The following is a 144179-nucleotide window of genomic DNA, read 5'->3' as shown; positions in this document are numbered from 1 at the left end:
ATAGCGCTTCTCCATCTTTGGAGGCAAAGAATATAATCAATCTGATTTCGGTGTTGACTATCTAGTGATGTCCATGTGTAGAGTCTTCTCTTGTGTTGGAACAGGGTGTTTGCCATGACCAGTGCATTTTCTCAGCAAAATTCTATTAGTCTTTGCCCTGCTTCATTCTGCATTCCAAGGCCAAATTTGTCTGTTACTCCAGGGGTTTCTTGACTTCCTACTTTTGCATTCCAGTCCCCTATAATGAAAATGACATCTTTTTTGGGTGTTAGCTCTAAAAGGTCTTGTAGGTCTTCATAAAATCTAGATTGAGTTAGGTGTAAAGTAATCAAGGCCTGACATGCTGCGATTCATGAGGTTGCAAAGAGCTGGACACGACTGAGAGACTGAACTGAATTCAACTGAAAGTAATCAGGTGAAACATATCAGTTAGTGATGACCTGATCTGGGGTACAGCAGGGATTTATTTCTTTTCACTCCTACATAGTATTTCATTTCCAATGAGAACCCATCAGAATGTCCTTTACCACCTGTATTTCTACCAGTCTTCTGTTCATGACCACTTAATAAGCCTGAGGTTTTCTATGCACCTCTCTTCCTCTCCTTGTTAACTCTCATGTGATTCACTTTTTTCCCATTTATTTATGACACTGTAGGCTTTTCCTAGCAAAGATTTCGAAACTCTCTTATTCTCTGCCCATTACCAAGTTCCAAAGTTCCACATTTTTAGGTCTTTGTTACAACACCTTCACTTTTCAGTACCAATTTTCTATCAGTCTGTTTGGGCTGCCAAAACAAAATACTACAAGCAGATAAATTATAAACAGAAATTTATTTCTCACAATTCTGGAGGCTAAGAATTCCATATCAAGTCTCCAACTTGGTCACATTCTGGTGAAGGCACCCTTCCGTGTTCATAATTAGCACCTTCTTTCAGTGTCCTCACATGGTGAAAAGAGGTTAGCAAGCTATCTGAGCCACTCTTCTAAGGACACACATTCCATTCATGAGGGCTCTACCCTGATAACCTTAACATCGTCTAAATGCCTTACCTTGTAATATTATCACATTGGACATCAGGGTTTAAATGTATGAATTATTGTGACAAATACTCAGACCACAGCACATTGTGAATGTATGACAAATCATGTATATCTTGTTTTGGTGATGAGACAATGCTGTTTTCAAACTGGGACATTTGTTATAATCATTCCAGTTCCATTTTTTGTTTGTTTGTTTAAGAAATTGTTGGTTCCTCAAGTATGCATGCTAAGTCGCCTCACTGAGACCCCATGGACTGTAGCCCACCAGACTCCTCTGTTCATAGGATTCTCCAGGCAAGAATACTGGAGTGGATTGCCATGCCCTTCTCTAGGGGATATTCCTGACCCAGGGATCAAACTCTCAACTCTTGTGTCATCTGCATTGACAAATAGGTACTTTACTACTTGTGCCACCTGGCTTCTCTAAGTCACTTCAGTTGTGTCCAGCTCTGTGACCCCATGGACTGTAGCCCACGAGGCTCCTCTGTCCATGGGATTTTACAGGAAGGATGCTGGAGTGGGTTGCCATGCCCTTCTCCAGTCCTGAAGTATACATATGTAAAAATTAGTATAGTAGATAATACCAGAAAGTTCCACAAAATACTTATATCAATCTATACCCTTACTACCTTTATATGAAAGTTATATTTGCTGTTTACTTTTGGCATTTTCCAAGCTTTTTGCAGGGGATATTCTAGTGGACATGAAGTTGTATCTCATTGTAATTATTTTGCATTCCCCTGATGAACAATGAGGTTGAGCACTCTTATAATATCTTTAGTGACCATTTGTATATCCTCTTTTATAAACCATTTGCTCCCATCTTTTGTTCATTTTTTTCTGTTGAATTTTCTTTCACTGATTTATAGATATCTTCAGAGAGGCCAGGTTATATTTTATTCTTTTATAGTTATTTATATTTAAAATATCTTCTCCAAAATGTAGTTTGTATTTTTACACTCTAATGGTCTTTGAAAAGGAAAAGCAATAGCTTTACTAAGGTATAATTTATATAACATCCAGTTCACATATTTAAAGTGCACAATACAATCTTGTAGTATATTCACAGAGTCCTGAACCATTGTACCAATCTAATTTTTGAATACGTACATCTCAAGACAAAACACATTTTATCAAATAATAGACCTTCCTCATTACCCATTCCAGTAGCCCTAGGTAACACACATCTATTTTCTGACTCTACAGATTTGCCTTTTCTGGACATTTTATGTAAAATGAATAATAAAATATGTGATCTTCTTTGATTGGCTTCTTTTATTTAGCATAATATCTTCTCGGTTCATCCATATTGAAGAATATATCAGTATTTCATTCCTTTTTATTGCCAAATGATATTCATTGTATGGCTATGCCACAGTTTACCAGTTCATCAGTTGATGATAATTTGAGTAGTATATAACTTTTGGCTATTATTAATAATGCTATTATGAACATCTATGCACATATGTTTTAAGGGCATATAATTTCATTTTTCTTGGGCTAATCTTATGTTTTCAAAAGTAAGTGCATGATTTTGCATCCTCACTAATAATCCATAAGGTTCTAATCTACATATCCTTGTCAACACTGACATTTTAACTGCTGCTTTCCTGCTAGAGAGAAGTGATATTTCATTGTGATTTCAATTTGCATTGTCCTGATGACTAATGATGATGAGCAACTTTGTATGCTCATATTATACACCTCTTTATTGAAACATTTATTCATTCATTTTCCATACTTTATTAAGGAATTTATCTTTTTAATTATTGATTTGTAAGTGTTCTTTATAGATACCATAAAACAGTTTCTTAGCAGATAGTATGATTTGCAAATATTTTCTTCCATTCTGTGAGATGTCATTCACATTTTGATGGTACCATTGGCAGCATGAAAATGAAAGTACTGTTAATCACTCAGTCATGTCCACCTGTTTGTGACCACATGGACTGTAGTCCACCAGGCTCCTCTGTTCATAGAATTTCCATTTGCAACATTTGCTTTTACTTTTGATAAAGTTCACTGTATATATACATTTTAACTATAATTCTTTTGCTTCTAGTGTTTTTTTCAAGAAACCTTTGCCTAAGTCAAAAATGTTTACTCCTATGTTTTGTTCTAAGGCTTTTATAAACTTAGCCCTTTTAGACTGTGATCCATTGTAAGTTATTTTCTTTTTGTGTGTGTGTAGAGTATAAGCTAAAGGTGCAAATCTATTCTTTCACATGTAGATATCCAGTTGTATCAGGATCATTTGTGGAGAAAGGCTATTTCCCTCCTTTGAAGTTTTGACATCTTATCAGAAATCAATTGGCCATGAAAGTAAAGATTTATTTCTGAAATTTCTATTCTATTGCATTAATCTATAGGTCTGTTCTCAGGCCACACAACTTTAAATACTGCAGCTGTGTAGTAGCTTTGAATTCAGAAGTGTGAGGCCCTATTGTTTTTGTTTGTTTGTGTGTGTGTTTTTTTACTTTTTTAAGATTGTTTTTACTATTCTGGTTCCCTTGCATTTCCATATTAATTTTAGGACCAGTTAGATAATTTATGAAAAATTGACAGATTGAATCTGTAAGTAATTTGGGGTGTATTGCCATCACCAACATTGTCTTACGAACCATAAGCATAATAGAAGGTCTTTCTATTTATTTAGGTCTTCTTTAATTTCTTTCAATAATGGCTTCCAGTTTTCAGTGAAAATTTTAGAATTCTTTTGTTAAACATATTCCTAAATATTTTGTTTTGGTTGCTGTTAGAATTGTTTTCTTAATTTAGGTTTTTCATATATAAATTTTTTTTGTATAGTCACTGCTTACCCTACAAGATCTTTTTTAGCCTTGAAACATACAGTTCTACAAATCTGGACCTGGACATCACATCCAGAGCTTCTACCTAATTCATTGTATGTGTTATTAGTAGAAATTCTTTTTTTTTTTTTTTTTGAGTGTTTTCAATAAGTTAGCTCTTTTTGATTTATCTCATATCATGGGACAGATATATCTGCACATGAAAATTAATGTTGAAAATGGAAGTGTGAATGAAGATATAGAAGAAAGGAACCATGAATTAATTGACAACCTGAGAATAGGTCTTAAATATGTTAATCATACATACAACCTCCCCTCTTTCATTAGCATCAACTACTTAACTATTTTCTCTAATCAAAGGGTCCTATAAAGTAGATGACATAAAAATAGTAAATTCATTTTTAATTTATTACAGATAAATCGAGGATATTGACAATATACATAACCCATGTTTTAGTCAGTTCTCTCCCCTTCACAGGTCACACTTCACAGATTTGTTTTTTGAACAAACCAGGGTAAGTTGTTCTCCTGATTTTCCCAATGGAAATGGCTCCCCTTATCTCTGCCTGCTCTGCTCATTACATCGGTTGTGATACCATCTTGAGTTCTGGAACAAAATCTTCTGCATATAATGTCATAACTCCATTCACAGTAAAGGTGCAAATAACTGAATATGTGAGTGCCCTGAGTTGCTAGTTGCAGTATTGTTCAGACTCTTTGATGCACTGTACTTAGTCACTCAGTCCTGTCCCACTATTTGCAACCCCATGAAATGTAGTCAGCCAGGCTCCTCTGTTCATGGGGATTCTTCAAACAAGAATACTGGAGTGAGTTGCCATGCCCTCCTCCAGGGGATCTTCCCAACCCAGGGATTGAACCCAGGTCTCCTGAATTGCAGGCAAATTTGTCACCATCTGAGCCACCAGGGAAGCCAGTGAATACTGGAGTGGGTAGCCTATCCCTTCTCCTGAGTATCTTCCTGACCCAGGAAGTGAACCAGCATCTCTTATATTACAGGTAGCTTTTTACCAGCTGAGCTACAAGGGAAGCCCTCAGACTCTTTAGTCCCACAAAATTAGTGCACGATAATGTTTCAGTGTATAATGCTTTACTAAAGGATTAATCGATGATGCACATTATACTATATAGAAAAAAAATGGTAATGTATTTTTAACAAAATCTATGCCAAATTATCTACACAATCCAAGGACAAAGTACCTAAGAAGTTAAATCTTTTATAAGACTCAACATTTCATAATTTAGCTCTTTTAACCTGAGTTGTATACCCTCTCTGGGTGAATCTTGCTTTAAATTTCACTGCTATTAATCATGACATTTAACCCTTAGATAATAACTGAGCTCATCTCAGGATCATCCCCCTATCTTACAGTCTCCCAGGTGGCAGAGTGGTAAAGAATTTGCCTGCCAAAGCAACAGATGCAGGAGACATGGGTTCAGTCTCTGGGTGGGAAGATCTCCTGAGGAGGAAATGGCAACCCATTCCAGTATGCTTGCCTGGGAAATCCTATGCACAGAGGAACCTGGCAAGCTATAGTCCATGTGATCCCAAGAGTCAGACACGACTGAGCCTGCACACCAGAACTTTGAGTCTCAGTTGCTCAATACGTATAGCTTAGCATCTAAAGAAGTTCAAGTTAAACAATGCTTGATGTTTTTTGGTACTCAGATAATAATGGAGGGTCAACTTATTTTTGTTCCCTTCAATGTCTACTCTCTTGGGTACAGAGTAGAAAGGAAAAGTCCCAAGCACGTCTATATACATTCCTTCCATAGCCAGGAGTGTTTGGGAAATGAATGCCATCCATCCTTTAACACAGTAATGGTTGTTACAAAATAGATGGCCATGTGTATAAAATGTTTTTAACAGCTTATGCAAGTATCTATTTAGATCATTTACATAAAACAAACATGAAACTTATTTATGGAGTATGTAGAATGGGGGTTGTCACATAGGAATTAATGGAGATTAAAATGAGGATATTGCAAGGCCAAAGCATCTCCTTTCTGTTGCAGTGGATCTATGTACATAATTTTAAAGCTTCTTTGCTTTTTTCTCAAAGAAAAAATAATGTATATGATGACAGCTCTTTAAAGGAGCTTCAGCATACTCAGGATTTCTTCAGGAAAAACATGTCTGTTTGTTCCTAGTACCTGCCTGCAACTTTAGAATTAGTAGTAAAGCTTAATGTAGGTTAAGACCTATGACTTTCCTGAGTTAACTTTAAAATTAAATTCTGTTTATCAACACACAGAGATGCATAGTCCATTGTTTTTGTTTCTTTGAGTTAGTATTAAGTCAGATGTAAACTCATATATAGCCTCTCTTAGGATAAACAGAGTTTCAATGCTACTCTGAATTCAGTAAGGCTAAGATAAAGAACAGAGCCTTTGTTTAGAGATAAATGAGTCAATGCACGTGTACAATTATCTGCTTACCTAGGAAATCCTAGCACTCAATGACCATAGATAACAGCAGTAGTAGTGGTGGTAAAAACAGTAAGCACATATTTGCTATATTGATAAAGACAGACTCCAAATACCAAAAGTCAGCCTTAGACAGGCATGGGGATGATGATAGCCTCCTCAGATGATAGCTGCCAGGAAACCAAGTTAATATCTCTTCCTTTGTACTGACTTTATAACCATGGAGTGATTTTAGCATTGTAGGTAGTCTAGTTTAGTGACATTTCATTGGCATATGCCCTTGCATTGAATTAAACAGGAAAAGTCAATCTGAGCCGATACACTAATTAGTTTGCAATTTGATAGTTGAAAATAAAGATTTATTAGCCAGAGAAAAAGAGCATCACCTCCTAGATATACTCATGATAAGACAGGCAGTTCTTAAAATTAGGCAGTGTATAAGGCATTGCTTCACATGATAAATAACAGTTACCATCCATAAAATTCTGAACATGCTATCAAGCACAAATATCTTACCCACATATTTTGTCAATTTTAGTGCTTTTTTGTGCAACATAAAATCCTATAAATATTTCAATCGATTTGATGATATTTACAGGAGTAACAAAATTAATTCAAATAGCCTGAGAGTTTGGGGGAAATAAACCAACTATCCATTTGTGTTTAGGCTCCTGACAACTCCTTTTAATAAATAGCAATAGAATCTTTTAAAATTGATAATATGACAAGACAAACATCTTTCACACAAGCCACTCTTTTGTTAGGTATGTCATTATACCTACTCCATCTATAGTTTTAAAAGGTCCATTTGTAGAAGTAGATATATGTCTAAGACACTACAACAGATACTTAAAATTGTGTTGGTAGATATAAATGCCTAGGCCTAGTTGTGATGCATTATCATCAGATCCTTGTTAAAAATTTATACACCATCCAAGAGGTAGTTTAATAGAATTGCATATATTTATTCAACTGATTATCTTCTATGAACCTAGTTCATAGAAATTTCAGATCTTTTCCACCTAATGGAAAATCCAGATATTTACTCACTAAGAATTTCAGAAATTTTGTTCAGTTAGCGTTGCAATAATTTATATTTGTTGCTTTATTTCCCAGTGAGCCATCATTAATCCAGCAACTGATTTGCAGAATACTTCTAAAAAAGTGTTTATTGAAAATTAAGTTTCATCTAAGGCTTTAAACTATGAAAAAGAGCATAAGGTCTGTTTGTATATTTTCCTAGAAACTTTCATAGTGTTTTCCACATGTAGGATATCTAAAAATATTTATATAGAGAATGAATGGATTGAATGAATGAAAATATAAACCCAGGTTTATGCTCATTCTGATAATTACTGGAAGTAAAAATTGTATGTACATGAGATGAAATCAAACTGTTACACATGTAATGGGAGTGGATATTTTTCACTATTTTGATCAGTGAAACAATAAGGTGATACTGTTCATCCCCACTCCCTTATAAGATTACAGCTGGCAGCTTAACTTAATACCTCTGTCTCCAAAGTCTACATGCCATTATTCCCTTTTTCTTGGTGTTGTAAGTTAGCTTTCCAAGGAACAAAATTTGGGATTCTGAGATTTTTGTTCTGAAGGTTAGTTGGAATGTTCTCTAAGGAAAAATATCTGTGATGGTTGAAGAAAGAGGTGGAAGTTAAACTATAGTAGAGTTGCACCTAAAAGGAACATTTAAAAAAAAAAATGGTGAAGTAGAAGGGTGTACACTCATCTTCTCCTGTGAGAACATCAAGATTGCAACTAGCTGCTGAACAACCATTGACAGGAGAATGTTGGATCCCACCAAAAAGACATCCTAAGTCAAAGGGGAAGCCCCAGCAAGATCGTAGGAGGAGTGAAATCATGTTTAGAATCAAACCTCAGACCCACCAGAGATGCTCAGAGGGCACAAACAAAATTTGTGTGCACCAGGATCCAAGGAAAGGAACAGTGACCCCCACAAGAGACTGAGCCAGACGTGACTTTGAGTGTTTGGGTGTCTCCTGCAGAGACATGGGTCAGCAGTGACTTGCTGTGGGTACAGGGACTCTGGCTGCAGCAGACTTGGGAGGTGTGGTTTGTGGCATAAGTCCTTTTGGAGGAGGTTGTCATTAGTTCCATTGTAGAGCTGCCGATCAGATGATCCACAAACTGGAGAACAATTAAAACAAAGAAGTTCTTGCACGGTAGCAAAAGTCCACAACTGATTTCCCAAGCTGGATATCTTTCAAAAGGACTGAGAACCTCCAGGGAAACAGAATCTTGGAGGGCAGAATAAAATCTTGTGTGCCCAGAGCCCAGGATAAAGGAGCAGGGACCCCACAAGAGATTCAGCCAGATTAGCCTATGAGTGGGAGTCTCCAGCGGAGGTGTGGATTGACAGTGGCCTGCTATGGGGTCAGGGGCACTGACTACAACAGTCCTAGGAGCTACAGCATGCTGGCACATGTTCTTTTGAAGGAGGTTTCCATTACCACTATTACCCCAACCATAGTTTGGCCTTAGGCCAAACTACAGGGAGGAAACACAGCCCCACCCATCGGAAAACCTGTATTAAAGATTTACTGAGCCTGCCCAGTAATTGAGGAAATAGAATAAATAGAGGAGAGCAACTGAATGGGAAAAACTAGACAACTCTTCAAGAAAATTATAGATACCAAGGGAACATCTCATGCAAAGATGGCCACAGCAGAGAACAGAAACTGTATGGGCATAACAGATGTAGAAGATATTAAGAAGAGGTGGCAAGAATACACAGTAAAACTATACAAAAAAAATCTTAATGACCCAGATAGCCACGAAGTGTGATCACTTATCTACAGCCAGACATCCCAGAGTGCAAAGTCAAGTGGGCCTTAAGAAGCTTCACTACTAGAAAACTTCACTACTAGGAAGCTAGTGGAGGTGATGAAATTCCAGTTGAGCTAGTTCAAATCCTAAAATATGATGCTGTTAAAGTGTTGCACTCAATATGCCAGCCAATTTGGAAAATGCACCAGTGGCCAAAGCACAGAAAAAAGATCAGTTTCATTCCAGTCTCAAAGAAGGGCAATGCCAAAAGAATATTCAAAATACCACCCAATTGCACTCATCTCACACTGTCAAAGTAATGCTCAAAATTCTCCAAGCCAGGCATCAACAATAGATGAACCAAGAACTTTCAGATGTTCAAGCTGAATTTAGAAAAGGCAGAGGAACCAGAGAACAAATTGCCAACATCCACTGGATCATAAATAAAGCAAGAGAATTTCAGAAAAACATCTACTTCTGCTTCATTGACTACATTAAAGCCTTTAACTTTATGGTCACAACAAACTGGAAAATTCTTAAAGAGATGAAAATACCAGAACATCTGTCTCCTGTGAAATCTGTATGCCGATCAAGAAACAATAGTTAGAAACAAACATGGAAAAACAGACTGGTTCCAAATTGGGAAAGAAGAATATCAAGGCTATATATTGTCACTCTGCTTATTTAACTTATATGCAGAGTACATTATACAAAATATTGGGCTAGATGAAGCCCAAGCTGGAATGAAGATTGCCGGAAGAAATATCAATAACCTCAAATATGCAGATGACACCACCCATATGGCAGAAAGTGAAGAGGAACTAAACAGCTTCTTGAATAAGGTGAAAGAGAAAAGTGAAAAAACTGGCTTAAAACTCAGCATTAAAAAAATTAAGCCCATGGCATCCAGTTCCATCACTTCATGACAAATAGATCGGGAAATAATGGAAACAGTGACGGACTTTATTTTCTTGGGATCCAAAATCACTGCAGATGGTGACTACAGCCATGAAATTAAAGGACACTTCCTCCTTGGAATAAAAGTTATGACCAATCTAGACAGCATATTAAAAAACAGAGACATTATTTTGCCAACAAATTTATGTCTCGTCAAAGCTACTGGTTTATCCAGTAGTCATGTATGGATGTGAGAGTTGGACCATATAGAAGGCTGAAAGCTGAAGTATTTATGTTGTTGAGCTGTGGTTTTGGAGAAGACTTTTGAGAGTCCCTTGGACTGAAAAGAAATCAAACCAGTTGATCCTAAAGGAAATCAATCCTGAATAATCATTAGAAGGACTAATGCTGAAGTGGAAGCTCCAATAGTTTTGCCACCTGATGCGAAGAGCCAACTCATTAGAAAAGACCCTGATGCTGGGAAAGATTGAAGGCAAGAGGATAAAAGGAGGAAAAAAGATGAGATGGTTGGATTGCATCACTGACACAATGGATATGAGTTTGAGTAAGCTCTGGGAGATGGTGAAGGACAGGGAAGCCTGGGGTGCTACACTCCATGGTGTTGCAAAGAATTGGACACAACTAAGCTATTGAATGACAACAAGAAGGAGCTTTGGATCAGTTGGGAGAGTTCTACAGAGTGATCTCAATTGGGAAATGGATTCTATGGGATTTTGTCATCTACTATTCATTCTCTACGGTTGCCCTCAAAGAGGGGAACATGACCTTTGGAGAGAGAGCTGGCTCTCTTAAGCTGAAGACAACCCAAGAGAGTAACTTAGAAAATGAAGTCTATATGCATAACAAGACACATGGATTTTTTGTGACCTATTAAATGGCAAAAGCTTTTTTTTTTTATTTTTATCACATCTGCAAATCCAATGGAATTCATGTAATGTCTTAGGGCACAGAGAGATGTCACTATTTCTGAGCATTTCTGATAAAAATTGCTGGATGCTATCAAAGAAAAATGTTTCATCATCTCATTATGGGAAATAAAGTTTATGTTGTTCCCTGAGAGCAGGTTATGTAATGATCATCTTTCAAGATGCTGTTCAAAATTCTCCAGGAAACATTTCTCAATTTCTAGTTGATAAGGGAAACATCCTCACTGGAGTGAAAGCCAAGTGGTCTGTTGTTAATGACTCCGCACTTAGCTCCAGAACACTGCCACCTGTGTTTTGTCTTTGCTGCAGGTCCCTGATATCTATCTTTGGAAATAAAAATTCAAAATTTCTTGACCTGTTGTCTATTCCAATTAGAATCTCTCTGTACACCTTGGGGGAAATCTAAGTTACTCTAACAGAGACCTCAAATTATAGTTGTACAAATAAAATTATTATTTTTTTCTCTTCTATAACAGTCACAGTATGAGTGTTCCCCATCTCAGGAATATTTCTGACCTTCACAGTCTTTCAAAAATTCAGTGTCCTTCTAAGGCATTGCTCTGCCACATTTGAGAGAATTGCCATCTTCTGCTCAATTGATTCTTCATTGCCTCTGTCTCGTCAGAGCTGAAAGAAGTGTGGGTGGAGAATTTACTCCTGAGGTCTTCATTTCCAGATAAGAAATGGCAAATATCACTTCTGCACAAATTTTGTTGGTAGATAGCTAATTACTCAAATTAACTATTATACAAAGGAAGCTGATACAAACTGCCTGATTTGGCAGAACTGTGTCTGACCATAATGGTGATGAAAGAGAGAACTGATTTGGGTGGAAAGCTAGTAGCTCCACTGGCAAATTCACTAGTGTTTTTTTCTAATTCCATCATCATTCTTCCCTCTTTCTTCTCTTTTTCTAAGGCTCAAAATGAATGTTTCCTAGTCTCTGAGAAAACCACATTCTCTTCAGATGATAATTATCACAAATAGTTTTCTATGGAACCCATCCTTGGTATTTCCCATCATGAGGAGAGTATTGAAGACCCAAAATCAGACTCCTGTTTTATATACTTTATGTTCTTATGATGTCCCTATGACCTCTTTTAGTCTAAATCCATGACATAGCTTTTTGAATGAGAGGGATAGTAGTGAGAAGAAAAAGGCAGAAGAGACAAAGGACAAACAAGTTAGTATTATGAAATTATTGTCCTGCTATAGAATTCCATGAGTCCCAAGATTAGGGATGCCATCCAGTCAACCAGTGATTTTAATCAATAGTGTGGAAAGAGAAGAAAATGGGAGAAGAGAAGCTCTCACCAGTACTCATCAAACTACTCTGCCACCTAAGAAAATTGAGTGTATCACATTCTGACTCCTGCTTCTTTCCCTTTCATTATCTTTGGCTTGATTATGCTTAAATAGATGGAACCCTCTTGAATATAACTTCATAATTCATAAAAAGAATTAACTTTGCATAAGTCTGTGTCCTATGAATAGAAGAATATTCATCTAGACATTCTTATCACTCTATAGGAGCTGGTTCCAGTAATTGAAAGTAGTCAAGTGAACTTTAGATAATAGGAGAGATCTTGGAGATCTTTCAGCTAAGCTTCTTCATTGTAAATGTTGGACAAAGTTGTTAAATAATTTGCACAATATCACTTAGCTTATTTATTCCAGATGAGGATTGAAAGTTTGGTCTACTGCCTCATTCTCATACTGGTTCTCATTGCATTTCCATTCTCTTCCTCTCTTCTTTCTCAGCATAATTATCCTTGTCACCACTTTCTAACCATCTGACACTTTAATTAAATTTTCTAACATCAGAATCTAAAAGCTGTTGAGCATGCCATTTTTTTTTTTTAAAATTGTAAATCACACCGTTTTAAAGTGGCATTTCCCAAAATATGTTCAGCTCAACCTTAACCTTATGGAAATGTTCTATATAAAATATATTTCTGGGAAATTAGTTTGAGAAATGTTGTGCATTATGACTTCTCTGAGATGTATAATAGGCAATAGTGCAATAAATGCTATATGAAATAAATCTTTCAAATAGAAAATGCTTTAACTTTGCTTGAACAACTATTTTTCACATTTATATATACAATCTCTTTCCCCTGTCTGCCTCCACCACTCAACAGCTCTGTGTACTATTTGGGAGAGGTACCTTGGAGTCATATGCTATTAATCTTAGGAAGTTTCTCAGATTGAAAGAAGTATGAATTAGGAAATAATGTCTTATATTACTAAGACTTCCAGATAAAAGTCTGTTGTCAGAATTGAAGATGTCTGTTCATTGATTCAATAAAAATTGTTAGGTACTCTGATGACTACTAAATTATAATATATGAGTTTAAGCCCAGTAATATTTTTTTAGGCTCCACAGGTAATAGTGATTAAAATGTCCAAAGGAATGATATTTGGCAATAAATAATTTTCTCCATTTTAATTCAAAACACATTTTAACTGATAGTCCATATGCATGACTATTTATCTAATTCACAAAAATATTAATATGAATTATAGTGATTCTTTTCAACATAAAATTCTAAATGGATAATCTCATATTTACAAATCTGATACCTTTGTTAATCAATAAGTTCAGGTTAGTCACTCAGTCATGTCCAACTCTGCGACGCCATGGACTGAAGCATGCCAGGCCTCCCTGTCCATCACCAACTACTGGAGGGTACTCAAACTCATGTCTCTCACTATTTCAACTGCTTCCCCATCTATTTGCCATGAAGTGATGGAAACAGATGCCATGATCTTATTTTTCTGAATGTTGAGCTTTAAGCCAACTTTTTCACTCTCCTCTCTCACTTTCATCAAGAGGCTCTTTAGTTCTTCACTTTCTTCCATAAGGGTGTTGTCATCTGCCTATCTGAGGTTACTGATATTTCTCGCAACAATCTTGATTCCAGCTTGTGTTTCATCCAGCCCAGCATTTCTCATGATGTATTCTGCATATAAGTTAAATAAGCAGGGTGATAATATACAGCCTTGACTTACTCCTTTCGATATTTGGAACCAGTCTGTTTTTTTCAAGTCCAGTTCTCACTGTTGCTTTCTGACCTGCATACAGATTTCTCAAGAGGCAGGTCAGGTGGTTTGGTATCCCATCTCTTTAATAATTTTCCACAATTTGTTGGGATCCACGCAGTCAAATACTTTGGCATAGTCAATAAAGCAGAAGTAGATGTTTTTCTGGAACTCTTGTGCTTTTTCAATGATCCAACGGATGCTGGCAATTTGATCTCTAGTTCCTCTGCCTTTTCTAAATCCAGCTTGAACATATGGTAGTTCATGGTTCATGTACTGTTGAAGTCCAATGTGTCTCTTATATAGATAAAGGAATATTATATTTTTTCTTTATGCAATATTGAATTTTTTCTTTCATGCCACTTTAGCATATTATTTCTAAAATGCAAACATGATTCATATTTGCTGTGTTTGAGCACTAGACTGCTTAACATGGTTCTTCTACAGCCTGGTGAGTAAATCCCTCCCAAATTTCCTCCTTTGTTCCATCCCTCATCAATTTCAGGGCTTCAGTTAGGGAATTTCTTTTAGTTTTTCTACTGAAATGTTCTTTTTTTCATCTAATAGACAAGTTTTTACTCTTAACAAGTAATAATAATGAATTAAATCTATGTATTTTTATATGATACACCAAAAAATGTATATCAACTGTATATCAGCATATGGACTTTAGAGATAAATCAACAAAGCCAAAAATGGAATAATTTGTATGTAAAAACTTTAAAAATTTTGGCATATTTGAATGTGCATTGATTGATAACAATGTTGCAAACTCATGTGAATAATCAGGCTTTGGTGTTCAGTTTTTATGTCTTAAAACCGGGAATATTTTAAAGTGATTTTATATTTTCCTCCAGGCATCCTCTATTGGTTTATCTGCTCATGCTGAAAAGTGAATTTGAATAAGAAATGTTACCACAGTGTATACTCAAGATTTCAACCACATATATCTTTATTTTCCCCTAGAGCACCTATTATATAAATAATATCTGATATATAACCAGAAAAAAAGATTAAATGAAAGAATAAACTTTGAGGTTTTTTTGTTGTTGTTGTTTGCACTTGGAAATTTTATTTATATATACATCACATAAAATTAATATTTTTCAGCTTTCAAATCCAATTAAGGCTGAGAAGCCATGAAGCTAGTGATTACTTTCTTCTATGTGTTTCTAGATAAAAGTTGTTTTATAAAGCATATTTGCATATCTTTTAAGGAATATGTTAACATTAACTTATTCTAAAATTTGTGTAGTGTCTGATATATTAGATACTTTTTAAAGAACAATGCTGCTGCTGCTGCTGCTGCTAAGTCACTTCAGTCATGTCTGACTCTGTGCAACCACATAGACAGCAGCCCACCAGGCTCCTCCATCCCTGGGATTCTCCAGGCAAAAACATTGGAATGGGTTACCATTTCCTTCTCTAATGAATGAAAGTGAAAAGTGAAAGTGAAGTCGCTCAGTCGTGTCCGACTCTTAGCAACACATGGACTGCAGCCTACCAGTCTCCTCCATTCATGGGATTTTCCAGGCAAGAGTACTGGAGTGGTTGCCATTGCCTTCTCTGTTAAAGAGCAATGAGGCTAAGGGAAAAGATTTCATTCATTCAAATGTCTCTTCAGAGTCTACAAGATCAAAAATTATGAAAATGTTTTACTAAGAATCTGTAGCTAGAGATGCTTTAAAATTAAAGGAAAATCAGAGCAAGTCTTCAGGCACAGACATTAAATTATCTCCAAAGTTTTTATTCACCATTATTTTCAGTTCAAGCAAGAAAACCAGCCATCACTGACTCACAACCCTATCATCCAATCTTCTCTTCATTTATAATGGTTATTAAAATTTTTAATAATCTTAGTAGTGAAATAAAATGTCAGTTACAAAGTTAGGCAAAATTTGAAAGATATTTCTCATGCAAAGGATGTAGAAACTCTCACTAAGACTCTTTTTTAATGGTCTTATTACAGCTACTTATTTATGATTTAAATGTTTCTGTTACACTTCAATTTTAAGTTGAGTCTCAACTTCATTTCACATTTTTGATCAAAGTCATTTCTTCTCACCCCTCTATCAAAACCTTTTGGAGGCAGCTCATTTTTATCTCTTCAAGGTCTTGGTCTGTTTCAGCCCTGTTGGACTCACTGTTCTGTTAATTCCTATAACACTGTAGCTCATATTGCATGTGAAATACATTCAGCTTTTAAAACTCTCCTTTTCTTTCATGTTCTTATTCTGTCTCCAAATATTGAGGAGGCATTTTAATGACAGCAAATGTATCTCTGATCCTTCTCCCATCCTAAAGTTACCTAATATAACTAAATAAGTGACAGACACCTAGCATGATGATGGTTGGAAAAAATTTGAAAAACGTTTTTATGAGGAGCATCTGAAAAATAACTATTGGTTGCAATAAATCTACTGCCTTTTACATGCTCTAAAATTCTAAGTGATTTTTTTCATTCTTTCTCTACTTTTATAACTGTCAATTTTTCTGTTTATCTTGCCTATGACATTCCTAAAATTGATTTCTATCCATTTATTTGATGAACAGCATTCGAAAGCTAAACAGTTTGCTGAAATCTTGATTTATATATCTCAAATTAGATAAGATAGCAATAGAATATATTTACAATAAAGCCAATATAAGTAAGTGATACAAAGAATAGCCATTGGAATTAGTTCTTTTGAACTACTCCTTTTGCCTTTCGCTCTTTTTCTCCCAAATGACTTCATGTATTAAAATATGCCATTCAGGCTGGGTCTGTTAAGAAGTAAATTATTAACTTTCTTTGTTTTACTATTGCTGTCACTCTGAACCAATGTAAATTTAGACCAGCGCAAATGAAGTGGTTCTTGTTTCCCAAGAGGTTTATGAATAATAGTCTTAACCATACATAATGAACCAGATGCTTCTGAGAAGGAGTGTTATTTTTTGGAAATAAGTGCTTGGGGAGGCATCTCTGAGGTCACTAGAGTACTATTTAGTGCAGTATAATAATAACACTTAATGAGTGTACTCTCCTAAAGGCTAGATGTGCTTTCATAAGCATTTCACTTTCCATGGTATCTGTGATATATGTGAAGGCTGAATTGTTGTTTCCCACTGTGATTTGAAGGTCTTCAATAAAGTTATACCTTATATGTTTTATGTTGGTCATAGCCTATTAATATAATGTTATTGATTAAAGAGTGACTGGGCACTTAACAGGGCCCTTTAGTACTTGTCACAAGTTTCCAGTCTCCCACAGACATTTCCTTCCCTGGAGCTAGTGTTGTGGCTGGACCAGCCCTTGTGGCTCTTATTGTGACTATGAGATGCACCTTAGCAACAACCAATTATGCAACTTGGAAAAATAAGATTCATTTATAAGTCCTGGAGGGTACACAACACACCTGGGGCCACACAGGGAGAGAGAAAGAAAGTGCAGACTGGCCTTTTATGGGGTAGAGGGTGAGATGTCTAGGTTTTGAGGATTTATTATCTATTGGTGAATTAAAAATATGAGTAAGTATGAAAGCATGTGGAGAGAAATGAAGGGTCACTAGAGAGGCCACCTAGGGATTTCTATAAAAGGAACTTCATGAGTGGGGTGCCCAAGCTCTGTACCTATTAATAGTTGTGTAACTTGTAATGTGTTTATATAAGATGGATGACTTTGAAATGGATACCTTGGCAATCAAAAGCTTAATGTCAGGCACTTACACTACACCCTATCTGCTTTTGGGTGCCTAAAATTATTTTAGCAAAATAAAACTGCCTTAAATCTCTATAAAGATGTTTTCTAATCTAAATATCTTTGTAACAGATAATACATTGAAAACACATAACTAGGTATAAAAAATGTATCAAATGGGTGTAAGAACACATTTTCAGAGTAGATAGAGTGGAGAAGGGAGAGAAAGAAAGAATATGAGAGGCTGGGATGCCTGAAGGACAGAATAAAGGAGACCCATGAAAACAAGAGCACAATTTTAAAGGAGCTGAATTTATTAAGATACATCACACCAATTTTAAATGTTATCTTTGGTAGAAGAAATAATGTAATTAAGGTTTAGAGAAATAATAAAAATGATTTAAAATCTTTCAGTGAATTGATAAAGCTAATAATCATTCTTTATTACTATTGTTGTAGTTTTTAATGCTGACTACATGCCAGGATTATGCTTTGTGTTTTGAATAAATTATGTAATTAAATCTTTATGTCATTTCTAACAATAGGTCTTATTACTATTTTTACTATATAGGTAAACATACTGGCCCTTTAAGTCCTCAGAAAATGTATGTTAGATTATTATTTTAAATGGCATAGCAGCAATGCAAAATAGATATGGTTGATTTCAAACTTTATCGTCTTTACCATATAAATAGTACTTTTTAAGAGAAGTTTTTATATGGGACATTTACAAAGAAAATTTAGAAAACGTTATAAAGAGGGACAATATAAAATCTGTATATGGACTTTGTGCTGTTCTTGTTGCTCAATTGTGTTCAATTCTTTCTGACCCGACGGACTGTAGCCCACCAGGCTCCTTTGCCCATGGAATTTTCCAGGCAAGAATACTGGGGTGGGTAGGTAGCCATTTCCTACTCCAGGGGATCTTCCTGATCCAGGGATTGAACCCTGTCTCATGCATTTGCTGAATTAGGTGGGTTCCTACATAGGTAGGTTCTTCACCACTAGTGGTCACTTGGGAAGCCTACATGACCTTTATTGAGTAACAAAAGTGAAAAGATGAGGGTCACTAAATATTCTTCTCAGCAACACAAAGTATCATCAGTATACTGATCCTTTCAGTCGGTTCAGTCGCTTAGTCGTGTCTGACTCTGCAACCCCATGAATCACAGCACGCCAGGCCTCCCTGTCCATCACCATCTCCAGGAGTTCACTCAGACTCACGTCCATCGAGTCTGTGATGCTGTCCAGTCATCTCATCCTCGGTCGTCCCCTTCTCCTCCTGCCCCCAATCCCTCCCAGCATCAGAGTCTTTTCCAATGAGTCAACTCTTCGCATGAGGTGGCCAAAGTACTGGAGCTTCAGCTTTAGCATCATTCCTTCCAAAGAAATCCCAGGGTTGATCTCCTTCAGAATGCCCTGGTTGGATCTCCTTGCAGTCCAAGGGACTCTCAAGAGTCTTCTCCAACACCACAGTTCAAAAGCATCAATTCTTCGTCGCTCAGCCTTCTTCATAGTCCAACTCTCACATCCATACATGACCACAGGAAAAACCATAGCCTTGACTAGATGGACCTTAGTTGGCAAAGTAATGTCTCTGCTTTGAGTAAGTCTCATTTGGCTTCTAGAAGCCAAATGTGCACAACCCTGCACTGGACTACTGGGAATGAAGCTCTTAGATTCTGGTGTTTTACATATATATTTGAAGGGCTTCCCCTGTGGCTCAGTGGTAAAGAACCCGCTTGTAATGCAGAAGATGCAGGAGATGTGGGTTCAATACCTGGGTTGGGAATATCCCCTGGAGGAGGAAATAGCACCCACTTCAGTATTCCTACCTGGGAAACCCCATGGACAGAGGAGCCTGGTGGGCATAGTCCATGGGGTTGCAAAGAGTTAGACATGACTGATCACACACACACACACATGTATTTGAAGAGACAGGGACTGTTTCCTAGAGAGGAAATCCAAGTCATTACCAGAAGTAATGCTTTTCTATGACACATTCTGAAAAGTGTTAAATTTCTTAATAGAAAAAAAGATGCAACGCTAAAGTTCTGAAAAAAAAATCAAGTATGTTATTTATAGTTTTATTACTATGTTATTGTCAGGTAAAATCTGGAGTCCTGAAATTCTTTCCCAACTAAGATAAAATAGGAGCTAAAAAGCTGAAATCCATTCCAAGCTTTCTAAGACCAATCTTGAAGAAATTTTTTAAAATTTTCCTCTTCTAGGAAATGGAGCAGTGATTACATTGAAATGACTCAGCATCAATAAAACAAGCTTAGCAGAGGTGTAGAACTTGGATTTATCTTTTGCCCCTTATTGCATTTCATTGGACACAGACTAGTATTTGCACTAGGTATTTTTCTTGGAGAGGAATTTGGGAAAAAAAAAAAAAAAAAAAAACACTTGTGAGAGTACAAGGAAAGAAGGATTTACTGATGGAAAAGTTGAAAGTAAGCTTGGATGCCCCTTCAGAGATGTCTCAAACAGAAACTTGGCCCATGGGCCTTTGACTTGAAAGGATCAATCACTGGATGAAGGCCACAAAGGAGAGAAGAGGGAAAGGTCATCTTGAACAAGGCAGCTTCCTCTTATAGAGGATAGCCTTAGAGAAAGTCTTAGCTGTGAGCTACCAGTGGACAACACTCCAGCACCCAAGAAAATGATTTCTGAGAGGGATCTTCATGGCCCCCACCTAAATACTCACAACAATGAAGAACAAGCAGATGTGTGTGTGTGTGTGTGTGTGTGTGTGTGTGTGTGAGTGTATGTATATGTGTATGTGTGTTGTGTTTGGGAAGGAATTGTACAAATATTTCTAATAATAGCTATTGGAATCTGTTCGTTACACAAAAACATACTGTTTTTGTTGTTATTTGCAATTTGATTTAAGCCGAAGCGATGACAAACATAAAAATAATTTACAATGCGTGTGGGTACACAAGAACACCAAAGAATCAAACCTCTGAGTTTGTACTCAGTATTGCCAAATAATGCTGTTGTTGGATTATTCGTAATCAGAGGTCCCTTGACTGTATCTGCAGTTTTAATTTCCCTGAGGTGAATTTTTCCAAATCCTGCTAACATTCAGGTTGTGCAAAATGTGCCTGCTGCCCCAAGGCAAAGGTCGAAAGAGGTGAACTGAATATTAAAATGTCCACAGCAGTCAGTTTTGCTGCTTATCAGTCTCTCCTGGAAAAAAAAAAAAAAAAAAAAGGTGGAAAACAACAGTTGCTGAAGCTCAGCAGGTAAACTGTGGAATCAGTCATATTATGAAGTAAAATACATTCTGAGATTTCCATAGATAAACTAATTAATGACTGTCTTAATTAGGAAAGATATACAAGAAGTCTTTCCTGCCCCAGGGTTTTCATCTTCAACTTACATTCAAAATGAAAAATATTGCATATATTATTGACTCCAGACCAAAGGGACTTTTTCAATATCCTGTCCATGTTGTACATCTCTGTTTACAGAAGATAGACAAACTTACTTACACTGAAGAATTTTTTCAGGAATGACTAGGTTTATCTTCTTAAGTTACAATTATAGACCTCTCATAGTCTTTAAACATATCCATCAGTTCAGTTCAGTTCAGTTCATTTCAGTCGCTCAGTCGTGTCTGACTCTTTGCAACCCCATGAATCACAGCACGCCAGGCCTCCCTGTCCATTGCCATTTCCCGGAGTTCACTCAGACTCACATCCAAACATATCCATAGTATCAATGAAATCACAATGTCCAGTGTGGATAATTTACATGTCCAATTCTGCATGTTTGGATATTCCATCCATGACTGTATAGCAAATGTATGAACCACTCTTTGTTTAAAGATTTATTTATTTTTGGCTATACTGGGTCAAACCATACTTTCATAAAGTCACATACATTACTCTGTACTGAAGGATATCTGTAATATCTATGTCAGCAATGGGAAGCAGACTATCTTGCACAGAAGAGACATAATAATCATGGAAGCAATAACATGATTAAAAATTTCAAGAGAAAGTAGATGGATTATACAATAAGTTTTCTGTAAAACAATGCAAACTTTTCCTGTCCAGTAAATTAATAGAGAAACTTAGCTCTACCTATATGTTAATGGGGAATAACTTAATATATTATAATTATAAATGCCTTACATTTTTGGATAGACACATAACAAAAAGCATTTTGCACTCTGTGTATAATTTCCAACACTTTACAGCAATGTACAGATGTCTCATTGAATCTTACAACTAGGGATTTGTTAGATCCTACAACAGTACTCACTACCACCATTGTGCATTTAATTCTCTCAAAGGAAATATTTGTGACAGTCACGGGGCTTCTTAGTTGGTCAATCAGTTCCAAAAGGTTGCCATTGCAGTGACATGGAAACAATAACTTCAGAGAAACATGGTTGTAAACAATGTCATCCTGAAATTATTAACTATGAAATGGTTCAGCAGAAATCCTAGATACAGAGGGGACATCAAAAAAAAAAAAAAAAAAGAGAGAGAGATACTAAAAATAGACCTACTGTGGTCAATTGTAATGGCCAAGGAGAATTATGAGGTGCTGGTGGTTTAGTCACTAAATCCTGTCCAACTCTTGTGATCCCATGGATTGTGGATACTAAATCTGAAGTCAACATTGTTCACATATATATATGTTAATATATATGTGTGTGTATATTTTTTCAAAAATGTAATTAAAATAATATTTTAATATTTTTAAAATTATTGACAAATTATCTTAGAATAAGTATGAAAGTGAATTCCCCCAGTTGTGTCTGACTCTTTGCAACCCCCTGGACTGTAGCCTACCAGGCTCCTCCACCAATGAGATTTTCCATGCAAAAATAATGGAATGGGTTGCCATTTCCTTCTCCAGGAGATTTTCCTAATCCAGGGATTGAACCCTGGTCTCCTACATTATAGGCAGATACTTTACTGTCTGAGCCAACAGGGAAGTCCCAATTGAAAGTATAAGCATATTCAAACAAGAAATAAAAAATTGATAGTAAAATTGACCTTATATTTAGATAATATAATTGACCCTATATTTAGGTCAACTAAAATAATTTGACAACAAAATATGAAGCAATCTATAAAATTATAATCCCACAGTTAAATCCCCCATATAGTTGATTCAATATAGTAGTGGAATGATTTTTAGTAAAGAATGACTACTTTAATTAAAAAAAAAATCAGTTTCCCTCAAGATGGGTTAAAAACTACTTTGAAAGTTATCATTTTAGTTTCATAGACATGGATCCACTGGCATATTCTTTCCTTAAGGAAAAGCCTCAAATATTTGAGCATACCCCTATTTTTAGCTATTAGCTGCAATATCAACTTCATGTATTATATATTTAGATGAAAACAACTTTAGTTTCTTTATATGGTGCTGAAAGCCCCAAGAAAAATAAATTCTGTGTTCTATACATTTGTAAATGGCAACCCACTCCAGTGTTCTTGCCTAGAGAATCCCAGGGATGGGGGAGCCTGGTGGGCTGCTGTCTATGGGGTGGCACAGAGTCAGACATGACTAAAGTGACTTAGCAGCAGCATACATTTGTAAACATTTATTTATCTGATTCAAACCAATAATCGCCTAGATTTTTAAAATGTTATTATATATTCAATAGACACATTTGTTAATGTAGATGCTGTCTTAATATATTAATATTGCTTTAATACCTCAAGAGGACTTCCCAGGCGGCTCCGTGGTAAAGAATCTGCCTGCCAAGCAGGAGACACAGGTTCCATTCCTAGGTCCAGAAGATCCCCTGGAATAGGAAGTGGTGACCCACTCCAGTATTCTTGCCTGGGAAATCCCATGGACAGAGAGCCAGACCTGCTACAGTGCATAGGAGCCAAACAGTCAGACACAACTTAGCAAACAAAGAGCAGCAGTAAAATCTTGAAGTAAGACAGGCTAAAGGAAGAGAAATGTGCACATATATACTTCATACACTTGGCTTTCCAAGATATTATTTTTCACAGATTTTTATAATAGTTTAAGCTTTATTTAGAGGGCAAATACTACATACACAGAAAATTCTGAAAGAGCAATAGATGGTTTGGAAAAATATACATATATTCAACTAATTATGACATTTCAAAAGTTATCACACTGATCATCCTACTATCTTGCAGAGAAAAGTTATATTTCTTATATGTTGGGATGTGCTACAACAAAATCTTCAATCATGCAGAAAGCTGTTTTCAAATTTCCATTAAAAAAAAAAAGCAGGCACATTTACATGATAAATTACTGAGAGACAAGAATCTTAGCTGACTACCCAAGTGCTTGATTCTGTTATCACTGATTTGTCCTTCAGTCTATAACAGAATGAAAATGAAGGACTTATAACTAATTGTGCCAGGAAGCAGAGCTAATTTCCTTACACTGCAAAAAAAGAAAAAAAAAAACCAACATTGTAAGCTATTAAACTTGAGAGAGAATAATATCAGGAGTAATAGCAAAGCATTATTAATGCTTTTATTGTCCTACAAAGTGTCTTGATTGCTATTCTTAAGTAAATTTTCTTCTGAAAAGTTCTACAGATTTTCCTAAGAAAACAATGAAAAGCATAGGTTTCAGTTAATGAAGCTTTAAATTTCTAAATAAAATTTAAATTTTTTAAAAGTTTAATTTGGAATAAAAAACCTTTCTGTACAGGATAAATAGAATTTAATGTCTTAAATTTTAACCATTTATTTGAAGCTATATTTTAAAACTTTTAACTAAGAATCACTTTTTTCTATTTGCTTAACTTGATCAATTATCAGGGAAACACAAATTGAAATCACAGTATGAGTGCATTTTATATATAACAGACTGGAAAGTTTAAAAATTAAGTTAAAACAATGTATTGTGACTGATATGGAACACTGGAGTTTCTCAACCACTGTTACAGGGAGAAACCATTTTAAAATTCATTTTCAAATTGCAAAACCAAACCAAAATGGAGTCACTTAGGTCAGGGACAAAATGAAGCAGATTAAGGAGGTGCATAAAGGAAACAACATAACTTTACAGGAATTTATAACTCTTCTCAGAAATCAGAAGATACCAGCTACTCTCCAAAGTCCAAGGCTGCTCATGATGTCTCTGGACTTCCTTGTTCCACTGACTCAGCTACCCTTCCACTAGGCAACCAACCAGCTGAAAAAACCAAATGACTTGTGTGACTGCATAAAAATCCCTTACTCTGTGAGCACCTTGAAACTCACTGCTCTTTTAGCCTTGCGTTTCCTAGTGTGCTGATCAAAACCCTTGCCATAAACTTATCTTTCTGCTTTGTTTTATTCAGTGTGCAGAGTTTGGTTCTTAACAGTATTAACCAGTGCAGTTAAGTATGATCTAAAAAATATATTTGTTTATTTATAAATGGTATAATAGTTGTTCTTATCCCCTTAGGAAAAGAATCTAAAGAAATTCTTGAGTGTACACACAGGCACTTCTAAATATAAACTTTTCTTAATGTTTTAAATTGTGCTGTGGCAACAGTTTGCTTTTACTTTTTTCAATTGTTCTGTGGCTACAGTTTGATTTTCTTTTAAACTGGTCAGATAATTTTCACATACATAGTACATTTTTAATACATGTAACAACAGCAAACATTTTAATTTCCTTTCCTTTTCCCTTCCAGCTTTGTCTAAAAAGCAGGTTTACTGAATTTCCTCCAGTAAAAATAAAGGTAATTGGCCATCTATAATTCTAGCTGTAGCAATGTCCTTCATTCAGTTCAGTTCAGTTCAGTCGCTCAGTCATGTCCAACTCTTTGCGACCCCATGAATCGCAGCACACAAGGCCTCCCTGTCCATCACCAACTCCCGGAGTTCACTCAGACTCACGTCCATTGAGTCCGTGATGCCCTCCAGCCATCTCATCCTCTGTCGTCCCCTTCTCCTCCTGCCCCCAATCCCTCCCAGCATCAGAGTCTTTTCCAATGAGTCAGCTCTTCGCATGAGGTGGCTGAAGTACTGGAGCTTCAGCTTTAGCATCATTCCTTCCAAAGAACACCCAGGACTGATCTCCTTCAGAATGGACTGGTTGGATCTTCTTGCAGTCCCAGGGACTCTCAAGAGTCTTCTCCAACACCACAGTTCAAACGCATAAATTCTTCGGTGCTCAGCCTTCTTCACAGTCCAACTCTCACATCCATACATGACTACAGGAAAAACCATAGCCTTGACTAGATGGACCTTAGTAGGCAAAGTAATGTCTCCGCTTTTGAATATACTATGTAGGTTGGTCATAAATAAGACAATATAGGGGAACTTCTCTGATGGCTGCGGTAAACCTGCCCGTGGTGAAAAATCTGTCTGCCATTGCAGATTCAATCCCTGGGTGGGGAGGATCCCTGGAGAAGGAAATGGCAACTCACTCAAGTATTCTTGCCTGGGAAATCTCATGGACAGAGGATCCTAGAAGGCTACAGTACATTGAGTCCAAAGAGTCAGACATTACTGAGCAACTAAACCACAACAAAACAATAACTATGCACACTATATTTGAAAATTTTAAATGATAACAATTTTTATCTTTAAAAAACTATGTGCTTCCATGTTGAATATATTTGAGCTATTTATTACATATGTATTTACGATGGATTATATTGCAACATTAGGGTTATTTGAAATCTTATTAACTCACTAAAAGAAAAGTTTTCATAAAGAAGTTTGCCTTCTGGCCATTCCTATACCTTAATTTTAACCTTTTCTATTAGGCCCACCACAACCTTCTTCCATGACTGTCCAGAGGTTAAACTGAAATGACACAGCCTCTGAGTGCATACTGGTAAAAGCAATTTTTTTTTTTTCTAGACTCTTTCTAGCTGAGTTAATGTGTTTGAAGGGATCTCCTCTACAAGGAAACAGACTCAAAGATCTCTCACTGATTTATGTTTCTATCTCTAATCTTCCTTCAGACTTATCTATTGCAAATTAGATATATAACCTACTCAGTAAAGTCTATCACAAACATAAAAATAACTGAATGATATATTTCCTCTATAAAAGTAAGTAAATCCAACTTTGATTATATAATTTCCATTTATCATCTGTGCATTTTGTCCTCTGACACACAGAGTCACACTAAGGTGACAGTCCATGTTCTTAATCTTATTCCTGCAGGCCTTCTGTGGAGGGAGAGAAGATTCCCTGGAATACTACTCCTCTGTTTCTAATATATATTTTACACATGAGAGAAATCTTCCTCATATCTGCACTGGGTATTATGTTTCTGATAAACAGCAATACATTTCTCAGTATTTTTTCGATCACTGGTTATTTTTTTAATATTTATTAGCTTTGAGTGAATATGATTTCCACTGTCTATTCTTTCCCTATATTCTTTCCTTCCTTCCTTCTTTATTTCCTATGTGAAAGTGAAAGTGAAGTCGCTCTTCGTGTCCGATTCTTTGTGACTCCATGGACTGTAGCCACTAGGCTCCTCTATCCATGGGATTTTCCAGGCAAGAGTACTGGAGTGGGTTGCCATTGCCTTCTCCAGGAAATCTTCCTGACTCAAGGATCGAACCCAGGTCTCCTGCATTGTAGGCAGACTTTTTATTGTTTTACCGTTCACCTATAACTCTACCTGTTTTTCTATTGAATTAAATTTATTGTTTTCTTACATTTTGGGGGTCAGTTCTTTCATATGTTTGTTATTGTTTTGCTTTAGGTTCTCCAAAGAAATAGAAATATGTGTATATGTGTATACATAATTACTTGTAAACTAATATACATATATATATATATATATATATATATCAAAGTGAAAGTGGCTTAGTCTGTCTGACTCTTTGCGACCCCGTGAACTATATAGTCCATGGAATTCTTCAGGCCAGAATACTGGAGTGGGTAGCTGTTCCTTTCGCCAGGGAATCTTCCCAACCCAGGGATTGTACCCAGGTCTCCCACATTGCAGGCAGATTCTTTACCAGCTGAGCCAGCAGGGAAGCCATATGTGTATATATATGTATATATAATTACATATACATATGCATATATATATATATATATGTATGCTGCTGCTGCTGCTGCTAAGTTGCTTCAGTCATGTCCGACTCTGTGTGACCCCATAGATGGCAGCCCACCAGGCTCCCCTGTCCCTGGGATTCCCCAGGCAAGAACACTGGAATGGGTTGCCATTTCCTTCTCCAACACATGAAAGTGAAAAGTGAAAGTGAAGTCATTCAGTCGTGTCTGACTCTTATCGACCCCATGAACTGCAGCCTACCAGGCTCCTCCATCCATGGGATTTTCCAGGCAAGAGTACTGGAGATGGGTGCCATTGCCTTCTCTGATATATATGTATACATTTATATATAATTAGGGACTTCTCTGGTGGCTCAGCTGGCAAAGATTTTGCATATAGTTCAGGAGACCTGTGTCTGATTCCAGGGTCAGGAAGGTCCCCTGGAGAAAGGCATGACAACCCATTCCAGTATTCTTGCCTGGAAAATCTTGTGGACAGAGGAGCCTGGAGGGCTACAGTCCATGGGGTCGCAAAGAGTTGGGCACAACTGAGTGACTAACACACACACACACACACACACACACACACACATAACTACTATAAGGAATTGCCTCATGGGAGTATGAAGGCTAAGAAGTACAAGATATGCAGTTGGCAAGCTGGAGACCCAGGAAAGCCAATGGTATAGTTCAGTCAGAGTCTAAACCTGAAGGCAGAAGATGGATATTCCAGTTAGAAGACAATCAGGCAGAGAGGAATAATTGTTTCTTATACAAACTTTTATTCTTTTCAGGCCTTCAACAGATTGACTGAGGCTCACTTACACTGGGGAGAACAATTTGCTTTACATATTCAAGTTACTTATTTCAGTCCAGTTCAGTTCAGTCGTTCAGTCGTGCCTGACTCTTTGTGACCCCATGAACCACAGCATGCCAGGCCTCCCTGTCCATCACTAACTCCTGGAGTTTACCCAAACTGATGTCACCGAGTCTGTGATGCCATCCAGCCATCTCATCCTCTGTCATCCCCTTCTCCTCCTGCCCCCCAATCCCTCTCTGCATCAGGGTCTTTTCCAATGAGTCAAATTTTCACATGAGGTGGCCATAGTATTGGAGTTTCAGCCTCAGCATCAATCCTTCTAATGAACACCCAGGACTGATCTCCTTTAGGATGGACTGGCTGGATCTCCTTGCAGTCCAAGCAACTTTCAAGAATCTTCTCCAACACCACAATTCAAAAGCATCAATTCTTCAGCACTCAGCCTTCTTCACAGTCCAATTCTCATATACTTACATGACCACACTGAAACCATAATCACAGAAAACTAGCCAATCTGATCACATGGAACACAGCCTTGTTTAACTCAGTGAAACTAAGCCATGCCGTGTGGGGCAACCCAAGATGCATGGGTCATGGTGGAGAGGTCTGACAGAATGTGGTCCGCTGGAGAAGGGAATGGCAAACCGTGTCAGTATTCTTGCCTTGAGAACCCCATGAACAGTATGAAAAGGCAAAATGATAGGATACTGAAAGAGGAACTCCCCAGGTCAGTAGGTGCCCAATATGCTACTGGAGATCAGTGGAGAAATAACTCCAGAAAGAATGAAGGGATGGAGCCAAAGCAAAAACAATACGCAGCTGTGGATGTGACTGGTGATAGAAGCAAGGTCCGATGCTGTAAAGAGCAATATTGCATAGGAACCTGGAATGTCAGGTCCATGAATCAAGGCAAAATTGGAAGTGGTCAAATAGGAGGTGGCAAGAGTGAACGTCAACATTCTAGGAATCAGCGAACTAAAGTGGACTGAAATGGATGAATTTAACTCAGATGACCACTATATCTACTACTGTGGGCAGGAATCCCTCAGAAGACATGGAGTAGCCATCATGGTCAACAAAAGAGTCCAAAATGCAGTACTTGAATGCAATCTCAAAAACGACAGAATGATCTCTGTTCATTTCCAAGGCAAACCATTCAATATCACAGTAATCCAAGCCTATGCCCCAACTAGTACTGCTGAAGAAGCTGAAGCTGAACAGTTCTATGAAGACCTACAAGACCTTTTAGAAATTATTTATTTAGGTGGTAATTATTGATTAAAATAATAATTATATAAATGTTAATGCAAAAGGACTATTCAAATATTAATTTTTTCCAGAAACACTATGACAGACACACCCAGACATAAGTTTTAATCAAATATCGGGGCACTCAGTGACCCAGAGAATTTGACACATAAAATTACCATCAGAGCTATAACATCTGACTCATAACAGCTGAAGTGTTTTCCTTGCCTCTTTTTTTAGCTTTTAACTTTATGTTGCTTTTTGCCCAGCAATAATTTTTGAATCTAATGAAACATTGCAAGTATTATTTTATGACTTCTCTAATTGCTTCTTTTGCTTAGGGTGCAGCTTGCTTGGGGCTGGTGCATGGGGATGACCCAGAGAGATGTTGTGGGGAGGGAGGTGGGAGGGGGGTTCATGTTTGGGAACGCATGTAAGAATTAAAGATTTTAAAATTTAAAAAAAAAGATACAACAGCAAATGAACATTAATTGTATCTAAATAAATAAATAAATAAATAAAAGTCTGCAGAACTAAAATAAATAAATAAATAAATGCAATGTATGATTCTAACTGGATGCTTGTACCATCATAAATATAATCAAGACAACTGGCAAGACTTAAATGCACTTTGAAGATGAGGTGGTAGTAATGTACAAATGTCATTTCCCTGACTTCGTTGGTTGTACTGTGATTATGAAGGAGAGAGGCCTTGAGGGTCCTTGTTTGTGGGAAATGCATACTCATGTATGCATTAGTATCCAGGGAGGATGGGGCATTAGATTGGCAGCTACTCTCAAATAGTTCGGGAGAAAGGATCCTTCATGGATTTTCAAATTTTGGACCTTGAGATTATTTCATAATAAAAGTAAAACTTAAAAAAAAAAAAAGAATATCATAAATTCTAACCTTGGTTTTGCTTTAACTTTGCATATTCTATTAGTAGTCACATGTCAATAAACTAGAGTTACAGTTAGGCATTCATCAAACTACATGCACATTTTTTTCCTTTCCTTTCTTTTTTACTCTTCTTCTTATTGTCCTGTTAAGGTGAATATGGATATTGTTCAAGTATTCTCCTTGGGAAGTATTTTAAAGCTAACTTCGGATTTAGCTAAGTAAATTGGGTTTTTAAAAAAATTGGAAAACTTTACTCTTAGAAGTAATTTGGCACCCCACTCCAGTACTCTTGCCTGGAAAATCCCATGGACAGAAGAGCCTGGTGGGCTGCAGTCCATGGGGTCTTGAATAGTCGGACATGACTGAGTGACTTCACTTTCACTTTCAAGCATTGGAGAAGGAAATGGCAATCCACTCCAGTGTTCTTGCCTGGAGAATCCCAGGGACGGGGGAGCCTGGTGGGCTGCCATCTATGGGGTCGTACAGAGTCGGACATGGCTGAAGTAACTAAGCAGCAGCAGGAGAAGTAATTTAAAATAAAACTTTTCTTAAATATATTTGCTACTGGAGAATAGTGTTGGATGAGTGCTTCCTTTACATACTGTTCATGGGGTTCTCAAGGCAAGAATACTGAACTGGCTTGCCATTCCCTTCTCCAGTGGACCACGTTCTGTCAGACCTCTCCACCATGACCAGTGGAGAAATAACTTCAGAAAGAATGAAGGGATGGAGCCAAAGTGAAAAAAATACCCAGTTGTGGATGTGACTGGTGATAGACGCAAGACCCAATGCTGTAAAGACCAATATTGCATAGGAACCTGGAATGTCAGGTCCATGAATCAAGGCAAAGTGGAAGTGGTCAAACGAGAGATGGCAAGAGTAAATGTCAACATTCTAGGAATCAGCAAACTAAAATGGACTGGAATGGGTGAATTTAACTCAGATGACCATTATATCTACTACTGCAGGCAGGAATCCTTCAGAAGATATGGAGTAGCCATCATGGTCAACAAAAGAATCTGAAATGCAGTACTTGGATGCAATCTCAAAAATGACAGAATAATCTCTTTTCGTCTCCAAGGCAAACCATTCAATATCACAGTTATCCAAGTCTATACTCCAACCAGTAACACTGAAGAAGCTGATGTTGATCGGTTTTATGAAGACTTACAAGACCTTTTAGAACTAACAGCCAAAAAGATGCCCTTTTCATTATAGGGGACTGAAATGCAAAAGTAGGAAGTCAAGAAACACCTGGAGTAACAGGCAAATCTGTCCTTGGAATGCAGAGTGAAGCAGGGCAAAGACTAATAGAGTTTTGCCAAGAAAATGCACTGGTCATAGCAAACACCCTCTTCCAACAACACAAGAGAAGACTCTACACAAGGACATCACCAGACAGTCAACACCAAAATCAGATTGATTATGTTTTCTATGCAGCCAAAGATGGAGAAGCTCTATACAGTCAACAAAAACAAGACCACGAGCTGACTGTGGCTCACATCATGAACTCCTTATTACCAAATTCAGACTTAAATTGAAGAAAGTAGGGAAAACCGCTAGACCATTCAGGTATGACCTAAATAAAATCCCTTATGATTATACAGTGGAAGTGAGAAATAGATTTAAGGGCCTAGATCTGATAGATAGAGTGCCTGATGAACTATGGAATGAGGTTCGTGACATTGTACAGGAGAAAGGGATCAAGACTATCCCATGGAAAAGAAATGCAAAAAAGCAAAATGGCTGTCTGAAGAGGCCTTACAAATAGCTGTGAAAAGAAGAGAGGCTAAAAGCAAAGGAGAAAAGGAAAGATATAAGGTTCTGAATGCAGAGTTCCAAAGAATAGCAAGAAGAGATAAGAAAGTCTTTTTCAGCGATCAATGCAAAGAAATAGAGGAAAAGAACAGAATGGGAAAGACTAGAGATCTCTTCAAGAAAATTAGAGATATCAAGGGAACATTTCATGCAAAAATTAGTGTGATAAAGGACAGAAATGGTCTGGGCTTAACAGAAGCAGAAGATATTAAGAAGAGGTGGCAAGAATACACAGAAGAACTGTACAAAAAAGATCTTCATGACCCAGATAATCATGATGATGTGATCACTAATCTAGATCCAGATATCTTGGAATGTGAAGTCAAGTGGGCCTTAGAAAGCATCACTATGGACAAAGCTAGCGGAGGGGAAGGCATTCCAGTTGAGCTATTTCAAATCCTGAAAGATGATGCTGTCAAAGTGCTGCACTCAATATGCCAGCGCATTTGGAAAACTCAGCAGTGGCCACAGGACTGGAAAAGGTCAGTTTTCATTCCAATCCCAAAGAAAGGCAATGCGGAAGAATGCTCAAACTACCATGCAATTGCACTCATCTCGCATGCTAGTAAAGTAATGCTCAAAATTCTCCAAGCCAGGCTCCAGCAACATGTGAACTGTGAACTTCCTGATGTTCAAGCTGGTTTTAGAAAAGGCAGAGTAATCAGAGATCAAATTGCCAACATCTGCTGGATCATGGAAAAAGCAAGAGAGTTCCAGAAAAAACATGCATTTCTGCTTTATGGACTATGCCAAAGCCTTTGACTGTGTGGATCACAATAAACTGTGGAAAACTCTGAAAGAGATGTGAATCCAGACCACCTAACCTGCCTCTTGAGAAATCTGTATGCAGGTCAGGAAGCAACTGTTAGAACTGGACATGGAACATCAGACTGGTTTCAAATAGGAAAAGGAGTACGTCAAGGCTGTAGAGTGTCACCCTGCTTATTTAACATATATGCAGAGTACATCGTGAGAAACGCTGGACTGGAAGAAACACAAGCTGGAATCAAGATTGCCGAGAGAAATATCAGTAACCTCAGATATGCAGATGACACCACCCTTATGGCAGAAAGTGAAGAGGAACTAAAAAGCCTCTTGATGAAAGTGAAATAGGAGAGTGGAAAAGTTTATTTAAAGCTCCACATTCAGAAAACGAAGATCATGGCATCAGGTCCCATCACTTCATGGGAAATAGATGGGGAAACAGTGGAAACAGTCTCAGACTTTATTTTGGGGGGCTCCAAAATCACTGCAGATGGTGACTGCAGCCATGAAATTAGAAGACACTTACTCCTTGGAAGAAAAGTTATGACCAACCTAGATAGCATATTCAAAAAGCAGAGACATTACTTTGCCTGCTAAGGTTCGTCTAGTCAAGGCTGTGGTTTTTCCAGTAGTCATGTATGGATGTGAGAGTTGGACTGTGAAGAAGGCTGAGTACTGAGGAATTGATGCTTTTGAACTGTGGTGTTGGAGAAGATTCTTGAGAGTCCCTTGGACTGCAAGGAGATCCAACCAATCCATTCTGAAGGAGATCAACCCTGGGATTTCTTTGGAAGGAATAATGCTGAAGCTGAAACTCCAATAGTTTGGCCACCTCATGCGAAGGGTTGACTCATTGGAAAAGACCCTGATGCAGGGAGGCGTTGGAGGCGGGAGGAAAAGGGCATAACAGAGGATGAGATGACTGGATGGCATCACGGACTCGATGGATGTGAATCTGAGTAAACTCCGGGAGATGGTGATGGACAGGGAGACCTGGCGTGCTGCGATTCATGGGGTCACAAAGAGTCGGACATGACTGAGCGACTGAACTGAACTGAACTGAACTGAGTGCTTCCTAGCTGGTGATTTATGAAGACCTTGGGCTTTGTAATGATTTGAAAATATGCCACAGGCCAATTACTGTACATAGTCTTATGGTACTCACAAGCTACATAAACACAGTTTACTGTAATTTTTTCTGGTAAATGAAGTCCTGACAAATTCTAGTAATGTCCTCTTCTCCAAATAGCCTCTATTATTATTATATGCATAAAGTAGAAAACTTGATATCAGATTTATTTTGCAGTCTGTCCTTTTTAATAGATCCAGAATAAAAGCTACAGCCAAATAGATACATAAATATGTCAATATTCTAATATATATTTAGAGTCTGTAAACAGTGGTTTTGTTGTAAAAATAGGTGGTGAAAGTCCTTACCACTGTAACCACTGACATTCAAATTAAGTCAGATGCTCTCCTTAGTTTTGCCAACTAAAACAATAGAGATTTTCCTCCATTGCTCAGTTCAAGTCTTTGCCCTATTGTGTTCAGGAAAAGAGAATTACAAATAAATGAAAAGTTGGGTCCTTGCATTGTCTGGCTATTTTGGACACATTGCTGTATTTCTGAAAAGGAACTAAGGATGTAGTTATGAATTATTTTTTCTGAAGAGCAGCTGTTTATTATCTCTCCCTCTCCGATTTTTCCCTTAAGTCACACTCTATTGCCTAATAAATTAAGAGAGAGTTCAGTTCTAGAACTGGTATACTAAGGAAACCCCATATTCCTCTCATTTTATTTCTCACTAAATAACTTTACAAAACGTATAATTATTTTAAGCAAAAGTACCCAAAGACATGATTCTATTCATTGTTTTTCTTTGGGTTTTTCTTTGAGTTATTACAAATAATGTGGCAATGAACATTCATATACAAGTCTTTGGGTTTACAAATATTTTTATTTACCTTGAATATATACTTAGAAGTACAATTGCTTGGTGATACGGTAAATCTATGTTTAAGATTTTAAGAAATTGTTTTTCCAAATAAGCTACACCATTTTATATACTCACTAACGATATATGAATATTCTAGTTTCTCCATATACTTACCTACATTGTCATTGTTTTACTTTTACAAATTTTTTTTTTATTTTTTAAATACAGATTTAAGTTCACGGCAAACTGAGAAAATAACAGAGATTTCTCATATACCCTTTCCCCTAGGCATGCACATCCTCTCTCATTATCAACATTCCACAGCAGAGTGAAATATCTATACAATAGGCAAACTTATACTGCCAGATCATTATCACCTAGACTCCATAGACTACATAAGTTTCACTCTTGGTGTTGTGCATTCTATATGTTTGGACAACGTATAATGATGTGTATTCATCGTTATAGTATCATATATACTATTGTCACTGCTCTAAGTATTCTCTGTTTTCTGCCTATTTATCCTTTCCCACTCTGCAACCTGCACCCCTGGCAACCAAAGACCCTTTCTACTGTCTCCACTGGTTTGCCTCTTCCAGGATATTGATATCCTAGATTGTAGCCTTTTGAGATAGACTTTTTTCACTTTGTAATTGATTTTAAGTTTCTTTTATGTCTTTTCATGACTTGATAGCTCATTTTTTATCACTGAATAATATTCAATTGTCTGGCTACACCACAGTTTTTTCACTACTGAAGGACATTTTAATTGCTTCCAAATTTGGGCAATTAGTAATATATAGCTCTTATACATGTGCAAGTTTTTATGTGGACATAAATTTTTAATTTGTTTGGGTAAATACATAGGAGAAGGATTGCTGATTGTGTGGTAATAGCATGTTTTATGGTATAAGAAACCACCAAACTCTCTTCTAAAGTTGCTGTACCCTTTTGCAATATCATCATTAATGAATGATAGTTCTCTTGCCCACATTCGGTGTTGTCAGTGTTTTGGATTTGGACACTCAAATGGTGTGTAGGGGCATGTCCTGTTGTTTTAATTTCCATGTCCCTAATGACTTGTCTGACTTTTTAACTACAAATATTCAAATAGATATGAAGTAGTATCTCCTTTGGTTTCAATTTGCTTTTTCCTAAAGATTATTGATTCCTGAACTTTTTCTGTGTCTTTTGGCCAACTGAATGTCAACTTTAGTGAAAGGCTTATTCAGACTTTTATGCTCATATTTTTTTGTGCTATTTGTATTTTTGAGTTCTAAAATTTCCTTATATATTTTGCATATAAGTTCTTTACAGAATATATGATTGCAAATATTTTCTTCTAGTATATAGCTTACCCTTTCATTTTATTTAAGGAGTTTTTTTAAAAAAACAAAGCTTTTAATTTTGACAAAGTCCATATTTCCATTTTTTAATTTTATTTCTTATCATGTTTATGCAATACCTAAGAAATATTTGAAATTGTTAGTTGCTCAGACATGTCCAATTTCTTGTGACCCATGGACTGTAGACTGCCAGGCTCCTCTGTCCATGGAATTCTCCAGGCAAAAATACTGGAGTGGATAGCCATTCCCTTCTCAATGGATCTTCCTGATCCAGAGATCATATCTAGGTCTCCTGCATGGCAGCCAGATTCTTTACACTCTGAGCCAGCAGGGAAGCTGGCACACTAAGTCTAATTCAGGAAGACTTAATCCGAATCTTGAAGACTCTAAGGAAGAGTTTTATAGTTTTATCACTTATATTTAGGTATGTGCTTTATTCTGAGTTAAACCTTTTGTACAGTGTGAAGTAAGAATCTAGATTTATTGTTTCAAATTGGATATCCCATTGTCTTCTGGTGATTTGTTTAAAAGAGTATCCACTTCTCATTGTATTTTTAGCATTTTTGCATTTTTATTGAAAAGCAATAGATCGTATATGAAATAATTAAGTTCAGGATTCTCAGTTCTGTTTCACAAATCCATATGTTTTCCTTTATGTCTTCCCAACCTTGTTCATAGAAGTTTTCACATTTATTTTTATCAATTCTGACTATATTTTCCTTAAAATTGTTTTGCTGTTTTTCAGCATAGAATTGCACACTACTTAAATTTATTCCTAAATATTTTATTTTGAACACTAGAGTAAATTTTGAGGGGTTTTCTTTCTATTAAAAGTGTATATTTAATCCTTCAACTGGAAACTGGTGGAACTCATAGTTGTATGCATGTGTGTCCATGTACATAAGTATATATTCCCTATTCTTTTCAGCATACAAGCTTATGTTGTCTTTGAGAAAAGTCAAGTTTAATGCTGTCTTTTCAATCTATCCAGATTTTCTTTCTCTCTCTTTTTTTCTCTCTCTTACCTAAACCCCAGCTAAATCTCCAGTAAGATGTTGACTAGAAGTGCTGTGCTAAGTGGGTAGAAAGAATATTGCTGAAGATGTTAAGAGAAAAGCACTTAGTCTTTCACCAGGATTGTCGGAGGTGTGCTTAACTTGGTGGTCAGTCTGTGATTGGTCAGAAGCTGTGCTTAAAACTTAAGCCATAAGACTCTAAGCCTTTGATTAGATCTGTCTGTAGCTTTGGAATACTTTCATTGTAGAGGATATTAAAAGTCAGTCCCATATACAGTCAGAGCCAGTTGCTTACAAATTTCTCTGGTGTCTCCTGAACAGGCATATCCTTGCTCATGTGCACAGACTTCTGGACAAGAGGGTTGAAGTTTGACATTAGAAAAACCCTGGATGACTGAATCTATTCCCAGCTCTCCTCATCAGATTTTAGACAGTCTGCAATTCTCTTGCCCCCACCCTTGCATCATAGTGAGATTAGCCATCCCAAATTATTTACCACAGTGATTTCTACAACCTGTCTTTGAAATGGATTTTTCCATGCTCTGCTGTATATAATGTCAAATATGTCAGGTGGATCCATAAACACAGTTTCTTGGACATAGTCCTGGTGTTGAGTATAATGTGAAATTCTGACCTTCACAGTCACAGAATAGGATCTCATTGCACTGGTGTTACAACTGGGTGCAGGAAGGCGTAGCTATTTTTCATGTCCTTTTTTTCTTGCTTAGAGTGGATTTGCTGCATCATAGAGTCAGAGTTATAGGCCGATGATGGAAACTGGCAATACCACCCAAAAAATAAACTCCCATCTAGTTGCTGGAGGCTAGAAAGAAGCAGCTCTTGGTTTACATGTCAAATACTCCAAGTGCTTTTACTGAGAGTCAGTGCATTTTATTGGAAAAAAAATTTTTTTTCAACTTGTATTCTTTCTAATGAATTTCCAGAGATTTTAAATGACTTTTTGATTATTTTATTCACTTTCATTGTTGCTTTACACTAGAGAGAATTTCTCAACCTCCTTACACAAATATTTCAGAAGGTCACCTATACATTACTTTTTAATTGTAAAAGTGGTATTTTAGGAAAATATCTTTATAAGCACCAATGCAGAACAAATAGGCTATCTACAAAACACTTATTTGAAACTAAACTGGTAGAAGAAAGCAGAGTAAATGTAAAATTCTTTTAGCTTCCCTGAGCCACCAGGGAAGCCCCTATGTTTAATAAGAAAGTCTCATATTCTTCAGTTCATTATTAAAGTTTAAAGAGAACACACAGATATTTTACAACATACAAGGACTTGGAGCATCTCATAAAATAGTTTGTAAAGACAAGCTCTAACAAGAGATGAATTACAATAATAATTTCTAGACTATCCATTTGAGAATGGCTAGATAAATAAGACACAAAAGTAATGCAGATTACTGCTTGTCTTAGGGATTTATATATCAGCATCACAAATCCTATTCTGTGAAATATTTGATATTTTTCTCTAAATTTTTTTCCCATTTTGCTTGCATATATGTTGTCCCTAAATACTTGGTGTTACTCACACATTCTATTATCTTTCTATAATGAATTAAAATGTAGGATATATCCAATTTCTTTGATTTATGTACCAGACATTGCCTACACAGGCCTATCAAGTAGGGTATAATTTTATTGGAAATTTGGGAGATAATAGGGAAATAGGTTTCATTAAAGCACAGTAGAGAAGTGAAAAATAATGAAAGAAAGTAATATATTTAACTGTCTTTGATACAAGTAATTGCACAAAATAAGAAATACATGAGAAATGCAAAGCCAGGAATGTATAACAAAAACAGAAATGACCAATGGAAGCCATATTTATTTATTTCAATTAATTAATTTATTTTAATTAGAGGTTAATTATTTTATGATATTGTAATGTTTTTTTTTTTGCCATACATTGACATGAATCAGTCATGGGTGTACATGTGTTCTCCATCCTGAATCCCCATCCCACCTGCCTCCCAATCATATCCCTCAAGGTCATCCCAGTGCACCAGCCCTGAGCACCCTGTCTCATGCATCAAACCTGGACTGCTATAGTGGCTGTACTAGTTTGCATTCCCACCAACAGTGTAAGAGGGTTCCCTTTTCTCCACACTCTCTTCAGCATTTATTTTTTATAAACTTTTGGATAGCAGCCATTCTGACTGGTGTGAGATGGTACCTCATTGCGGTTTTGATTTGCATTTCTCTGATAATGAGTGATGTCAGAAATAGTCAAATATTTGGCCTATGTCAGATAGCTTCATTTTCAGTTATTTTGTTTTGTCTATTCATTGCATATTTAGAGTTTACAAAGAGACATATAAATTATTTTATGCAATTGTGAAAAACATTCATTTTTATTTTCTTAATTTTAAAATGTTTTATTTATTTTTCTCTTAATCTGTATTACATAACAAAAGTTAAGGAGCTACTAAGATCATGCTCTATGTCAGTGATTCTGAATAGACTTCTCCATGGCTAGGAACTCCAAGCTGTTTACCCATTTGGCTCACGTGTAAGAGCAAGTAGGAAACCATGAGTCTATATTGCCAAAATATTCCCCACTGTCAGAAGCACACAGGAAACCATAAGGTAATGTTTGAAAGATAATTCAGAATATGTTCTTCCTATATGGTGTTTGTATGCTGATATTTTACACAACAACAACAACAACAAAAACACAATAGTGAGGGACAAGCAAAAGTTATGTTTTTTTATATACGATTTAATTTTTGAAACCTTGAAAAATTCATTGTATTTAGCAGGTTCTCACAGAGAGACCACTAGGACCCTAGCAAGAAAAATAAATATAAACCCTTTTACCTGGACCTTAGAAATATGTTTTTAAAATATAGAAAATTTAGAATGAAAACCTTATTTAAAAATATACATGAACTGATAAGACTAAGTAACATATAATAAAGACATCATTGGGGGAAAAAAATGCAGGCTCAGTCATGTTCAACTCTTTATGACCCCATGGACTGTACCCTGCAAGGCTTCTCTGTCTATGGGATCTCCGCGGCAAGAATACTGGATTAGGTTGCCATTTCCTACTCCAAGGGATCTGTCCCACCTAGGAATCGAACCTGCATATCTTGTGTCTCCTTCATTGGCAGGTGGATTCTTTACCACTGCACCACCTGGGAAACCCCTGTAGTTGGAGACACTATATTCATTTGAACAGAGAGGCATGCTCAATGTGTAAATACCTCTTTACAGTAGTAAGTCCAATTTTCATACCTTAAATTTTGGTATAGAGGAAGCAACCATTTAAAAAATTGTGAAGAGATTCCTATGGAGGGAGAAAGGGCTCCTGAATCTAGATAGCACCACAGAAACTGCACTGGATGAATCATAACAAAGCTTCTGCACACCAATTTTAACAGGGAGAAGTGGCAGTTCCAGGGCCCTTCTTTGACCCCTGAAGGTAACTCAGCTGAGAAGGGATTAAGAATACTGGAATCATGAATCAAGGCCAGACCAGGCATTAGTGCCTTAATTACCTACCTTGCTTACTCCATGCCAGCCACACTCAACTGTATCCTATTTCTCCAACATGCCATGCATACTCTATGACTTTACATTGTCTATTTCCATGCCTGGAATACTCTTCCCACTATATATCTGTTGATTTAATTTTACTCTGCCTCCAAGTGTTTGCTCATATCCCATCTTCACATTGATTCCCTGTAGAATACTGCAACCTGCTCATCACCCATGCCAGGGATCCCAGTTGGCTTTACCCTATGGCCTTTTTCATTACATATATATATATATATATATATATATATATATATATATATATGCTTGCTGCACTATATAATTGTATCCTCTCAATACACAATTTACTTATTTCCAATCTTGCCTGCCTGTTTCTGCCTCCTAGGATATATGCATCCTGAGGTCAACTGACTTAACTTTAACTGCAGCTTATCACACAAAATAATATCTGGTACATAATAGGCACCTGGCAAATATTTGTTGAATAAATGATTAATGAGCACATCTTAGAGACGGCACTCTAAACAGTTCAGTAAACCACCAATAGTACAATTGTGCAAATCAATGTAAAAATGTAACTATAAATGGGCTCTTTACTTAATTCTTAGTTACTATTTCTCCAATATTCAGATGAAATATTTAGCAAATAATTTAAGTTGCATCCTGATTCAAATTCAAATTCTTCTCTCCTTTTTTAGTTTTCTAATATTGTGTTACTCTTTGGCATATCTGTACCCCAAATCATGTTTTTCATTTATTCTTACCTCAAGTATTATAAGTAGCTTAAACATCAATAATTAAAAGATCCTTATATACAGGTATCCTCAATGGAGTTTTATTAGCTGGTTATTTATGTAAGATTTTTTATTCTGTTTTAAAGTGTTTTAGTACTAAAATATAAAAGATTTGCCAAAACTAAGGAAGAAAAGCTACTAGTACTGCTCACCTCCCCCAAAGCATTCTAGATTCATGGTGTAAGGGTTTTGTTGATTTTTGTGGCTTTGGGTGGGACAAAAATAACTTGTGTTCACCTACGGCTGAGCAAATTTCCTTCTAACATTCTATCTTGTATATTTTTAGTCTCCCTTCTGATACCCTGTGTACTGTTTGTCAAACATCATCGCCTACCTTTTCCGAATCTTCCCTCTTCCTGTAGTATCTGTATTAAACACTAAGGTATTGCTCTCTACTTGTGAATTCTGATATATGATACATGTGTGCATGCTTTCCTGCCCAACTCTTCGCAATCCCATGGGCTATATCCCTCCAGGCAAGAATACTGGAGTGTGTTGACATTTCTATTCCAGGGGATCTTCCCGACCCAGGGACTGAACCTGAATCTCCTGCATTGGCAGGTGGATTCTTTGCCACTGTGCCACCTCCACATTTCAGAAGCATCAATTATTTGGCACAGTTTTCTTTATAATCCAACTCTCACATCCATACATGACTACTGGAAAAACTATAGCTTTGACTAGATGGATCTTTGTTGGCAAAGTAATGTCTCTGCTTTTTAATATGCTGTCTGGGTTGGTCAAAACTTTTCTTCAAGGAGCAGGCATCTTTCAATGTCATGGCTGCAGTCACCATCTGCAGTGATCTTGGAGCCCCCAAAGATAAACTCTGTCATTGTTTCCATTGTTTCCCCATTTATTTGCCATGAAGTGATGGGACAAGAGGCCATAATCTTAGTTTTCTGAATATTGAATTTTAACCCAGCTTTTTCACTCTCCTCTTCCACTTTCATCGAGCGGCTCTTTAGTTCTTGCCGCTTCAATGCCACACACATGTGTGCACTTGTGTAATATATGTCACACCTATTTATAGAAAGTTTTTAATTAAAAAACCTTTGAATAATAATTGTATCAATGCATCATAAATTGGTATTTAAGTGTGAACTAAGAAGCAGGGAATCATCAAACTAGCTAACTGCAAAATTTTCACTTGATAATGTAACTTAGCTAATTATCTAGTCATGTTGGTTTCTGGCACTTTCATCTGTGCAAACCAACCATCAGTTATAGACTAAAGGTTGCAAGATTTTCTGATAAAATTAAATAATATGTCTTATGTTTCAAACTTCAGATGTTAAAACAGTCTACTCCACTGTTGATTAAAGATAAACATTAAAATGACTCTGGATGACTTAGAAAGGTTATGTCCATCTGCATAATATTTGTGGAACATAATAATGTAAATACATTCATTAATTTATAATCCTAGCCAAGACATTTTAAAATGCATCAATTATATTTTAGTCTGTTGTGATAAAATATGGTCTTTTAAATTACTTACATTTTTTTGTTTCATTAACTTTTATTGATTTAAAACAGTCCAAAGGATATTTAAATTATAGTTCATACAAAAATTTTACATTAAATATAGTTTGAATATTATTTCCCTGGAGAAGGGAATAAAATTAACATGTTAAACCATCCTTATTACATATCCAAATTATATTTTGTGACCTTTGTCACTGTTTGGAAAAAAATACAAATATATATATATTCTCTGACAGAGCTCAAAAGACCATCTTAATAAATGGCCTCAATATTTCTTATTGATGTTTCGTTTTGTGAACTTTAGTCATCGTCTTATTTGTCTCCTGCTGTGTGTTACATGGTGTTAGAAGAGGTGATCAAGAGGATGTGACCTCCGCTTGGCCCTCCAGCTGGACCCAGGCAATCGAAAGCTCCCTCCTCTGTCCTTGGAATATATATTCTGTCTACTGTTCCCACATCAGGAGCTATTCCAAGGACATAAGAAGGTGATGTTTATAATATCTGAATGGAGTAGGTGATTGAACCTATTGAAGTGTCTATAAAAACTTTTAAGATTCTGGCAGATGAGCATGGAGATACTCATGTTGTGGCCTCTCAAGACAAACCTAGTAGGTAAATTTCCCTGCTTATTAACACTGCTGCATACCAATCTGGAGTGTTACCTCTTTTGTAAGTCTCTCCATATCCTCTGTGTGAGAGACCAGTTTGTGAAAGGACGTATCAGTTTACTTAAACAATGTGTGATTTTTTTTTAAAATCTCTATCCTTGCAAGAAGCAAAAAGAAAATATCATTACAGACCCTTCAAGAATTAATAAAATATTTGGAAACAAAATGATATATGAGTTATTCTTTAAGATAATAAATTAACATTTGCTAATTTTATTTCTTGTGGTCTGTATATGAGATCACATAACATGAAATCCTGAATTTAGGAGCATCATTAAATCATTTATCTTAATCAAACCTTCAGAGCCAAAAATATAAAATAAGCTTTTAATATTTATATATTTCAATGTTTTATTAGAATTCAAATACATTTAACAGAAATTAAGAAAAAGAGAGAGATACTCACATCAGAACTAGAAAAATCAAAGCAACAAAGTAAGGATAGAGCTACAGAGAATCAAAATGAAAAAAAAATGTAATGGAGAAGGAAGTGAATAAGTTACAGAAATTGACACAGTAGGTAAAGATGTACTCAAATCATGACATTATGACTATTTGTACCAGGGACAAATTGGGGTGTACTTTACATATTTGTAAAATTACTGTCATTTATTGGTAATTGTCTTGCTGCAAAATTAGGTTAAACTAAATTAATTGCTGGGTTCCTTCTATAGTTCTAAGATTTCCTTGTAAGCTAGGAAACACTGTAGATACCTAAGTTTAAAAATTAGTTAAATGGGCTTTCAATTTCAGCTCCAAGATGTAAAGTCTGGAAGCTGACATTAGCAAATGTTGGACAAACTCAGACTCAATGATTTTTCTTGGATTCATCCAAGGATTGAGGTCGCCTGGCCAGCTGCCATCCCAATATTTGGAGAGATGAAGCGTACCCAGAGAGATAGACCAATCAAGATCTGCTTACCTGAAGCCAGCACTGCTGTTTCTGATAATTGCCTGTATTGAAGTTGGCTGATACATTCTGCTCAGAATATTAAATGCTACCACACATTCATTGTCAAGTCGGAGCATTCATCAACTCATCCTGTCACAAAAGAAGCAGGAGAGACAAATATCAATACAACCACAGGCAATATTTTCTGAACAGTCTCCTGATCAGCAAAATTTTAGCGATGATGGAGCTCTTTATATCATAGATTAATGTCCTGCAGCCCAACTTTGTTTGTCTGGGTGGAAAAAGGAGGGGGAGGATATACAAAAATACAGTTCTGACAGTCAGGAACTGGCCTGTTGTTGCCAGGAGCTAACCTGTCAGTCACAGCTATGTAATTATAGCTAGTCTTTGTGTTCTACTGAATACAAAAATTTTCAGAATACAAACAGTAGTTAAGACCACTCTTTGATCTTGATATATTAAGACAAACATAAGACTGCTCCACAGTCATGAAGTGAACTTATATAAAACAACTGGAATCATATAAAAATAAACTACAACAATGACCAACCATTCACCTATCCTAATGTGAATGACCACTGTTTCTTTACCAATTAAAGATCCATCTGTCTATAGCTCCCTGTACACAGTTACCTACAGTCATTCCTATCATTTTCTGAATAACAATTTTTAAGATTCTCAATGGTAGAATCAAAACCATTTCCAGACAATACCTATTCCAGAGTAAAGCATCACTTTCTCTAAACCTATAAATCTAACAATACCTTTTATCAAGGAGACTTACAATGCTTCACAATGTTTGATTTCTTTCTTTGCAATGAGTCAGTAGTCAACTTTTTAAAATTTTGCAGTGTGTGTTCATGGGCATCTCTAGCTAAAGAGCACTGACATCTGGGATAATAAATATTTTACTCTGATATGAATAGCACGTTATTATTTTATTGTGAGGAAGTAATCTTCCAGCTTGAAGGCCATTTCCACTTCAATTGTCTTCTTTTCTTAAAGTTATCTATAAATCTGTTATTGTCTTTAAAATTTTATGCTTCCTGGAAGTGTCTATGTGTGGTCAGGCCATGCTTGCCCAGACCCAGAGACCCCAGGGATCCTGGCTGTCAGGTTGATGTGGGGGTGGGGCATGTGCAAGCGCAGTTCACTAGCAGTGCATATGCCCTGTGGCATCCAGGCCCTTGCAGCCTTTGTGCACAGGAAATCACCCCAGCCCTAAGGTCATTTTTTGAGAATGTGGATTTTGCACACTGCACTCCAGATGCAGAGCTTTGTAGGTCCTTTGAGCCAGATCCTTTAAGGCCTTCTGCGGGAAAGATACGCAAGGTCTCCTTGGGAGTCTGTATCCCAAGTATATCTAATAAATGGATTGGTTGGCATTGCCTTGGTCAGCAGGGCTAAGGAGTTCCTTTGGGGTCTGGCTGCAGGGGAACAAAATTCTGACTGACAGAGGGCTGGATCTTAAGAGAACTGTGTGTCTTCCCCTCCAAAATCCCATCTCTGGCCCAGTATATCCCTACAAGCACAGAAACCAGGGACACGTCTTCTGAAGTCTAGAGTCTGGGTCATGTGTGTATATGTGTTAAAACGGGTTTTCCTTTTCTCTATCAGTTTTTAGCATTATCTTATTCATTTTGTTTTATCTTATTTATTTTTCATATCTTTTATTTTTATATTTATTTATTTATTTATTTTACTTTACAATACTGTATTGGTTTTGCCATACATTGACATGAATCCACCACAGGTGTATACAAGCTCCCAATCCTGAATCCCCCTCCCACCTCCCACCCCATATCATCGCCATCATCATCACCGTCCTGGATTCATCCCCATGCACCAGGCCCAAGATCCTGTATCCTGTATAGAACATAGACTGGCACTTCATTTCTTACATGATAGTAAACATATTTCAATGCCATTCTCCCAAATCATCCCACCCTCTCCCTCTCCCTCTGAGTCCAAAAGTTTGTTCTATACATCTGTGTCTCTTTTGCTGTCTTGCTGACAGGGTCATCATTACCATCTTTCTAAATTCTGTATATATGTGTCAGTATACTGTATTGGTGTTTTTCTTTCTGGCTTACTTCACTTGTATAATTGGCTCCAGTTTCATCCATCTCATTAGAACTGATTCAAATGTATTCTTTTTAACGGCTGAGTCATACTCCGTTGTGTATATGTACCACAGCTTTCTTATCCATTCATCTGCTGATGGACATCTAGGTTGTTTCCATGTCCTGGCTATTATAAACAGTGCTGCAATGAACATTGGGGTACATGTGTCTCTTTAAATTCTTGGTTCCTCAGTTTGTATGCTCAGCAGTGGTATTGCTGGGTCATAAGGCAGCTCTATTTGCAATTTTTTAAGGAATCTCCACACTGATTTCCATAGTGGCTGTACTAGTTTGCATTCCTACCAACAGTGTAAGAGGGTTCCCTTTTCTCCACATCCTCTCCAGTATTTATTGCTTGCAGACTTTTGGATTGCAGCCATTCTGACTGGTGTGAAATGGTACTTCATTGTGGTCTGGATTTGCATTTCTCTGATAATGAGTGATGTTGAGCATCTTTTCATGTGTGTCTTAGCCATTGGTATGTCTTCTTTGGAGAAATGTCTATTTAGTTCTTTGGCTCATTTTTTGATTGGGTCATTTATTTTTCTGGAGTTGAGCTGCATGAGTTGCTTGCATATTTTTGAGATTAGTTGTTTGTCAGTGGTTCATTTGCTATTGTTTTCTCCTGTTCAGAGGGCTATCTTTTCACCTTACTTATAGTTTCCTTTGTTGTGCAGAACTTTAAATTTTAATTAGATCTCATTTGTTTATTTTTGCTTTTATTTCCATTCTATGAGGCCACCATCACCCTAATACCAAAACCTGACAAAGACACCACAGAAAAAGAAGACTATAGGCCAATATCACTGTTGAACATAGATGCAATAATCCTCAGCAAAATTCTAGCAATCAGAATCCAACAACACATTTAAAAGATCATATACCACGACCAAGTGGGCTTTATCCCAGGGATGCAAGGATTCTTCAATATCCGCAAATCAAACAATGTAATTCAATACATTAACAAATTGAAAAATAAAAGCCATATGATTATCTCAATAGATGCAGAGTAGGCCTGTGACAAAATTCAACATTCATTTATGATAAAAACTCTCCAGAAAGCAGGAATAGAAGGAACATACCTCAACATAATAAAAGCTATATATGACAAATCCACAGCAAACATTATCCTCAACAGTGAAAAATTGAAAGCATTTCCCCTAAAGTCAGGAATAAGACAAGGGTGCCCACTTTCACCGCTACTATTCAACATAGTTCTGGAAGTTTTGCCCACAGCAGTCAGAGCAGAAAAATAAATAAATGGAATCCAAATTGGAAAAGAAGTAAAACTGTCACTATTTGCAGATGACATGATCCTCTGCATAGAAAATCCTAAAGACTCCACCAGAAAATTACTACAGCTAATCAATGAATATAGTAAAGTTGCAGGATATAAAATCAACACTCAGAAATCCCTTGCATTCCTATACACTAATAATGAGAAAATAGAAAAAGAAATTAAGGAAACATTTCCATTCACCATTGCAACGAAAAGAATAAAATACTTAGGAATATACCTACCTAAAGAAACTAAAGACCTATACGTAGAAAACTATAAAACACTGATGAAAGAAATCAAAGAGGACACTAATAGATGGAGAAATATACCATGTTCATGGATCGGAAGAATCAATATAGTGAAAATGAGTATACTACCCAAAGCAATCTACAGATTCAATGCAATCCCTATCAAGCTACCAGCGATATTTTTCACAGAACTAGAACAAATATTTTCAAGATTTGTATGGAAATACAAAAAACCTCAAATAGCCAAAGCAATCTTGAGAAAGAAGAATGGAACTGGAGGAATCAACTTGCCTGACTTCAGGCTCTACTACAAAGCCACTGTCATCAAGACAGTATGGTACTGGCACAAAGACAGAAATAAAGATCAATGGAATAAAATACAAAGCCCAGATATAAATCCACTCACCTATGGACACCTTATCTTCGACAAAGGAGGCAAGAATATACAATGGAGTAAGACAATCTCTTTAACAAGTGGTGCTGGGAAAACTGGTCAACCACTTGTAAAAAAATGAAACTAGATCACTTTCTAACACCACACACAAAAATAAACTCAAAATGGATTAAAGATCTAAATATAAGACCAGAAACTATAAAACTCCTAGAGGAGAACATAGGCAAAACACTCTCTGACATAAAACACAGCAGGATCCTCTATGATCCACCTCCCAGAATATCTTATTCATTTTAATCTCTTTATCCTTACCCTCGTACTTTGGGCAATTTTTCAAAATTTGCTTTTTGTTCTTTAGTTTTTCCTCAAATAACAAATATATACTGAGCATCTCTAATATTAATTTAGTTAATTTAGACACATTTTGATGCTTCCTTTTCAACTTCTGCTCCATTTAATTTGTTAGTTTTGTCTTTGTATTTCTTGCTGTTTTTTCCTCATTTCCCTTCTTTCTCTACAACCTGGAATTGTTAATTTATAGTCAAGGTTTTTGTTTATTTATTTATTTTTTTTAAGAATCTCAACCATTACCTTTTTGTTTTGTTTCTTACAGCAAATCAGGTTAAAGATATTTGTTTGTCTTCCTATAAGTCTTTGGAATGGAATGTCTATTTCCACTGGCCCACTAGTCATTTTCAATTGTTAATTCATACCTTATTTTTCTTCAGTAATATTTGACCTGATACAAATGTTTCAAGAATGTATAAAGGTTTTTTTTTTTTTTCTGGCTGTATTCATTGACCAGTGTATACTAGTTGAATTTTCTTTCCAGGGTTGTATTGTAAGTTCTGCTATAATTTGGGGGTATGGGGCATCTATCTGGTCTGGTTCTGCTGTATTGATTGTGGGTCCTGCCCTGCCCTAGCTCCCTGTTTCAGTGAAGATTTAGAGTAGATAGATGATTTGATATGCTCCATACTCTTGACATGCATCCTATCAGAGACTTTTTGTCACAAATTTCCTAACTGAACAAAATGAACAAAATAAATGGGCTTCCCAGGTGGTGCTAGCAGTAAAGATCCCACCTGCCAATGCAGGAGACATTAGAGATGCAGGTTCTATCCCTGGGTTTGGAAGATCCCCTGGAAGTGGACATGACAACTCACTCCAGTGTTCTTGCCTGGAGAATCCCATGGACAGAGGAGACTGGCAGGTGATAATACATAGGGTTGCAAACAGTAGTACACAACTGAAGCGACTTAGCATGCACACATGCAATTTAACTCTATATGTTAGCATTACACCTTCAAAACTCATGTTTCATTATTAACATCTCTCCCCATTTCCTGCCTTAGTATGTCTGGGCAGTTTTAACTGTATACTGTGTGTGTGAGTGTGTGCCTATATACATGTGCCATTGGGAAAAGAATGGTAGGTTGTCTATCAATCAACTGGTTAATAGCCAACTTGCCAAAATACAATTTCCTGCACATCAACTCATTGAAAGATATTAAACAGTAAATGTACATTTTGTTTAGTAACACTCTCGCTAAATAAAGCTTTTTTTCATTCTATAAACATGAAAATTTATAGCATTTCATGGGGAAAATGTGCTTATTTACAAAATATGTAATTATCAATTGCTTTTTCTGGCTGTATATTATATACTTTCAGTTCAGTTCAGTTCACTCACTCAGTCATGTCCGACTTTTTGCGACTCCATGAACCAAAGCATGTCAGGCCTCCCTGTCCATCACCAACTCCCAGAGTTCACTCAAACCCATGTCCATTGAGTCAGTGATGCCATCCAACCATCTCATCCTCTGTCGTCCCCTTCTCCTCCTGTGCTCAATCTTTCCCAGCATCAGGGTCTTTGCAGCTCTTTGCATCAGGTGCCAAAGTATTGGAGTCTCAGTTTCAACATCAGTCCTTCCAATGAACACCCAGGACTGGTCTCCTTTAAGATGGACTGGTGGATCTCCTTCCAGTCCAAGGGACTCTCAAGAGTCTTTTCCAGCACTACAGTTCAAAGGCATCAATTATTCAGCGCTCAGCTTTCTTTACAGTCCAACTCTCACATCCATACATGACTACTGGCAAAATCATAGCCTTGACTAGATGGACCTTTGTTGACAAAGTAATGTCTCTGCTTTTTAATATGCTGTCTGGTTTGGTCATAACTTTCCTTCCAAGGAGTAAGCATCTTTTAATTTCATGGCTGCAATCACCATCTTCGGTTAATTTGGAACAAAATAAATAAATAAATAAATAAAGTCAGCCACTGTTTCCTCATCTATTTTCCATGAAAAGATGGGACCAGATTCCATGATCTTAGTTTTCTTAATGTTGTGCTTTAAGCCAGCTTTTCCACTCTCCTCTTTCATTTTTATCAAGAGGCTCTTTAGTTCTTCTTCACTTTCTGCCACAAGGGTGGTATCATCTGCATATTTGAAGTTATTGATATTTCTCCTGAAAATCTTGACTCTAGCTTGTCCTTCCTCCAGCCCAGCGTTTCTCATGATGTACTCTGCATATAAGTTATATAAGCAGTGACAGTATATAGCCTTGACGTACTCCTTTTCCGATTTGGAACCAGTCTGTTGCCCCATATCCAGTTCTAACTTTGCTTCCTGGAACTAGTCTGTTGTCCCATACCCAGTTCTAACTTTGCTTCCTGACCTGCATACAGGTTTCTCAAGAGACAGGTCAGGTGGTCTGGTGTTCCCATGTCTTTCAGAATTTTCCACAGTTTATAGTGATCCACAGAGTCAAAGGTTTTCACATAGTCAATAAAGCAGAAATAGATGTTTTTTCTGGAACTCTCTTGCTTTTTCAATAATCCAGCAGATGTTGGCAATTTGATCTCTGGTTCCTCTCCCTTTTCTGCATTTTCTAAAACCAGCTTGAACATCTGGAAGTTCATGGTTTATGTATTGCTGAAGCCTGGCTTGGAGAATTTTGAGCATTACTTTACTAGTGTGTGAGATGAGTGCAATTGTGTGGTAGTTTAAGCATTCTATGGCATTGCCTTTCTTTGGGATTGGAATGAAAACTGACCTTTCCCTGTCCTGTGGCCACTGCTGAGTTCTCCAAATTTGCTGGCATATTGAGTGCAGCATTTTCACAGCATCATCTTTTAGGATTTGAAATTGCTCAGCTGGAATTCCATTACCTCCACTAGCTTTGTTTCATCAAAATTGGCTAAATTTAGAGCACCTGTATGTTTTAAAAAATCATTGTAGAATGGAAATTTCAAAGTCATAGTAAAGAGAGTTGATTAGACAGTAGTCACATTAGATAGAATTATGAATATGTTCATTGTGTAGATAAATGTGATATGGCCCATAGTGGGATTTTCCTTGTGGATGGTATCTTTTTCTATGTGTCTAAGTACTCCAAAATAGTGTATGCTCAACAATAAAAATAATAACTGTGGTAGATAATTCACCTTTCCCACAGCACATCCTTTGTAGGAAAATTATACTTCCTTACTTCCTGGAACAGGGTTTAGTTACATGATTTGCTTTGGCCAAAAGAATGTGAATAGATGGTTGGCTAGCCCATTCTTAAAGAGGTTTTAACTGATTCATAGGGCAATGAAAAAGAAGTAAATATTTGTTGCTGTAAGTCAGTGACTTTTGGGGTTGGTTATTTCATCGCATTACTATGTCAAAGGCTTAAAAATAACATAATTCATATATATAATGTTTCCTATAAAGCAGGTACTGTTTATAGTCCATCACATATTTAACATATATATGTATATTATATATCTACACACACATATACATAACTCATATATATATAACACTCATGTATATATATGTGTGTGTGTGTGTGTGTGTGTAAATATATGCACAGATTTTCAACCTGTTAGTGAGGTAGCTCCTATTATGAGCTAAATTTTAGAAATGAAAAATCTGAGGTACAGAGCTTAAGTAACATACTCAAGTTCATATATACTACTAATTGGAAAGATATGAATTAAGCTTTTTAGCTCCAGAATTAGGGTTGTCAGATTTAGCAAATAAAAATTACAGAATGTTGATTAATTTGAATTTCCTATAAATGATGAAACAGTTTTTTAAATTATGTGTTTGTTCCAAATATTGTAAAAGTGTCTTGTATTTATATATAATCTTATCCAGAGTACTTTTTTTTAAAACATATTTACACTTTTTAACTAGTCCATTTAGTACAAACTGGATAGCTTATAAACAACAGAAATGCATTTTTCACTGTTTTGCAGGCTGGAAGTCCAATATCATGGTGGTGGTATAGCCAGTGTTTGATGAAGTTCCATTTCCTTGTTCATAAACAGTCATTTTGTTCTCACATGGTGAACGGGAAAAGGGAATTCTGTGGGGCCTCTTTTATAAAGGCACTAATCATTCAGGTGGGCTACACTCATATGACCTAATGACCTCTTTTATATCCTTATGTTGTGAATTTTCAAATATGAATTTTCGGAGTGCACAGACATTCAGTCTATAGCACACTTTAAAAAAATACTGCCAAATCTCATAATGAATATCCAATTAATGCTTTCTCATATAGAAAGGAGTAATATTAATTATTCAAGTGTTGTTTGCATTTACAAATTCGAGTTATTTAGCAATACAAAAGTGGGTATAAAAGAAAAAAATGGCATGCACACCTATTTGAGAGCCAAAAAATGGGATTGTGATAAACTGATATTGTTCCTGATTTTTTTCTGAATTTGGGTAACTGTGCAGCTACACTAGCTTAGGTCAAAGTAGAAATTATGTACTACATTTACAGAAATAAACCTCAATAAAGTGAAAGTGAAGTTGCTCAGTTGTGGCCAACTCTTTGTAACCCCATGGACTGTAGCCTACCAGGCTCCTTTGTCCATGGGATTTTCCAGGCAGGAAAACTGGAATGGGTTGCCATTTCCTTCTCCAGGGTATCTTCCCAACCCATTGATCGAACCTAGGAAGATCTCGATAAGTAATACATAATTACTTATAACTACTTACTATGAAATAAATAAGGAACAGATATAATTCACTTAAATTTTTTCATTGAAAACATACTTTCAGAAAAGTGTTTCTGTGAGTGAGGCACTATTTCATATGCTGAAAATAAATCTTTATGTTCTCAGAGAATTGTAAAATAATAGTCATATTCAGTTCAGATCAGCTCTGTTCAGTTCAGTCGCTCAGTCTTGTCCGACTCTTTGGACCCCATGAATCGCAGCACACCGGCCTCCCTGTCCATCACCATCTCCCGGAGTTCACTCAGACTCACATCCATCGAGTCCATGATGTCATCCAGCCATCTCATCCTCGGTCGTCCCCTTCTTCTCCTGCCCCCAATCCCTCCTAGCATCAGAGTCTTTTCCAATGAGTCAACTCTTCGCATGAGGTGGCCAAAGTACTGGAGTTTGAACTTTTTGAACTTCAGCATCATTCCCTCCAAAGAAATCCCAGGGTTGATCTCCTTCAGAATGGATTGGTTAGATCCCCTTGCAGTCCAAGGGACTTTCAAGACTTCTCCAACACCACAATTCAAAAGCATCAATTCTTCGAAAAACCATAGCCTTGACTAGACGGACTTTGTTGGCAAAGTAATGTCTCGGCTTTTCAATATGCTATCTAGGTTGGTCATAACTTTTCTTCCAAGGAGTAAGCATCTTTTAATTTCATGACTGCAATCACCATCTACAGTGATTTTGGAGCCCCCCAAAATAAATTCTGACACTGTTTCCACTGTTTCCCCATCTATTTCCCATGAAGTGATGGGACCGGATGCCATGATCTTCATTTTCTGAATGTTGAGCTTTAAGCCAACTTTTTCACTCTCCTCTTTCACTTTCATCAAGACGCTTTTTAGTTCCTCTTCACTTTCTGCCATAAGGGTTGTGTCATCTGCATATCTGAGGTGACTGATGTTTCTCCTGGCAATCTTGATTGCAGCTTGTGCTTCTTCCAGCCCAGCGTTTCTCATGATGTACTCTGCATAGAAGTTAAATAAGCAGGGTGACATTATACAGCCTTGATGTATTCCTTTTCCTATTTGGAACCAGTCTATTGTTCCATGTCCAGTTCTAACTGTTGTTTCCTGAACTGCATATAGGTTTCTCAAGAGGCAGGTCAGGTGGTTTATAGTCATATTACCTACCTTCAAATAGTTGGCATGCACATCACTTAGAAAACTGGTGCTTTGAGCAAAATCAGAGTTGAGTTCCATGATGCACATCAACAATCCCATATTTTACTTTTCTCAGTTCTCTGAGTTATAGTTGTCTTCTGACTTTAGTTATCAGAATAAAATAGCCCAATATTAATTGCAAATAAAACCATGCTTCAAGTAGGGCATAGAATGGACACTTACAGAAATCTGGACAGAACACAGTGTTCTCATTTTAAAATTATTATATCCCCTCCTTGCCAAGGATTACACAAAGTCTTAGACTTAGAACTTGTGACAGACTATGATAGTACCAAGTAGTTGTAGTTCAACTCAGTCCTTCAACTTTTCAAAAAAGAAGCTTGGCTATAAGCCAGGTTTACTCAGTTCTGCTTCTTTCTATGGGCTTCCCAGCTGGCTCAGTAGTAAGGAACCTGCCTGCCACTCCTGGAGACTTGGGTTTGATTCTTGGGTCAGGAGAATCTCCTATAGGAAGAAATGGCAACCCACTCCAGTATTCTTACCTGGAAAATCCCAGGGAGAGAAGATATTAGGAGGCTACATTACATGGGGTTGCAAAGAGTTGGACACGACTAAGCATGCATGAGCATTTAATTATATTCAAAGGTATCAGGTGGTAAAATGTATTTTCAGAGAAATTTGGAAAATAGAGCAGAACTTATAGTCTTTTGAATTAGAAAATAATTTACTGATAAGTTGATATTTGAATTTTTATCTTTACAGAGTAGTAGGTGTTAGCAGGCAGACAAACTTGGTTTCCAGAGGTATAAAGAAGTTATTCAGCATGAAATAGTTATAGAACAGAAGTTCATGTCCCCAACTCACAGCAAGGCCAACAAACTGAAACACCAGAGTCTGAAGCAGAGAAAAGTTTTAGTGTAGGGTCAAGCAAGGAGGCTTATGATGAGGAAAAAGAAAAAAAAAGAACTCCCAGATGGTTTTCAGGGAGGTTTTTAAGGCAAAATTTGGAGTGAGGGCTGCAGGAAGTATGACTTTCTTCCAATTGGTTGGTAGTAAGGTTAATAGGGCTGTGTTCTAGGAATTTTGTGCTCAGCCTGAAGTTACCATCCTCCACTCGGGGTAGTGAAGGTAGAGGGGGGCTCAGTTCCTGCAAAAGAATTAAAAGATAATGTTATTTATATCCTTTGAACAAGAACTAGAATCCTGCTTTAAATGCTTCCCTGCTGTTCCTTGACTGGCCCTGCCTTTGTTTCTACATTAAGTCCCTGACTACTAACTGTTTGCATCCTTGCTTTGGTCCTCAGGGACAGTCTGGGAAGCTGAAACTTTTACGTTACAAGAAAGAAATGGGGGCCCTGAGAAGCCTTTGGGGCCCTGGAGGGTCCCACAGGGTACTGCTAGAATTCATCACGTTTGTATGTATTAGTCGCTTAGTTGTATCCTTTGCAACCCCATATATTGTAGCCTGCCAGACTACTCTGTCCATGGAAATCTCCAGGCAAGAAAAGAGTGGGTCCCCCCTTCTCCAGGGGATTTTCTAGACCCAGAGATGGATCCCGCATTTCCTGCATTGCTGACAGGTTCTTTATCCGCTGAGCCACCAGGGAAGCCCACCATGTTTGGGGGATATAAAAGAGCTGGATGTAGCTGCAGTAAAGGAAGTTTCATTTGAATTCGGTCTTTAGAAATTAGGTTCCCTATTGGCTCAGGCGGTAAAGAATCTGCCTGCCAGACGGGAGACTCAGGTTCCATCCCTAGGTTGGGAAGATTCCCCTGGAGAAAGGAATGGTTACCCACTCCGTAATTCTTATCTGGAGAATTTCATGGACAGAGGAGCCTGGCAGGCTACAGTCCATGGGGTTTCAAAGAGTCTGAAGACTGAGCAAATAATTTTCACTTCAGTTTCACTTTATAAGCCATGAAGAATAAGAAAGGGAAGCAGCTCATATGTGGCAAAGAAAGACACAGGCCCCAGGCAGCTGGCAGGTGTCCTGCGTGTCAACAAGCTGCGCGAGGTGGACGAATCAGCAGAGAAGCAGGAGAGCAGGTCAGAGAGTCCTCGGAAGGTGGGGCGTGGCCGGGGGCAGGTCCTCCCGCTTCATATTTGGCCACGCCTGCGTAGTCATCCCTCTTGGTTACGGAGCCTCTGAAGCACTGGCATGGGGCCAGAGTGGAGATGGGTTTTGGGGGCTTCCTGACCGGTATCCTGGGCGCCAAAGGTCTGTTGGGCTTGCGTCAAGGCAGGCAGCAGCACTCAGAGACAGTGGCGCAGAGGTGCCTCTGCCAGGTAAGTGGTTACATGGACAATTGTATCTGTGTTGTTGAACCCATTGATAGATTGAATGATTAGACGGTTTCCCCGAGACTTCTGAAACTTCTGGAAAATCAATACTTTAACTATTACAAGGTAAACCTGAAAAAAAAAATCCACATCCTTTCTGGAATACAAGCCAGTGTGGCAATTCCTGAGGGCTTAAGACTGTGAGATACAGTTCAGTTCAGTAGCTCAGTCGTATTGGACTCTGCGACTCCGTGGACTGCAGCACTCCAGGATTCCCTGTCCATCACCAACTCCCGAGGCTTACTCAAACTCTTGTCCAGTCAGTCAGTGATGCCATACAACCATCTATCTTCTGTTGTCCCCTTCTCTTGCCTTCAATCTTTCTCAAGCATCAGGATCTTTTCCAATAAGTAAGTTCTTCACATCAGGTGGCCAAAGTATTGGAGTTTCAGCTTCAACATCAGTCCTTCCAATGAACACCCAGGACTGATTTGCTTTAGGATGGACTGGTGGATCTCCTTGCAGTCCATGGGACTCTCAAGAGTAGACTTCAACGCCACATTTCAAAAACATCAATTCTTTGGCACTCAGCTTTCTTTATAGCCCAGCTCTCACATCCATACATGACTACTGGAAAAACCATAGCTTTGACTAAATGGACCTTTGTTGGCAAAGTAATGACTCTGCTTTTTAATATGCTATCTAGGTTGGCATAGCTTTTCTTCCAAGGAGTAAGTCTCTTTTAAATTCATGGCTGCAGTCACCATCTGCAGTGATTTTTGAGCCCCCCAAAATAAAGTCTGTCACTGTTTCTACAGTATCCCCATCTGTTTGCCATGAAGTGATAGGACTGGAAGCCATGATCTTAGTTCTGAATGTTGAGTTTTAAGCCAACTTTTCCACTCTCCTCTTTCACTTTCTTTTTTTTTTTTAATTTTAATTTAATTTTATTTTCCCCCCTTCTCTATACAAATTTTTTTTAAATTTTAAAACTTTAATTCCCAAACATGAACCCCCCTCCCACTTCCCTCCCCATAACATCTCTCTGGGTCATCCGCATGCACCAGCCCCAAGCATGCTGTATCCTGCGTCAGACATAGACTGGTGATTCGATTCTTACATGATAGTATACATGTTAGAATGCCATTCTCCCAAATCATCCCACCCTCTCCCTCTCCCTCTGAGTCCAAAAGTCCATTATACACATCTGTGTCTTTTTTGCTGTCTTGCATACAGGGTCATCATTGCCATATTTCTAAATTCCATATATATGTGTTAGTATACTGTATCGGTGCTTTTTCTTTCTGGCTTACTTCACTCTGTATAATCAGGCTCCAGTTTCATCCATCTCATTCAGAACTGATTCAAATGAATTCTTTTTAATGGCTGAGTAATACTCCATTGTGTATATGTACCACAGCTTTCTTATCCATTCATCTGCTGATGGACATCTAGGTTGTTTCCATGTCCTGGCTCTTATAAACAGTGCTGCCATGAACATTGGGTACATGTGTCTCTTTCAATTCTGGTTTCCTCAGTGTGTATGCCCAGCAGTGGGATTGCTGGGTCATATGGCAGTTCTATTTGCAATTTTTTAAGGAATCTCCACACTGTTCTCCATAGTGGCTGTACTAGTTTGCATTCCCACCAACAGTGTAGGAGGGTTCCCTTTTCTCCACACCCTCTCCAGCATTTATTGCTTGCAGATTTTTGGATCGCAGCCATTCTGACTGGTGTGAAGTGGTACCTCATTGTGGTTTTGATTTGCATTTCTCTAATAATGAGTGATGTTGAGCATCTTTCATGTGTTGTTAGCCATCCGTATGTCTTCTTTGGAGAAATGTCTATTTAGTTCTTTGGCCCATTTTTTGATTGGGTCGTTTATTTTTCTGGAATTGAGCTGCATAAGTTGCTTGTATATTTTTGAGATTAGTTGTTTGTCAGTTGCTTCATTTGCTATTATTTTCTCCCATTCATAAGGCTGTCTTTTCACCTTGCTTATATTTTCCTTTAAATCAAAGCAGGATCCTCTATGATCCACCTCCCAGAATTCTGGAAATAAAAACAAAAGTAAACAAATGGGATCTAATTAAAATTAAAAGCTTCCTCTTTCATTTTTATAAGGAGGCTCTTTTGTTCTTCTTTGCTTCCTGCTATAAGGATGGCATCATCTGCATGTCTGAGGTTATTGATATTTCTCCCAGCAGTCTTGATTCCAGCTTGGGCTTCATCCACCCAGCATTTTTCATGATGTACTCTGCATATAAGTTAAATAAGCAGGGTGACAATATACAGCCTTGATTTACTCCTTTCCTGATTTGGAACCAGTCTGGCAATTTGGAACCTGTTGGCAATTTGATCTCTGGTTTCTCTGACTTTTCTAAATCGAGCTTGAACATCTGGAAGTTCATGGTTTACGTACTATTGCAGCCACACTTGGAGAATTTTGAGCATAACTTTGCTAGTGTGTGAGATGAGTACAATTGTGCGGTAGTTTGAACATTCTTTGGCACTGCCTTTCTTTGGGATTGAAATGAAAACTGACCTTTCCCAGTCCTGTGGCCACTGCTGAGTTGTCTAGATTTGCTGGCATATTGAGTGCAGCACTTTCATAGCATTATCTCTTAGGATTTGAAATAGCTCAATTGGAATTCCATCACCACCACCAACTTTGTTTGTAGTGATGCTTCTTAAGGCCCAGTTGACTTCACATTCCAGAATGTCTGGCTCTAGGTGAGTGTTCACACCATTGTGGTTATCTGGGTCATGAAGATCTTTTTCACATAGTTCTGTGTATTCTTGCCATCTCTTCTTAACATCTGCTTTTGTTAGGTCCATATCATTTCTGTCCTTTATCGAGCCCTCTTTGCATGAAATGTTCCCTTGGTATCTAATTTTCTTGAAGAGATCTCTAGTCTTTCCCTTTCTATTGTTTTCCTCTATTTCTTTGCATTGATCACTGAGGAAGGCTTTCTTATCTCTCCATGCTATTCTTTAGAACTCTGCATTCAGATGGATATCTTTCCTTTTTTCCTTAGCCTTTCACTTATCTTCTTTTCTCAGCTATTTTAAGGTCTGTCCTCATAGAACCAATTTTCCTTTTTGCATCTTTTTCTTGGGAATGGTCTTGATCACTGCCTCCTGTACAGGGTCACAAACCTCAGTCCATAGTTCTTCAGGAACTCTGTCTATCAGATATAATCCCTTGAATCTATTTGCCACTTCCATTGTATAATTGTAAGGGATTTGATTTAGCTCTCCTGAAAGGTCTCATTGTTTTCTCTACTTTCTTCAATTTAAGTCTGAATTTGGCTAGAAGGAGTTCACATCCTCATACAGTCATCTCACAGTCTTGTTTTTGCTGACTGTGTAGAGCTTCTCCATCTTTGGCTGCAAAGAATATAATCAGTTTGATTTTGGTATTGACCATCTGGTGATGTCCATGTGTACAGTCTTCTCTTGTGTTGTTGGAAGAGGGTATTGTCTATGACCAGTGCATTCTCTTGGCAAAACTCTGTTAGCTTTAGACCTGCTTTGTTTGTACTCAAGGGCAAATTTGCCTGTTACTCCAGGTATCTCTTGACATTTTACTTTTGCATTCCAGTCTCCTATAATGAAAAGGACATCTTTTCTGGGTGTTTGTTCTAGAAGGTCTTATAGGTCTTCATAAAACTGTTCAGCTTCTTCAGCATAACTGGTCAGGGCATAGACTTGAATTACTGTGATATTGAATGATTTGTCTTAGAAATGAACAGAGATCACTCTGCTGTTTTTGAGATTGCATCCTAGTACTGCATTTCAAACTCTTTTGTTGACTATGATGGCTACTCCATTTCTTCTAAGGAATCTTGCCCACAGTAGTAGATATAATGGTCATCTCAGTTAAATTCACCCATTCCAGTCCATTTTAGTTCACTGATTCCTAAAATGTCAGTGTTCACTCTTGCCATCTGCTGTTTGACCACTTCCAATTTGCCCTGATTCATGGACCTAAGATTCCAGGTTCCTATGCAGTATTGCTCTTTACAGCATTGGACTTTACTTCCATCACCAGTCACATCCACAACTGGGTGATGGTTTTGCTTTGGCTCCATCTCTTCATTCTTTATGAAGTTCTTTCTCCACAGATCTCCAGTATGATATTGGGTACCTACAATCCTGGGGAATTCTTTTTGCCTTTTCATACTGTTCATGGGGTTCTCAAGGCAAGAATACTAAAGCTATAAGTGTCCTGAAAAAGCCAGAATCTCACTGAAGAATGTGAGCAGGCCAAATGACTTGCACCTGTGTTTGAATCTCTGCGTGAGAAAAGCCCGAAGGCTGCTATTCATGGGCCTCAGGTGTGATGATTCCTCAGTTTCTGTGGAGCTGATGATATAAAAATTTTTATTTTTTAAAATTGTGCCTCTGGAACAAAAATTATTTTAAATTGTTCTTTACAAAGCCCCCCATTCCCCAATTCTAATAGTTTCACATTTCTTGTAAAAGGCAAACATAGAAGTACCGTAAGTCTTAACAGCTCAACTCCTAAGCATATACCCAAAATGAAGACAGGGAAAATGAATATTTACACAGCCATATTCTCAGCAGCATTATTTATAATAGCAGAAAGGTGGAAACACCCCAAGTATCCATTAACAGATGAATGTATAAAGATAGTGTGGTATATACATAGAATGAATGGAATACTACTCGGCCATGAAAAGTGAAGTTCTGATATATGTGATAACGTGGATAAACATTGAAAACATACAATATTTTGTATCTACTCAAGCCAGACACGAAAGGGCAAATATTGTATGATTCCACTTAGGTAATATATATGGGTATTTTGCATAGATAACAAAAAGGTAGGTTGCAAAAACCTGCTTTGGTTGTATTGGTGTTGGATTGTTAAATATTTTTCTTAATGATGGTCTGTATTATTTTGGAAAAGAAAATAATGAACCATGGGTTATGTCTGTGATATCTAACACTAAGCCAGAGCACTGGTACTGTTATAATCTAGGAGCCCTTGAACCATTTGATTTATGGATTTATGAATTTAGATTTATGGATTCTCCTATTCTTCCTTTTTAGTATCTCCTTTCGTGTAAGTTTAATTGTTATCCTTTTAATTGGCTAAAGAAAAATAAAGCCAAATTGAGTTTTTGTATCCTTCTTTGGTTCTTTTGGAACAGGTTAATGATCTTTCAAAATATCAGTATAAAGAATGTTACAGATCATTTTAATTATAATCAAAAGATGAATCCTGCACCATCTCCCTCCCACAAAAGGAATAAAAAGGGAAGGTACTTATTTTTAATTTAGGTTTCATTTAAGAATAAAAAAAATACATATAATATCCTTAATAAAAGTAGTGACCATGTTTTGGCAGATATGTATCTATAAGCCATTATTTCTAATTCCCAAACCTGAAAGCAAAAAAAAAAAAAAAAAAAAAGACACATTTCCTCTTCAAATTTAGAACAGATTCATTCAGTGTGTATATGCATGTTTTACTGCAGAAATATTTATTTTATTAAAGTGTGCTCCCCCAATCTCTGCTGTAATAATATTCAGTTTATGTGCCACGTACTGTATTACCTTTATAAAATCTCGAGAGTTTTGAATTCCAAAACACATTTGGGCCTAGAGATGTTGGGTAAGGGACTGTGGACTTATACTTAGCTCTAGGCCAATAAAGAAAAGGGGATGCAACACTCTTCCAACCCCAATTTGTCGTTTTTTCTGCAAGGATCCTCTGGCCTAACCATTTCTATGGAGAGATAAAATTAAGAAAAAATAAAAAAAAAAGAAGCAATACTTTGTTTGTAAAGGGATGGACGGATAGGTGGATAGATATATACATTTAAACAATTTTTTTCTAGAGGTGATGGGAGGCACTATAGTTCCATAAGTAAATATATGTCATTCTTATATTTGTGCTTTGAAGGGAATATGTCAAACTTATCATGGTACCTTATGCTTTCCTTCTGGAGTTATATGATTCTCTGAACATAAGACATACAAGAGTCTTCCTAGTTGTATCACTTTAGTAGCTCTTAATAAAGTTTTATGATGAGATATATATTTCTCCAGCTGATATCCATCTGTATCACTAAGAGTAATGCTTTTCATGTAGAGGTAAAGCATAACCACCTCTGGAGTTGAATGCATTCCTGTGGTGATACTGGTCTGGAGTGGTAGTTTTAGCTGATCTCAGCTGGTGGGATTTCTTGGGCACTTTTAAACCTGGACATTGATTCGTTGGTGGGTGTTGTATGGTAGGGATGAAAGAGCATCACCTTAAGTAAATGTGAAAAATTCAGTTGATTATTTTGAATATTCAGTTGCTTGGAGTCAGACTATGAAGAATAATAAATAAGATTCTTACCTCATACACATTTTATGCAAACTTTAAAGGAACAATGGAAAAAATGTGTTCATTTAGAGTGAGTACTGTTATGTAGGAGTAACTAATAAATGAATCATAAGTAAATTAGACACATTTCCCTTAAACATGCTTAATAAAATTATTTTAAAATGCAATAACAGCCTTTGGGTTGAGAATATAATATTAAAAATATTTGCTATTCAATCTCTTCTCTGAAACCAATTGAAGACAAGAATATCATAGAAAAGTAAAGGCTAAGGCTAGCTTCAGTGAAACTAGAAAGCATCTCAGATTCCAAATTAGAACACTTTAAATATAATACTTTCTATTTAATAATGCAGTACTTACTTTGAGATACTTTTCTAGCATGGTGGGGGGTGGGGGAGAAAAGTAGGTTGACTCCTATGCTTGCAAAGTTTGCATTTCAATTGAAGCTAGACAAACAATGCAAGTAAACATATACATAAGTAAATTATATAAAATATAAAATGATTAATGATGTGAAACAGAGAGAAAATAGAGCTGGGTAAAACTGGATGGGGGATTCCTAACTGTGTCAAAGAGAAATTGTACCTGATGGAGTAAAATGGTCAAGGAAGACTTTATTCAAAACTATTTCTGTGCATTACATCCCTCATAGTGATGGGAGATTGAATTGAACTGTGCTGAAATAAAAAGTGGTAGAGTGTTGTTTTTTTAGTTGAAGTATAGTTAATTAGTGTTGTTAATTTCTGCTGTACATAAAAGTGATTCAGTTACACATATACGTTCTTCCTCGTATTTGTTTCCATTATGGTTTATCACAGGACACTGAATATGGTTCTTTGTGCTATGCAGTAGGACCTTGTTGTTTATCCATTCTGTATGTAATAGTTTGCATCAAAAAGCATGAGTTTTTAAGAGCTGAGATGAGCTATTGGAAAAGTGCTAGAGGATATTAGAGGGGAGGTTGGTCACAGTGATTAAGCCATCTGTGTTTACTAATTAGCACTGATTGAAGTCAGGCTCCTACTCTCCCACAGGGACTGGTAGGTAGAGGCACTATGTTTCTTGATCATCACTTTTCAAAGTGATGGCCCCCAGGTCCTTGAGAAAGATAGTTCTGGGCTGTGAAACTAGGGAGAGTCTGGGTGAAAACATAGTTCAAATGAGCAGAGAAAGAATTTACAAATGAAGTTTTTCTATGCTCAAAAAAAAAAAAAAAAAAAAAAAAAAAAAAAGGGAGGTTAGAGCCTCTAGTCTGGAACAAAACTGTGTAAAATTTGGTCAAGCTGAGGAAAACCGTAAGGCTGGCTTGGTCAGTGGTGGGGAAGGGGGATGCAGGTTTTTAATAATTATTAACAGGAGAAACACTGAGAAGAGCAGAAATAATGCCCTTGAAAGAGAGGTCTCAGCAGCTGTGGTAGGGAAATTTAGAAAATATCTAAAAGTGTCTGTGGAGACGGCTTCCCCCACCTCCACTCTGCCAACCCCCTGTCCTGCACTTCACTTCATGATGAGCAAACCAGAGGCCCAGGAAGACTTGACCTCAGGCAAGGTGAAGGATAGAGAAGAAACAGCAAGGGCCACATGCATAGATCCATAAAAAGGAAATGAAAGTTATAAAAGAATATAGCAAACAATACTGGTTAACAGACACACACATACACACACACGGAGATCTTAAAAATGCAGAAAGTTTTTCAGACAAAAATCCTTGGTATTCTCAAGGAAATATTGTGATTTGTTAGCTCATGGACATGGTGCACTCAAAAAAGAAATGAAAGAAAAAATCACTAGTTAACCTCATTCCATAAGTAAGGAAACAATTTAGGATAAGTTCGGTTCAGTTCAGTCACTCAGTCATGTCCGACTTTTTGCAATCCCATGAATCGCAGCACGCCAGGCCTCCCTGTCCATCATCATCCCCCGGAGTTCACTCAGACTCATGTCCATCGAGTCCGTGATGCCATCCAGCCATCTCATCCTCAGTCGTCCCTTTCTCCTCCTGCCCCCAATCCCTCCCAGCATCAGAGTCTTTTCCAATGAGTCAACTCTTCGCATGAGGTGGCCAAAGTACTGGAGCTTCAGCTTTAGCATCTTTCCTTCCAAAGAAATCCCAGGGTTGATCTCCTTCAGAATGGACTGGTTGGATCTCCTTGCAGTCCAAGGGACTCTCAAGAGTCTTCTCCAACACCACAGTTCAAAAGTATCAATTCTTCGGTGCTCAGCCTTCTTCACAGTCCAACTCTCAGATCCATACATAACCACAGGAAAAACCATAGCCTTGACTAGACGGACCTTAGTCGGTAAAGTAATGTCTCTGCTTTTGAATATACTATCTAGATTGGTCATAACTTTTCTTCCAAGGAGTAAGCATCTTTTAATTTCATGGCTGCAGTCACCATCTGCAGTGATTTGGGAGCCCCCCCCCCAAAATAAAGTCTGACACTGTCTCTACTGTTCCCCGTCTATTTGTCATGAAGTGATGGGACCAGATGCCATGATCTTCTTTTTCTGAATGTTGAACTTTAAGCCAACTTTTTCACTCTCCTCTTTCACTTTCATCAAGAGTCTTTTTAGCTCCTCTTCACTTTCTGCCATAAGGGTGGTGTCATCTGCATATCTGAGGTTATTGATATTTCTCCCAGCAATCTTGATTCCAGCTTGTGCTTCTTCCAGTCCAGCGTTTCTCATGATGTACTCTGCATAGAAGTTAAATGAGCAGGGTGACAATATACAGCCTTGATGTGCTCCTTTTCCTATTTGGAACCAGTGTGTTGTTCCATGTCCTGTTCTAACTGCTGCTTCCTGACCTGCATACAGATTTCTCAAGAGGCAGGTTAAGTGCTCTGTATTCCCATCTCTTTCAGAGTTTTCCACAGTTTATTGTTATCCACACAGTCAAAGGCTTTGGCATAGTCCATAAAGCAGAAAGAGATGTTTTTCTGGAACTCTCTTGCTTTTTCCATGATCCAGTGGATGTTGGCAATTTGATCTCTGGTTCCTCTGCCTTTTCTAAAACCAACTTGAACATCACGGAGTTCGCCGTTCAATATTGCACAAAAAGGATTGATTTTATCTTATGAAGTTAAAAATCCATAGCCAGTGCTCTAAAGCACTGTTCTGGAGAGATTCATCCAGTTTTTTTCTGATGAAACAACTTGATAAAATGCATCCAATAAAAAAGTGAATTAAAGCAGCTCAAGATTGGAGAGATTTGTAATGACCAATAGTATTAAATATGTTTACATATAGAGCTAAGACTAATATCTGAAAATCATTGTGTAGAAAGAAGTTACTATAGCAGGCTTAAGACTACTAGTCTTAGAAAAGCCTGCTTGCCAGTTTGACCCTTGGTTGGCAAATGAAAACTTGCATTTCAGAAGAATTCTGACTATTCTCCAAACAGAGGAATATACTTGAACTTTGTCTAACCTGTTCATAAGCAATACGGTTTTATAGTGAACACCTGCTTTTCTTCTGGGAGTCTTGATTTTTGGTTCTTGCTAGGCAGATTGCCTATGTGATCAGATCTCAAGAAAAACCTTGGACTTTCAGACGCTTGTTGTGTTGTCACTACTTCTAGCTGGCAGAATTAAGCGTTTCCTTTGTGACTCAGCTGGAGGAAGCCGACACTAATTTCCTGTGGACGTTGTTCCACATGTCTTTGCTGATTTGGCTTTATAATAATATCATTTCACTGTAATGAATCTTAGCCGTGAGGATAACTATATGCTGAGACCTCTGAATCCTTCTAGCGAATCATCAAACCTACAGTTGATTTTCAGGACCCCAGGCACACTATAGTTTATCTAATAGATTGCTAATGCAATAAATCTTGAAACTGTAAAAGAAAAGTGCATTATTAAAAACAGTGAACACAAATAATATTTGTGAGACTACATCATATTCTTTTTGAGAGTTGAGACCTCCTCCTTATGATACATACAGGTTTATCAATCACAACCTTCTCTAACTTGTTCTTGTCAAATAAATGTGAAAGTAACCTAGAGCAAGCCAGTTACAAAGCTGTATGAATGACTATTAAATCATATCAATGACAAGAATTCAGCAATTTCCCACAATTTCTTATTTATCCATTTGGAGATATGAGACTGTCTTGCATGTATCACAATGAAAAGTCTGAAGAAGCAGACAAATAATCCACATAAAAAAAGGGGGGGCTTCCCTGATAACTCAGTTGGTAAAGAGTCCCTCTGCAATGCAGGAGACCCTGGTTTCAATCCCTGGGTTGGGAAGATCCCCTGGAGAATGGAAGGTTAGCCACTCCAGTATTCTGGCCTGGAGAATTCCATGGACTGTATAGTTAATGGGGTCCCAACGAGTTGGACACAAATGAGCAACTTTCACTTTCACTTAAAAAATAGATAATAATCAGCCAATATAGAAAGAGCAAGAGGAGTAAAGATAAAGATTGTTTGAAGTTTTAATTAAAAAAATAAAATTAAAAAAATGCATGTTTGGGGAAAGAGGTGAAAGAAATGGAGCAAGCTAATTGCCTCAGGTTTTCACTATAGGGAATCAATAGATACTTTATGAAACTTATAAAAAAAACCATGAGATTTAAGATATCAATCTAAAGGCAAAAAATCAAGCACTAGATTATCTTGAAAACCAAGCTTGTAGGTTTCAAAAGAGAAACATACTCAGAAACACATAGTACACAAATACACAAATGCATAAAGTTAAAGAAAAGATCATATTGCAAAAAAGAACCCAAAGAAATGTTTAAAAACTTATGTGGTATATTGAACACATTTGCTTATCTCTACTTCCTCTGTACAATTCAATGAAATATGGAAAAGTCATTTAGCATGTGGAATAGAATTGATTATCTTCAGTTACCTGATTAATCAACTGATAATACATTGGTATAATCAACTGATTATACAACAATATAATGATAATACACCAAGAATGAAAATACATGAAATCCACAAATATTAAGAAAATTGAAGAGAAAATTATATGAGATGAATAACATCAATAATTGTTACAAATAATTTGGAGGAACAAATAGTAATTTTGCAGAATGAAAAAAGTGACTTTATGTACTACAGAAAGAAACCAAGAAGACTTAAACTGGAGTAGAAAATGTCAAGAAGGCTTAAAATATGAAGGTAAAGTGTAGCTTTATTTTTATTTTTTATTTTTATTTTTTAATTTTTATTTTTACTTTATTTTGCTTTACAATACTGTATTGGTTTTGCCATACACTGACCTAAAGTGTAGCTTTAAAAGTGAATGATCTATGGAGTTAGCAGCAGAGTTGAAATTACAAGGAACACTTTGATCTTTGGATTTTCTTTTGTGTCAATTCTAGTTTAAGGTAAGACATTTCTGGAGATACTAAACCATGAAAGTTAAAACAATATTTTAGACTTAATACTAAGAAAAAGGAGAAGCTAGATCTAAGTAACATTTTAAACACCTGTAGGATATTATTTAGTAAATTTAAATCTGCATACTTATTCCCTTTCTTTCCACTGGCCCCAGAAATGGGCAGCCAGTTCAAACTGGCCAATTAAGAGGACACCCTTCTATAGTGAATTCCAATGAAATAGTCAGTACTTTTTTGAAAAACAAGATTGCACTGTCTAGCCACTGTGTCCTTCTCATGCTTTGAAACAGTTTTTAAGGCTCTCAACTGAAAATTTTAAAAAAAGGAAATAATGAGAAAACAGGAGGACTTTAACATGAATTAACAGAGAGCAAAACGAATAAAATTCCAAATGCAGAGTTAAACTTAAAAAAAACTATAATTCATATTAGAGTTATTGGTTGATACTGTAACCATGAATAAAAACAACAATCTATAAAAAGGAAAGAAATTTCATGAAATAAATACTGCTTGAAAACTACTTGTGATATTAATACTTTTGAAAAATCACAATAATAACTGAAAGCTACTTGCAAATAGGAAGATAAGATTGAAGATATTCTCAGCCATATAAAATGCTTCATACTTCTGTTCATTGAAAATTACTGAAGGGTTTTAGTAAAAGAAAAAAGAAATAAGAAATAAATTTTATTGAAAGAAATAAGAAAAAAAAATGTGATTCCAATAAGGAAATTTAGAATATAACAGGGTCAAGACTATTTCTTAGTGGAAAACTTGTGTGTGTATGTACAAATATCAGTATCTGCAGAATTGCACTATGTAAACACTGAGGAGTAATTTAACCAAATATCATGATTAAAGTCTTTTGAGAGGTTTAAAGAAGTACAAGTGTTTCTTCAAGTGAGAGTGAGAGTTTTAAAAACTTACATACTCATTTAACATACTAGGAAAATATGTATCTAAAATAGAAGAAATAATGTGTATTGCTCTACAAATGTATTTTTAAAAATACACTTAAAAGGTAAAAGAGAAAACACAATGTTTGAAGTAAAATTATAATCTTGCTTCTAAATTTAAGTAAATTGTTCAGTTCTTTTCAGTCGCTCAGTTGTGTCCGACTCTTTGCAACACCATCGACTGCAGCACACCAGACTTCCCTGTCCGTCACCAACTCCCGGAGCCTACACAAACTCATGTCTATTGCGTTGGTGATGCCACCCAACCATCTCATCCTCTATCGTCCCTTTCTCCTACTATGTTCCATACTTCCCAGCATCAGGGGCTTTTCCAATGAGACGGTCCTTTGCATCAGGTGGCCAAAGCATTGGAGTTTCAGCTTCAACATCAGTTCCAATGAATATTCAGGATTGATTTGCTTTAGGATGGACTGGATGGATCTCCTTGCAGTCCAAAGGACTCTCAAGAGTCTTCTCCAACACCACAGTTCAAAAGCATCAATTCTTTGGTGCTCAGCTTTCTTTACAGTCCAACTCTCACATCCATACATGAATACTGGAAAAACCATAGCTTTGACTAGATGGACCTTTGTTGGCAAAGTAATGACGCTGTTTTTTAATATGCTGTCTAGGTTGAGTAGTAGAAGCCAAAAGTCGCAACATGGTTCTTTAAGGTTAAGATAAAGCAATTTCTTATACAATGACTGCAATATCTTCAACTTAATAAATATCTTCAGCTTAAAAAATAATATTCCTGGAAATTCCTAACAAAAAGTTACTGATATTTACCATTTACACTGAGGAATAATCAAAGGGAAGGATCAACTCACAACTGAATCAGACATTTACTATTTAATATGTGCAAAAAAACAACTGTACTTCTCACTCTAGAAAATTTTTTCAACCAAATTCTACATTTACAGTCTTACAAGTAATTTGTTGCATTCTAATTTAATAATGTTTTGACTTCTACATGGCCACTTCTGGTATTATGTCATTTTATCCTACATCTAACACTGTATTTTAAAGGTTGAGTATACTGATGCACGTCTAAAATGCTATTTTTTTTCTAGTGGTATTGTCCAAACAGGACATATGAATTTCTGTGTTATTTCTTATTTTATGATCATTGCCAACTTTTACAGCATTCTGAACACTTCTTTCTCACAATACTAATGTAAAGAATTTAATAAAGTCACCTAACAGTGACTTTTGTATTCTATTTGAAAACATCTCATGTACTCAAAGTTGATTTAGTTTCATGCTGCTGCTGCTGCTGCTGCTGCTGCATCGCTTCAGTCACGTCCGACTCTGTGCGACCCCATAGACGGCAGCCCATCAGGCTCCCCTGTTCCTCTAATTCTCCAGGCAAGAACGCTGGAGTGGGTTGCCATTTCCTTCTCCAATGCATGAAAGTGAAAAGTGAAAGTGAAGTCGCTCAGTTGTGTCCGATTCTTAGCTGCCCCATGGACTGTAGCCCACCAGGTTCCTCCATCCATGGGATTTTCCAGGCAAGAGTATTGGAGTGGGATGCCATTGCCTTCTCCAGATTTAGTCTCATAGAGCATGGTAAGTCTTTAAGATCATTTTAACTATTCATTTTTTAGAGATACATTGATTGGAAATACCTTTTTTTGTGTGCAGTGTAAGTATGATTTTGAAGAAATTCCACTGATGTCAATGATACTAAAGGATTATGTACTAACTTTACTATTCAAACATCATTGTTTTTTTTTTTTTTTTTTCTCTAGTTTTATAGAGGTATAATTGACATTTGTTGTGCTTTAGTTGCTAAGTCATGTCCAGCTCTTTTGCGGCCCCATGGACTATAGCCTGCAGGCTCCTCTTTCTGTGGAATTCCCAAGCAGGAAAACTGGAGTAGGTTGCCTCCCATTCCTTCTCCAGGGAATCTTCCCAACCCATGGATGAAACTCATGTATCTTGCATTGACAGATGTATTCTTTATGACTAAACCACCAGAGAAGCCCATTGTGTGTATACAAATGGTATATATTTGTGTGTGTGTTTGTATATATTTCATATCTTCTTTACCCATTTAGCTATTGATGGGCAGTTAAGTTGCCTCCATATCTTCGCTATTGTACATAATGCTGTAATTAGCATAGGGAGTGCATATATCTTTTCAAATTAGTGCTTTTATTTCCTTTAAATACCCAGGAGTAGAATTGTTGGATTGTATGGTAGTTCTATTTTTAATTTTTTGTGAAATCTCTATATTATTTTCCATAGTGCTTATAACAATTTACATCCCCAGTGTACAAGGGCTCCCTTTTTTCTACATTTTAATCAACATATATTTCTTATAACAGCCATTCGGGCAGATGTGAAGTGATCTCATTTCATTGTGTGGTTTTGATTTTCATTTCCATGATTAGTGGTGACACTGAAAATCTTTTCATGCCTGTTGGTCTTCTATGTGTCTTCTTTAGCAAATTTATACACAGGTCCTCTGCCCATGTTTTAATCAGGTTCTTTGTTTTTTGCCCTTGAGTTGTATGAGTTCTTTGTTTATCTTGGATAATAACTCTTTATCAGATATATTATTTGCAAATATCTCTTCCCATTCAGTAGGCACATTTTACTTATGTTGAGTGTTCTTTGCTAAGCAAAAGTTTTAGTTTGATTGATGTAATTCATTTGTTTATTTTCACTTTCATTTCCCTTGCCTTAGAACACATATCCCCCCAAAATATTGCTAAAACTAATGTCGAAGATCATAGTGCCAATGTTTTGCTCTAGGATTTTCATAGTTTCATGTCTTACACTTAAGTCTTTAATCTGTTGTGAGTTTGATTTTGTATATGGTGTAAGAAAGTCATCCACTTTAATTCTTGTTTATGCAGATACCCAGTGTTCCCAGCACCAGTTATTTAAAAGACTATCTTTTCCCCATTGTATATTCTTGTATATGTTGTCATAGATGAATTGCCCATATAGATATGGTTTCATTTCTGGGCTGTCTAGTTTCATTTATCTGTCTGTTTTCTTGCCAATTCCATGCTATTTTGATTACTGTAACTTTGTAGTATATTTTGAAATCAAGGAGTTTAGTATCTTCTGTTTTACTTTTTTCTTAAAATTGTTTGGAAAACTTAGGATCTTTTGTATTCCCTTAAGTTATTTGTGTTCTAAAATAAATTTTAGAATTATTTATTCTAATTACATAAGAAAATGTCATTACTGTTTTGAAAAGGATTGCATTAAATCTGTAGATTGCCCTGGATAGTATGCTCATTTTGACAATATTAATTCTTCAAATCCATGAGCATAGTGTATCTTTCCATCTTCAGCTTGTATCATCTTTAATTTCTTTTTTTTTATTCTTTTTTTTAATTTTACTTTATTTTACTTTACAATACTATATTGGTTTTGCCATACATCAACATGAATCTGCCAAGGGTGTACATGAGTTCCCAATCCTGAACCCACCTCCCACCTCCCTCCCCATATCATCTCTCTGGGTCATCCCAGTGCACCAGGCCCAAGCATCCTGTATCCTACATCGAACCTAGACTGGCAATTCGTTTCCTACATGATATACATGTTTCAATGCCATTCTCCCAAGTCATCCCATCCTTTCCCTCTCCCAGAGTCCAAAAGTCTGTTTGATACATCTGTGACTCTTTTGCTGTCTCACATACAGGGTTATCATTATCATCTTTCTAAATTTCATATATATGTGTTAGTATATTGTATTGGTGTTTTTCTTTCTGGTTTACTTCACTCTGTATAGTAGGCTCCAGTTTCATTCACCTCATTAGAACTGATTCAAATGTATTCTTTTTAATGCCTGAGTAATACTCCATTGTGTATATGTACCACTGTTTTCTTATCCATTCATCTGCTGATGGACATCTAGGTTGCTTCCACGTCCTGGTTATTATAAACAGTGCTGCGATGAACATTGGGGTACACGTGTCTCTTTCAGTTCTGGTTTCCTCAGTGTGTATGCCCAGCAGTGGGATTGCTGGGTCATATGGCAGCTCTATTTCCAGTTTTTAAAGGAGTCTCCACACTGTTCTCCATAGTGGCTGTACTAGTTTGCATTCCCACCAGCAGTGTAAGAGGGTTCCCTTTTCTCCACACCCTCTCCAGCATTTATTGCTTGTAGATTTTTGTATTGTAGGCATTCTGACTGGTGTGAAATGGTACCTCACTGTGGTCTTGATTTGCATTTCTCTGATAATGAATAATGTTGAGCATCTTTTCATGTGTTTGTTAGCCATCCATATGTCTTCTTTGGAGAAATGTCTATTTAGTTCTTTGGCCCATTTTTTGATTGGGTCGTTTATTTTTCTGGAATTGAGCTGCATGAGTTGCTTGCATATTTTTGAGATTAGTTGTTTGTCAGTTGCTTCATTTGCTATTATTTTCTCCCATTCAGAAGGCCATCTTTTCACCTTGCTTATAGTTTCCTTTGTTGTGCAGAAGCTTTTAAGTTTAATTAGATCCCATTTGTTTATTTTTGCTTTTATTTCCAATATTCTGGGAGGTGGGTCATAGAAGATCCTGCTTGATTTATGTCGGAGAGTGTTTTGCCTATGTTCTCCTCTAGGAGTTTTATAGTTTCTGGTGTTACATTTAGATCTTTTATCCATTTTGAGTTTATTTTTGTGTATGGTGTTAGAAAGTGTTCTAGTTTCATTCTTTTACAAGTGGTTGACCAGTTTTCCCAGCACCACTTGTTAAAGAGATTGTCTTTACTTCATTGTATATTCTTGCCTCCTTTGTCAAAGATAAGGTGTCCATATGCATGCGGATTTATCTCTGGGCTTTCTATTTTGTTCCATTGATTATATTTCTGTCTTTGTGCCAGTACCATACTGTCTTGATTACTGTGGCTTTGTAGTAGAGCCTGAAATCAGGCAGGTTGATTCCTCCAGTTCCATTCTTCTTTCTCAAGATTGCTCTGGCTATTCGAGGTTTTTTTGTATTTCCATAGAAATTGTGAAATTATTTGTTCTAGCTCTGTGAAAAATACCGCTGGTAGCTTGATAGGGATTGCATTGAATCTGTAGATTGCTTTGGGTCGTATACTCATTTTCACTATATTGATTCTTCCAATCCATGAACATGGTATATTTCTCCATCTATTCATGTCCTCTTTGATTTCTTTCACCAGTGTTTTATAGTTTTCTACATATATAGGTCTTTAGTTTCTTTAGGTAGATATATTCGTATTTTATTCTTTTCGTTGCAATGGTGAATGGAATTGTATCCTTAATTTCTTTTTCTACTTTCTCATTTTTAATGTATAGGAATGCCAGGAATTTCTGTGTGTTGATTTTATATCCTGCAACTTTACTATATTCATTGATGAGCTCTAGTAATTTTCTGGTGGAGTCTTTAGGGTTTTCTAGGTAGAGGATCATGTCATCTGCAAACAGTGTGAGTTTTACTTCTTCTTTTCCAATTTGGATTCCATTTATTTCTTTTTCTGTTCTGACTGCTGTGGCCAAAACTTCCAGAACTATGTTGAATAGTAGCGGTGAAAGTGGGCACCGTTGTCTTGTTCCTGACTTTAGGGGAAATGCTTTCAATTTTTCACCATTGAGGATAATGTTTGCTGTGGGTTTGTCATATACAGCTTTTATTATGTTGAGGTATGTTCCTTCTATTCCTGCTTTCTGGAGAGTTTTTATCATAAATGGATGTTGAATTTTGCCAAAGGCTCTCTCTGCATCTATTGCGATAATCATATGGCTTTTATTTTTCAATTTGTTAATGTGGTGAATTACATTGATTGATTTGCAGATATTGAAGAATCCTTGCATCCCTGGGATAAAGCCCACTTGGTCATGGTGTATGATCTTTTTAATGTGTTGTTGGATTCTGATTGCTAGAATTTTGTTAAGTATTTTTGCATCTATGTTCATCAATGATATCGGCCTGTAGTTTTCTTTTTTTGTGGTATCTTTGTCAGGTTTTGGTATTAGGGTGATAGTGGCCTCATAGAATGAGTTTGGAAGTTTACCTTCCTCTGCAATTTTCTGGAAGAGTTTGAGTAGGATAGGTGTTAGCTCTTCTCGAAATTTTTGGTAGAATTCAGCTGTGAAGCCGTCTGGACCTGGGCTTTTGTTTGCTGGAAGATACCTGATTATAGTTTCAATTTCCGTGCTTGTGATGGGTCTGTTAAGATTTTCTATTTCTTCCTGGTTCAGTTTTGGAATATTGTACTTTTCTAAGAATTTGTCCATTTGTTCCAAGTTGTCCATTTTATTGGCATATAATTGCTGATAGTAATCTCATGATCCTTTGTATTTCTGTGTTGTCTGTTGTGATCTCTCCATTTTCACTTCTAATTTTATTGATTTGATTTTTCTCCCTTTGTTTCTTGATGAGTCTGGCTAATATTTTGTCAATTTTATCTATCCTTTCAAAGAACCAGCTTTTGGCTTTGTTGATTTTTGCTATGGTCTCTTTTGTTTCTTTTACATTTATTTCTGCCCTAATTTTTAAGATTTCTTTCCTTCTTCTAACCCTGGGGTTCTGCATTTCTTCCTTTTCTAGTTGCTTTAGGTGCAGAGTTAGGTTATTTCTTTGACTTTTTTCTTGTTTCTTGAGGTATGCTTGTATTGCTATGAATTTTCCCCTTAACACTGCTTTTATACTGTCCCACAGGTTTTGGGTTGTTGTGTTTTCATTTTCTTATGTTTCTATGCATATTTTGATTTCTTTTTTGATTTCTTCTGTGATTTGTTGGTTATTCAGAAGCGTGTTGTTCAGCCTCCATATGTTGGAATTTTTAATAATTTTTCTCCTGTAATTGAGATCCAATCTTACTGCATTATGGTCAGAAAAGATGCTTGGAATGTTTTCAATTTTTTTGAATTTACCAAGGCTAGATTTATGGCCCAGGATGTGATCTATCCTGGAGAAGGTTCCGTGAGCACTTGAGAAAAAGGTGAAATTCATTGTTTTGGGGTGAAATGCCCTATAGTATCAATTAGGTCTAACTGGTTTATTGTATCATTAAAAGTTTGTGTTTCTTTGTTAATTTTCAGTTCATTTGATCTGCCCATAGGTGTGAGTGGGGTATTAAAGTCTCCCACTATTATTGTGTTATTGTTAATTTCCCCTTTCATACTTGTTAGCATTTGTCTTACATATTGTGGTGCTCCTATGTTGGGTCCATATATATTTATAATTGTTATATCTTCTTGGACTGATCCTTTGATCATTATACAGTGTCCTTCTTTGTCTCTTTTTACAGCCTTTGTTTTAAAGTCTATTTATCTGATATGAGTATTGCTACTCCTGCTTTTTTTTGGTCTCAATTTGTGTGGAACATCTTTTTCCAGCCCTTCACTTTCAGTCTGTATGTGTCACTTGTTTTGAGGTGGGTCTTTGTAGACAACATATATAGGGGTCTTGTTTTTGTATCCATTCAGCCAGTGTTTGTCTTTTGGTTGGGGCATTCAACCTATTTACATTTAAGATAATTATTAATAAATATGATCCCATTACCATTTCCTTTATTGTTTGGGGTTCTGGTTTATACACCCTTTTTGTGTTTCCTGTCTAGAGAATATCCTTTAGCATTTGTTGGAGAGCTGGTTTGGTGGTGCTGAATTCTCGCAGCTTTTTCTTGTCTGTAAAGCTTTTGATTTCTCCTTCGTATTTGAATGAGATCCTTGCTGGGTACAGTAATCTGGGCTGTAGCTTATTTTCTTTCATCACTTTAAGTATGTCTTGCCATTCCCTCCTGGCCTGAAGAGTTTCTGTTGAAAGATAAGCTGTTATCCATATGGGAATCCCCTTGTGTGTTATTTGTTGTTTTTCCCTTGCTGCTTTTAATGTTTGTTCTTTGTATTTGATCTTTGTTAATTTGATTAATATGTGTCTTGGGGTGTTTCACCTTGGGTTTATCCTGTTTGGGGCTCTCTGTGTTTCTTGGACTTGGGTAATTATTTCCTTCCCCATTTTAGGGAAGTTTTCAACTATTATCTCCTCAAGGATTTTCTCATGGTCTTTCTTTTTGTCTTCTTCTGAGACTCCTATGATTCGAATGTTGGAGCGTTTCATATTGTCCTGGAGGTCTCTGAGATTGTCCTCATTTCTTTTAATTCATATTTCTTTTTTCCTCTCTGATTCATTTATTTCTACCATTCTATTTTCTATTTCACTAATCCTATCTTCTGCCTCCGTTATTCTCCTATTTGTTGCCTCCAGAGTGTTTCTGATCTCATTTATTGCATTATTCATTATATATTGACTCTTTTTTATTTCTTCTAGGTCCTTGTTAAACCTTTCTTGCATCTTCCCAGTCCTTGTCTCCAGGCTATTTATTTGTGATTCCATTTTGATTTCAAGATTTTGGATCATTTTCACTATCATTGCTTAGAATTCTTTATCAGGTAGATTCCCTATTTCTTCCTCTTTTGTTTGGTTTGGTGGGCATTTATCCTGTTCCTTTACCTGCTGGGTATTCCTCTGTCTCTTCATCTTATTTATATTGCTGTGTTTGGGGTGGCCTTTCTGTATTCTGGCAGTTTGTGGAGTTCTCTTTATTATGGAATTTCCTCACTGTGGGTGGGGTTGTATCAGTGGCTTGTCAAGGTTTCTTGGTTAGGAAAGCTTGTTGGTGTTCTGGTGGGTGGAGCTGGATTTCTTCTCTCTGTAGTGCAATGAAGTGTCCAGTAATGAGTTATGAGATGTCAGTGGGTTTGGAGTAACTTTGGGCAGCCTGTATATTGAAGCTCAGGGGTGTGTTCCTGTGTTGCTGGAGAATTTGCGTGGTATGTCTTGCTCTGGAACTTGTTGGCCCTTGGGTGGTGCTTGGTTTCAGTGTAGGTATGGAGGCATTTGTTGAGCTCCTATCGACTAATGTTCCCTGGAGTCAGGAGTTCTCTGATGTTCTCAGGATTTGGACTTAAGCCTCCTGCTTCTGGTTTTCAGTTTTATTTTTACAGTAGCCTCAAGACTTCTCCTTCTATACTGCACCGTTGATAAAACACCTGTTTTTGAAGACAATGAACTGCTTTTCTGGGTGCCTGTTGTCCTCTGCTGGCATTCAGAAGTTGTTTTGTGGAATTTACTCAGCGTTGAAATGTTCTTTTGATGAATTTGTCGGGGAGAATGTGGTCTCCCCATCCTATTCCTCCACCATCTTTGGTATTGATCTCATCTTTAATTTCTTTCATCAATGTCATAGAGTTTTCTGAACAGAGGTATTTTACCTCCTCAGTTAGATTTATTCCTGGGTATCTTATTCCTTTTGTTGTGATGGTAAATGGATTTGTTTTCTTAAATTCTCTTTCTGATAGTTCATGGTTAATGAATAGAAACACAACAGATTACTGTACATTAATTCTGTATTCTGCAACCTTACCAAATCCATTGATGAACTCTAGTGGTTTCCTAGTAGTATCTTTAGGATTTTCTATGTATAGCATCACAACATCTGCAAGCAGTGACAGCTTCCTTTCTTTTCCAATTTAGATTACTTTTACCTCTTTTTCTTGTGTGATTGCAGTGGCTAGGACTTCTAATACTGTATTGAATAAAAGTGGCACAAATGGACACTTATTCCTGTTCTTGTCTTATTCCTGATCTTAGAATAAAGTGCTTTCAGCTTTTCACCTTTGAGTATGATTAGCTGTGGACTTGTGGACTTTTACTATGATGAGCTATGTTTCATCTATACCCTCTTTGTTTAGAATTTTTATCATAAATGAATGTTGAGTTTTATCAGAAAGTTATATAATTACTTTGATAAAGCGTTTAGAATTTGTAAGTTCTTTAATTCATATTGGATGCCCAGCAGGAAATATAAATTTAAATCCCTCCAAAAGTTTATAAAGTGTATATTTCCTTAAATCTTTACCAAATAGTTATTATATATATCTCAATTTCTTTAGAAAAATATAAATTTCAGTTAATGCTTCCTGCATACTTAAATTTCTTTTGTATTTTATTAGACAAGTTTATTTCTGTTCTGTTTCTTTAACTCACTGTGCTTTTATATTTAAACACTTTTAAAAGTTGAAGGCCTACAAAGTGCCATAGTTCAACAGATATTTATTAAGTGCAAAACAACACTCTAATAACTTCTTTTGAATCCCATAAGAATACCTATCTATAACCAAAGCCAAAAGCAATGAACTCATCTTAGACTTGGCAAATCAAGCATCTTCAAGCACAGCACACATATATTTTGATTTTATAAAATCTCTCCAAGAATTGGATGTGTCTTAACTTTTAAAAGCCATTTTAATAGTGGATACATTTGTGTGCTGTCTGACATGCACCATTAAGTAAATAACTAATGGCAATAGGTAGGGAGGACTTGTAGTAATTAAAATAGATTCAGTATATTAAACCACAATCAAATATATGATATGGTTGAATGCATATGTTGAAAGAGGCTTTTGATGGAAATGCAACTCAAAAAATTAAACAATGGAAAATGATGTGATTAAAGAAATATTAATTGTGCAATCAATAAGCATACATAACCTGTATCTATATTAAGATATATCTAATAGCTGTATCTATATTATGCATAAGGAGATTGTTTACTTAGAATTATCTTGGTACAATGATAGTATTTTTCTAGGCAAAATTATGTTTTGTGGTTGAGAGTTACAGATTTCTTTTGATATCAAAAAGAAAATATTAGAAAATTAAATCAGAAACCATATAGGAAAAGACAGAAATTTTTTAAACATAAAATCTCATGTGAGTGATATCAACACTTCCTTCTATATTTTAGAGCCCCTTAGAGAATTACTATGGGCAATTTGTAGAAACCATGATTACGTGCCCTATTTAATTCCCATAATGACCATTAAAATGCAAGCAAATGATTATGATCATGTTAGCTTTTTATTATAGAGAAGTTACCACACAAAACTATTAGAAAATCTTCCTAATCATTTTATATAAGCAAGTTTTCATAAGATTGTATTTTGATCCTTTGTTTTATGAAAGCAGTTTACTGGTTTTGGTATATTGAAAACTATTATAATAGTCAAAATGGCATATTGAAATCATCTAAAACCATTTTTATTATAACAGTGCATGAAAGAGATCAAGAATTAAAATGCCAAAATGATCATTTTTACAGCTAATAAGCATTTTTGCTGAAGTATTAGACTATATTTTGAGTATATTTTGTTTTCATTGCTTTAAAAGACAATTTACTACTTTAAGAGTTCTGTTATCTTTTGCTAATTCAGCATTTAGGAATCATGTTAGAGATAAAAACTTTTTAAATTATTATTTTATTCTACTATCCCCAAGTTATAAAAGTTGCAGTAATTACCACATATGAGTAATTTTTATTTGAGGTATAAATGATGTAGATATTATTATCCCATTGTGCCTTGTAAGTAGAAAGCAGGAAAGTCAATAGAAATTTGCATTATTATTTAAACATTAAGGTGTCCATGGCAAAGAATTTTATCTAAAATAATTGTTATCAGTGAAATAAAAAATTGAATAATTTTTAAAAACTTGTCCTTATCCACTGATCCCTTATATAATTGCATGACTATAGAATCCACTATGGTTAACATGCTTGGATGGATATTTAGCACATACCTGAGCTGACCAAGGAAGGAACTTGCCATTCTTGTCCAAATACAAGCCTCCTCTTTTACCATAATTTTAACAAAATTTTTTTGCAGTGACTCTGTTAAGAAGGATGTGAATGACCTAAATTTTTATACTCATTTTTTTCTTCACTGCATCTCTATTTGTAAACTCTGAATTAGCCCATATATTGCTGTTTTTTTTTTTGTACATCAATAACAATTTCTGTATTCATATCATGTATTTCATTCCGTTGTTGTCTTTGTCCTCCTTGTTTGAAGAGTTGTTGTTTTTCTTTTAATCTCTTCTCCCCTGAACCATAAGAACTTTTATGTTAAATTTGCCCTCAAACTCTCTTGCTGTCTCTTTCTGTTCAGCTTCTGTCTGCCTCCCAGCTCCTTCTCTCTCAATTAATCAGTAGAAGATATGGCACAGATTGTTTATCCAACAAATGCTATTTACTGATTGCTTACCACTGTTCTAGATGCTAGAAATGCAACCATAGGAAAATAGAAAATAACCATATCTTCATGGAGTATATATTCTTAAAGTGCTGTGCTCAGTCACTTTAATCGTGTCCAACTCTTTGCAACCCTGTGGATTATAGCCCACCAGGTTATGTTCTAAAAGGGAAATAAGCAAAAGCATTATGTTGCATGTGCCTATAGTTTGCATATACTACAAAGATAAATTCAAGGAAGGGAAGGGGGTAGGAATATTGAGGAGGGGAATATTGGTTTAAGCGTTGCTTAGGGAAGGCCTGTTTCACAAGGTGCTATATGTAATATAAACACAAGTGTTGCAGTACCACACAGCTCCAGAGCATCCTTCACTGTAATCTGCATGAATGATGCCTCCTGAGTTGTGCTGGCCACAAGCTATGTGGCCCTCAATAGTACCCTAGTAAGGACTAGAAGGAGTTAGGGGAGAAAGGTATGCAGATTTCTCGAGAAGAGAATTCCAGGCAGAGGACAAAGATGTCTTGTTTAAGACAGAAGGGTTTTTTAAATGTTTGTGAATTATCAAAGTCAGTGTGTTTGAAAGATGCTCAATGAATATCTGAATGTGATTTAATATCATCCCCAATCAATTGTGTTGATTATGTATTGATTAAATTGACATTTCTAGTGTTTGAAAACACTAAAGATGAATTTAGTTTACTTTTTTTGTATTATATAACTCAAACCTTGTCATAATTGAACACTTATCATCATGAAGATTTTCATTTTTAAAACCAAATTTAGTTAGATAAAATAAATACTGATGATGAATAAATACCATGTATTGACTGGCATATATATTATTATTCCTGATATACATATTATTTGAGAAAAAAATTTCTGCAGATTAATAATATTCATCTTGTGGTCTGTGCAAGGAAGTTCCATTCCAGTGGTGAATTTAGTTTAGGCATGCTGAAATAAGTAAGAACACACAATTTGTAAATATTAGTGGTTTTGGATTTCTTTCTAGATAATTACATTGTGAAGAATCTTATTAAAAATATTTCTACATTCTGTGGAAGAATGCCCATACCCAGAAGAAATCCAAAAGCATCTGCGTAGTGATTGAAAAATAAATAGAGCAGTGGTTTCTTTTGAATTGATGCCGAGCTTCTACCCATCTGGGACTCTTAGCTCAATCAAAACGAAAGGGATGTTTTGGACAGAGAATAAAAGAAGTCATCTGAGCTTTTTCAGATACGCTGTCTGCTTTAACCCTTTTCAAGTTGCAAGTTTTAGATCTTTCCTTCCCCAGCCCCAGAATGTTAGGGAAATTGTAATTCTTTGTTCCAGTCCTAGAATTTTCTGTTTTTCCAAGAGCTTTAAATGTTAACAACATAAACTAAGCCACCAATTTTAAAGCAAAAATAACAGCCAGGCTTCTCTAGCCTACACTTTGGGATATTAAATTCTAAGTGTATTGTGAGCAACTCATTTCAACAACCAATTACTGCTTCAAAGACCCAACGAAGACTAAGTAAGAAAGTATCATCTACCTCACATTTCTGAAGTGTATGTGCTCTGTGTGAGCCAAGCCCCATGAAGCGTTGAACCAAACAACCACAGCAGGTTCCTATCCTCTTGGTTATTCAGCATTAATTTCTTAATGCCTGGTTGGGCTTGCTGATGAGTGGCCTCTATCTCTCAGGTATTCTGCAACATTGATTTCCAGCCTTGGAGTGAATTATTTGTTCGTTTTCTCTTTGCATGATTTAACACAGTTGGATTGCTATGAAGAGAGGGGGAGGGAAAGGAAGCTCTGGAATAGATGTGCCCTACTTGAAGCTTCTGTTTAGTAATACTGATGTGAATGTACTTTTTTAAAAAAAGACTGCTAAGATTTCTTCTAGCTATAAACTTCTAATATTTTGCATTTAACTACCAAGTGCTTATAATTAAACATTTTAATACCCAATATATGATGTTTACAATTAAGATCACTGTAATAAAATGGTTTCAGTGGATATGAGTCCCTCCAATGGAATACTGGTTTCTTTAATTTACTAGCAGAAAAAATGTTTTATTAATGTATCTTCCTGAAACATTTCTGAACCAGTTCAAAGGCTCTTTTGCACGGTTGCTGTTTTATAATTTAGTGCAATTGCTTTGAGCAAAATTGTCATCTTTTCCATTTCTTTTGTATTTTTCTTTAATTTAACAGTGAGTCCTCTAAATTTTTGAATACTAAATCTTGGCAGCATTTGGCATCAATAAGAGTTTTAATATCTGAAAACTTGTCTGATATAAAATTACTTAGAAATAAGAACAGTGTGCACACACAAAGTAGTGTGTATTTCTGAGTCATAACCCCTTGTATTATGAATGTTCATGTTTTCATCATCTACTCGCATCCTTATCAATATTCCAAAATAAAAAGTTGCCATTAAAAATAAAGTTACTTATTATGTACTTTAAAATTATCATTTGTGGTTCTTCTGGAAGAGACTCTTTCCTGGAAAATGTAATGAATTTTTATATCAATAATCAATAATTTTCTCAGTATTTCTTCAAATATAATTCTACCTTCAAATATGTCAAATAAGTCCTTAAATGGACACAAACACTTCTGAACACCAGTAATAGTATGATAAAAATTAGGGTATATTTTATATTCAGATGATACAGAGTCTACAGATTCATGCAAAATAATTAGAATTTCTAGTTAAACAAAAATGTTAAATTATCATAATACTTTCTGACATGTGTTTCCATATCTGAATATTCCTCAAAAATGTACTAATATTGCTCTCTAAAGTCAGTGTCAAAATATTTTTAAATGAATGAAATATCAAAATATTTCTGATATACCAATTCTACAAATTCACATGTTGGCATGAAGAGATAGAAATTAAATGTAATTGGATATTATGCTGAGCGTATTAGATGCATCATATAGTCAACTGACCAATTAAATCTTTTAAGTTTCAGAGAGTATAATAGTAACCAAAAGATGGAAGAATCTGTCTTCTGGTGAACATTCTAAACTTAGCTCTAAATTTTAAAGCAAAAATGTTATTGTGAACTATAAAAATGACCAACAAATAAATTATAAGGTTAAGATGTTAAAAATCTATGCATATTTGGCTATTTTGACTAATTTTGCATATTTTATATCATATAAATAGATCTTATCTGAAAATGTTTAAATGGATATGAATTTTAAATGGCTTATAATATTTTAGACAGTTTTATTCCCTTCAAATATTAGTTAATACTCTTGTGAATACATATCATGACCCAGTTTTTCTCATAATGATTAAAACATTGACAGTAACAAGCAACAGCATTATCAAAAACAAGAAGTCCCTAAAATTAAAAGCACCTTTGTGTTTTTCTATCTGTGAAGGACATGTGTGGATGGATGGGGAGATGAAAAAGAGGGAGGCTCATAAACAAATCCATCAGAGCACAGTGCTGTAATTATAGACTTATTAAAATGAATTTAGTCTCTGATGGTCAGTCAATATGCCAAAGAGTAATTCTAATTATCTTCTAAATTGTTTGCATCTGTGACTAATCCCACTGTAATACATCTTTGCCAATCAACACATATCATTTCTGAATATGGCTTATTCATATCTGTCAGTTTTCAGTGTAATTTTACACTATATGCACACATTTTTCTCCTTTGTAATTATTTTTCACCTACCTACGTAGAAAAAGTGAAAGTGAAGTCGCTCAGTTGTGTCTGACTCTTTGCAACCCCATGGACTGTAGCCTACCAGGCTCCTCTGTCCATGGGATTTTTTCCAGGCAAGAATACTGGAGTGGGTTGCCATTTCCTTCTCCATAAGATCTTCCCAACCCAGAGATTGAACCTGGGTCTCCCATGTTGTAGGCAGACGCTTTACTGTCTGAGCCACCAAGAAAATAGAAAAGCCGTTGCTATTCTACTGAGAAATCAAACAGGATTTGAATCAGATTTTACAACTGAAATAATTAGTTTGCGCCTGATTTTTGCTTTGGAAACATAAGTAGAGGCCACTTATGCATATTATTAAAATACAAAAATAGAATTAAAACATCTACTAAAATGGGAAGTACTTGAACATTAAGCCAGCATGTAAGGCAACTGAAAACTTAGAGCTGTGAAATTGATCATCCTCTTCAAGACTCGGCAATGTTCTTTTGGAAGAGAAAGACATTATTTTATATTAGCTCTCTAAGGTCCCTTGCAAACCTGAAATTCAAAAAAAGGAAATGCAAATTTCAGTATTACTATGTAAACAAAACCTTTGTGTGTATGTGTCTGCTGTCAGAAAAGAAACAAGAGGATAGCTTTGTACCAGGCAAAATGAATCTATGACGTGTTCTCTTATGCTTATAAACATGGATGGGAAAGAAGCCACACTCTTCTCACTAAAAGAAAGACATTTATTTCAAAGTTTCTGCCAGATTTTTGGTATTACTAATAGATAAACTGCCTATGATCACGAGTAAAGAAATAACGTATAGTTAAGCTCTTTAGTAGCATTTGAGATATGTAAAGGAAGATCTGGACCTGTGTGTGACTAACAGCAAAGAGAGACCAGAATAAATTAGTAAAACTGGGAGGAACTTTCAACTGTGGACACAATCAGAACAAAACAGACTGAAAGAACAACAAAAAGAAATTCCACATCAGACACACCCTGTAGTTGGGAGGGCCATGAGACTTTTAAGAACAAGGATATATATTATTCAGTGTTATACTTTTTATAACAGCTGTTTTGATAATATATCCCTTGAATTCAGCCTTGAATCTTGAGCAAAATTTTCCACAGAGAATAAGCGTTAGATGTTTTGTTTTAAAGACTGAATCCAGAGTGGGTTCCATTGGCAAAAAGAAGTGACAAAAGAGTTAGCACGTCAGGAAGTAAGCTACAGTAACTGTGCAATATTTACTAGATAGAAAATTAAAGTTGAGGTGACTGAGAAAAGTAAATACTTTGAATATCCTTTAAATACTGAAAAATATGAAGTGAAGTGAAAGTCACTCAGTCGTATCTGACTCGTTGAGAGAGTAGGTAGCTTTTCTCTTCTCCAAAAATAGGTAGCTTTTCTCTTCTCCAGAAGATGATCCCCTGGGTTGGGACCTAGGGATCAAACCCAGGTCTCCTGCATTGCAGGCGGATTCTTTACCAGCTCAGCCGCAAGGGAAGCCCAAGATACTGGAGTGAGTAGCCTATCCCTTCACCAGTGGATCCTCCAGACCCAGGAATCAAACTGGGGTCTCCTGCATTGCAGCCAGATTCTTTACCAACTGAGCTACCAGGGAAGCTCCTCCTCCCCCCAAAAAAGAAAAGGGCTTCCATTAAAAAATAAAGCAAGTGTCTCATGGAGATGAGAAAAGTGATATTGTCTTATAGTTTTAAATCTTCCCTGAGTACAAATAAGCATTTTCATTTCTGTTCTGAATAATTTTGAGTAAAGATTCATTAAGAAGCTGCTCAGATACTTTCAAAATCGGGGGTACTAGTGTTTGCACATTATATATTCTTAATATTTCAGTTAGGACGTTCTGGAATGAGGTTGTAGAACAGGTGTAAAAGAAATTTCAATTCTAGATAATATTTATAGTTAAAGAGAATTGTAACTGGTAGTGATTTCAAATAGTAAAGAATTGTCTGTGAGATCTAACTCTGTGACCTCATCTCTGGTCAATGTCCCCATTATGACCCTACTTTTGCCAAAGCTAATTTGTTTCTTTTCTTAAATCACAAGAATATGCACACCGCTACTTCTGGCTACATGTTGTTGATGAAAGCCAGTCGCAAGGTCAAGTCAGATAACATGGTGGAAAAGAATATTCCTTCCATGGTGGTGAATTACTGTTTAGTCAACCTTCAAATAAAATATGGATTTGAAGGGTTTCCTTTTAACAATGTATCAGTTCAGTTCAGTTCAGTCACTCAGTCGTGTCTGGCTCTTTGCGACCCCATGAATTGCAGTACGCCGGGCCTCCCTGTCCACCACCAACTCCCAGAGTTCACCCAAACTCACATCCATCGAGTCGGTGATGCCATCCAGCCATCCCATCCTCTGTCGTCCCCTTTTCCTCCTGCCCCTAATCCCTCCCAGCATCTGAGACTTTTCCAATGAGTCAACTCTTTGCATGAGGTGGCCAAAGTACTGGAGTTTCAGCTTTAGCATCATTCGTTCCAAAGAACACCCAGGGCTGATCTCCTTCAGAATGGACTGGTTGGATCTTCTTGCAGTCCCAGGGACTCTCAAGAGTCTTCTCCAACATCACACACAGTTCAAAAGCATCAATTCTTCAGCGCTCAGCTTTCTTCAAAGTCCAACTCTCACATCCATACAGGACCATAGGAAAAACCATAGCCTTGACTAGACGGACCTTTGTTGGCAAAGTAATGTCTCTGCTTTTGAATATGCTATCTAGGTTGGCCATAACTTTCCTTCCAAGGAGTGAGCACGTTTTAAAACCCTCCTAATTGAAAAATGATCATGGAATACATCAGCTTCACCTCAAATCAATGACTAGAGAGCAATGTTTTGTAAAATATGAGATTACTGATCCTACTGCCCTTCAGTTCAGTTCAGTCGCTCAGTCATGTCCAACTCTCTGTGATCCCATGAACTGCAGCACGCCAGGCCTCCCTGTCCATCACCAACTCCGAGAGTTCACTCAAACTCAAGTCCATCGAGTCGGTGATGCCATTCAGCCATTTCATCCTCTGTCGTCCCCTTCTGTTCCTGCCCCCAATCCCTCCCAGCATCAGAGTCTTTTCCAATGAGTCAACTCTTTGCATGAGGTAGCCAAAGTACTGGAGTTTCAGCTTTAGCATCATTCCTTCCAAAGAAATCTCAGGGTTGATCTCCTTCAGAATGGATTCATGGATCTCTTTGCAGTCCAAGGGACTCTCAAGAGTCTTCTCCAACACCACAGTTCAAAAGCATCAATTCTTCAGTGCTCAGCCTTCTTCACAGTCCAACTCCCTCATCCATACAAGACCACAAAAAAACCATAGCCTTGATTAGACGGACCTTAGTCGGCAAAGTAATGTCTCTGCTTTTGATAATGCTGTCTAGGTTGGTCATAACTTTTCTTCCAAGGAGTAAGCGTCTTTTAATTTCATAGCTGCAATCACCATCTGCAGTGATTTTGGAGCCTAAATAAATAAATAAATAAATAAAGTCTGACACTGTTTCCACTGTTTCCCCATCTATTTCCCATGAAGTGATGGAACCTGATGCCATGATCTTTGTTTTCTGAATGTTGAGCTTTAAGCCAACTCTTTCAATCTCCCCTTTCACTTTCATCACGAGGTCTTTTAGTTCCTCTTCGCTTTCTGCCATAAGGATGGTGTCATCTGCATATCTGAGGTTATTGATATTTCTCCCGGCAATCTTGATTCCAGCTTGTGCTTCTTCCAGCCCAGCGTTTCTCATGATGTACTCTGCATAGAAATTAAAAAAGCAGGGTGACAATATAAACCTTGATGTACTCCTTTTCCTATTTGAAACCAGTCTGTTGTTCCATGTTCAGTTCTAACTGTTGCTTCCTGACCTGCGTACAGATTTCTCAAGAGGCAGGTCAGGTGGTCTGGTATTCCCATCTCTTTCAGAATTTTCCACAGTTTATTGTGATCCACACAGTCAAAGGCTTTGGCATAGTCAATAAAGCAGAAAGAGATGTTTTTCTGGAACTCTCTTGCTTTTTCCATGATCCAGCAGTTGTTGCCAATTTGATCTCTGATTACTCTGCCTTTTCTAAAACCAACTTGAACATCAGGAAGTTCACGGTTCATGTATTGCTGAAACCTGGCTTGGAGAATTTTGAGCATTAATTTACTAGCATGTGAGATGAGTGCAATTGTGTGGTAGTTTGAGCATTCTTTGGCATTGCCTTTCTTTGTGGTTGGAATGAAAACTGACCTTTTCTAGTCCTGTGGCCACTGCTGAGTTTTCCAAGTTTGCTCGCATATTGAGTGCAGCTTTCACAGCATCATCTTTCAGAATTTGAAACAACTCAACTGGAATTCCATCACCTCCACTAGCTTTGTTCGTAGTAATTCTTTCTAAGGCCCACTTGACTTCACATTCCAGGATTATTCATAACCAAATTGACTCTTTCATTTACCACTCCACGTGCAGTTTGATAATAAAATCCCACCTGGAACAAGTCCAAATGCATAGGACAAATGGGATTGACTGGAGTGAGTGGGCTAGTTACTAGTTAGACAAAAATGATAATTAACAGAATTATATCCTTTTAGAGCCAGATGATAAACATATTTCAAATTAAATACAAACTCCAATTAATTTGTAGTGGCTGCCTGGAGGTCTGGGTTGCGAAGATTTACACTTGAAGGCTAAATGAATAAACACTCCTTGGCTAATTATTGATATATGCAAGATCACTAAGTAGAGTAATGGCTGTTCCTGAGCTAGATATTCACACATTGTGCCCTGGAGAAATTTTAATGAAGGCTATCATGGAACCCATCTACACTATTAAGTAGCTATGTAAACTTGGCCAATTAACACAGATGTGCCTGCTTATTTATACAGAGTATGGGGTTAAATATTAGTACCTACCTAAGGATTTGTGTTTGCTTTATGTTTATTCAGGGAAGGGATGGCACATAAATGAAACTAACTTAATAAGTTGCTTAGCAGAGTATATAACAAAAATTAAGGAATCAATAAATGCTAATTGTTGTATTTATAACAACCACAACCATGCAAGCCATCAGGGTCATTCACCTGTGTCAGACATTATGCAAAGAATTTTATATCCTTTCTTTCCTCGCAATAATAAAATAAATGTTTACTGCTGTTACATAAATGAAGATAACTAACTGTTGATAACTTGGGGGGTAGCTGAAATAATCCAGATTTGTGGTTTATTGACTGTGGCAACCTGTACTATCCTAAGCATGCACATAGTTTTACTTGTAATAATAATTTGTATTAGTAGTATAAGTAAAATTAATATATTTTGCTTGAAAAAGATGTTTTTGAAAGCTCTATTTGTAATTATCCAAAAAGGAATATAGGTATTAGCCTATGACTTGAATTTTTCTTAGGAGAAAAATTTATAGGAAATTTCTTTTAGAAAAAAAAGGAAACAAAGCCATGTTGACCATTCAGAGAGATAGATATTAAGTATGCTCACATTAAAATTTGTAACTAGTCAGAAATATTTTTTACTGTTATTATTGGGCAACAATACAAATTGTGATACAATAATTAAGTAATTTTTTTTTCTCCCAAAAAGCTGATAAATAAATAACCCTAATCTTCCTAAAGACTTCCCTGGTGACTCGGCAGAAAAGAATTCACCTGCCAATGCAGAAGATGTAGGTTCAGTCTCTTGGACAGAAAGATCCTGGAGGAGAGAAAGGTAAACCCTTCAATATTCTTGCCTGGGAAATTCCATGGACAGAGGTCCCTTGAGAGGTCCATCCCATGGGGTTGCTAAAGACTCAGATATGACTTAGTGACTAAACAACAACAAATCTTCCTGAACAGGTCTTGGGAGTAAATAAGCTAATTATACGAGAGTTTTCCCTGAAATTTCAACCTTCAGGGAGACATAAAAATGAGTATCACAATAAAATGTATGACCAATCTAGATAGCATATTCAAAAGCAGAGACATTACTTTGCCAACAAGGGTCCGTCTAGCCAACGCTATGGTTTTTCCAGTGGTCATGTATGGATGTGAGAGTTGGACTGTGAAGAAAGCTGAGTGCTGAATTGATGCTTTTGAACTATGGGGTTGGAGAAGACTCTTGGGAGTCCCTTGGACTGCAAGAAGATCCAACCAATTCATTCTAAAGGAGATCAGCCCTGGGTGTTCTTTGGAAGGAATGATGCTAAAGCTGAAACTCCAGTACTTTGGCCACCTCATGCAAAGAGTTGACTCATTGGAAAAGACTCGGATGCTGGGAGGGATTGAGGGCAGGAGGAAAAGGGGACGACAGAGGATGAGATGGCTGGATGGCATCACTGACTCGATGGAGGTGAGTTTGAGTGGACTCTGGGAGTTGGTGGTGGACAGGGAGGCCTGGCGTGCTGTGATTCATGGGGTCGCAAAGAGTCGGACACGACTGAGCGACTGAACTGAACTGAACTGAACTGGTAGGAAAAAAAAAAGTCAAAATATACTTTTTTTTTTAGAAAAGGGTTGAGTGTTTATGGAATTTTTACTAGTCCTAGTTAAAAGAACTAGAAGGGTTAAAAAAAAAAGCCAATCTACAGTATCTGTGCCTAGAAAATAATATTTTTTTTTTCAGACAGTCAGACAATTTTGGGGTCAAGCAATGACCTGCCATAGTCACAGAGGAACTGAATCTGTGTTATCTACCAATGCAGTTTTGACAACTACAACCTTGTATGCATATTTTCTTTTTGGCTCAGTTTATTCCTGCTTCTTGGGATCATTTCCCAAATAAGGCACTGTTTAAGGAGAACACAAATTAAATCAAAGTATTGTATATTTACTTGAGTAACCAATGACTCTTTTATAAATTTATTTTTCACTTAACATAAAGAAAACTTTTATACCTTATTATCACTGATTTTATTTTCTAATTTCCGTCTAAAATTTGTGTATCATTAAGTACATTGACATAGAATGAGATGTTTGATTTGCATCATTGACTCAATAGACATGAGTTTGAGCAAACTCAGGGAGATAGTGAAAGACAGGGAAGCCTGCTGTGCTTCAGTCCTTGGGGTTGCAAAGAGTCAGTAGTGACTTAGCAACTGAACACCAAAATGTACATTGCAATCTTTTTTCTATTAAATATCTTCATTTTAATAGTGCTAAGTCTCTTTAATCAGTCCAATCCTGTGTGTGCCTATGGACCTTAGCCAGCCAGGCTCCTCTGTCCATGGGATTCTCCAGGCAAAAATACTGGAGTGGGTTGCCATTCCCTTCTCCTCATTTCAATAGATGATGTGCTAAAAATAGAAAATACCAGAATATGTTTATATATAACCTCTTTATTTTTCCACCTCTTTTCCACCTCTTCATATGCTTACTTGTTCTACTTAAGCGTAAATGACTATATGGCCTTCATCTGACTGAACCTTCTTGTGTGCCCTTAAATCATAGAACAATTTCATACCAGAGTGGACAAGTTTGTGGTGCCCTAAAGATGCTTTCTTCAATGGACATTGTAATTTTTTAAAGAAAACATATGTTTTCCAATTTTGGCTTCTGTAATTCTTAGATGGGAATTGTCATCTGTTGGTCAGTTTCTGCCATTTGTCATGTACACAGGTGACAAACATGCAGATTACATAAATATATTATTCTACATCAGTAGTTGGTGAACTATGGTCTATGGACCAAATATGGCCTACCACTGTTTTTGGGAAAACTTTTATTAGTGTATAGTCAGTCCCATTTGATTATATTGATATATCATTTATGGCTGCTTTCACACTACAAGGGCAGAATGGGGTAGTTGTAACAGAGACTATGTGGCACAAAAGCCAAACATCTAGTTTTTTAAAGAAAAAGTTTGCTGATCTCTGTTTTACACTAGAATTCTGAAATCTCTTTTGTTCTTCATTTTGTGTCCACCTGTAAGTCTTTTATGTTGTCTCAACAGAAGCTGTGGATTTGTATCTTATTCTCCAGTTGCAAAACATAAGATCACTTATCTTTAATAATAATTTCCAGGATTGAAACCTTTAAAACATATAGGAGACAGAGGACATTCCAGACAGAAATAAACTGTGACTTTTATCTACACTTGCAAGTTTTACTGTCCTTGTTACGGCAGTTCTGTGAACACTCTGATGAGATCTCTCAAGAGATAACTTGTTTCTAGGAGCATATTTAGCTGACACATTATTCCTGCTAATATCTGAGACCTGACACAGGATACAAGCCAAGCCTATTTTTTCTTCATCAGTGGCTGAACTCACCTGAGTCCTCTGGGACTCCTCTTGGGATTGGATGTGTGTTTGCCAGAATTTCACTGCAGTCTGAGTCACTTTCTACCCAGCCCTTTATTCCTCCCTTGGCCCTTTTATAGAAGCCAGAGGTGCATTGTTTTCTTAAAGGTTTTTCTACCAACCCTGCTTTCTTTGCCTTTTATCTAAAAAACCTTTACTCCCAACAAATATCTTGAATATGTAATTCTGTCTTGGCATCTATTTTTGGAGAACCAAACTTACTTGTTCTGTTCTTTCCATTTGTTGTATGTTATCATTCCACTCAAACGAACAAATGAAAACAAAACGAAAGATATATAAAAAAACTAATATCAAAAAAGAAAGAAAGTAATATCAAAATAAAGCATAGCTGGAGAGTGGCAGTTTCTGGAAATTATTTATCTGATTATAACTTGGAAGACCTGTTGAGAGGTAATTTCCATTAGCCTCTTGTGTTTCTACATATCTTATAAGCAGGGAATTGACTCTGTTAGAGTTTCCTGAACTACATTTTTCAAGGCTGAAACAGGCATTGTTTCTCCCTGTAGTGGCAGATAACAGGTTTGATTGCTGTCCAGGGTAATAATCTGTCCCTCCAGCACAAACATTTGACAGGTTTCTAGTAGATTCTTTAAAAGACTGGAGTCTTCTAAGTTTTGTTTCTTACTTGTGATGCAAATGACCTGTGTGGACAGCATCCACCCTGGTGGCTCCACATTGGCCCACGAAACACAGGGTACAAAGGGAACTAATGTAAAAATCTACTCAAGATATCTATTTTAAATTTAAAATATAAAACAATATTTTACAAAATTACTGAATGCAGAGTAAATAACTGTTGTCTTTTTTCCCAGACACAGGTTTTGCTATCTTAATTCTGTAAAAGGTAAATATTTTTTATTGAAAATTAGACCTTAAAATTCTGTTGACTTGTGAAAGTCATTTTGATTTGCTACTTTAAAATGCAAGAAGTAAAAAAAGTTCCCAAAACCCTATAAAGAAATCACTTAGGATTTCAAAATATTTTTATCAAACAGTGTGCCCATTGATTTAGGTGAATAGATCACTTAAGTATTTTTATTCCTTCAAAATCCACACCATTGCTTTAGATGGAAGTGGATTTCTGGTATAAATTATGCCTCTATCAGGCATTGGAGAAATGAATGACAGGACTAAGCACCTCATGTAGGAGTCTCCTCGATTACCCTTCAGCAGTCTAGCTGTCTGTGTGTTCAGTTCATGTTCAGCTATGATGATTATTTTATGCTAATAAAGTAATATTATATAGTTTTAAATTGAGACAGAAATAAGCAAAATGAGCCTGGAGAGGACTTTGCAGCTGTGTAGACTGACTGTATAAGGTCCTTGGGGGATGTGATTATCAGAAGACTGAATCATCATTAGGATAATTAGTGTACTTGGCAACTACATTAGTGGAATTATTGTCATTGCTCACAGCTTGTCAGTGCAGGATTTTTTGATCTGGTAAATTTCACTTTTGCAAATGCAACTGACCATGTGAATGAAATTAAGAGAAGTAAACACTTTTGTTATTTCTACTCAGTTCCAGAGCTAACAAATGAAAAGTGAATGTATTTAAGACCAAAAGGGGGTATTTTTTGAATTAAATGGTTATCTTGCAACTGTCCTGGATGTAAACTTAAATAATTAAAATAAAACATGCTGCTATTTATGAACAGATTGTCCTTTTAATTTTCAGTGCTTATTATGAGTCAGTTCTTAAAAGATAAATATTGAGGCCATTTTTGTAGTTGAATTATAGTAGGTTTACAATGTTGTGTTAGTTTCAGGGTTACAGCAAAGTGATTCAGTTATTTCTGTGTGTATGTATATATATATGTATATACACACATACATATATATATATGTATATACACACATACATATGTATTTTTTTCAGATTATTTTTCCTTATAGGTTATTACAAAGTATTGAATATTGTTCTGTGTGCTATACAGTGGTCCTTGTTTGCTATCTACTTTATGTATATTAGTGTGTATAAGTTAATCCCAAACTCCAAAAATATGAAACAGTTCACAAATTTGCACATCATCCTTGCTCAGAGGCCATGCTCATCTTTTCTGTAACATGAGGCCATGCTCATCTTTTCTGATTTTTAGTTTGTGTGCTATAGAATCCAACATAAGGCCATTCTTATATATATCTTAGTTATTACTTTGATATTCTGTGGATCTGCCATGAGTGTTCACATGTGGTTTCTACTTTGTAGATTCTACTTTGGAATAAATCACACCTTGAAAAAGTACAAAGGAGCTGCTTATATATAGTTAGTGTTCAGTGATACTGTTTCTGTTTGCTTGTTAAATAAGTTAAATTTCTTTATTATTATTATTTACTTTACAATATTGTATTGGTTTTGCCATACATCAACATGAACCCGCTACAGGTAAGCTAAATTTCTGATTAACGATAGCTGGCCTCTGATTATTCTATGACCCAATCACAACAGAGCATTGACTGTTCAGGTTTGACAAAATTATCTGTTCTATCCTAGAGAATGACAGCTTTGCTCCACATGATGTTTACGATTGTTTTCACTAAGCTGAACTTTGAAGAACAAAGCTGCCCAATTTATCATGTTTTGCTTATTTCATCAAATTGATTGGGTGAATATTCACTATGCAGAAACTCTATCTTGTCAACTTCTCACCAAGTTTACCTTTTCTCAATAAGAAAGTGAAGGACCATGTGTCTGTCCTTACTGAAAGAGTATGAAATGTTGTTGGAAGTCTTACTCTTTTTTGTCATGTATATTTGGGCCTTACATTGTTTTTGGACCCTCTTTTCCTCCTTTTTTTTTTTTTTTTAATCTCTCCTGTCCCCATAAGAGTAGTCAATCTTGGCAAAAGTCATAGAGCTGACTTGTTTTCAAGAATACAGGGAATGGGAAGAAGCTCCTTGACATTATCTTGGCAATGATTTTTTGGATATGACTCTGAAAGCAAACACAACAAATGCAAAAATCAACAAATGTGACTATATCAGACTTAAAACTTCTGCACAGGAAAAGAAACAACAAAATGAAAAACAACCTGCAGAATGGGAGAAAGCTTTGGCAAATAGTATTTCAGTTAAGAGATTGATGATCAAAATATATAAAACACTTACACAACTCAATGGGAACAAAAAACCCAATTAAAAACCAAGCAGGGAAACTAAATAGATGTATTTCCAAAGAATACATTCAGATGGCCAATGGGTACATGAAAAGATGCTCACCATCACTAACTACTGGGAAATGCATATCATTAGTAAGATATCACCTCATAACCTCTTAGAATGACTATTATCAATAAGATGAGATAACAAGTGTTGGTGAGGATGTGGGAAAAAAGAAAACTTTTATATATTGTTGATGGGAATGTAAACTGGTACAGTTACTAAGGAAAACAATATGGAGGTTCTTCAAGAATTGAAAGTAGAACTGCCATGTGGTCTAGCAAGTTCACTTCTGGGTATATACTCAAAGAAAATGGAAGCAGGGTATCTAAGAGATATAATCATTTCCGTGTTTATTGTAGCATTTTTACAATGCCCAAGATAAGCAAGCAACCTAAATGCCCATCAACAGATGAATGGATCAAAGATGTTTGTGTATGTGTGTATTTGATGCTTGAAAAAATAAGGGTTAGAGGTGCTAACCCTCCCTACAATGGAAAAATGGAGGGTAACTTTACAGATTTCCCTGGCTCTATGTCCTCAGGTTCAACCAAACTTGAATATATTTAGTGAAAGAAATATGTTTACAAGTGGACCCAGGCATTTCAAATCCATGTTTTTCAAATGTTCACTGTATATACTATACACTGGAATCGTATTCAGCCATGAGAAGGAAAGATATCCTGCCTTTCCTAGTATTCTAGTATTCTGGATGGACCTTGAACACATTATGGAAAGTGAGATCCATCAAACAAAGAAACACACATACACAATATCACTTATGTGTGGAATCTAAAAATGCCAGACTCATAAAAGCAGAGAGTAAAATGGTATTTCCAGGGATTGAGGGTAGATGTATAGGACAGATGCTGTTTAAGTGTACAGACGTGGCAGTGAGTGGTAAATATATCCTAGAGGTCTAATGCGTAGTATCATGAACATAGAGAACAGTATTATAATCACCAAACTTGCTGAGAAACTGGAAGTTATTGATTTCAACCACTAAAAAGATATGATATTTATGTAATTCAGTAGTGATTCTAATTATCATTCCAGTGGTAATCACATTACAATGTGTTAATATATAAAATTAACATGCTATAATCTTATACAGCTGGTGGGAGTCTTCCTTGGTGGCTCAGATGGTAAAGAATCTGACTGCAATGCAGGAGACCTGAGTTTGATCCCTGGGTTGGGAAGATCCCCTGGAAAGGAGGGCATAGCAATTCACTCCAGTATTCTTGCCTGGAGAATCCCCATGGATAGAGGAGCCTGACGGCTACAGTCCATGGGTTTGCAAAGAATCAGACATGACTGAATGACAAAGCACAATGTACATAGCACAATCTTATATTGAAACAATGTTATATGTCATATAATTAAAAAAATGAATTAGGGGAATCTGACAATGGACGTGGAGAAGGCAATGGCAACCCACTCCAGTACTCTGGCTTGGAAAATCCCATGGATGGAGGAGCCTGGTAGGCTGCAGTCCATGGGGTCGCTAAGAGTTGGACATGACTGAGCGACTTCATTTTCACTTTTCACTTTCATGCATTGGAGAAGGAAATGGCAACCCACTCCAGTGTTCTTGCCTGGAGAATCCCAGGGAAGGCAGAGTCTGATGGGCTACCATCTATAGGGTCGCACAGAGTTGGACAGAACTGCAGCAACTTAGCAGTAGCAGCAGCAGCAGACAATGAATATAGGGATATCAGAACCTACTCCTCAAACACTGTCTTTTTTTATGAAAGATAAAAGATCATTTATTGTGTTTTGTCCATTAAAAGAGGACCCCATATATGTACTTTGAAAAATACTAAAAATTCTTTACCAGCAAACAAATATCACAATCAATAAAAGTATAAAAAGTTAAATATTTAAGAACAAAAATCAGACAATTATAAAAGCTTATAGTCAGAAGTAATTTCTTCAGTTGTGAGGAAAAATAAAAACAAAACATTGTAAAACTAAAATATAACCACAGATAATAAACATTACAATTCGTAATAGAAATGGGTTTGTAAATGAGCATATAACAGTTCTGTATCCCCAAACAGGGAAAGGGGTACATGCCTATAGAAGACTGTACCTCTCCTTGTTACTTCAGTAACTGTTGACATGTAGTATATTTTTACCTTCTCTTTTTAACTTCAAAACAACAATTCTATCATTCTTTTTCAAAAAACATTTTTATTTATTTACTTTTGGCTGGACTGGGTCTCCATTGCTTTGTGCAGGCTTTCCTTAGTTGTGACAAGTGGTGGCTACTCTTAACTGCAGTGCATAGGCTTCTCATTGTGGTGGCTTTTTCTGTTGTAGAGCATAGGCTGTAGGTGCAAGGGCTTCAGTAGTTGCAACACATGAGTGATGGGCCCTTGAGTGTGGGCTCAGTGGTTGTGGCACATGGGCTTATTTGCTCCACTGCATGTGGAATTTTCTGGACCAGGGATTGAACCTATGTCCCCTTCATTGGCAGACAGATTCTTATCCACTAAGACACCAGAGAAGTACTCTATCATTCTTTATAAAATCTCTGTTCCAACAGCTTTCATAATACTCAATTTATTGCATGTAATAAGAGCTTACTAGAGTCAAGAGACACTAAAGAACATTTAGTAAACAACTAGATGAATATAATTAATTCTGATTCAGTTCTATATAAATTAGTTAATAATAGCTGTGAAAATCCAATTGTAGCTAAAGCACAGGCATTTTCCCCACACAAACTGTTTTAGTAGGAGTATCAATTTTAAATGGTAAATGATTGGAAAATTATACTGACCAAATCACTGCAGGCTACTAAATATTCTACTCAGAATATCTACATGTTTCATTTTAAACCATTTATACTTGTTACCATTAAGAGTCTGCTATTCAAGAAAAGTGTTTTTTCATCAGAGAGAATTAATCCTCTTGATAAATTCCTCCTATATTTCAGGTACTTTGGCACTGTAATTTTTATTTTATCTAATCTTTTCTTTATTGTAACTGTTATGTGTAACGGATGAGGTTAGTTATTTTCTTTGCTTTTTAGTCCGTGTGGATCTAGATGTAAGTAGATGCATGAGTGAATATGCAATATATATTTCTCTATGTTATTTAATATACTGAAATAGAATGTATGTAGAAGCAGTTTCACAAGTCCATAGTTATCTGTAAAATAAAGTTTAGAGTTAAAATCACAGATATCTACATAATTTATGAGCTTGTCTTTTTTTTTCTTTTTTGGCCTTTCTGCAGAGCTTATGGGATCTTAGTTCCCTCAGCAGGGATGGAAGCCATGCCACCTGAAGTGGAAGAAAATCTCTATGAGCTTAATTCAGACACCATTGATAAATATGCTTATATGAAATGCTTTTCTTTTTCATTTTGTCCTAAGAATGCTTTAATATCTGAATAGGCTCAGAATGCCTTGACATTTCTCTTAATTCCCTGAGTGATTTAACTCATCATCTTATAGCTCTGCCCAAAGCCAAAATTCTCTGTTATCAGTGAATTTTTCACATCCGTAGACAAAGACAATAATATGCATCTGTATCTGAGGCCTGGACTCCTAATTATAGGAATCAGAGCCCTTATTTTTAATATTTATGCATGTGATTTCTAAGGTGCCATTTTCTTTTTTTTAAATTTAGTTTTATTTTTAATTGGAGGATAATTCTTTTATAATTTTGTATTGGTTTCTGCCATATATCAACAGGAATCAGCCATAGGTTCCCTCTCTCTTGAACCTCCCTCTCTCCTTGCACCCAATCGTACACCTCTAGATTCTCACAGAGCACTGGATTTGGATTCCTTGCATCAAACAGCAAATTCCTACTGGCTATCTATTTTACATATGGTAATGTATATGTTTCAATGCTACTGCCTCAAATCATCCCACCCTTTCCTTCCCCTCCTGTGTTCAAAAGTCTGTTCACTCTGTATAATAGGCTCTAGATTCATCCACTTCATTAGATCTGAGTCAAATGCATTTATTTTTATGTGTGAGTAATATTCCACTGTTTATATGTACCACATCTTCTTTATTCATTCATCTGTCAGTGGACATCTAGGTTGCTTCCATGTCCTGGTGATTTTCTTAAATACTTGAACTACATTGAAATTAGTCGTTGATCATTATCTTAGCCTTATTCTATCAGTTCAGTTCAGTCAATCAGTCATGTCCGACTCTTTAAGACCTCATGAATTGCAGCATGCCAGGCCTCCCTGTCCATCACCATCTCCCGGAGTTTAGTCAAACTCACGTCCATTGAGTCGGTGATGCCATCCAGCCATCTCATCCTCTGTCGTCCCCTTTTCCTCCTGCCCTCAATCCCTCCCAGCATCCGAGTCTTTTCCAATGAGTCAACTCTTTGCATGAGGTGGCCAAAGTACTGGAGTTTCAGCTTTAGCATCATTCCTTCCAAAGAACACCCAGGATTGATCTCCTTTAGAATGGACTGGTTGGATCTCCTCGAAGTCCATGGGACTCTCAAGAGTCTTCTCCAACACCACAGTTCAAAAGCATCAATTCTTCAGCGCTCAGCCTTCTTCACAGTCCAACTCCTTCATCCATACAAGACCACAAAAAAACCATAGCCTTGACTAGACGGACCTTAGTCAGCAAAGTAATGTCTCTGCTTTTGAATATGCTATCTAGGTTGGTCATAACTTTCCTTCCAAGAAGTAAGCATCTTTTAATTTCACGGCTGCAATCACCATCTGCAGTGAGAAAATCTTAGACCTAATATTACATAACATTTATTATGCTTACCTACTCAGGGCCAGGTACTTTACTTGTTATTTATTTATTCCTTATGTACTACATTGTTGTTATATCCTTTTTTTCAGCTGAGGAGTCAGTCTCAGAGCATAATTATCTAACTTATGGTCCTGCCACTAAAATTAGTAGAAGTAGGATTTAATCTTATTTCTGTCTGACATCATAGTCCATGTTATATACATTTTGATATTAAACACATTACTACTACTGTAAAGTAGGTTGTGGTGTCCATGAGAATGAGCCTGAAGTGAAGTCGCTCAGTCATGTCCAACTCTTTGTGACCCCATGGACAGTAGCCTGCACCAGGCTCCTCAATCCATGGGTTTTCTAGGCAAGAGTACTGGTGTGGGTAGCCATTTCCTTCTCCAGGGAATCTTCCCGACCTAGGGATCAAACCCAGGTCTCCCACATTGTAGACAGATGCTTTACCATCTGAGCCACCAGAGAATGAGCCTGGCAGACCTTAATTACAAGGAGTGTCATTGACCAAGGGTCCCAGTCACTGCACTCTGAAAACCATTTACACTAAGGCCAGTCTAAGTATGAGTACAGCAAGGATACAGAGGTGAATCCATTTCTAGGAGACACAGGTCTTTTCTGAAGGCTGATCTTGGCTTGAACATTCCCCACTGCCTTCCTCGTTGGACCTTTTTTAGACTGCACAGCAGCCTAGGACACACACATCCACTTCATCTTCTCTTCCTCTCCTATTCTCAGGGTGTGACTTACATTGCAATCTTAATAGTTGCTCTCACACAGATATTTTCCCTAGTAAAATCCTTTCACATTAAAAAAAAAAAAATAGCAAGCCATTTCCATGAACTTGTAAGTGATCAGGAGTATGCTAAGATATCCCCTCCAAATGGAAAGAAAAGGGCTAAATCTTGCATTCCCTATCACAAAGAAAGACACAGTGCCTGATAGGCCTTTTTTGGGGGTTCTAGGACTCACAAAGTGCTTTGCTAGAACTTAAAATTGTGTGACAGTCTAGGAAGATTCTTCGCAACCATCTGTCCCTCTCTCCTTCACCTGGAATCACACTTATGTCACTGTCTCAGGCGCTCTCAGTCTTACCTGGTTATTTACATAATTTGTCTCACACAGTCTTTTCTCCTAACATAAAATCTGTGCATTTTAATCCTGTCTTGACGTCTGCTTCTTAGAAGACCCTGACTTACATATATGTTAATCAGAAACTATATTATATTATATGATTTTTACTGGTGAAATGATTAGACAAGGCAATATGGGATTAATTATGCTAATAAAAGCAATTTACTATTTCATATGCTGATTAAAATTTGTTACAAGTGAGTTAAGCAATGTCACTACAATTGTGAAAATGACAAATTAATGAGAACTATTTTTACCATAAGGGTAACATCCAACTAAAAACATTGTTATTAAATAATCTATGTAAATATTGTGAGAACTACAATTAAAGTGTGTAAAATTTCTAAGTAGACAATAAAGGAAACAAAGGGAAAAAATTTCTAAGTAGACAATAAAGGAAATAGACTTTTAATTATGGGAGAATCAATTCAATGCATTAGAGATAATTAGAGAAATAATGAAAAGGTCAAGAGACAATTTGTTGACAAACAGTTCATTTATTGACTTTTATTTCTGGCTATCATGCAGTGAGATGGGCATTCTCATAATATTTATCAGATTGTACTTTCTTGTTAATAATTTTCTTGCATTTGTCAAGAACTAAAAATTATTCATACTCTTTATCCCAACTGCTTTTTTTTGTTGTTGAAAATCTTTAGAGATTAATAATAATTATCATAGTTTATAGATTCAGGGATGCAGTAATAATTATAATAAAAATATTTAAAAAGATATATCAGGAAAAATACATTTGTAATATATGCAATGAGTTATCAAGTGTAAATTTCATACTGAGCTGCAGGGTATATGAGGGTTGTCTATGTTTATTCATAACAGAACTACACAATCTGACACAGTGTTATAAGCACTTATTGTTATAAGCAATTATTAAATAATGATGGAGTAAATTAAAAAACTGTTAATGACCAGTTAAGGTGCATGAAATAATAGAAACAAGTAAATATTAGGAAATAGTATAAATTACTAAACATATACGCTATGTTAAACATATATTGTATCTTTAAACATACAGATTAAAGTGTGAGATGCAGTAACCAAAACTCATTCCAAAGACAACAACCTTTACCTTCCAATATACAGATTATATATAATAATTTTCTTTACACCAGTCAGAATCTCTTTTTCAACAAAATTTTTCTTAAGTTGGGAAATAAAGTATTCAAAGAAATAAATTAAACAGAAGTCTGAGAAACAGCTTTCAGCAGAAAAATTAGGAACAAATAATCTGCTTAGAGTATCAACACTAGTTCCTTTGTTAATGACAGAAGCCCGTTTACCCAAACCCCTACAAAAAGCTTTAATCCTTCCAGAGCCCCAAACATAAATGCCCTAACACTGTGGTCTGTTCATGATATGATTTAAAATCCACTGTACTGATATTAGTCTAGCATTGTTATAATAAAATACCAGAAGATTGGGTGGCTTGATCAAAAGAAATTATTATTTTTTTATAGTTCTGGAGGCTGGAAGTCCAAGATCAAAGTGAAAGAAGGTTTGGTTTCTTCTGAAGGCTCTCTCTTTGGCTTGTAAGTGTCCTCATGTGGCCTTTTCTCTACATGCACACCATAGGTATGTCTTCCTCGTAAGTTCCACTCATAGGGCCTCATTTAACCTAAATTATATCCTTAAAATCTATATCTCTAAATACAGTAACACTGGGAGTTAGGACTTTAGTGTATGAATTCGGGGAGAACACAATTCATAATACTTCCTAGTTCTATTGTGTGTGATTGTATATATGATCAACGTTGTTAACTCTTTGATGTGGAACATCAATTCAATGTGAAAGTAGACCTCTTAAAAGTTTTAATGCAAATTTCCTTTCATAACTACAATTCAGACATTATATAAAGATTTTAATCTGTCTATCCATAGCTTAATCTGCCTACGCATAGAACAACAGACTTGTTCCAAATAGGAAAAGGAGTATGTCAAGTCTGTATATTGTCACTGTACTTATTTAATTTATATGCCGCGTACATCATGAGAAACGCTGGGCTGGAGAAGCACAAGCTGGAATCAAGATTGCTGGGAGAAATAACAATAACCTCAGATATGCAGATAATGCCACCCTTATGCAGAAAGTGAAGAAGAACTAAAGAGCCTCTTGATGAAAGTGAAAGAGGAGAGTGAAAAAGTTGCCTTAAAGCTCAACATTCAGAAAACCAAGATCACGGCATCCGATCCCACTACTTCATGGCAAATTGATGGAGAAAAGTGGAAACAGTGTCAGACTTTATTTTTTGGGGCTCCAAAATCACTGTAGGTGGTGACTGCAGCCATAAAATTAAAAGATACTTACTCCTTGGAAGAAAAGTTATGACTAACCTAGACAGCACGTTAAAAAGCAGAGACATTACTTTGCCAACAAAGGTCCGTCTAGTCAAGGCTATGGTTTCTCCAGTGGTCATGTATGGATGTGAGAGTTGAACCATAAAGAAAACTGAGCACCAAAGAATTGATGCTTTTGAACTGCGGGGTTGGAGAAGACTCTTGACAGTCCCTTGGACTGCAAGGAGATCCAACCAGTCCATCCTCAAGGAAATCAGTCCTGAATGTTCATAGGAAGTACTGATGCTGAAGCTGAAACTCCAATACTTTGGCCACCTGATTTGAAAAACTGACTCAACTGAAAAAAGACCCCGATGCTGGGAAAGATTGAAGGCAGGAAGAGAAGGGGATGACAGAGGATGAGATGGTTGGATGGCATCACCGACTCAATGGACATGAGTCTGAGTGAACTCCGGGAGTTGGTGATGGACAGGGAGGCCTGGCGTGCTGCAGACCATGGAGTCACAAAAAATCGGACACGATTTGAGCGACTGAGCTGAACTGATCCATAGTTTAACCTTGAACTTTAAAGATTTTCATATGTGACTCATTTTGCTTTCTCAGCAATGACTTAATTTAGGATATAAATTTTGGAGACTCTGAGGATTTATTTGACCTTATATAGTGTTTTGTGCTCAGTTGTGTCCAACTCTTTGTGCCCCCATGGTATATAGTCTGCCAGGTTCCTCTGTCCATGGGATTCCTCAGGCAAGGATAGTGGAGTGGGGTGCCACTTCCTACTCTAAGGAATCTTCCCAACCCAAGGATCAAACCTGTGTCTTTTGCGTCTCTTGTGTCTCCTACATTGGTAGGTGGATTCTTTACCACTAATGCCACCTGGGAAGCCCATATGTTATTTTAGGTCAGTATAATCAGTTCAGTTCAGTCAGTCAGTCAGTCCAGTTCAGTCAGTCAGTCATGTCTGGCTCTATAATATTCATATTTGTTATTTTAAAAATTTAAATAGTCATTAGTGAAAATAAGCATTATTCCAGTTCCAAAATGTTGTTGCCCTTGAGAATCAGAGACTTGAATGAGGGAGAAGCTAAGGAGCTGATCATAGACTAATAGCATCCACCAATTCATGGTAGTTTGTGTAGGCTATTAAAGCTCAGAGCTATAGGCTATGACTTACCACATTATAGGGGCAAAACAATTTTCTCAGTGTAATTTAATATTCTGAATTCCAGCATAATGAGCACAGATTACTGTGTTACTATGCTGTTGGTTTCATTATATTTCAAGTCCTCTAACAGGATCCATAAGAAATAGTCGATTGATAATTATTGACAAATTAAATAGATAAATGATAGATGGGGAAGCACAGACGGCAATGGCACCCCACTTCAGTGCTCTTGCCTGGAAAATCCCATGGATGGAGGAGCCTGGTGGGCTGCAGTCCATGGAGTCGCTAAGAGTTGGACACGACCGAGCAACTTCACTTTCACTTTTCACTTTCATGCATTGGAGAAGGAAATGGCAACCCACTCCAGTGTTCTTGCCTGGAGAATCCCAGGGACAGGGGAGCCTGGTGGGCTGCCATCTATGAGGTCGCACAGAGTCGGACGAGACTGAGGTGACTTAGCAGCAGCAGCAGCAGCAGATGGGGAAGAATTATTTTGGCAGGATTTTTGAAAAATTAGAACTCATATGAAAATCATAGATTGCCACTAACCATCAGAAAACTGTTGAGGAACTGCGTATTTCTTGAATATATCTGAATGAGTAGTGAGTAGTACAGTAATTTAAGTATGTGATGCTACATTTTAATAGCCAATGAGATGGTTATTAGGGCATCACATTGTTTGTATCATCACTGCTATACTGAAGGCTGTTTATATGACAGTTTCTCCAATGAATGCTGTCATTCTAATCAGTTTAACACTATGTGTCCCCCCTTGTCACCCCAGTGGCCTCTTTTATAACCTGTGAGAATAATCAAAAGAACCATTCAATAAATGTGTCAAAATAATCTATATATTCCTTCTCTGCATTGTCCCATGTCTGTCCCTACCCAATAAACTAATGAAAACCAAATTCAATTGAGAAAAAAGCTACATTATATATGTATTATATATATATATATATATATATAAAGCACATATGAAAAGTGAAGTTGTTCAGTTGTATCCGACTCTTTGTGACCACATGGATTGTAGTCTAATAGGCTCCTCCATCCATGGAATTTTCCAGGCAAGAGTATTGGAGTGGGTTGCCATTTCCTTCTCCAAAAAAGCACATATATATTCATTTTCCCTATGCATCTCTACCAAAATTTTCAGCTTATATTTAGGAGATTGCTAACTTTAATGAAATTTCTAAACCTCCATCTTTTTCTCATCATGGCTTTGAGACAGTCTTTTCCTATGCTCAGAAAACAGCAGTGCTGTTTCTTCTTGATACTAAGAGCATAGAAAGAGACTGTCTCAAAGCCATGATGAGAAAAAGATGAAGGTTTAGAAATTTCATTAAAGTAAGCAATCTCCTAAATATAAGCTGAAAATTATGGTGGAGATGCATAGGGAAAATGAACTGAAAATGAAAAATAATATAGATTGAAGAATTTATTTTCAGAGGGGAATCTGAAAATTAGAAACAGATCAGTGTGATACAGAAAGTGAAACAGAATTATTTTATAACCAGCTGGCTATCTAACTTAGAGAAATGAAAACTTTGTTCACATGAAACTGGGCAGGAATATATCTTTAAATCACTGTAAACTACTCTCACAATTCTTTTAACAGGTGAATGGATGAACTGTAGTACATCTATTCAATGGAATAATACCAAGCAAGAAAAAGGAACAAACTATTGGTTAATCCAGTATTAGAGGTGATTCTCAAAGGCATTTTGCTGAGTGAAGAAGTTATTTCCCAAACCTTACATACTATAGGATGCTATTTTATATGATCTTTTACAGAAGGGAAGCACTATATGAACAGAGATCAGTGGATGTCAGAGGTTAGGTTTGGAGGGAATGTTGACTACAGAGGGAGCACAAATGAGTTTTGGGGATGAAGGACCTCTTCTGTATCCTTTTTATAATGGTCTTTAGATAAACTTATACATGTACCAAAACTCATAGACTTGTACACCAAAGTCAGTGAATTTTTGATGCTTATAATTTAATATTAGACATAACACAAAAGGAAGGAATGGACATAAACAGAGGAGAGAAGGAAAGAGATGAAGGAGAAAGGGGAAAATGGGAAGGAACAGTTTCATGCTAATTTGACAAAGTTGTGGAAATCTTTAGCTATTCCAGAAAATTTCTAAGAAAATGAGCACCAGCTTGCTTCATTTGCAATATCCAGTGGTTAAAATATTTCATTCTTCTGAAGAAGATAGCAACAAAATCTCCATTTTTACTTTACGTATTTGATGAAACCTAAAGTATGTTAGCAACTAAATCCAATATAAAAATTAACAAATAAATCTTGAATTTTATCAAAATAGTTTGAAATTGACTGATGTACATTCTTAAATTATAAATATAGTAACAAATGTATTTTTAATATTTTATATAACCTTAAAAATTACATAAGCTTTTATTTTAAGATTTCATGCCATTATAATACACAATATCATTTATTCTCATAAAGCATATTCACCATTTTGACTGATGAGCTAGTTCTTTACATTCTACATTTATATGTCATGCCATTATATTGAGTGTTAATATATTATGAAATAGGTGTTGAGATTTTATGCTCAGGAGACAGAAAACTTGATGTGAAGTTAGATTTCTTTGTTATGAAATATGAGTTACATATTTTAGGAAAGAAAAAGCTCCAGTAGTAGAGGTCATTATGAGTTACAGTAATGTGAATTGATCTGGTTGCCACAGAGTTAAAACTGTATGTATGTATGGTGGTTTAGTCGCTAAGTCATGTCCAATTCTTGGGACACCATGGATTCTCTGCCCGCCAGGATTCTCTGTCCATGGGATTTCCCAGGCAAGAATGCTAGAATAGGTTGCCATTCCTTTCTCCAGTATATATGTATGGTTGGCCAACAAAGTTCATTCGAGTATTTCTAGAACATATTACAGAATAACCCAAACGAACTTTGTTGGCCAACCCAATAAAACAGCACTGTTCTCTGCACATAATAAATTACCAGTTATTATTTTGACTGTTCACAAATACATCTATAGTGAATACAGACTTTAAAATATGAATAAATATTCAAATTATTAAATTATCATTATTTCAACAATAATTCATATCCTCTACAGTGAAACATGTTCAGTAACTTTATAACCTATACTTAAGTAGGCACTTTATGTATGTAACAATTGAGTGTATTTTACTGTTTATTTGCATAATTTAAATGAAGGCAATTCAAAAATTGCAATGTAGCATGCATCATAAATTTTATTTTCATTAAAAATATATTTTTTTATTTTTTATTTTCATTAAAAATATTTTTAGTTACTGTTTGAAGAATTAAACGTTGGCTTTTTTTTCAGTACCACTAGAGGCCATTGTATCCTTTCTTAAACAAATAAGTACATATGCAAATCAAAACCTTAATTTGAGAGGCATTTATAAATAATCTAGAGGAATTCATATGTTGTATAACAGAATGGACACCATGCGGTTTCAGGGTGGAAAGCTCCTCTCTACTTCACTGCTCTACATACTTGATTTGATTGGTAGCTATAACTGAAGGAAACTTGATTTTCTACTGGAAAGACTGACTTGTGTTATGGCAAATTCAAAGAAAATTTTTTTTTTTTTTTTTTTTAGAAACAGTTTATTTCCATCAACCAGATTTCCATTTTGGTGCAAGTTCTACAGGTGTTTGGAAGAACAGCTTACGACCACTCGGTGGTGGTTCCTACCCATTGCGTGGCCTGGGCAGTGGGGGCTGCAGACCAGTCTTCAGTGGAAGGCTGAGCACTCCAGTCTTCAGTAGGGAACTGCTGAATGGGCATGGAAGGCACCTGCACGCCTTCGGACCAGTCTGCCACCTCAGGCTGGGCAGCCGTGAACTCTGGAGCTGGAGTGGTTCAGTCTCCCTGAAACTCCTCCTTGGTCACAGCCTTCTCAGCTGCTGCCTGCTCTTCCTTTTCAATCTCCTCAGGATCTCTGTAGAAGTAGAGGTCCGGCATGACCTCCCACGGGTGTTCTCGGGAGATGGTGCCACGCATGCGCAGGACTTCCCGGGCGAGCATCCACCACATCAGACCCACTGAGTGCGCTCCAACTGCATGAGAATATTTCAGAATTCACCAACGATTTTGTCATGTAAATTATTTTTAGTTACATTCTTTGAAATGTAACTTTGAAGAATAAGATTCCCATCAAGTGAATGAAAAACTTTAGAATTCTTGAAGTGTATTACTTTTTAATGTGAAGTGATGATAAACAACAAAGTTATGGTATTTATTTATCTTTAGGAAAAACTGTGTGAGATATTTTTAAAGAAATACATAATAATATCATGCATATGTGAAGGGGAAAAAGTATGAAAGTACTGAAGTAATTCCAAAAGTTAGCATAAAATTTCCATCTTGTTTTTCATTTTAGTGAATTCAGAGTTTATGATTTGCATAATAATCTCTCAAGCTGCTTTTCTGAGGTTAGAACACCAAATCAGCAAGTTTACTGCTATTGTGCTTTTATGATTAGGTGATCTTCTAGAGTTAATCTAAGATAAATTTATGTAAATAAATTATTGTTGTAATACATTATTTATTTTTATTATGAAGTTTACTCTTTCCCCAAAGATAGTAATGGGAAAACATTATTAAAATAATATATATGTAGGCTGCAGTCCACAGGGTTGCTAAGGGTCGGACACGACCGAACGATTTCACTTTCACTTTTCACTTTCATGCGTTGGAGAAGGAAATGGCAACCCACTCCAGTGTTCTTGCCTGGATAATCCCAGGGACGGGGGAGCCTGGTGGGCTGCCGTCTATGGGGTCACACAGAGTCGGACACGACTGAAGTGACTTAGCAGTATGTTTTGAAGGTCAGGTAGGTATATGAATTGAACCATAAAATAACCTGTAATAATTACAGCTACCTTTTGAACATGATCTGTATTATTGCCAGAGTATAAAAATAATTTGAAATCATGGTATATTAGCAATTAAAGAGCAATGTTATACCTGAATGGCCCTGATTAAGTGATATAGAAAAAATAAACTCCACCATAGTTTTACACTTTATTGTATATAGAACCACTGATTAAAATATCATTGCAATCTTCTTAGATAATTACAGGAGAGGTAGGAGATTTTAAGGTACAAAATGATTTTCTCTTGAATTCTGGAATGTAGAACGAAACCATTTAAAAACAAAAGGTGACCACATATTCTTAGGTTACATAAAATTCAAAAATCCTTATCTGTGTTAATGGGGAAAGGTCTTTAATAAGTTATTTTACATTTCAAAGTAACAAGACTAATACATGCTATTTTATTAGCTGGTAGCTAAGACTTTTCTAAATATAATCAATGCGTGTTTATAATGGTGGAATTTTTCATGAAAATGGAACAAATTTCTTATGATTTCACTGAGTTTGATGACCTGTCTAAATCTTAGACACCAGCAAATGTAGTCCATTTAAAATGATACTGAAAATTATGAAGTTAGATCACTTTTGTTTCAAATTTTTAAGAATATCCAAGATAAAGAATATAGCCAAATTAGGTTGTGAATTTTTGTTACTATCAAGAAATACGAATTATTATTTTACTTTTCCTTTATTCATTCGTTGGTGAATACTTAGGTTATTTCCATATCATCGGATATGAACTTGGGTGTATAGATGTCTCTTGATATCCTTGTTTTCATTTTTGGGGGTATATACTCAGAAGTAGAATTGCTGGATCACATGTTCTATTTTTAAAATTTTGAGAGATATCCATATTGTTTTCCATAGTGATTGCACTAATTTACATACCAAACAAGAGTGCATGTTAACTTCTTTTCCTGCACATCCCCCACAACACTTGTTATCCCTCTTCTTTTCTATGATAGTCATTGAAACAATATAAGGGAATAACTCACCGTGGTTCTGATTTCCATTTCTCTGATAATTAGTGGTACTGAGCATCTTTTCAGGTACCTATTGGCCATTTGTATGTCTTCATCAATAAATGTCTATTCAGTTCCTCTGCCTATTTTTCAATCAGCTTTTCTTCCTTTTGATAGCATGAATACCTTAGTTATTTTGGAAGTTAACCCTTTATCGTAAATGTGATTTGTAAATATTTTCTCTTATTCCATAAGTTGTCTTTTCACTTTTGATGGTTTCCTTTACTGTGCAGAATGTTTTTAGTTTGATGTAGACCCACTATATCTAACAAAAGCTGAATCACATATTCTTGGGTTACATGACATTCAAAAAACCTTGTCTGTGTTAATGGGGAAAGGTCTGTAACAGGTTATTTTACAGCTCAAATTAGCAAAACTAATATATGTTATTTTATTAGCTGGTAGATAAAAAACTTTTCTAAGTATAGTTAAATTTTTTAAAAGGGGTGAAGGTAGACATCCCTGCTTTTCTTGACTTTTCTTTTGGTTTCAAATCCAAAATACCATTGTTAAGACCAATGTCAAGGTGTTTAGCCCTTATTTTTCTTCTAGGAGTCTATGGAAATTCTACCAATTGGGTTAGTACTAGGGTATGTATTTATCAAAAAAGAACCCACATTAAGTGGATCTTTGCATTTCAAATTCATGTTGTTCAAAGGTCAATTGTATTTTCATTTGTGTCTTTTTCAATTTCTTTTATTAATGCCATATTAATAGTTTTCAGTGCACAGATCCTTCATCTCCTGGTTACATTTATTCCTAGATAGTTTATTCTATTTGATGCAATAATAAATTAATCTCTTTTTCTAATATGTTATTGCTTGTGTATAGACTTCAACTGGTTTTGTATATTAATATGATAGCCTGAAAATTTACTAAATTTATTGGTTCTAGCCCTCTTTTGGTGGAGATTTTAGAATTTCTATATATAATATGATACCATCAGCAAATAAAGACAGTTTTAATTTTTCTTCTCAATATGAAGATTGATTTTTTTTTGGGGGGGGTCTTTTTCTTATCTAATTGCCTTGACTAACAAATACTATGTTCAGTAAAAAAGCAGAGAGTAGACATCCTTGTCAGGTTCCTGATCTTAGAGAAAAAACTTTTCAGTTTTTCACTGTTGAGTATGATGTTAGCTGTGCCTGAGTCATATATTGAGTTATGTTCCATCAATTCCCAATCTGTTAAGTTTCTATCATGAAAGACTGATGAATTTTGTCAGATGCTTTTTCTGCATCTGTTGAGATACTCATAGGCTTTTTATCCTTCTATTTTGTTAGTGTGGTATATCATTTTGATTAATTGCAGATGTTGAACCATCCTTGCATTGCTGGTATAAATCCCACTTGATAATGGTATTTGATTCTTTTAATGTATTGTTGAGTTTGATATGCTAGTATTTTGCTGAGGATTTTTGCATCTATATTTATCAGATACAATAGCCTGTAATTTTCTTTCCTTGTGGTTTCCTTGCCTCATTTTGGTATCAGAGTAATGCTAGCCTCATAAAATGAACTTGGGAGTCTTTCCTTCTCTTTTGTTTTTAGAAGTGTTTGAGAATGTTTGGTGTTGATTTTTCTTTAAATATTTGGTAGAACTTATCAGCAAAGCCATATAATCCTGAACTTTTCATTTGGGGGAAATTTCTGATTGCTGATTCAGTCTCCTTATAGGTAATTGGTGTTCAGATCTTCCTATTCTTAATGATTAATTCTTTGTAAATAATCTGTTTCTAGATATTTATTCATTTTTTATAGGTTGTATAATTTGTCAATACATAGTTGTTCATAACAGTGTTCTTTTGTACTTCTGTGATATCAGTGGTAATGTCTCCCTTTTCATTTTAAGGAGATTGATGCATAAAATTATTTTGTCTTCAGTTATATGCAATATGAATGATATCCATGTCTCCTTTCACTTGTTCCTTTATTTTAGTGGAACTGGGTATAAACAAACACTGCTGTACTAACTTTATATGTTTAGATAAATATTTTTGACTGTTGATCTAGATCATCAGGATGTGTATGGAACTCTCATATTTATTCTGTGAATCAAGTTGCTAATATACCTGTTAATAATTTCTGGGAGTCTGCCTTTCCTCTTCATTCATTATATTAGTTCTCTTTAAACAAGTGGGAAAACTGTTTATATTTTAACCTAATTTGCTGTAAGATTTCAAGTGATTTTTCTCCTCAATATTAGGAAGTAAATCTGATTTTTAGCAGTTGGCCCAACTAAAATGTGGTACAGAAGTCAATGGTAGCTTTAATAGAAGTAATTTAAAATGTTGAATAGTAATTCTGTTGATTTCCATCACCTTCTTTAGCCGTATATGTGCCTTTCTGTAGACATTTCTGTATATTGCTTTGAGTTGGTCAGCCTTAAGCACAAAGAATATAGATCATTTTTTGTGTTATTTTGGTGTTTTCCAATCTAGTCAGGTATAATTTTAGATGCAAAAAGAAATGACCTAGTCACCATGTGCTGCCAGAGCCAGGTCATTCATTGTCTAGGGGGTGGAGTGGTCTATGCTCTTTTATGGATTTGTCTACATGACAGCAAGCTAACACTTTGGAAATTAATTAACATGAACATATGGAAGTGGGTGTTAATTTCATAACATACAAATTGGTTCAGTTTTACAAAATATTTCATCGAAATATTTTGGATGAATAAAATAGGCTCCTAGAATCATTTGGAAACTTGAGGGAAAATGTGCCTTAGTGATTCATACTGACTAATTTCAATATAAGATAACGCATCTACATGGAAATCTTTTTCACTTTAGAAATTAAATAAGAAATTCTAAGACAAAACAAGAGTTTACCTTGAATTACCAAGATTTTTTTTTTTTGCTTTCTTTTTTTTTTTTTTTTTTGAATTGAAGTATAGTTGATTTACACAGTTGTTTTTCAGGTGTATAGCAAAATAATTCATTTACATATACATATTTATTTTTTCAGATTCTTTTCCCTTATAGGTTATTATAAAATATTAAGTATAGTTCCCTGTGCTATACAATATGTCCTTCTTGAATATCTATTTTTATATATAGTAGTGTGTATATGTTAATCCCAAACTACTACTTTAACCCCTCTTTTCCACTTTAGGCAGCTATAAGTTTGTTTTCTTTATCTGTGGGTCTGTTCCTTTTTTTCATATAAGTTCATTTGTAGCATTTAAACATTTTTTTAGATTCCTTGTATAAGCAGTATCATGATATTTGTTTATTTCTGGCTTATTTCACTTAATAATCTCTAGGTCCATCCATGTTGCTGCAAATGGTGTTAGTTCATTCTTTTTTATGGTGGCATAATATTCCATTGCATAAATATATAAACACAAAATTAGTTTTTTAGACCAACTCTCAATTTTTATACTGATAATTTTTTCATGTAAAATAATCTAGATTTTGGTTTTGTCTATTTTACATAGTCAATACTATTCAATTGAATTAAATAAGTATTTTAAACACTGAAATAACTTTGAGATATTTTTGCATCCTGTTGTTTAGTCACTAAGTCATGTCTGGCTCTTTGCAATCTTGTGGATTGTAACCTGCCAGTCTCCTCTGTCAATGGGATTTCCCAGGCCAGAATACTGGAGTGGTTGCCATTTCCTTCTCCAGGGGATCCTCCTGACCCAGGGATTGAACCTGCATTTCCTACAGGCAAATTCTTCACCACTGGACCCACAGGGAAGCCCATTTTTGTGTCTACGTGTTTTCAAATAACTGATTTGATTAATTTTCCATTTAGGCTGAGTATTTATTGGTGAAATTAATAAATGGGGAAATGATAGCAGTAAAGTTATGAAACCATCATAGACTATCATTTAATTGGACACCAGTTCTGTCTGTACTACAGTTAGTTGCATTTACTCACTAGTCTTCCTTAGAACATATTTGTGGGAACCAATCAGTACTCTGCCTCTGCATGAATCTAAGTTACATTCATCTATAATGATTCATGGTTTGTCAAACGCAAGCTTCATAACAAGGATTGCACTAATATATTATTTTCAGGTAGTTTCAGAGAGATTTATTTATAAAAATTTGAAAGGGATATATATTTATAGACAGAAATAAATTTTAAAAAATTATTTTCTATCTTCATGTGTCTTTGTGTATTAGTTCAACTATACTCTTTCAATGTGTTTTCATTTGGAATAGAAAAGCGTATATATTTCTTAAAGTGACTATTTTGTCTTGGAAATAACATATTTTAAGTTCATCATTAGAAAAAATGTTTTTCATGTTAAATTCTAAAATCTTTATTTTTAATGCCATTAAAGATAAACATAAACAGGCAGGCTTAAGAAAAATAAAAAACAAAAACAACACTTTTTTGACACTTGATTATTTTGTGGACACCAGAATCTATGTAATATATAAGAATAGTAGTTCAAATAATACTAGTAGTTTGCCAGAGACACCAAAAATGGGATTAATTTTAAAGTAGTTAACCTGAGTTGTTTTGTAGAGTGTGCTGTTTTATGCATAACAATTCTGTAATTGTGCATAAATTTCTCATTTCATGTAAAATTAATGTAACTCTTGCTGCCCAACCAGCATAATTATGGCAAATTGCTACCCCAAAAGAAATTTTCAAAGACAGATTCACTCTTGGTGTAATTTAATGACATATGAATCTTTAACAAAGGTTTGGCCCCATAATCATTTTCTGTGAGGAGGACAACATATGTATATAACACAATGGAAATGCAGGTTCCACTATTAAGGGCAAATATCATTAAGCACATTTACCAAGCAAAGGTAATTAAATAAAGATGGGGAAACATTTATTGCAGGTAGAAGTCCCTTGCAATTTTAAGGCTGTAATCTGACAAACTGGAGGGCACCAAACCCTGGGGCTTCGATATGTTCCAGACTAAGCATATCTACAGAATATTGAGGAATTTGTAACTTCAGGCTACAGTCAGGCAGAATATACATCACTCTACCTTTGAGACACATGCATATCTTCTGCCTCACTCTATTCTCCCCCCTCATCTTGTTTTAATTAGTTGTTAAATATTGGTTTTGTTCTCAGAGGTAGATCAATACATATACATATAAGCAGGTAAGTAACTTACTATTATTAAGGAAACATTTCTACTGTGTACTTTGAAAGTCATTTCGCTTAAAATAAACTTTATTATTTAGCATTGTTTAGATTTACAGAAAAATGTAAAGGTAGTACAGAGGGTTTCCATCTACCTCACACTCAGTTTTCCCTTATTAGCATATTAGTATATTTGTTTCAATTACTAAGCCAATGTTGAAAGATTTTTGTTAATTAAAGCCCATAATTTTTTTCAGATTTCCTTTATTTTTTGCATAATATCCTTCTTCTGTTTCAAGATCCCATTGAGGATACACATTGCATGTAGTCATTATGTCTCCTTATGCTAAGTATTCTTGGCAGACTTCCCTTGCTTTTGATAATGTTGACAGTATTGAGGAACACTGGTCAGATATTTTGTAGTTTAGCCCTATGTTAGAATTTGTCTGATATTTTTCTCTATGTAGACTAGGGTTACTGGTCTTTAGAAGAAAGAACACAAAGATAAAACCTTAGTTTTGTAACATATCACAAATAAATACTATCAACATGATTTTTACTACTTATGTTGACTTGAACACCTGGCTGAGGATTGACAGATTTTTCCACTGTGAAGTTATGGTGGAATCAAATAACTCTGCATCTTCCATTGGAAAGTTAAATATCTCATTACCATAGTGTACTTTTTAAAAGAAAGTTACTATGTGTAGCCTGCATTTGTGGAATGAGAAGTCATGGTCCAACTCCTTGAAGGCAGGTTATTAAATAACCTATTTAGAATTCTTCTGCATGGGAGATTTTGTCTCTTCTTCTGTGATGTACTTATTTATTCAATCATTTATTTATGTCAATGTGGACTCATGGATATTCATTTTATCATTGGCTTATGAATGAATATTTCTTTGTTCATATTTTTCTGGCTCTAGACATTAGCAGTTCTGCTCAGCTGTCTGCTCTATGACCCTTTAACATAACCCCTAAATGTAGAATAATCATGAGTTCATACTGATACAAAGAAATTATTGAATACGTTAACAAGTAGGGGAAAAGAGACAATCTTCCTGGTCTAAAGAATTCCAAACAATTTATGGAGATATTTACCTTCAAGGAAATGGAACATTAACTCCCCAGTTCTTAAGTGTGGACTGTGTCTAGTGATCCCCTTCAAAAGATTCACTATGAAAAAGGGAATAAAAGTAATAATTTTACAGTGGAAAACCTGAAAAACACTACTTCACCCAGATAACTAAGGTTAACATTAACAATAATAAGTGATGTTGAATAGTACATACCCTTGATTTTACATGATAAAGACAACAATTTATTTCTGCTCCAAAGTTTATAACCTAGATCTGAACACGAGAAAACTTTAGACAAATTCCAGTGGAGGGTCATCCTGAAAAATGCTTGACCAGTGTTCTTCAAAACTGTCAATATCATGAAAAACAAGAAAAGTCTGAGAAACTATTGCTGTCAACAGTTGCTTGCCTAAAAATTCATGACTAAATGTAATGTCATCACAGATGGGATCTTAGAACACATCCTTTAAGTACCCAATTTACCTGAAAGAGGTTAGGTTTTATCATGTTCTTGGGTTGCAAATAGTTGGACAGAATTGAGCAACTTTGAATTTCAGTTAATAATAATAATGTATCTACATTATTTCAGCAATTGTAAAAAATTATCTTCCTCATGTAAGATGTTAATAATAGGAGAAACTAGTGTGCAAAACAGGAAAACTCTATTATAGTCACATTTATATAAATCTAAAATTATTCCAAAAATAACATTTATTTAAAAATAACACAATGTTCTCTAGTTATAACAGAATTAATATATATGTTAATAATAATCAGATTCTGAAAATTCTTTAAATATTTGGAAACCTAATAACATACTTTTAAATATTTTATGAATAAAAGAGAAAATCACAGGGGATATTAGAATATAGTTTGAATAACAAAAATTGAACACTCAATACACAGCACTCTGTATTCATATTAGAAGAGAATAACGGTGCCAAGTCAATAGTCTAATCCTCCAATGCAAGAATTTTTTTTAGAAAGAACATCATATACATATGTATGTATATGTGTATATATATATATATAATTGTGTATAAATGTGTGTGTGTGTATATATATATATATATATAATGTATTATACATTCTGGTATATAGTTTTCAGTCTCTGACCAGAAGTTGCTCAATTCTTCTCCTTAAGCAGCTAAATCAACAGATGTATGTTTTGTTTTGTTTTTTCTCCACACTGACCAATTATCTAATATCAACTGGGTCTCCTACAATTTATTTTAGCTCTGTAATTATCAACCTGTAGTTAGCATCAGATCTCACAAGTCAAAAAGGGCTCAGTTCTACAACACTAACCCCACTTCAGATGTCAGTCACAATCTTAGGTTATAGCTTGTAATTTTCACTGACTAGCTAAATCTGTGTTCCCACAACTCCTTCCTTGAGTTCAATAATTTGCTAGAATGGCTTACAGAACTCAGAGGAAATCTACTTACACTTATCAATAGGTATCAGTTCAGTTCAGTTGCTCAGTCGTGTCTGACTCTTTGCAACCCCATGAATCGCAGCATGCCAGGCCTCCCTGTCCATCACCATCTCCCGGAGTTCAATCAGACTCACATCCATCGAGTCTGTGATGCCATCGAGCCATCTCATCCTCGGTCGTCCCCTTCTCCTCCTGCCCCCACACCCTCCCAGCATCAGAGTCTTTTCCAATGAGTCAACTCTTCGCATGAGGTGGCAAAAGCACTAGAGCTTCGCTTTAGCATCATTCCTTCCAAAGAAATCCCAGGGCTGATCTCCTTCAGAATGGACTGGTTGGATCTCCTTGCAGTCCAAGGGACTCTCAAGAGTCTTCTCCAACACCACAGTTCAAAAGCAGCAATTCTTCGGGCTCAGCTTTCTTCACAGTCCAACTCTCACATCCATACATGATCACAGGAAAAACCATAGCCTTGACGAGACGGACCTTAGTCGGCAAAGTAATGTCTCTGCTTTTGAATATACTATCTAGGTTGGTCATAAATTTCTTCCAAGGAGTAAGCATCTTTTAATTTCATGGCTGCAGTCACCATCTGCAGTGATTTTGGAGCCCCCAAAAATAAAGTCTGACACTGTTTCCACTGTTTCCCCATCTATTTCCCATGAAGTGATGGGACCGGATGCCAGGATCTTTGTTTTCTGAATGTTGAGCTTTAAGCCAATATTTTCGCTCTCCTCTTTCACTTTGATCAAGAGGTTTTTATCTCCTCTTCAATTTCTGCTATAAGGGTGGTGTCATCTGCATATCTAAGGTTATTGACATTTCTCCCGGCAATCTTGATTCCAGCTTGTGATTCTTCCAGTCCAGCGTTTCTCCTGATGTACTCTGCATAGAAGTTAAATAAGCAGGGTGACAATATACAGCCTTGATGTACTCCTTTTCCTATTTGGAACCAGTCTGTTGTTCCATATCCAGTTCTAACTGTTGCTTCCTGACCTGCATACAGATTTCTCAAGAGGCAGGTCAGGTGGTCTGGTATTCCCATCTCTCTCAGAATTTTCCAGTTTATTGTGATGCACACAGTCAAAGGCTTTGGCATAGTCAATAAAGCAGAAATAGATGTTTTTATGGAACTCTCTTGCTTTTTCCATGATCCAGCAGATATTGGAAATTTGATCTTTGGTTCCTCTGCCTTTTCTAAAACCAGCTTGAACTTCAGGGAGTTCACGGTTCACATATTGTTGAAGCCTGGCTTGGAGAATTTTGAGCATTACTTTACTAGCGTGTGAGATGAGTGAAATTGTGCAGTAGTTTGAACATTCTTTGGCATTGCCTTTCTTTGGGATTGGAATGAAAACTGACCTTTTCCAGTCCTGTGGCCACTGCTGAGTTTTCCAAATTTGCTGGCATATTGAGTGCAGCACTTTGACAGCATCATCTTTCAGGATTTGAAACAGCTCCATTGGCATTCTATCACCTCCACTGGCTTTGTTCGTAGTGATGCTTTCTAAGGCCCACTTGACTTCACATTCCAAGATGTCTGGCTCTAGATTAGTGATCACATCATCATGATTATCTGGGTCGTGGAGATCTTTTTTGTACAGTTCTTCTGTGTATTCTTGCCACTTCTTCTTAATATCGTCTGCTTCTGTTAGATCCATACCATTTCTGTCCTTTACTGAGCCCATCTTTGCATGAAATGTTCCCTTAGTGTCTCTAATTTTCTTGAAGAGATCTCTAGTCTTTCCCATTCTGTTGTTTTCCTCTATTTCTTTGAATTGATCACTGAAGAAGGCTTTCTTATATCTTCTTGCTATTCTTTGGAACTCTGCATTCAAATGCTTATATCTTTCCTTTTCTCCTTTGCTTTTCGCCTCTCTTCTTTTCACAGCTATTCATAAGGCCTCCCCAGAAAGCCATTCTGCTTTTTTGCATTTCTTTTCCATGGGGATGATCTTGATCCCTGTCTCCTGTACAATGTCATGGAGCTCATTCCATAGTTCATCAGGCACTCTATCTATCAGATCTAGGCCCTTAAATCTATTTCTCACTTCCACTGTATAATCATAAGGGATTTTATTTAGGTCATACCTGAATGGTCTAGCGGTTTTCCCTATTTTCTTCAATTTGAGTCTGAATTTGGTAATAAAGAGTTCATGATCTGAGCCACAGTAAGCTCATGGTCTTGTTTTTGTTGACTGTATAGAGCTTCTCCATCTTTGGCTGCAAAGAATATAATCAATCTGATTTTGGTGTTGACCATCTGGTGATGTCCATGTGTAGAGTCTTCTCTTGTGTTGTTGGAAGAGGGTGTTTGCTATGACCAGTGCATTTTCTTGGCAAAACTCTATTAGTCTTTGCCCTGCTTCATTCTGCATTCCAAGGCCAAATTTGCCTGTTACTCCAGGTGTTCCTTGACTTTCTACTTTTGCGTTCCTGTGCCCTATAATGAAAATGACATCTTTTTTGGGTGTTAGCTCTAAAAGGTCTTGTAGGTCTTCATAAAACTGTTCAACTTCAGTTTCTTCAGCATTACTGGTTGGGGCATAGACTTGAATAACTGTGATACTGAATGGTTTGCCTTGGAGATGAGCAGAGATCATTCTGTCGTTTTTGAGATTGCATCCAAGTACTGAATTTCAGACTCTTTTGTTGGCCATGATGGCTACTCCATTTCTTCTGAGGGATTCCTGCCTGCAGTAGTAGATGTAATGATCATCTGAGTTAAATTCACCCATTCCAGTCCATTTTAGTTCGCTGATTCCTAGAATGTCGACGTTCACTCTTGCCATCTCTTGTTTGACCACTTCCAATTTGCCTTGATTCATGGACCTGACATTCCAGGTTCCTATGCAATATTGCTCTTTACAGCATTGAACCTTGCTTCTATCACCAGTCACATCCACAACTGGGTATTGTTTTTTTTTGCTTTGGCTCCATCCCTTCATTCTTTCTAGAGTTATTTCTCCACTGATCTCCAGTAGCATATTGGGCAGCTAATGACCTGGGGAGTTCCTCTTTTGGTATTCTATCATTTTGTCTTTTCACACTGTTCATGGGATTCTCAAGGCAAGAATACTGAAGTGGCCTGCCATTCCCTTCTCCAGTGGACCACATTCTGTCGGACCTCTCCACCATGACCCACCCATCTTGGGTTGCCCCACAGGCATGGCTTGGTTTCATTGAGTTAGACAAGGCTGTGGTCCTAGTGTGATTAGATTGACTATTTTTCTGTGAGTATGGTTTCAGTGTGTCTGCCCTCTTATGCCCTCTTGCAGCACCTACCATCTTACTTGGGTTTCTCTTAATTTGGGCATGGGGTATCTCTTCACGGCTGCTCCAGCAAAGCACAGCCGCTGTTCCTTACCTTGGACGAGTGGTATCTCCTTACTGCTGCTGTTCCTGACCTTCAACGTGGGATAGCTCCGCTAGGCCCTCTTGTACCTGCTCAGCCACCGCTCCTCGGGTTGCTCCTCCCGGCTGCCGGCCCTGGCCTTGGGCATGGCTGGCTCCTCCCAGCTGCTGCCCCTGGCCTCGGGCTCAGGGTGGCTCCTCAGGGTAACCGCCCCTGGCCTTGGGAGCGAGGTGGATTCTCATAGCCGCCCCTGACCTCGGACGTGGGGTGTCTCCTCCCGGCCGCCACTGATCTCAGATGTGGGGTAGTTCCTCTCAGCTGCCACTCCTGACCTCGGATGCGGGGTGGCTCCTCCTGGCCATTCCTGCACCGTCGCAGCCTGACACTCTGGGCCACTGTCCCTGACTTCGGACGTGGGGTCGCTCTTGGCCGCATTTAGTGCACCACCTGGCCAGCCGCTGCCGCCTGCGCTGACTGTGCAAATCACTTACAAAAGAAGTGAAAGATGTGTGAAAAGAAAAAAAGCAGTGTATAAATAGTGATAAAACAAATGCAGCATAATATAAAAAGTTCACAGATGTAATTGGAAGATATAATATAATTAAGATGCTAATTCTTCTCAAATTGATCTGTAGATGCAGGCAGTTTAAATATCCATCCCAGGTTTTGTTTTTAGAAGTAGACAAGTAAGTTCTAAAATTACATCAAAAGTAATTTTTAAAGAGTAAAACAAATTAGAGATTTAAAAGAACTAAATACATCCATAGTTTTTGGAAAGTAACAAAATTTGAGGATTCTAACCACCTAATTTACAGTTTTTAAAAGGTTTTTTGACCAAGAAAATGTGGCTACATCATTTAAAAATAGAACCCATACATATATGGTAAATTGATTCTCGACAAAATCATAAGGGCAATTCAACACAGAAAGGATAATCTTTTCTACAATTAATGCTATAATTATTTGACATTAATATGTTAAAAACCTTGATACATACCCTCAAATTGATAATAGATCCAAATGTTAAATATAGAGCTTACATATTTCAAAATGTCTGTCAAAATTTTTGTTGCTTTAGGTTATAAATTCTCAGATATGACACCAAATGCATGAGTCATAAAAATGACACATATTAGACATAATCAAAATTCAAAGCTGCTCTTCAAATGACACTGGTAAGAAAATGTAAATACAAGCCACAGACTGAGATTATTTACAGAATGTGTATCTGGGAAAATAACTGTTTCCATAATATATAAAGAACCCTTCTAACTCAAATACAGATAACTAAATAAAAGAATGGGGAAAAGGTTTGAACAGACATTTCAACAAAGACCATCCATGGATGGTAAATAAACACACAAAAACCTATTTAATATTGTCAGCTGTTGGGAAAATAAGATTTTTTAAAACCCAAAGTATTTCAAAAGGGGTTAATGCATACAATACCAAAAGAATGCTCCATGAAATAAATAATTTATAAGTTGTATTTAAGTGAAATTGGTAACTTTCACTCTTCCATAAAAATTAACCAGAGAATATAATCCAAAATTACTGCAGATGGTGACTGTGTCCATGAAATTAAAAGACATTTACTCCTTGGAAGAAAAGTTATGACCAAACTAGAAGGCATATTGAAAAGCAGAGACATTACTTTGCCAACAAAGGTCCATCTAGTCAAGGCTATGGTTTTTCCAGTGGTCATGTATGAATGTGAGAGTTGAACTGTGAAGAAGGCTGAGCGCTGAAGAATTGATGCTTTTGAACTGTGGTGTTGGAGAAGACTCCTGAGAGTCCCTTGGACTGCAAGGAGATCCAACCAGTCTATTCTGAAGGAGATCAGCCCTGGGGTTTCTTTGGAAGAAATGATGCTGAAGCTGAAACTTCAGTACTTTGGACACCTCATGAGAAGAGTTGACTCATTGGAAAAGACTCTGATGCTGGGAGGGATTGACGGTACCATTTATTTAAATTCAGCACAAGAGACAACTATACACATGAACATCACCAGATGGTCAATACCGAAATCAGATGGATTATGTTCTTTGCAGCCAAAGATGGAAAAGTTCTTTACAATAAGCAAAAACAAGACCAGGAGCTGACTGTGGTTTAAATCATGAACTCCTTATTGCCAAATTCAGACTTAAGTTGAAGGAAGTAGGGAAAACTACTAGACCGTTCAGGTATGACCTAAATCAAATGCCTTATGATTATACAGTGGAAGTGGCAAATAGATTCGAAGGATTAGATCTGCTAGACAGAGTGCCTAAAGAACTATGGACAGAGGTTTTTGACATTGTACATGAGGCAGTGATCAAGACCATCCCCAAGAAAAAGAAATGCAAAAAGACAAAATGGTTGTCTAAGGAGGTCTTACAAATATCTGAGAAAAGAAGAGAAGCAAAGGCAAAGGAGAAAAGGAAAGATATACCCATAAAACTCAGAGTGCCAAAGAATAGCAAGGAAGATAAGAAAGCCATCCTCAGTGATCAATGCAGAAAAAGTGGAAAACAACAGAATGGGAAAGACTAGAGATCTCTGCAAGAAAATTAGAGATACCAAGGGAACATTCCATGCAAGGATGAGCACAATAAAGGACAGAAATTCTATGGATGTAACAGAAGCAAAAGATATTAAGAAGAGGTGGCAAGAATACACAGAAGAACTATACAAAAAAGATCTTCATGACTCAGATAACCACCACGGTGTGATCACTCATCTAGAGCCAGATCCTGGAATGACAAGTCAAGTGGGCCTTAGGAAGCATCACTACAAACAAAGCTAGTGGAGGTGATGGAATACCCATTGTGCTATTTCAAATCCTGAAAGATGATGCTGTCAAAGTGCTGCACTCAATATGCTATGCCAGCAAATTTGGAAAACTCAGCAGTGGCCACAGGACTGGAAAGGTCAGTTTTCATCCCCATCACAAGAAAGGAGATGCCAAAGAATGTTCAAACTACTGCACAATATTATTCATTTCACATGCTAGCAAAGTAATGCTCAAAATTCTCCAAGCCAGGCTTCAACAGTATGTGAACCATGAAATTCCAGATGTTCAAGCTGTATTTAGAAAAGGCAGAGGAACCAGAGATCAAATTGCAAACATCTGTTGGATCACTGAAAAAGCAAGAGAGTTCCAGAAAAACATCTACTTTTGCTTTCTTGACTATGCCAAATCCTATGAGTACGTGGATCACAACGAACTGGAAAATTCTGAAAGAGATGGGAATACCAGACCACCTGACTCGCCACCTGAGAAATCTGTATGCAGATCAGGAAGCAACAGTTAGAACTGGACATGGAACAAGAGACTGGTTCCAAATTGGGAAAGGAATACATCAAGGCTGTATATTGTCACCCAGCTTATTTAACTTATATGAAGAGTACATCATGAGAAACACTGGCTGGAGGAAGCACAAGCTGGAATCAAGATTGCTGGGAGAAATATCAATAACCTCAGATATGCAGATGACACCACCCTTAAGGCAGAAAGTGAAGAAGAACTAATGAGCCTTTTGAAAGTGAAAGAGGAGGGTGAGAAAGTTGGCTTAAAGCTTAACATTCAGAAAACTAAGATCATGGCATCCAGTCCCATCACTTCATGGCAAATAGATGAGGAAACAGCAGAAACAGTGGCTGACTTTATTTTTCTGGGCTCCAAAATTCGCTGCAGATGATGATTGCAGCCATGAATTAAAAGACGCTTACTCTTTGGAAGGAAAGTTATGACCAAACTAGACAGCATATTAAAAAGCAGAGACATTACTTTGCCTACTAAGGTCTGTCTAGTCAAGGATATGGTTTTTCCAGTGGTCATGTATGGATGAGAGAGTTGGACTGTGAAAAAACCTGAGTTCAAAGAATTGGTGCTTTTGAACTCTGGTGTTGGAGAAGACTCTTGAGAGTCCCTTGAACTGCAAGGATATCGAACCAGCCCATCCTAAAGGAGATCAGTACTGGATGTTCATTGGAAGGACTGATGTTGAAGCTGAAACTCCAATACTTTGGCCATCTGATGCGAAGAACTGACTCATTGGAAAAGACCCTGATGCTGGGAAAGATTGAGCACAGGAGGAGAAGGGGACGACAGAGGATGAGATGGTTGGATGGCGTCACAGACTCAACGGATGTGGGTTTAGGTGAACTCCGGAAGTTGGTGGTGGACAGGGGTCCTGGCGTGCTGTGGTTCATGGGGTCGCAAAGAAACGGACCTGACTTAGTGACGGAACTGAACTGAAGGTTATTTTATCTTATTAACCTTATCTTGTAAAACAATAGCTTGTTCCACTTTTGGCTATATAGACATAACGCATAGTTGTATAGTATACATAATATCTATATTATGTATTTTTTTATTTCCAAAGTTAGCCTTTTCTTTTGTTGACAAATCTGTCCTTAGAAACACTTTCTAACTCATCAATAGTTCCTTAATATGTTTTTATTTCTCTCAAGAATATTGTGACAACAATGATCAATGGACTTGCTTACCTTTAAAGTCATTTAAGTAATTTTATTTCCTCAAATATTGATATTACATTATAATATTAGAGGGTATATGACTACCATAGTGAACTGGGTTTTAAAAGACTACTAGTGATACTGATAAAGTTTTTTAAAAATTAATCTCTGGTACGTTATCTATTGTAACTCTCTGGAAATTATCCAATCTTTAAAGAAAGATGGCTGACACTTAAGAATACATTTTTTAAATTAGACTGTTGCAGTTTTTTTTTCTTTTTACTGATATTTTAAAATTATGCCCCCCCCCTTTAAAACCTTCCCTTTAAAATTAGAGATTTGTTATTTGAATCATGACAAAAGGAGAAATTGATTTTAAAGAACCTCAATGTCATTTTTATTTAATATGATATTTTACTTGAGTTTCATAAAGTTGTTTAAAATGCTCAAAATATTATTAGGCATATCATTTAAAAAACTCAAATGAATCTTTAAAGCGCTAGGCTTATGAGATTTGCAAAATTAACTTTGTAATTACCGTGTGTCACAAAACACAGTGCTGACAGGCATTTTCCAACTGAATGAAGCTCACTTTAAAGGAGTGAAAGCTCTGCACAGCAGAATATCAGTAAATAATTTTGGCATCACCAAGCCTTGTTTGTATGAATGCATCAGAAAATAAATATTCAAAAATTTTGTGAAAAATGTATAATTTATTTATTACCTGATTTGGATATTCCAGTGAATTATCTATAGTAATTAAATAAAATTTATTATGTATGCTTTGTATAACAAGAAAGTTTCATTTTCTTTCTGAGACTTATTTTTCTTTGAATTTCGATGCTAATACTGTCTCTAAACATGCTCTTGTCTATATTGATTAGTATATTATTTATTAAGCAGATAAACAAATACATACAGTTCGATAAGATTTGCTTCATTACTGTTTGTTTAATCCTGTAATAAGCTTGAAGTAAGCAATAATTATATAATAATTATAACTTGAATCAGTTGGTACAAATGTAATTACAGTATGAGACTGTGAATTTTAAATCATTGTAACTAGGTTTAAACACATTTTTATTAATCAAAATAGGAACCATTACAGTCAACACATTTTGGCCAACCAAAATAAGTATGTTTATTTCTGTAGCATGAAAATCAGTGCTTAGGATTCAATGAACTCTTGGAAAGCATTTTCTGCCTCCTGCTGTTTATGGAAGCATTTTCCTTGCAAAAAGTTGCTGAGACACTTGAAGAAGTGGTTGTCATTTGGCGAGAGGTCAGGTGAATATGATGGCTGAGGCAAAACTTCATAGCCCAATTTGTTCAACTTTTGAAGTGTTGGTATGCAATGTGTGGTTATTGTCCTGGAAAATATTTGGGCCCCTTCTGTTGACCATTGCTGGCTGTAGGCATTGCAGTTTTCAGTGCATCTCATTGATTTCCTAAGCATACTCCTCAGATGTGATGGTTTCACTGGGATTCAGAAAGCTTAGTGGATAGATGGGCAGCAGACCACCAGACAGCAACCATTTTTTGGTGCAGGTTTGGCTTTGGGAAGCGCTTTGGAGCTTCTTCTGGGTCCAACCATTTAGTTGGTTGTCACCAATTTTATAAAACCTACTTTTCATTGCACATCACAGTCATAAAGAGAAATGGTTCATTGTTGTTGCATAGAAGAGAAAAGGTCACTTCAAAATGACAGTATTTTTGATTTCCAGTCAACTCATGAAGCACCCATTTACTGAGCCTTCCCAGTTTGCTTCAAATGCCAAATGACCATAGAATGTTTGATGGTGAGTTTTTTGTCAGCTTCTCAGGGTAGTTGTAAGAGGGTCAGCTTTGATAATGCCTCTTAGTTGTTGTCAACTTTCAGATGCACTCCTCATCTTCAGGACTCTCATTGTCTTCGCAAAACTTCTTGAAGGATCACTGTACTATACTGTTCATTAGCATTTCCTGGTCCAAATGCATTGTTGATGTTGCAAGTTGTCTCCTCTACTTTACAACCTATTTTGAACTCAAAAAAATAGCTCAGATTTGCCTTTTGTCTAACACCATTTTCATAAGTCTAAAAAATATACAACAAATAATGTCATTGTCAAAACAACATAAAGCAAGAAATATGCATTAGAATGATGTATAACATAGCATTTATTTAGACTGTATTCAATACCAAATGGCAAATTCCAACAATGCAAGAACTGCAATTACTTTTGCACCAACCCTATGCTTTATTTTGTTTCTAAAAAAAACATTGTATTGTTTATTGAAAAATACTTTTTCTGTGTCACTGTACAATACTACTTATTTTCTAAATGTCATAGTCAAAAAGCTATTTTCCTTTTCATAATCTTGGTTTTTAATCTTACACATATTAAAGTGGGAAATCTAATAGTATGACCTGAAAATAATTAAATTTTAAAAATTAGTCATGAAATGCAATTTAAATTGGGTTATTGAAATGAAATAAAGCGATTTAACGTTATTTTTAAGACTCACCTTATTTTACCTTGTTTTATTTTTGATGTTTCAAAAATAAGCTATAAAGAAAGAGTTCTCCACACATATTTTCACTATCAGTTTCTCCCTAAACAAGTCAGATTATATATTTTAGTAATGGTTACTTACATAGGTAATATCTTTATATTTATGATATGAGCTCTGTAGATGTTTTATGTGATCCTAAAAAATATTATTAGATACCAGAAGGACTGAAATAAAATACTGATGAATAGTTCTCATGAGAACACCATAAATAATGTTATTCTATTTTGACTCCCATTAGAAAAATCTAAATACACCACATCTTTGACTAAAAGCTCAGGCAATTTCTGGAATAGAGAAATGTGCCTAACTTAAAAGAATTAAAATATCCTGAATAAAACTTTAATTCCTCAGGCTTTCTCCATTACTCCTTGTAATTTACAGACCTAAACTTTCTAACTGATATAATAATTGTTAGAGTTATGTAGTTCAAAACTGAGTTGGCATAGGTTTAATATGTGGACATAATGTGTTCCCCCCTCCCCGTAGCTAAAATATATCTTATTTCTTGTAAAAACAGCTGCTAAAAGATATGTTGCTCTTAAGTCCAGACCTGTAAATTCAAAGAAATGCACATGGAGAAAAGTTATATTTAAAAAGAGGGGAAAAGTTGGGCGGACATTGTTTATAAATGTGAAGTTCATTTTGACATATGCCTTTCCACTAGTCAGTAATTACCTCTTTGGATACTTTCTTTAGAAAACACTGCTACACAATGAATAGAATGAACTGTAGAATTAACTAATTTTAAAACTTTCTTCTCTTCTAGTTTTTCTCTTTTCTAAAACCCTTCTGCTTTTTTAATAAGCCCTAACAGATGCAAAGTTGCAAAAAAATGTTCCTCAAATAGATTTTTGTAAAATTCAATGACTGAAACAGTAATTCATCTACTTAGAGAAACTTTTTTATTAGTTGGGATTTAAAATGTGTTGTTCTCAGCATGTCCCTTAAGAGCTGCTGCTAGGACCAGGTGTCAGAAAGACTTCTGCAAAGTCAGAAAACATAGGTTAAGGAGTAGAACTTTTTGAAATAGGAGAAAATCACAAGTACAGAATCAGCAAGACAAAGAAGGGAGCAGTGTGCCAAGGCCACATTCCCAGCTACAGCTGGCCATGAAAAAACCCCATGTCACTCTGTGAGTCTAATTTTTACAGTTTGGAAAAAAAAAAAGGCCTATGTGGCCACTTGGTGCCATTTAGTGTGGATTTCTTGCTATTTACAGGAGTTGCCTGGGAACACCAGCTATAGTACATCTGAAGAACTAGATCTGGGTTGCCCAGGGAATGTCTCAGCCCGTCCATCTTAGCATCCCTGTATAAATAAGCCATAGCTGGGAAATGTCGTGTTGTCTAGACCACCCGGGGTCATTCTTAGGCAGTTCTACTCCTAGCATAATCAACATTTTTCCTTGCTTAACTAATTAATGCAATGACTATTCAGCACATTGGGGCTTCCAGGGTCATTCTCTATGACTATAAGTTTTAGTTAAGAAATTATGATTTGTAAGAGGCATCATTACAATTTTATACACACTACAACCTCTGTTTCAGAAGTTAGCATTTTATTTGATGCTCAGAGAGCCAGTGGTGCTTGCAACATTTTTAGATAGCGTATCCTTCTCCTTTTAAATTTAGCTTAGGCTCTTGCTCTACTTGTTTTGTTCACTGGAGAGGGGGTCTATTGGCTCACCATGTACAATCTGGGGTACACAGGACCTGAAGCAGAACAAAACAAACAAATTAGACTGCTTTTCTGTCTGGTCATATTAACTATGCTATAGCTTCCTGAAACCCATTTGCCCATAAATCTACTATTGATCCAGGACAGGAGTGGGCCAACAACTCCTCGGCCTTTCCAGAATCTCCTCTTCTCTTTTACTAAGAAATACCTAAGCACCATATTTTTTTTCCCCTTTCCCAAATCTCCCCCAATGCATTTTATGTGCTCATAAGTAATGAATTTCCCCAGTGACTTTTATGAAATGCTGACATTTCACATGCACTTAGTGTTAGTCAGTCAGTCATGTCCAAGACTTTGTGGCCCATGGACTGTCACTCACCAGGTGCCTCAGTCCACGAAAATCTCCATTCCCTTCCCTAGTGGATTTTCTTGACCCAGGGATTGAACTCACTTCTCCAAATTGCAGGCAGATTCTTTACTGTCTGAGCCACCAGGGAAGCATTTAATTCAGTTCAGTTCAGGCACTCAGTGGTGTCCAACTCTTTGCGACCCCATGGACTGCAGCGTGCCAGACCTCCCTGTCCATCACCAACTCATGTCCATTGAGTCAGTGATGACATCCAACCATCTCATCCTCTGTCGTCCCCTTCTCCTCCCACCTTCAATCTTTCCCAGCATCAGGATCTTTTCTGATGAGTCAGTTCTTCGCATCAGATGGCCAGAGTATTGGAGTTTCAGCTTCAGCATCAGTCCTTCAAATGAATATTCAGGATTTCCTTTGGAATGGACTGGTTGGATCTCCTTGCAGTCCAAGGGACTCTCAAGAGTCTTCTCCAACACCACAGTTCACAAGCATCAATTCTTCAATGTTGAGCTTTCTTTATAGTCCAACTCTCACATCCATTCATGAATACTGGAAAAACCACAGCTTTGACTAGATGGACCTTTACTGGCAAAGTAATGTCTCTACTTTTTAATATGCTGTCTAGGTTCATCATAGCTTTTCTTCTAAGGAGCAAGCATCTTTTAATTTCATGGCTACAGTCACCATCTGCAGTGATTTTGGAGCCCAAAAGAAAGTATCTGACTGTTTCCATTGTTTCCCCATCTATTTGCCATGAAGTGATGGGCTGATCGCTAAGATAAAAACTAAGATGTCATGATCTTAGTTTTGTGAATGTTGAGTTTTAAGCCAACTTTTTCACTCTCCTCTTTCACTTTCATCAAGAGGCTCTTCAGTTCCTCTTCACTTTCTGCCCTAAGGGTGGTGTCATCTTTGATCTGAAGTTATTGATATTTCTCCCAGCAATCTTGATTTTAAATGGTAACCATGCTGAGCTCAAATGAGGCAATTATGGATTTAAGCAGATCTTAGTGGGAATAAGAAAATTATGAATATGGCAGCAGCATTTCTCATGATGTACTCCACATACAAGTTAAATAAGCAGGGTGACAATATATAGCTTTGATGCACTCCTTTCCTCATTTGGAACTGGTCTCTTGTTCCATGTTCAGTTCTTACTGTTGCTTCCTGACCTGCATACAGATTTCTCAGGAGGCAGGTCAGGTGTTCTGGTATTTCAATCTCTTTAAGTATTTTCCACTGTTTGTTGTGATACACACTTCATAGAGACAGGAAGTAAATAAAAGTTAGGAAGAAGAGCCCAAAGTTGAATTATATTTCCTCTGATAGGGTAACTACTTTTTATGTTAGTTACTCTAGTAAGAAAAGTCAGAATAAATCCATTCTTGTTCAGTCATTTTAAGTTAAAAAGAAATGAATATCTAATGGTCAACTTCATTAGAAAACATACTTTAAAAATGTGTAGCATTGTAAAGTTCATGTTTCAGAAAACAGCAATAAAATTCTATGCAACATGACCAAACAGTGGAAAACTGGAAAATTCATGAGGATCAAAGGAACTCATTTTCCTCTGTTGAAAAACCCAAACTCTAGCTTTCTATTGAGAGGCATGAATATTTTCACATGCTAGTAAAGTAAGTAATGAAAAATCCATTCATACATATAAGATCGCAGATATATAAACTTTATCATTAAATGCAAAATACTAAAATTCCAAGAAGAACAAGCAGTAAGTCAACAATACATATTTTCTCACATTCTCTTTAAAATATCATTATGCATTTGCTTATCCATATTTGAGAAATGACCTATCAGATAATTTCTAAATCTAATAAAAGAAAGACTAAAGTATATAAATGTGTTAGCAGTAAAATACACACTTCTCATATTCACTCCTTGGAAAGGCTTTTTGGTTTCACTGTTTGCCATATTCATAATTTTCTTATTCCTACTAAGATCTGCTTAAATCCATAATTGTCTCATTTGAGCTCAGCATGGTTACCATTTAAAAGCTTTTTTTTTTTTTTAAGTGCCCATACTGCTCTAGTGCATAATAAGCTGTTTGCAATCTTGTGATAACGTGATGAGACCCTTACTTGAGCCTGGAATGATTGGATCTTAGCTCAGTGTGAATGCTGTATTGATGCTTTGTATTTCATGCTTTGAAAAGAAGAAACAATAAATTAAAATGGCAATTGAAGGCCAATGTATCATTTCAGATTTCAAACCACAGGTGCTCTCTTTAGATAGAAAGTGATGACTGAAAGTTTTATTTCATGTGGAAAAAATGATGAAATTAGAAAATTTCTTTCATTAAGACATAATAGTTATTTGGTTATATGGTTTAATCAAGCAATTTATTGGTCATTCAATAAAGTATATTTGAAAGGTTAACTATAGTTCCAGAGCATTTCAAATTAGCTTTATCATGGAATTTCAAAGTAAATATATTATTAAAACAAATCCATGTACTAATGAACTGTGATAGTAAATAAAAACAAGTCAAGTATTTTGTGTTCGTATGTGTGATACACTGGGCTTCCCTGGTGGTTCAGATGGTAAAGAATCTGCCTACAATGTAGGAGACCCAGGTTCAGTCCCTGGGTTGGGAAGATGCCCTAGAGAAGGAAATGGCAACCCACTCCAGTGTTCTTGGAAAACCCCATGGATAGAGGAGCCTGTCCATGTAGCCTGTAACAGAGGTCACAGTGCATGGGGTCACAAAGAGTTGGATATGCTGCTGCTGCTGCTAACACAAACACTCATATGATATACTGCTGTCATTGTATTAATCTATATATTTTTTATAGATATTATTTATATTTTATATTTCAGTATAGTTGATTAACAATGTTGCATTAGTTTTAGATGTAAAACAGAGTGATTCAGCTTTACAGATATATGTATCTATTCTTCAAATTCTTTCATATTTAGATTGTTGCATAATATTGAGCAGTATTCCCTGTGCTATAGAGTAGGTCCTTGTTGGTTATCCCTTTTAAATATAGCAGTCTTTATGTCAATCCCAAGCTCACAATCTATCCCTCCCCAACTCACCCTTCTCACACTGATAACCACAAGTCTTTTTCTCTAAGTCTGTGAGTCTATTTCCAGTTTATAAATACATTCATTTCCATCTTTTTTTTCAGATGCCACATATAAGCAATATCATATGATATTTGTCTTTCTCTGTCTAGCTGACTTAGTATGATCATCTCTAGGTTCATCCATGTTGCTGCAAATGGCATTGTTTCATTCTTTTTAATAGTTGAATAATATGCTATTGTATGTATATACTACATCTTCATTCATCCATCCATTGATGGACATTTATATTGCTTCCATGTCTTGGTCATTGTAAACAGCACGGGTCTTGTGTGGTTCTGTGTATTCTTTTCTGGTGTTCAGGTACTCTTGCCCAGTCTCAGTTGGTGTTATGCAGGAGCTTCTGTGTCTGAAGATGTATTCTTGATGTATCCATGGAGAGAGATGTACTCTAGGTCCACCTACTCCTCTTCCATATTGTTCCACTCTATTAATCTATATTTTAAATTAATTTTATTTTTTCACTAAAATTATTTTCAAGTCAGATAAATTTCTTACAATCTGTTTTACTTTAATCAGTGATAAAAAAAACAATAACACTTTTTTTGTGTAATTACTATTCAGAGGATAGAAAAAAATGGGCAATAGGAAAGAGCATATTTCATTACTACTATTGTTTGACACCTTTTAGCTTTGTAATTGACTTGTGTTTCTTAAGTACATACTTTTTCAAAAGTATGTAAATAATATTTTTTAAGACTATGTAAAGATGTCATACAAAGGAAAAATATATTTATTTTAGATCATTAAAATGGAGAGTCAATGGACGTTATTTAGGTAAATTTCTTTATCTGGACCTTATTTATGGTGTGACTCAGTGTATAACTAAGATGATAAAAATCACCTAAGGAAACTTACTTAACCCAAAAGACTGTTTTTGTTGTGCATATACTTGTCTCATGCAGTAACAGAATATAGAAAGATACTTTCAAAATATAAATGTTATGCAGTGTACATGTAAAAAAGTTTCAGCTTATCAAAATGAAAGTATTTAATCATATGTTTTAAGATATTCAACATACTCAGTAATTTGGTATAGCTTTATATTGGATAGTAAATCTCTTTTCCTCCAGAAATTTCTTTATATTTATGTTTTCATAACTCATAACACACTCCTCTTCCATTGTACCCCTTGTGCATTAGGTTGAACTCTTCTTATTTATGAGACTTTTAAATTGCTAACATTTGTTATAAGGGAAAACTCACTATACAATTAATTAATAGTTGTGTTTCTAAACTGTAAATAATCAATTGATATTTTATGCTGCTGCTGCTAAGTTGCTTCAGTCATGTCCAACTCTGTGCGACCTCAAAAATGACAGCCTACAGGGCTCCCCTGTCCCTGGGATTCTCCAGGCAAGAATACTGGAGTGGGGTGCCATTTCCTTCTCCCAGTATATTATGAAATATATACAAATAGTATAGACATGAGTTCTGAAAGCAATTTATATTCTAAAATTTCTGAAGGCTGAGGATATTTAAACATAAGAAATACTCTCATATATTTGAATAGAAAAAATTAAGACAAATAGTGGTAACTGATTCTTTGCCTTTTTTCCTTTTCAAAAGGTTGCTGTTAATTTAAATGCAACAGAGAAGTACTTTTGAAAATTAATGAATGAGACTGTGTACATTTTCATTTGAGTAAATAAAAGATGCTTCACTTTTAATTTCTTTTGCAATTTCAGAAATGTAATGACCTTCATTCTAAATTAGAGATCACATTTATTAAGTAATTGTTTGATATTAATGCTAGAAGTATACAAAGTATACTCTTTCAAATACATAGTTTGTGCCATAACTTAAAAGAAAATAGAGTTTAGTTTACTTTCTTTCATAATAGATTAGTAGCAAAAAAAAAAAAAAGAGAGAGAGACATTTTACTATGAAATGGATGATCTTATTTTATCATAGTGATTTGCAATCTTATATTCATTAAAATTTGTTGACAGTAAAACAAAGAAATATGTCATTATTTCTGAGAAAAAATAAAAAAAACCATTAACCTCAATGAATCCATTAATATGCTCCAAGCAGGCATCATTTGAAGTATTTATTTTTAAAGAAAGTGAAATTAAATGGAAAACAGAAATTTCAGATGCCCTATAATATTTCTTGTTTTAATACTTTGTATATAGAATTACTGCCATTTTCATGATAGCAGCTCTTAAGATATATGGATAATACTTAAAATGAAATGTATTACTAAATTATTTCAGACTCATAAAAAGTTAAGGATTTTTTCATAAAGTTTGATAGTGATTTATATTTGTGAAAGCTGTTTATACCACAGTTTAGATATGATATTTTCCAGTGATATCACAGATAAGATCATTTTTAAGTACATGCTTCATTATTTAGTTTAATTTTAATTTTAATCCATGGTTTGTATGAGTTTCTTAATGTGTTGCATATAGGATTAAATCTTACACCACACACCAGATGTAAAGTAGCATTTTCCCCAATAAATCATAGTTTATATGCAGATTTTATTTCCTGATTAATGTAGTACCAAAATTACTATGCATAAATTTTGTATAATATCTACAATTGTATTATTAAAATCTAGATTAATACCTTTTTATAGCTAAAGTAAAATATAATTCATTTATACCAATGGAAATAAAACTACAGATATTAATTTAGGTGATTTTAGAAGGGAAAGAACTATATATAGTCATATTAAAATATAGCCATAACTATTATTTGTATTGAGAAAAGAATTATTTTTGTATTTAGAGGTATATATCAATAAACCAAATTTTTGCATCAAAAATGGAATGTCTCCTCCAGTTAGGTTTTAATAGTTGGTTTCAAAACTGTGTCTTGCTTTTTAATATCCCACAGTTCCCAAAATAACAGTATGCAATTATCTAATATCTATACTTGGAGAAGGTGATCATTTTCTTTGCAAAAGAAAGTGAACTTAACTTTAACTTTAAATTAACTTTAAATAGAATAAAGGTAGCAGTTATTTCCAGCTTTAGATTACCCTTTTTTATGTCTTAAAAAAAAAAAGAGAGAACATCTGTAAATTAAAAAATCACATTTTTTAAATAAATGTATAATATATAGTTATAACTGCTACATTTATCATGATGTAATATTTGGAAAATACCTTTGTCTATAATTTCTTACATTAAGCAGACTTGCATTTTGAAAATTTTGATGCCTACTTTTTTTGGATGTCAATTTAAAATTATTTAAATATATGAGTAAACTATGAGGTTTCCACTTCCTAATAAGACAGTAATTTAAACTGAAGTGAGCTGGCAGATTAACATTGGTTTCTTTCTGGTTTTAACATTCTGTTTTCTGAAAATAGTGAAACTCAATAACCTAAGTTGTCTTACATTGATACTGATTACTTTCCAAAAACAGAACAATCAATGCTCTGAATCCCCTATTGCTTGATCTTCTCTGACAGCATTGTTTCCTACTTCACCCTCCTCCTCAAATCCTCCATTTTAGTGTTTTATATTTCTTCCTTTACTCAGACTTTATATGGTATCTTTTAACATTCTTTTTTCCCATTTTTTGTTTTTGCTCATTTTAACTGTTTTTATTTCATCCATGTGAGTTCACTTCAAGAAGCAAAGTTTCTACCAAGCCCTATCACACAACTCTTAAATGAATACATGTAGAATCTTGCTTTGATACTGAACACATACTTAATTAAGGTTATATGGAACATATATATATATAATATCCTCAAATTTACCCAAACATTTTCCTCATTTTATATTATCCATTTGGGTTGATAAAAACACCATTGGATTGGTTACTCGAGTAAGACACTCACTATAAAAATTAATTATAAAATCACTTCTTTAATACCTACACTCCAATCACTTACTAATCCTTGTTGACTTATTGTTTCTATTTCCTTAACATCTTCCCTATCTGTCCCATTTATTTATAGGTCTACTGATTGTTTTAGATCATGTCTTACTTCTGCCTTTAATAATACAAAAGCAAAATTTCAAAAAAAAAAAAAAAAAGCAAAACCAAAAAACTGACTACAGAGTAAAAGCAATGTCTATTATCCTACCTAAAATTTATTGAGTGTATCTTATGGCTGCAGCACTGTTCTAATTGCTTTAAATGGATAGTCTTGAGTCATCCGCAACACTACTTATGAGGCTTTTATCATCTCCCTTTCACAGATGAGCAAACTTGACCCTAAGTGATTGGATAACCTGTCCATTTTCTCTTGGATAGTAAGAAGCAGGGCTGAGATGGGAAACCAGAGTTACTGTACTTTTGATATTTTAGTCACATAATAATCTCAGTTATTGAGAGCAAAAGCTCTTTAGGTGAAAGATTCAGAAGTAGGAAGCTTAGTGGACCTCCCCATAGTAAAATGGATAGGCGAAATCCCACTTCTGACATATTTCTTACTGGGCAAATTCATAATCTACCTTATTTCATAGTTATTTTCACCTTAATTCTGATGTGACTTTATTTTGGACCTGTAAGGTGACTTATGGACTTCCCTGGTGGCTCAGTGGTAAAGAATCCGCCTGCCAATGCAGGAGACACAGTTTTGATCCATGGGTCTGGAAAAGGAAATAATTACCCACTCCAGTATTCTTGCCTGATAAGTCACATGGACAGAGCAGCTTGGTAGGCTGTAGCCCATGGGGTTGGAAAAGAGTTAGACATGACTCAGGGACTGAGCAACAAACAAAGATGACTTACTCTTGTTAATGACTATCACATTGATCTGTTCCTTCCCCAGGAAAGTTTCAGGGCTTCATGATTTCAGCTAGCAAACAAAGGTCAAAAATAGTTTCATCTGAAATATACATTCTCATTTATAACACTACTTGAAGCAATTGACAGTTCTATATACTGAATGTCTTAAGTTTTATGAAATTGTGAAGACTCAGGGTCCCAACAGAGAATAAATGACTATATTATGAATAAATAAATGAATATAGAAATGCAAAATTTTGTGCATTAACTGGAAACCCATTTTTTCTAATTAAATTGTAACATAAAATTAGTGTGACACATTAATGCTTTTATCTCTGGCATGTCAGGTATTTATATATATAATTAATACTGATGAACTAGAAACTATTTTATATAAGACTATGGTTACATATTAAAATTAAAAATAAAGACATCACTCAGATATTGTGTTAAACTAGAGAAGGAAATGGCACCCCACTCCATTATTCTTTCCTGGAGAATCCTGTGGACAGAGGAGCTTGGTGGGCTGCTGTCCGTAGGGTCTCATAGAGTCAGACACGACTGAGGCGACTTAGCAGCAGCATTGTGTTAAACTATTGAGTTGGCTAAAAAGTTGAGTTTTTCTGTAAGATGCTATGGAAAAACCAGAACCAACTTTTTGGCCAGCCCAGTACTTCCATAAATTAGCTGGAGTTGCAGGTTTGAGAGTCTAATACAATTCATTATATTGTTCCATTAATTTTATCATTTGGATGTGGTATTGTAATATCTATGAAATCAAATGAGTTTTGCTTTGTAATTGTTTTGTTTATTAATTGCTACATGGCAGACTATCCACAAACTTTGAATTAAAATAACAGTCACTTTACTATATTTCATAATTTTATGGGTCAGGAAATTGAGCAGAGCTCAGCTGGACAATTCTGCTCCCGAAAGCAAAAGCTGACTTCACTTTGTGGTATTCAGTCAGTGCCTGGTGTGGTCTAAAAGGTCAAAGACAAATTAACCTTCCTGCCCAGCGTCTTGATGGGAATGACTGGACAGTTAGGCTCAGTAGGAACTCTGTCCCTCTTAGTGTGATCTTGGGGCTTCTACATGCATTCTCTCCATGGTACTCATGCCTCTGAAACAGCCTGTCAGGAATATAAGAGTGAGCTTTCCAAGAAAGGCAGAGAGAAACTGCAAGATTCTGATGCCCTAAGTTCTGAAGCACTATTATCTTACCTACCTCATTCAGCTGGCCAAGCAAATCCCTACCTAAGCTCTGATTAAAGAGAAAGAGAGGAATAGATGCTGTTTCTTGATGGAGAAATGATGTACATGTTTAAGAAAAGAAAGGCCTTATGGCAATCTTGGCTACATCATTGTAGTCAGATACTCACAGCAAAAATGCTTTAATAACCACAACCCAAATAGTCTAAGATTCCACTAAGATTGTCTTAAAACTTATTTTACCTTTATTTTTTTGTATTCAAACTATGCATGTATTTTATCAGTTTTGTTATATATATATATATATATATTATGTGTGTGTATATATACACACACATTATATGCAGCAGTTATATTAATAGAAAATTTCACAGCACATTTATGTGATTTTTCTTCTAAAGAATAAGCTTAAAAAGTGACATTATTTATATGCTTAGTTTCTACTTGCAGCCAAACCTCTTTCTTTGTTATCTTTACTTCTATTCTCCATCTCTCTGAGACACAGATGGCTCAAGTTTCAGGGACAAAGATTTAATTTTTTTCATAAACAAATGTGAGCGAATTTGGAATTAAGTCTGGAATAGCAAAAGCTTACTTTTTCAACTACTAAGTCCAAAAATATTTTTGGCCACTGAGACTACATTGAGGACAGATAGAACATTACTGGAGTGGCTTTCTTAAACTTTTCTTCTCTCAAGATATGCTTTTCAAACTATCATCTCCCCATGGTATTAGGTTCCATTTTCTGTATTCTTCAATATTTTCACCTATAGGTGCTTAGAATCTCTTTGGATTGTTATTGTTTCAGGTAAACATCACTTTATATTTAATATAATTTTAATTTTTGTCAGGTGAAACAAAACTTTGGCTGAGTCCAGTGTGTTTCTTCATCAATAAATTGCGTGTGAGGAAAAATGGTACCAGAAAAAATTAAGAGTGCATTAAGGGGACTTCCCTGGTGGTTCAGTGGTTCAACCTTCATGTTCCAGTGCAGGGGGTCTAGGTTCAGTCCCTGGTCAGGGAGGTAAGATGTCACATGCCTGGTGCCCAAAAAAATCAAAACATCAAACAGAAACAATATTGTAATACATTCAATAAAGGTCTTTAAAATGGTCCATATCAAAGAATCTTTGAAAAATAAAAGAAATTACATTATTTTAAAAATATATAGAATGCATTGATCTTGGATCCTAGAATAAATCAGAGATCCACTATGCAATAACATTGGAAATTTTAAGTACTAGGATCTTTATTTTTGTGGTAAAATATTCACATTCATAGGATTACTTTAATAAAAATACTTACTGTAATAGATTTTCATTGTTCATCACACTCCTTGAACAAATACAACTTGAGCAATATGCTGTTTCTTTTTAACATTTAAATAAAAATGATTTCAAGATTAAATAATTTTGTTTAGAACCTTTTAATCCATGCCTCTGAGTGAGATTGTCCTAGTCAGGTTTGGTAGCAAGTTTACATATGCCTCATAAAAGGATTGGAAGTGTTTCCTCCTTTTATCTTCTCTTCAAATGCTTGATAGATATTGGAATTATTCATATGCTCTTATATATGTAATAGATTAATGGAATTGCTCTTTAGTCAGGTTTTACTTGTGGATTTTACTTATTGATTTGTTTCTAGTGATTATTTTAGGATTTAGATTATTATATTTTATTAGTCTATTTTCCATCTCAAAAGGACTTTTTAAAGGAAATTATCCATTTTATATATATATATATAGTTTTTCATAAGTATTGAATTAAAATATTTCAAACAATTATAGTTGTTCATAAATGCGTGAAAGAAATCAACAAATAATCATCTAAAGAAAAATAATAGTGTTTTCCTGGTGACTCGGTGGTACAGAATTTGCCTGCCAATGAAGGAAACATAGGTTCAGTCCCCGATGGGGGAGAATCCCACATTCCATGGAACAGCTAAGCTCATGTGCCACAACTGTTGAGCCTGTGCTCTTTAGCCTGGAAGACTCTACTACTGAGCCCAGGTGCAGCAAGCACTGAAGCCTGAGTGTCCTGGAACCTGTGCTCCACAACAAGAGAAGCTACTGCAATGAAAAGTACAAACACGGCAACTAGAGAGTAGCCCCTTATTCTGCAATGAGAGAAAAGCCCTCGTATCAACAAGGATCCAGCGCAGTCAAGAATAAATAAATACTTTTTTTTTTTTCAAAAGAAAAGAAGAAAATAAGCAGCATGATTCCCATCACCCAGTTAAAGAAATGGACTATCATTACCAAAATCTTTGGAGGTACCTTTCTGTCCTTCTTAATCACATGTTCTTAAAAAAGTAAAATTTTTTATAAATTTAGACAGATATATAGCCTTATTTTGTTTTGCAGTATTAGCATATATATATATGTAACCATTTAAAATAACAGTTGTTTAGCTTTCCTCGTTTTGGGGCATAGAAATCCCTTGGACAGAGGAACCTGGTAGGCTACAATCCAAGGGGTCATGAGCAGCTGGACACAACTGAGCGACTAAAGACACAAGCACATAAATGGAATTGCAGTTTTTGTGAAGCCAATTATAATGCACAAAATTAGCTTTGATTGTGTGACAAGAAGAATGGCACCCCAAAGAGGTCTATAGCCTAGATCTCTGGAACTGGTGAGTATGTTATGTTTCATGGTAAAAGGGACTCTACAGATGTAATGGAGTTTATGGACCTTAAAGTAGAGAGATCATCAGGATTAT

This window comes from Capra hircus, chromosome 17, assembly GCF_001704415.2.
Source record: "Capra hircus breed San Clemente chromosome 17, ASM170441v1, whole genome shotgun sequence".
Classification (NCBI taxonomy): domain Eukaryota; kingdom Metazoa; phylum Chordata; class Mammalia; order Artiodactyla; family Bovidae; genus Capra; species Capra hircus.
The sequence above is the reverse complement of the archived record's forward strand: the minus strand, read 5'-3'. Positions refer to the sequence as shown.